Raw genomic sequence first — 132,665 nt, forward strand, 5'->3', positions numbered from 1 at the left:
CCAAACCTCAGCCTCAGTGTAGTGTTTCCATCCATCCTCTAATACCTAACATAAACAAGCATGTTTTCTCTCTGAATAACCCTTTTCAATTCATTCTTCACCTCAAACAGCAGGGGAAATACATTTCCATTATTCCCCCGCTCGTCCCTGTTCAGCAGTGCTTCATTGTGCTCGCTGTAATGTGACTGTAATCTGCTGCTGTGTATGAATGGGGCTTTATCAGAGTGGGGGAAAGTGTCTTCTTACAGGTTGTGTTGCACTGGGTATTGAGCTCATTAAATGCTCTCTAATTCACTCTCTTCTGCCGTCGTCCGCGGCTCCGTGGCACCATTCAATTATTATTCAAATGGAAGCGAATGCACTCGACGGAAGCCTGCCGAGACGCCGCAGTTTTTGTGACTGAGACCGAGCGCTGCTTAAGGTTGTGCTTGAAAAAGTTGAAAATCAAAAATGCATTTTGTGTTCAGCGGCTGTGACGTGGCTCACAGACCCGTGAACGGTGAAGGCCTCCAGAGGAGGAATTTAGTCCCCAGTAACTGCTCCATTGTTTATTTAGGCTGAGTGAATGTTAAAGGTCCCATGAAACGGCTTTCACATCATACTCTTCAGTCACCATTTGGTGTGATGTACCAAGACACGGCGTGCTGGGGGAGAGACTTGGAGTCCAAAGAGATTTTAGTATTGTGAATGTATAAATTTTAAAGCAGCTGTAATGCTTTTTCTCTCAAATTAAAATGTAAAAAAACATCTGTCTATCAAAAGTGACTTTGGTCGGGAGTTCTCGACTTCAGGAGAATATCCCTCAGCCGTCACCTAGAGCTGTCAAGTTGGGCTTTGCCATCAAGGAATTAAAAGCAGTTTGGATATGACTATTGAGGACAGGCAAGTGCTTGGAGCGTCTGTGTTGAGACTGATAAAGTGTTGAGCCTGAGTCTTGACACAGCTCTTGTTTCAGGAGTGGCACCTCACGACTACCCCACATATCTACTACAGAAGCATCCCATTATGTAGGCAGGCAGGCAGGCAGGCAGGCTGGCGACGTGAACACCCAAGTTTGTGAGTGCAGTAACTCGAGAATGAACTGGCGCAGGAGTTTCAAATTGATACCATAGGAGCATCTACTAAAAATCTCATACAAGTTCAAATCTCTGTGACCTCACCCTCAAGGTCAGAGGTCAAGCTATCTAAAAACAAGGCAATTATCAGGGAACCGTGAAAGATGCTGAAAGCAATGGAAAGAAATAGTATACCTTAGTTCTGTACCATTCATTCTTCCAGGACACTTGCATGTCCATCTGAAGTGCAGGGCTACAACTCCACTCTACACTGAATATGTATGGGGGAAATGAATGAGAAATGTACTTACACAACACAGCTTTATTCACCTTGAAGGACCCCTGCCGTTGAGGTCATAGTTGGGATTTAGATCAATTTCTTGCATATAACAGCTGATTAAAGAAGATAAGACAAACAGTAGTTATCAGTAAGATACAGATACAGACCTCCGCCTTTGATACTGTGGACCATCATATTCTGCTACATAGGCTGAGACACTGGGTGGGTATATCAGGGGCTGCTTTGGACTGGTTTGAATCCTATTTGCATGAACGATCCTTTTCTGTGGCTACCTCTAGTTCCTCTTCTACTTTTCTTGCCTATGGTGTGCCACAAGGTTCAGTTTTGGGGCCTTTATTGTTCTTGCTGTATTTACTTCCTCTTCAACACTTATTGAGCACTTTTAAGGACATTTCGTATCACTGCTATGCAGATGATATTCAGTTATATATCTCCTTTAAGCCCCATGATGTTTCCAAGCTACAGATTTTGCATAAGTGCATAGACTCCATTAGAGGTTGGATGGCTGGAAACTTTCTTCAACTAAATGAGGAGAAGACTGAAGTCTTTGTGCTCCTAAAAATTTTGTATCTAGTGTTATGAAAAACTTGGGTCCACTTGCTACATTTGCCAAACCGTCTATCAGGAGCCTTGGTGTTACTATTGACTCAGATCTGACTTTGGATGCTCATGTAAAATCTTTGGTTCGCTCCTGTTTTTATCACTTGAGAAACATTGCTAAGCTGAGTCCCATTGTATCGCGCTCCGAATTAGAAATTGTCATTCATGCATTTGTTTCATCTCGTCTGGATTATTGTAATTCTTTGTTTACTTGTTTATGTAAAGCCTCTTTGGATCGTCTGCAAGTTGTTCAGAACGCTGCTGCAAAGCTTCTGACCAAGTCCTCCAAGTTTTCCCATGTCACGCCCCTGCTGATTCAGCTGCACTGGCTCCCTGTTAAATTCAGAATCCACTTTAAGGTTTTGACCTTGACTTTCAGGGCTCTGCATGGACAAGCACCAATATATATAAGTGAACTTTTACATCCATACATTCCCAGCAGGTGCCTGAGGTCATGTGACCAGGGCTTGCTTGCTGTCCAACACACGAGGCTGAAAACAAAAGGCGACAAAGCATTTGTAACTGTGGCCCCCAGATTGTGGAACTCTCTCCCTTTGAGCCTGAGATCTGTGGACTCCGTGGTTGCTTTTAAAAAACAGCTAAAAACTCATCTTTTTAAACTTGCTTTTGGTTGAATTTTTATTTTTAGGTTTTAGCTTCTGTGAAGCACTCTGTGGTTTTTATCTTGAAAGGTGCTATATAAATACAATTTTACTTACTTTTACTTACTTACAAACATTTTGTCATCATGTGAAAGCTGCACTTGTGGTGCACTGGTGAGCACAGTTGCCTCACAAGCAAAGATTTGAATCTCCTGGTTAGAGGGAGGCGTCCTGTGTGAAGTTTCCATGTTCTTCCCTTGGTTTGGGCACTTCAGCTTCTTCCCCGAGTCCAAAGAAATGCTTGTTAGGTTAAGTTGTTATTCCAAATTGTCCAAGCATGTGAGGTAGAGTGTATAAAATATAGCACTGTATGAATATACTTGATGTTTAAATGTGACTTATAGTCATTTTGAATCAGTACGGTTTGAAATGCACTTTATAAGCACAGTCCAGTTCATTTTTAAAAGTATCACTGGTGTTGGTATTGAAAAAAAAGAACTGCCATACCTCTCTTTCTTACCTTTTTCAACTTGTTTCCACAGATGATCATAAGTTCAGTGAGGCCATAGCCATTCTGTTCACCTGGATCGACAGAGGCGAAGTCAACCGCCGCACCGCCAATCACTTCTACTCTATGATCCAGTCGGCCAACAGCCACGTTAGACGACTGATGAGTGAGAAAGCTCAGCATGAAGAGGAGTTGGAGCGTGCCAAAGAGGCCTTCAAGAATGCCCTGCTGGCTATATTAAATCAGTGTAAGGACGCTTTCATATTTTACACACTTAAAGACGTACTGAAAAAACTTCCAGACAAAGGACGTCTCACGTGAGAAGTTTTTGCCGTTGTAAGTGTAAGCTGTACAGGTAAGTTCAACCAGTGGTTTTCTCTTCACACTGCAGGTAGCAAGTTTCATTCTGTTTCACCAGTTTTAAGAGAACCATGAACTAGAGACAATCATATGATTGGATAACAGCCATCAATCAACTGCACCTTCAGTTTAATCAGTTAAGTCAATCGATTCATGTAGGATGTTTAAACACATAAGACTTTGGCTAAAGTGCTGTATATTAAGCACCTGAGACTGAACAGTACTACTTTTTTAGGTGAAAACCAGTTAATAGATATCCACTTTTGACCTCGTGCCACCACGTGTGCCGTCAGTGTGAGCTTACTCCTGATTGCAGTCTCTCACACTGCTGCAGGGTGTGGTGCAGTGGCAGATTACGGTGGTGCAGACCATGAAGCCATTTTCACCACATCCATTTCAAAGCCCGTCTTGATGCAAGTCATTTACTCTGTGAGCATCTCGGCCCAGTCTCCATGACAACACTCCCCGATCTCTCTCACCATCAGCTCCATTATCTTCGGCGCGCTGTGCAGTGGTGATTAGGTCAGTCGCACAGAGGTTTCAGAGTCAGTAGCATGAGTGCGCCCTGACCTTTTCACAGGCTGCCTTCAAAAAATGCCAACACACACACTGAGTGATAACCACAGCTGCTCTGTTACTGCATGCTAATGCTACTCTGAAACAGCACTGGTTAAATAGCACCCATTCACTGACACTTAGCTAAGTCTGCAATTAAAGCTGCATTAGGTGAATTTTGACCACTAGAAGGCAGTGTATTTACAAAAACACGATAATCACTTGTTGTGTCCAGCAGCAACAGACACAACCACTGAAATGGAAAGGAATCCATGTCCACCTGATGTCGTACATTTGCTCTAGTTTTATCTCAGTTTTGGTCTTCACCACCTCCCAAGGAAAGTATGTGTATAACACAACCCTTAACTCCTCCACTGTTACCAGGTAACATACATAACAGTAACTTTACCTTCTAATTCCTAGAATCCTATCTCCTAGAAGGAGTTAACCTGAAACAGTTAACCAAGTGAACTTGTATGTTAATTGAAACCTATTTTAATAATAGCTAAGGCTGATCATCTGCTAATATGTAATGCTTTTAAGATTTCTGACACTCAGATACGATCTAAACATCGCCAATGAGAGAAGTATGTGAAATAAAGTGTGCAAAGGTAATATATTTCACATGAGCAGCAAGAAGTATGCACAGAACCAAAACTAGGAGCTGAAAGGGTCAAAAATATCACTTAATGCACATTTAATCCGATGTTACGTTCAGAAAAAGGCATATTTGGCGTCGTTTCACGGTTCGTGTTCATTTGTAAATAAGGTGAGTGAGAAAATGGACAGTTTTACTGTTTTTGTCTTTTTGTCAGTAGTTCTTCTGTGATATGTGAAAAGGCTAAATCTGACATTGGTATAGGTTCATTCAGGTTTGGCAAAGTAAAGTTATGTCGTTACTGGAAGTGTTTGGCCACAAATCAAATGTCAGAGCAACAGAAAAAATGCAAGGCAGCATATTCATGCAGAATGGAAGTGTGTCTCTTCTGATTGGATGTTACAAAGTTATAGACAATCCTCCCCAATCATCCAGTAATTTCTTGCACACAGATTGATCCCATTATAGCTTCTCCTTAACATTAAACATGTAATATCCCATGTGACATGTCTACATTTCTGATGGAGTCTAAAATTCACAGTCCATTCTGGATAAATGTTGCCTTTGTCAGTCCAGTGGGAAGTGAAGCTGCAGGTGATGAGATGTAAGTACAGAGCACTGGCCAGGAGAGAGACCTGCTCATCACATGACACACATTTTAGATGAATTCTTTTAAACTTTTAGAGGATGGTTCTGGTTTAGCTTTTCCTATTTGACATGCATTTGTCTGTAAAGGCTGTGCTAATACATATTTCCTCACCACCTCCGAGATTCAAGGAAACAAGGACTCATGCAAAACATTCTCCAGCTGCCAGTCTAAGAGTCTCCCGCAGCTTTACAGACAGCCCTGAAAATTGCATATTAGCTTGTGCATGTGTGTGAAGATATGGATAGCTTCCCATGAATCAAATGGCACAGAGAAGATAAACACTGCTTGATGTTTATTGACCAGCACTACAGCTGGATGACAAAGACTCCAGTTGTGGCTAATTGCTCTGCAAGTTGACTGAAGCATGATCAACTGGGGTTAATTATCCAACACAATCGTAACTTGTTCTCTCAGCCATGACAGTAATTTCGGCCCATAGTGGCTCCAGGAATGTGGCCAGGAGCCGGTGTTTGTTGCCAGTGGGACACATGCATGGTAGCTTTTTTATATCATGTGGAAAGCGTCCACATGTCAGACACTTTTCTTCAGCTGAAAGTGAAACAAAGTCTGCAGGACGCCAGTGTTGATAGGCGCTGCAAGGGATCACGCCTTTTAGCAGACACATGCATTTTCCATCTGGTCTTGTGTTTTGCATCCAGCCAGTTGCCTTGGATTTAGATCTCTATGTGGTCACCCTTAACAGCCATTCCAGGCTGTTCCGTCAGACTAAGACAAGCTTTTGAAATCACTCATGTAAAAACATGTTTGCAAACAATAGGTAAAAAAAGCAAAGGCACTCTGAGACTTGAGGTATGATGATGAGAACCGTTTAACCCTCTCAGGCTCAAAGTCCTGCAGTGGTACTTCTGAGTAAAAAAAACTCATAAAATATGTATGTGGGTTAATCAGGTTTTAACTGTTGCAAATCTGCAACGCCTGCCTTGAGAGGGTTAATATTTAACCATTATATCGCAAGCCTCAGAGTGCCTTGGATTGTTCGTGTGGTTTGCAGTCTTTATACTGAGCGCTGTTGTTCACTGAGTAGAATCTTTAAAAAAAAAAACACTTTTTCATGAAGCTCAACTGCACTCCAGATTTTTCCTTTTTTTTTCCTTTTTAAAAAAAAAGAGGTTTATTTGGAAAGCTGTACAAGACTCATGCTGCTTGGATAGAAGATTAAAGCCACCTGCCTAACACTACGTAGGTCCCCATCACATCACCAAAACAGCTCAGACTCATCAGGGCTGTGATACAGAACCTCAGGGGGATCCCGCTGTGGCTCGCACAGGATTACAGCAGCTGAACCTTTGTGTTCTGCTTGTTTTAGAGAAGGACCTCCATGAAGCAGGCTAGCTCCAGTGAATCTGGAGCAATTTCTCTCAAGGTCCCAATCCAGGTTGTGAAAATCTCAAAGTATTCCTTCCTTGGCACATTGTCCTGCTGGGAAAGGCAGCTGACATTTGGGAGGGCAATTGCTGTGGTTGGACTGGTCGGTCCGCAACAATAGCAGACGTTATGTTTCAAGGTAACAGCAGAACACTGTACTGAAATAATCAGTGTTATTCACTTTAGTTTAATTAGCATGCCCGAGTTCTTGTTTCCAACAATCTCTTACATGAAGGTGGAGGATAAAAATTCAGTGCATTTAGAGCATTTTGTTTTTCATCTTTCTCATGGCAAAGAAGATTTTTATTCAGTCTTCATCTTTAAGCATAACTCTCTGTTAATTTACTCCAAAGTCATGTAATAATAAGACTTGAATGGTTTTTTTTATTTATTTTGAAATTTATTCCTATTTATTCTTCAGATAAAAGTCTTTCTTTAAAGGAGCACTTTACTCCAAGTACAGTCATCCTGTCATCATCTGCTCACTGAGTCAGGAGTTCAAAAGTATAAATTGGAATCCAGTAAAGTAATATTTGAGATTTTGCATGAAGGCAATTGTGGCTGATTTTGATTAGTTTTTCTTATTGCTTTCTGAAATATGGTAGCATTTCATCTGAGCCCTTGATAGCAGTGAGGAACATCTATGGAAGCTGTTTGGACTGATATGAAACAACCAAGAGGAAAAAAAAAATCATTTGATAAAGACAAATAGAGCGTAAACCTTCCTGGAGGTTGACTTGAGCAAATGATGTCACAGACTTCAGTTTTGGAGTAAACTGTTCCTTTAACACGAAAGACCTTCGTGGCCTGCCGCTTGTGGTCGGTGCATGTCCACGGTCTCTCCTCTGTCTGCTGTACGAGCCTCAGTCAGTGCTACAACGCTACATAAACGGCTTGTTTTGTCTTGACCCTCCCTCCTCTTCCTCTTCCTCCTCCCCGTTCACCCCAAAGTCGAGCAGATCACCGCCGTTTTCACCGCTGCCACCCGGCAAAAGGCATGGGACCATTTCTCAAAAGCACAGCGCAAGAACATAGACATTTGGCGCAAGCAGTGTGAGGTTGGTATACCTTTGTTTGTTTTTTTCTGTTTTCTCCTCCCACCCTGGCTCACTGCTTTCTTCTCTGCTGTCATTTTTGAGTCCCCAGGAGAGAACTGGCTGATTGACACACAGTCCCGTAGGATTTGTTGTATTCAGTGTCTGGGTTGTTGTTTTGCTGGATGCTTCGCCCTCACAGACAGACAGACGGGCAGACAGCAGCCTCTGATCGCCCGGGCCTCCCTTTATCCCTGCAGCCCCAATGTAAAGCAAAGATCTGATGCCTCCTCGAAAGTGTGAGACGCTGCTATGGCAACACTGCTTTCCAGGGTTAAGTCTCAAATCAATTATTTATCCCAAGTCAAATCTAGAAAACAAGTACGAAGACGAGAATGCTGCACGCGAAAGAGGGAAGACCCGTTCACACGGCAGCACCACAGAGGATTCAGACGTGGAGCAGCCTGTTGGCGCACGTGGAGGTTGTGGGTTTGTTGTTCTGTGGGGGTGAGGGGGTTGAATACACAAACTTAGAATGCAGAAATGGAAAGTGATCGAAGGAAGGATAAAAGTGAAATGTACTTGAATTTGTGTATTTTTTTTCAAATCACAAAGGGTCAAAGGGAGTACGTGTTTTTTGTTAGTTTTTGTGTTTTGGCTCCAGCACACAATTTCAAATGATGATTTCTAAGCATTTCCGAGCTTTGAGATTGCACATTCAGGTGTTAGAGTGGGTCGTCTACCTATCAGAAGGTTGGTGGGTGGATCCCTGGCTCCTCTTGTCCATCTGTCAAAGTATCCCTGTGCAAGATATTGAACCCTGAGTTTCCCCTGATGCATCCATCGGCAAGTGAGCACGTGTGAATATTATGCACATGTGCTTAGATAGAGATAAAAGCACTGTATGAATGTGTGTGAGTGGGTGAATTGTAGTACTTAAATTGAATAGACAGGTGCCATGTAAGTGCCAGTGCCTTTGCCAATATTTTATTTTTGAGACCTAAAATAAAACCTAAGACTAACACCAAAAGGAGCTGAAAACAAAGCAAAGTCCAATAAATGACCTAAAGGATAAAAAGCACTTCACTGTCGGAAGCTTTCACTCCACTGGTTTGATGAACACTTCAGATCCTTGTGCAGTCATATGGAAACTTTGCTGGCATTGATACATAAAGCAGAAAAAAAAAAAACTTCTATTATACTTTTTTGTTTGTTTGTTTTGTCTTTTCATTTGAGCGTGAACTAGAGATATTTTATTTACATCATCTTGTCTTTATTAACCAACACTAATTGAACCAGTCTCACCCTGTGAGAGCTAGGTTAGGCTCCAGTCCCCCGCTACCCTGAACTTGGTAAACGGAAGATGGATGGATGAATAGGCGGATGGATGGATGTACGGATGGATGCATGAATGGATGGATGAATAGGCGGATGGATGGCTGGATAGGCAGATGGATGCATGGATGGATGCTGTGATTTGGTCCAGGTTGAAAAGCGAATAATGAAAGGCATCCTCTTAGCATGTTTGTATTCTTTCATTTGTCTTTATTTTGGCATTTTATATTTTGGGTAGCCAAAGCGAAAACTGTATGACACACAAGGGTCTTGACTGAGGCATTGGTGTCACCACAGTTAATATTCTGGGTAAGAGGTATTGAATTCCACAGGCTCTCATTCATCTATAGTAAGATTCAGTCCCCTTGTGAGATCTTCCTTTAATGGCTACCGTTCATGGTAAGTCTATATGAATCCATATTTCTACAACAACAGGAGTGTCTCTGCTAACTGTTCGGAAGCAGGCTGCACATTTTTCCTCAGTGAAGATGGATATTATTCTGTTAGGAAATGGTCTGTGAAATCACAGCCCACAAATGAAAAGCTAATGAATATGGGCGAAAATGGCAGAGATCTGATTCACAGGCAACTTCTGCAGAAGTGAAAGATAATACGACACGCAGGCAAAAGGCTCTCAGTCTATTACATCTCGTGCGTATGTGCTTCGCTTGATGAATGATTAGTTCATGAAAGCAATGGGAATGATGACAATGGAGCTGGGAGGTAGGCCGCAAAATGTTTTTATTGCAACAATGTGACGGCTGAGTTGCCACCATAAACTGGATGTAGCCACCACGGTGCCACGCATCAGTGCAGCCAAAATCCAATTTTAACCCTTTCCGATATCTGAATGGACGCTTTGTGGTAAAAAATTCAGTTCACTTCAATTCAAATCAATTCAAGGCACTTAATATAGTAAAGACCCTACAATAATACAGAGAAGGAAACCCCAACAACCATATGACCCCTTTTGAGCAAGCGTTTTGGCAACAGTGGGAAGGAGAAACTCCCTTTTAAGGAGGAAACAGGATAGATGGCCTCCCCTCCCCCTCCAGTAGACCCTGGATCTGCTAGAGGGGGAGGGGCAACCATCTGCCTGGTTGGGGGTGAGGGGAGGAGGACAGGACAAAGACATGCTGGGGAAGAGAGCCACAGATTAAATTCACCCACAGTTGTTATTGAATGACATTCATTTGTATTATTGCCGGTTAACAACAACATACTGTTGTAATAATTAAAGTATAAAATAATATAAAACAAAGTGGTATAATTGACACTGGCTGTTCTGTGCTGTAAAAAGCATGTTAAACTCAGAGAACCAATAAAACAACAGGATACATGAGTGACTGAGTGAGCTACACATCGAGAATGCTAGACATAGCCTCACACTTAAAATAGGAAAAGCACACACACTCTTATTTATTAGAGTATGTCTTTATTGGGTGGTTTGTTTTTTTATCCTGGTTTTATTGTGAATTTAAAGCCCAAAGGAAGTGCATCAAACTACACCAGCTCAAAGTTTGGAAGTGTTTCAGTGCATAAAAGAAGCTTCTTATAACTTCAGAGGTGGCTGCGAGTTTGTTTTAAAGTTTTCTTTAGCATCAAAGCAATCTGTTTGTACATCTGTGGCTGAAAGGCAGATGCATAGAACTGTAACCATGGAACAGAGAAGAATGCATTGAGTTGACACAGATAACTTCTAAGAATGTTTGGAAACCTTTTAGACCGCAAACACAGCCTTTCTGCCCCAACTTGTTACAAATACGACACTTGTAACGGCATGCGTGTGATGTAATTGCTAACAGGACATCCCATTTCTTCACGAGTGAGCTGAGGACCGCTGTTGCTCTGTGTCTCTGCTGGCTGTAATGTTTTAGGAGCTGAGGAACGCCCACAGCGAAGAGATCATGGGCATCAGACGGGAAGAGGAGATGGAGATGTCGGATGACGAGTCGGATGAAAGTCCTTGCAAGAAGATGCGCACTGAGGAAAATGGTAATAATATCACCTTTCAAATCACACATTAAATGACTAAAGGTGTGAATTTGAGGCCTCCGGCTAGAGATGATGATGGATGATGAAAACGTGCCAATTTTTTCCCCTGATTCTCTGTCACTCCTGTTTGTGCTTTGCTTTGTCTCAGCCACACGCAAAAGTGTGAACACTGAAAGTAAAATTGTTTTTTTCTGAGATTAATTCTGTCTTTGAGACGTCCAGATTCTAGAAACACCTTTTTTTTCACTGGTCCCCCGATTTGGTGCTCTGCTCGCAAGAGCTCCTCAGGATCTTTGAGTTTATGTGATTTAGACAAGCTGGTTTATTTGTGTGGCACTTTAACCAATAAAAAGTCACAAACTCCTGTGCAGCAAACAGAATAGCTCAAGCTGGGTTTACTCGAACACGTGTAAAGGCAGTTTTTATTTAAACCAGCCTTTAAAAAGAAATTTCTGACAAGAGACTTTGCAGCCTGTGCAGCATTAAATCTGCTGTTCATATAACCCTTCAATTATAAAAACAAACCAAAGCAGGATAAAGTTGTGGGGACATCACTGATGTGGACCCTGAATGAGATGCTCATGTTCATTTCTTCTTTTTTTTAACAACACAAGGCCTTTCCATTGTTTCTTTCTCTCTCCTTTTTGTCTTTCTCATCCACTTGTTTCTTATTTTCCTACTCTCATCTCCTCCCTTTCCTCCCTCACCTTTCCGGATCCCGCCTTTCTTCCCTCTCTCCTCCCGCAGGAGTGTGTGATCAGACTCAGGCCTCTCTGAAGGAGGAGAACGACTCCCTGCGCTGGCAGCTGGACGCCTACAGGAACGAGGTGGAGCTCCTGAGGAAGGAGCAGAGCAGAGCCAGCCGCCCAGAAGACGATCACTCGCACACACACCCTCACAGCCCAGAGGCTCAGATCCAGCTGCTGCAGCAGAGCATGCACAGCATGCAGCAGGTTTGTTTGTCTGCCTGCACATCACATTTTCATGGTTCTCAGAAGTGACTATAATCCTTTTAATCGTACTTTTAGCTTAGGAAATCCCTCTGATCTCTGCTGATAGTCAAACTTTACATAACTGAGTCACACCTTTCATGAAAATTATTGCAATAATATGTAATCTGCCATTTATGGCTGTTCAGCTTTGCTTTTAAATATCTTTTTTATGCCTTCTATTGGAAGACGTTTGCTCTAAATTGAAAACATTAAAATGTATTTGCTGCTTAAACCCTAGGCTGTTTATAAAAACAAACAGAGGAGCATCCCCGTGTTCAATCATTAAGACCTCCACAAGCACGAGGACAAAGTAAACAGTGTTGGCCATAATGGTTCAATAACAGTCGGAAGAATATATTACAGTAAGATTTCTTGTTACCGTCACCAGGTCAGCGTGATTCCCAATTTCACTTCTGCTTAATCAATACTGTAAATTAGTGAATGAATAATGGCCTATAATAATGAAGAAATGAACACTGGTGCTGCTGAACGTGTTCTAAACATTTCTCTACAATGAATTTTGATGCAGCAGAACTGAAGACAACAGTTTGTGTTACTCTCGCTGCTGCTTCTGCAGATTCTTCATTAAATGTTCCACGGCAACCATCTAAGTCAGGCCTCCGGGGCAGATGCTCTCTATTTGTATTTTTTAAGAAAAAAGAAGGAAACTATTCGTTAGGCAGGTAAACAATTTATTTTCTTACTAACAAAAACTGCTTTTCTTAATTTGAGCAGTTACAGGTTACAGATCCTCTTGATAATCGGCAAATACAGATTTTAGCTGATATTTTACTTGAATTCTGCTTTTGGGAGAAACCACAGTAGTGCGGCGGTCCCGGGTTTGAGTCTGCTCTTCCCGTGCCTGTCTGGGTTTTGTCCAGGTACTCTGGCTTTCTCCCAGAGTCCAAAGACAGCGTATGACAGCTGGGATAGCCCCTAAAATCTTTCCTTTAAGATAAAGTGAATGATTGCGGCTAACTTTCTATCTAATTTTTTAGCGTCTTATTAAGCTATTTAGGATATTTAATAGTCTCTCACAGTTTTTCATCATTGCTACGACACATTTGCTGAAAACTTTCCACATGTTTCTCGAAGCCCAGTTTTCAAGCTATAATCCCAAAATGCTGCAAATATGCACATCAAAGCTTTTTCTGTGTTCGCAACCAAACTGTGTTCAGATTGCACGAGCAGCCTTTACAGCTCATAAAACTACTTAACATTTGTTAACTTCTCCATCAAAATAGTTTAAAAACAGTGTTGAAATTTAACTCACTAACCTCCCTCGTGTGATTGCTTTCAAATTCCAAAGAAATTGCAAGTAGTTAAAAAAAAATCCTTGATTCAGTTCCTCAAATTTCATCTGAAATGTTTGCTCCTGCTCGTCCCCTTCCACCTCCTCCTTTGCCTTCTCTTCCAACACCTTTTATGTGCAGTCGTCCTCCTCTGCCTCTCACATTGTTTCCATCCACATCAGCCCTTCCTGGCTGTACACTCTGAACCAGCATACAATCACATCATTATCCAACAAGTGCAAACAATTATGAGTTACATCTGCTCTCTAACCATGTTTAACTTCTGCCAACTGTGATTACTGTTAAGCATCAACATTGAAAACATGTTTAGTGTTTTATAAAAACAGTAAATAAATCATGAAAGGTTTTGCTAAAAGAATGATTGATTCAATAAACGGGTATAGGAATTTGTTTTGTTTTGGGGGTTTTTGGGGGGGGGGGTTGGTTAAGATTTCAGAGGAATCTTAACACAGATAGGTATAACAGTGCAAGGACTAGATGGTAGTGAAGCTTGACCAACCATCCAAAGCATCGGACAACAGGAGAGAACAAGAGAGGCTGGACGAAGGTGTCGAACTCCAAGCTGTGATCCATCACAGCTGATTTAAACGTCAGATTACCTTCTCAACATGTCTTGAAGTTCTCCAGAGGCCTTGTAATGAGCTAATCATGTGATTCAGGTGTGTTGACCCCGGGTGATATCTAAAACCTGCAGGATACCGGCTTTCGAGGCCTGGAGTTCAACACCCCTGGTTTAGCAGATGGTAGTTAGATCTGTTATGATGTATGGCATACACTGTATGCTCTGGAGATGATGGCACTGACTAAAAAATGTAGGTCGCAGAACTAAAAATGTTAAGATTTTCATTGTGGGACAGGATTAGAAGTGAGTACATCAGAAGGACAGCTTAAGTATGGAAACAAAGTCAGGGACTCAAGGCTGAGATGGTTTGGATATGTGCAGAGGAGGGGTGCTAGATATTCTGGCCAAAGGATGCTGAAGATGGAGCTGGTGGAGGGTGACAAAGGAGGATGCTCAGGATAGGGTGAGATGGATGCAGATCAACCACTGTTGTGACCTTTAAAGGAGCAGCTACAGAAGAGGATTAGGGCCACTGGGAGAAAAAAGTGGGCATGTCTTTTTTTTTTTCTTCTTCTCCAGAATTCTGAGAGGAAAAAGTCAGAATTCTGACCTTTTTTTTTCTCAGAATTCTGCTGATACAGACCAGCTACTTTTGTAAAATCTGAGGAATGTGTCTTTAAAAATGACTTGAATAATGAAACCCATGAGCTCAAGTCTTTTTAGTGTTTGCAAGAAAGCTTTTTTTTTTTTTTGATCAGAAAAGAGCAGGAAGCGTAGCATACACAAGCAAACACAGAAAAACCAACAACCAAACAGTGTTTTCCTTTGCTGAGTTCTCCCACTATTCCTCACTTTACTTTTTTCATGGAGCACAGTAAGCTGTGTCGGAGCACGCAGCTCGTTTGCCACGAGTTAGCCTGATTAAACTTGACTTCCTGTCTTTCTCAATCTAAACTGACAGCACTGATAAAATGAGGCACATTGGAGACAACCACCATCATATAGACACACACGCACACACTGCCCTGCTGGCTCATTGTAAATGTGCTGCTTACTTGACTTCTTAGCAGTGTGAGGGGAAACTCACACTGCTATCGCTTCTCATTTGTCATGCAGCGTTGTTTTTTTTATTCCCCCTCAGTGCAGATGATCAGCTGTGACAAACAAAATAAGTGCTTTGCTTCATATACTTCATCACAGCGTTAAGATGACATCGCATCATGCAAAAAATATGAACGCGTACACGATGAATGAAACAGTCAGTTCATTTAAATAATAAACATCTTATTGTGATAAAAAGACTAAAATCAGAATAAAAGTGGCTTCAGCACTAGGAGAATAATAAGATGACAAAGTGTTGAGTGTAGGTAAAGGGAGCAGGCAGATAAAAACCTCTCACAACACTCACTGACAGCTGCAGCCTCAAGTCAAAGTTCTGTTTTCTCATCTTCTAAGACATGAAGCAAGACGTCCTACAGCTTCTTGGCATCTTGGCTTTCTTTTATTTAGTAGAAGTAAACATCATTTCCTTTTTCCTCCATGTTCAAATTAATGACTTTAACCAGCAAACCTTCAGCAACTGAAAAACAAGCTAATGTTAACCTGAAACTCTCTGAAGTCATCCTGGAAATGCAGAGCTGTGAACAGTAAAGTCACAAAACAGTTTCTCCTGCAGTAAGACTGCACATCTAAATATGTCCTGATGCCAGTTTTAGTTTTCAGATTTATTTACATGGCGCCAAATAACAACAGCAGTCGTCTCACAGAAGCCAGAAATTTACTCTATAGCAGGGATGTCAATTCATTTTTCACTGGGGGCCACATAAAGCGAACTTTGACCAGTAAAACTCCCTCCTCTGTAAGACATAAATGTAAAAAACTACAGAAAGCACTCTGGTACCTCATTGGCCAGACTGCACTGTAATTATGCAACAGAAAATTCAATAATCACTTTTTATTTTTTTTACTGTGGACACAGCCTCTACAGTAGACAGTAGAAAAATGTGAAATATATTTAAAAGTCCAAAATTGATGGTTTCCATTACATTTTCCAGCAGCGTCTATTCTTTAACAGGGTGATTCTGGCCCCTGGGCCTTATGTTTGACCACTGCATTTTGAGCTGCACAGCTGCAACTCAGTTGGAAATGTGAGAGCCAGGTGCTTGGTAGGCACTCAGACCCCTTGAACTTAAAGTTTTCCATTAACTTTTTCTCCCATAAAGATGACATTTGATGACCTCCCCGGTACCTCTAAATAACAAGATTTGACACCGCAATATATATCAGCCCCAATATATATTGCGGTGTCAAATCTTGTTATTTAGAGGTACCTGGGAGGTACCTGTGATTATTAAATTGATATTGTTAAGTTAAATGTGTATCTGCGATTGTCTTCCAGCAACTTCTGAACCTACAAGAGAAGCTATCGAGCAAGGAAACTGAGCTGGAGCAGGCAAGAGAAGAGCACCGCTACCTGGAGGGGGAGGTACTCAGCCTCAGAGACAAGGTGTGCGCCAATTAGTATTCACCCTCCATTACTGGCAACCAAATTTAAAGTAGTCATCCATCCATCCATCCATGCATCCATCCTCCCTCTTCTCCTTATCTTAATCAGGGCTGCAGTTAAAGTAATTTTTAGAAAATAAAGTAGTAAGACGTTCCAGGGACATGATGATGTACAACTCTGTTACGCTTGACTGGATTCCTTTTGTTTGGACTCCTTATAGTCAGCCCTGTGTCTACATAGCAATGACCAGACATGTTTGTCTTTTTCAGGCTTAATGCCATTAAGTCCTTTGACTGCTTCACACTTTTTTTAATCAGGTATTTCACACAGAACACAGCAGTAATCCAGCAAGAACACCGCTGTAGCGTTCAGTCTTCATGTTCTCATGAAGTGCATTTTCCGGTCTCTCTGTTGTGGCTCTTTCATGTGCGGTATACTGAAAAAGCACGCTGCAACACACACAGAAGCTTAAATTCATGGAGGGGATGAAGGGGGTTGGAAGGACATGAGTGCTGCTATGGCAACAGCCCCGCCAGGATGTTATTCTGCGGTCTCAAGCTGAGAGGTGACTGGCCAAGATGGCATGTGTGTGGTTTATAAATACCTGCGGACCAAGTGTTAGAAACTGCAAAATACTCTCTGCGTATTACCCATTAGAAATTATAAATATCGATTTATTTATTTATTTACAGCGAAAGTAACGTTACAGTATTTATTCCTCTGCTAAAGGCCTTTCACTGACAGTAAATCATCCACACACTGCATCTTGTGTGATTATTATTATTATGTGTCAGACAAGTAAGCAAAACCTGGTTTAGTGTACTTACTAACCGCTATCTGCTAGCTAAGCATTGACAGCTCACAACAAACACCGAAGAACTGAACCGTGGGACTCCTGAATGTAACACAGAGCACACAACGCTGGAGTTAATGATGCTTCACCTTTAGTGGGGCAGGTGCACCTTCACACCACTGCCTCGCTCACCCCTTCACAATAATGCCCTCTCACAGCAGTTCTGTTTGGACATATATGTGAAACCACAGCATTCCAAGTGTAACGTCTAGAGGTTTTGAGAACTGGACTTCAGTCAGTTTCACTTTCACTCTCATCTCATAGCAACAGTATATGTCAAGGTCAACAGTCTGAGATATGGGGAGGTGTAAGGCTGAGCCATTAATACCAGATTTTTGTGGCTGCTTCAACTTATTTGAAACATCTCCAGAAACACAGAAATGTTTATTTGGTACTCACAAGAAGGATGAACTATGAACGACCAAAGAAACTCAGTCGGATCTGTGGTGGCATCGAATCAGCTGCTTTGATGTTCTCGCCTCATCTTTTCTGACTGTTGGCTTGACTGACCCCCACACTCACCTGACCTAAATCCAATGGAACACCTATTATTTTTGTGGTATTGAGATCTGAGATTTCAAAGTGTTCCTTTAAATTTTTTGAGCAGTGTATGTATAGACAAACGAATTTATTTTGGCTATCCGTTGGTTCTTTGCCACATCCCACAGCAACATTACTGCAGGCTGACCTAAGACTTCATAGATGCATACATTCTGCAGGAATAAAAGGGCTGTCAGGGGGAACAGAGGAGGTCTGGGGGAGGAGGAGACACACTTTTTATGTAGTGATTTCACTGCCAAGTTTTACAGACGCTTCACATAGATGAATCCAGTCCGTAGGCAGAGGTGAACAAGCCCGGTCGGAGGTAACAGCACGTAAATCAGCTGCTCATCTGTACTTCAGCTCGCACCTGTATACCACAGGAGCTTTTGTGGGGGAAGTTTTTGAGACAATCCAAATGAAGTAGGTGCTTCAGGTGCTTCATACCTGAGGAACAGTGACAGCCTGGATTGCCCAAACCTCTTTAGAGTTCACACGAGGAGCAGGAAGAGTCTGAAACAGTGGCAGCTGCATGGCTAATGCAGTTTTTGGGAGATACTTTGTTTACACTGCATATCTCTTGCACAGACATTATGCTGGACTCACACAAACCGCAAATTAATCACCTAGCCCACATTATCCTCACATACTTTTCCCATGCACATGAGTTGTGTCCCTTTTAGAGCATCAAATCTCCAAAACATGACTGACTTTTGCCCAGAAACTGTTGAGTAAAAGCAGCTGGCTGAAGGTAAGAGAGCTCACGCGGTCATTGTGCGGTTTTGGCTGCAGTAATGAGAAGAAGGTTGCCGGGCTCTGCTGATGAGTGCTCTGTGATGGATAACTGGCAGCGCAGAGTCGAAGCAGCTGTAGGTTATGTTGCGTGTTTGAAGGAGGCAGATACGATGGCGTTGTGCCGGGGATGTAGAAGTGTCTTTAGTCATATTTTATACTTAGAAAACAGAAGGTTTCAAATCAAGGACTGTATTAATAACAGATGATTGTGGGTGTAAATCGCTACCTTTAACTTCTTTTACTGGTCTTTGCTGGAAACTGGGGACCACAGTCTGCTCCATATCGCTGTTTTTCATCTGTCACTACTTATTACGGTCAATTTAAATGCCCCCTTTTAAAATTTTTACTTATTTTCTCTGAGGTTTTTTTTAGCTTTTGTACTTATCTAGCCCATTTAACAGTCCACTGCTGAGTGGGTTACTTTCTGGATGATAAAGTTAGAAGAACGTGGGAAGAGGAGGGAGTTAGATGAGAGGAAACATCGGCCAAGTCTCTGTGGCAGCTCTCTGTAAAGCCTTCCATAACGCCTAATGACCAGTTTGCCATGTCTCTGTTTGTGCACGATAAATACATTTATAATTCTCAAACAGCTATCAGCACAGTGTTTCTTCAGAGTATCCATATAATGGTCTCACAGTCTGCACATTTCCAGCCTGTCCTTCTAACAGACCCATCTATAAAAGAGCAGAAAAAACAGACTCTTTGTTACAAATGTTTTTTCTTCAAACTCTGAGTTTCACTGCGACTCATCAAACACTTTCTGTTTTCTCTCTGTGTGTCTCTGCAGCTGCTGAGCAGTAATGGGGAGACTGTGGAAGGGACCAACGGCGAGCTCCATGAAAAGGTAAAAATTGAAGCCTGAGCTGAAGTCGACTGGCAGAAAAATAACTGACAGTTTTTGTTTTTTTGTTTTTTAAAAACAACATTTTTGTCAGGTTGTCAAGCCAAACATGGCCCTGTTCAACAGTTTGAAAAGTAGAGATTTGATGCTTGTGTTTGTGATTCACACAATATCAGCACACTTTTTTTTTTAAAAAAATGTAAAGACCCAAACAAAGGAAACAGTTGATGAGAGTGAAACATGAGTGAAATCAGGAGAGGTTACAGTCTGTTATTTTGGTCCTCAGCTGTCTCTCACAGCACTTTGTTGCTTCTCAGTGACCCAGTATGTACACATTTACACACAGTGTCTGTATACTGCACATGTCATGGGAGATGGACTATTAGCCTCAAAGCTGCTGAAGTGCACACTGATTGAAGTCAGGAGGACACGGACATTTGTATCATGCTACTCTGAGTCGATCTGCATTCACTGTACTATTATCTGAAAATCTGGACCTCCTGAGTGCAACACTGTGATGCCTTTTATTAAATGATGAGGTTTTGCTTGGGTTTTGTGTGCTCTTTGTGTGTTGCAAATATATAGTGCTGATGTCAATGAGATCCAACAAATGTTTCAACAGAAAGCCAGTGGCATTGTTCCTCGTGCTTTTTGGATTAATGTAGAATATATGAACTGATTTAGGATAAATGATTTAGATATTTTCTGAAAGCATAAAGGCAGATGGGAAAACGTTGGGCCACCCAGCAGCTTCTGTTCTCTCAGTTTGCCCCTTGCAAATGCGTAATTGTTAATACCGCGCCAAAAACTATTCAACAAAACACATTCAGTTCTGGACACAACACAAATGCAAAATGCTAACTCATTTCCGGGTGTTTCCCAGCCCTCTGTTATCAGCTTCATGTAGTAATTGGTAGTTAAAGTGTATTTGTACCCTTATGTTTTGGCTCTTTTGTCATACACATGTGTTTTCACAGGGGATCAACGGGTGTGTTCCTTCTCTGTACCACAGCAGAGACCGGAGGACCGAGCTTATCACAAGAGGAGTCATCACTTCAGAAAAAGAGGCTCTGCTTCTTGGTAAATGCTTCTTACTATTACTGGCTGTCAGTTTAGCTATATAACACATGGCTGAAACCGGAGGCGGAGCCAGACATTTGAAACACCCGGGGCTTAGCCCTAAAGGGTGGTATGCATGTGGGATGGGGGTAGAAATGACTGAAAGATTAATAGGCTCTGTTTTGAGTTTTGTTCAAAAAAGAATGACTTCATATAGGAAAAAAATATATCACATATGCAGGACACCTTAAACTAGTTTTTTTTAATTAAGCAGCAAGGCAGAACAAAGTCGGGGCTGTATCAAGACACGAGGACTAAACCCCAATTCAACCAGACCCAGAACTGATCCAGAATTAAAACAGGACTACAACAGTTCAAAATCAGGACTACTGAGGACTTAACCAAGACAGAACCAGAATCAGAACTAGATGATAGTAGCACTAAAAATCATCATAGACCTGCACTACACTTATTTTTTAATTCTACCAAAGTCCACTATTTAGATTGAGAAAAGTTTATATAATTATTTAGCCTTGTTGTGCAAACAAGCCTGCATAACTTAATAAATATAGAATTTGAAAAATAACAAACCTAAAAAGAAACACTAGGTACGAGATACATGAGTACCTATGATACGGTGGTACTTTTGGTAAACAACCATTTGACTAACATGTTTGTCTCACCTGCTCTTGTTCATCTCTGTTCCTCTCTCTCCCTCTTTGTGCTGACAATCATCAAATATACAGTTGAAACCAGATATTTACAAACTCTTCAGATCAAAACACAAACACCCTTTTTAATTGTAACATCAAATCAGACTAAATGTTTATTTTTTTAGATAAATATAAAAAACATTTGTTAACTTTAAGAGTAAAGAGAGAAACTATCTGTATTTCTTAATTGTAAATGGCACCAAATTGTATTCAGAATTGAGCCACACTTATGGAGCTCCACAGTTCTTTTCCTGGTGTTTTGGTTGATGTCTCTTGATTTTCCCATTTCAAAGAAACAGACTCTGTTTTGCCTTATATGCATCCACAGGTGTGCCACCAATTTACTCACATGGACTCTACTAACCTATCAGAAGCTTCTTCAGCTCAGAATGGAATCGTCTGGAGTTTTCTTATTAATTAACAATAAACTTAGTGTACATGTACTCCTAAATTTGATGAAAGTGATAAAAAATAGACAGATCTCTCTCTCTTTATTCTGACATTTAACTAATTCAAAAGATGTTTCAATATTTATCCAAAACAAAACAAGTTTACTCTAAATTGATGTTGTACAGTAAAAAAATGTTCTTGTGTTTTCCATAAAGTGTATGCAAATATCTGGTTTAAACTGTGGATATACTGCTGTGTATTGAAATCCCTCTTGTTTTGCATAGAAATATACTGAACAACATACAAAGCATAATATATAAAATAACATTTACCTGAGTTTTTTCTTTGAAAGAACCCTCTAATGTCCATTCTTATATTTCAGTACATAACTGAAACCGATTTAGTCGGGGAGGGTAAGAACTGAAAATATGAAATAAACACACGTAAGCTAAGACTCTAAAAAAAATAGCATTTGTTCGGCTTTTCATTTCGCCATTTGTTGATTCACTTGAAGAGCGAGTAACGTAATATTGGTCAAGTGATCAGTTTGATATCAATCTTTCGTGATGCACCGTCAGAATTTACATTATTTGTACGGTACGAATGATTTGCTTTGGTACCTGGTCAAACTTAGACTCTCCTTAGTATGGCTGGCTCCGTTTCTCCAACAGCGCACACAGGCAGCAGCTGCCCCGCCCTCTCGCTCAGTCGTTTAGTGCCTGAGCTTGGATCATACCAATATCAGGGGGGATTCACGCACAGTCGTAAATTCCCACAGTGTGCACTATGTGCTTCGAATATTGTGTGTACTTTTTGTTTTATACAGTTGTCAGCCAGGCATCTAACTATGAAAAAAATTACACTCCAGAAGACCCCGGGCTTCTGAAAAAACAACCCGGGCTTAAGCCCAGTAAGCCACCCCCACGCTCCGCCCCTGGCTGAAACGCACTGGTCTGAGTTTGAAAAAATCTCTCAAGTATAGTTATACCACCAAACAAAAAAGGCACAAAAAGCATGTTGATCATTTTTCCTCACGCAACAAGCATAGGTTTGGTTCAGTTTGTCCCAAGTGCACCTTTTTTGCTTTCTTCTGAAACTATTTTGGTTTTCATGTGAAGTATGACCCTGATGGACAAAAGTAAAACAGTATGTTGGATGTGCCACGCAATGCTCAATTACATTGGTGGAAACTAGTATGTTAGCGCAGTTAGCTCGTTAACGTGTTGACCGTCCAGCCCCACGCACGGGGCGATCCGCGGTAGCTCGTTGACGGAGATTTGCCGTGTTGTGGCTTTAACGTCATTTCAACGAGATTAACGCTGACAGCACTAGTGGGAACACAACGAATATGACTGCACATTTACTCCGACAGCATCCTAGTGCAAAGACAAGTGGAAGCAGACAAAAACAACAAGCACGCATGCTACAAACTTTACCCGAGTCATTTAGACAGCCGTTAGCACATGATTCTCCTTATGGGGACCTGATATGTTTAATATGCTGCTGAGAATATAGCCCAGAAGAAGCAGATAGTATAGCTTTTATTTTGGAAAGAGCCATTTCTCTGTAATAAACTCTCTTTTCCAAAGATGAGTGATTCCTCAATCAGATATATTTATTTTTTTTATTACTTTGTTGTTCCAGCAACATTAAATTTAAAAACTGTACTTTTGAGTTAAAATATATATTTATAATTTTAATAAATGACAAATTAAAAAGGCATGAACATTTTTTTGTATCGAAAAAATATCGAACCGTGACACCAAAGTATCGAATCGAACCGAACCGTGAATTTTGTGTATCGTTGCACCCCTACAATAAAGCTATCTATAAAATAAAGTATAGAAAAAGAGATATAAATATAAACATAAATATAAAAGGACACAAGTGTTACCACTAATGTTTCTGGGATGTTACTGATATTATAGGTGTACAGATGTGCACACGTTGTGGCGTACAAAGTGACAGAGTGCATTGAGGTATGGATGAGACGACACTGAAATAAAACCCCTTTTGACTTTTTGGTTGAAATCTGTGAGGGTTTTTTTTTTTTTTATTATTTGTTCCAGCAAACAGTGTCAGGAATAACGCAGAAGTTCACTGACAGTATGGTCCTGTTGTACCCAACAGGCAACACTGTGGCCAAATAAGCTCTCAGAGCACTCACTGCTTAATCTTTTACTCTTTCTCACCTCAGATCGTGAGGCTTCTGCTCTGCAGAGGCTGGACAGCGGAAGGAAAAGAGAGACTTCAGTCAGAAAATTAATCTCCAGTGGATATTATAACCTGAAGTTTTTCCATATCCTTCTTCTTGTTATGTATTTCAGCTGGCATGCGAAAGGAACAAAGTGAAAGCTTGCTTACCTCTCCATTACGTTATCAGTGGAAATCACCGGTATAAAAAACCTTTTTACCCACAGAGCAGTTAGGTCTTGGTCTTCTCCTTGGCTCTGTTTTCTTCCAGCCCAGGAAAGATGTAAATCTAATTTGGCTGCTGTGTGAGCAGAGGTGAACGTGTGAGAGCGCAGATTCTTGCTCGGAGTGATTTGTTTCCAGCCTCTGCTCATTCCAAGAAACTCTCCCAGTACACAGCTCAAGGTGGATTATGCGCATAGTTGGATTATGAAAGTCTTTGACTGGAACTTACTGACAGCTTTCATGGCTAATTTAATTTCCAGAGAGACTGTGCAGGCTGTGACGCTCATTCAAGCTACACGTGTGGACAGCAGCACCCTGATTACTTTGTAAGTTCAGCGCACAGCACAGTTCTGAGAGTATTCGGTAGCGGAGCATTAAAGATAACTGAACGTGAGTGCGCAAGAGTGCTTGACACTTAACTCGTCTCAGCTCATACCACCGCTGCCGTGTTAGGCGTAAACATAGCGTCTGCTGTCTGAGAGCTTGGAGAGCTCTCAAACCTTCTTCTGCAGGAGAGACAGAAAAACAAAGTGCCTAAAGCCTGCTGTGGCTCCTTTCTGTTTCTATCTTCTTCTAAAATCAGAGACGTGGATTTCACTCTGTGTTGGGCCCCCATACAGCAGCTGGACACAATTCATTTCTGCTGCCTTTGTTTCCCTCTGTAAAGCCTCGCGTTACCACAGACCATGCAGCAGCGTGGAGAAAAGCACAGGACGATCTGTATTTGTCCACAACAGAGCAGAGCGGGAGGAACAGCAGCACATTTATCTCTCTTAGTGGCGCCAAGAAAATCCAAATATGAAGGAGCGAGGAGGCACAGCTCTCTGTCTTCCTCCCCTGCTGCTGCTGCTGCTGCTGCTGCTGGGAGATTTTCATCAAACAAACACATTTTTAAAGGCATGTGGCCGATTTTCTCACACAGTAAAATCAAATAAGACAATAGAATTTACATTTAGCATTTTAATTTGCATATCAAAACACTGAGTGGAAGTATTTTGAAATGTTATGCTACCTATTCTCCCTGTTTTATGGTTCTTGGGCATATTTGCCTTTACTGGATAGGGAAGACGGGAGAGTCACACACAGTAAATGGTCCCGGGCAGAATCAAGCACAGGTCCGTGCAGCCTTTCAGCATAGGAGGTCACCAGGTGAGCCTTGCAGGGAGAATGCTTCCACATTGACTGGCTTTCTGACTAACTTGAGTTAAGTGGGAGTGGGTTATAGCAGAGGCATTGCGGGAGAGACACAAAGAATCCACAATTCAAATCTACGGGAGAATTGCAAAGTCAGATTCTTTTTGAATGAGTGACCAATGGAACTGAAGGTCATTTATATAACGTTCAAAGTAGCTGACCCAGTAGAGCTCAAGATGGCTGCTCAGTTGCAAGGCTTCTATGTAGAAGGACTTTAGATTATGAAGTCCCCTGACTCTGACAAAACTCTTTTTAATTAATGAATTAATTTAGCCTTGAGTTCAGCATTGTTGCTACCGCCATCTTGGTTTTTTAGAACCAGAAGTGACTTGTGTCTAGGTTAGCTAGCTAAGGTGAACCCGAAGACCTTACGTGTGTCCCCATAAAGGTGCTGCATAGGCTGTCCTTCGAAGGCTGGAAGTGTTGGACGGTCTAGTTTACCAAATGCTGCTCCCTGCACCTAGCAGCCGTGACAGTAGCAGCTACGGACATTGGGCACAGTGTTGTTTTACAGAATAGAAATAGAAATCTTTATTTAATATTTTTTGTTTTACTTTTACTGGAGAAAACTGAGACCTTTTTTTGGCATGTGATGTATCAGAGACTGAGAGACACCACAGCCATGGGCTGAGTCCTTTTAGCAAACGGTTGCCAGTAAACTAGTTTTGCTAATGTAGCTCATGAGACTAATGTCATTTCATTTTGACAGTACAAATATAATAGATCCAATATTATATTAATTATTTTATTATCATATATTTTATATAATTTTTTAAATGATCTGTGGGTCAGGGTATGAAAGTGTATGTGTGTGTGTGTGTGTGCAAGGTGTCTTATTTGTACAAGGGACAGACAGAGGTAGGCTGCACAATTACTGCTAAGTAACATGCAACTCTTAATACTATAATAAGCAAGGTAGGCAAGTCATCCATGTATGTTGAACCTTTTGATATCAGTGTGTGAATGAAGGTGGAGAAAAAAACAGAAGGTTTTCAAGTGACAGTAAATTGTCAGTTTAGATGGTATGTTTGTTGCATTTGCACGTCTGCAAGCAGTCATCGAGAGTCTGGGTGCACACGTAAAAGAATAAATTGGATGCTCATTTCATACAGACTGTATGCGCTGTGTCGTGATGTTACTGTGTTCCACATCTATGGCTCAGTTATTGCTGTGTGGCTGCACAGATTGTTTTCTGCTATTGACTTGTTCAAATAGTCCAACCAAACACAATAAACAAAGGAGCTTTTTTAGCCATCAGTAGGTTTGCCAGCATGCTTTCTTTTGCACATTTGTGGAACATTTCGATACACACACACTCAGTTGTAGCATGTGTTCAAGTTTGTGTCCACTGTTTGAATCACTGTCTGCAGACACAGATGCCGAAGCCACAAATTGCCATGATTCATAAATTAGTCCTGGACTATTTGAAATGCCAAGCCTCAAACTTTAAACATTAAAACCATTTTAAGGCTCCAGTTATACAGCTGCAGCACTCCCTTTCTTTTGAATAAGAGGTCATACACAGAAAAATAGTTTTTTCTTACCTTTTGTGTTGTCTGTAGAAGCTAAACGATGGTCAAAAGTTTTCAAGCACTCATCATGAATGTCAGTAATTTTGAGCTTTTAATGATTTCTTGAACAGTTTTTTTTGTCCACTCTTGGCAGAATTGAGTGTGTTTAAATTAGCTGCTTTCCTGCCATGAATCCAGCTTTTAAGCGTTGTTCACAAATTTTTCAATAGAGTTGAATGTGGGGCTTTGTGAAGGCTTTTCAGATGCATCCTACACACAACAACAACCACCTCAGGTCCTGCCACTTTCAATACAGGGGAGGCATGATGAGCCGATGGAGCTCTGGTGTGTCAGCCTCCTCTGCAGCTGCACCACGAACCACGCACGTACATGTTGTAGTTTCATCAATTTCTCCAAACGCTCCTAAACTTTCCTTTGTATGCTTGTCTCCTCTTATCAGCAGTCAGCCCTATCTTATACATGTAGAAAATATTTCAGTTGTAGTTTGGATTTGTTCATTTTAACTCATTTAACTCATCTAAAGAAGTAACAGGTTTTTTATTTTTTTTGTGCGCTACTTTTAAAACAAGAAGACAAAGATTTGTACCACTTGTATATCGTGACAGTAAATGTACTGTTAGCAGGTGTCTTCCTGAAAAATAACTTGGATCCATAGTAAATACTATGAAACTTATCTGAACCTGCAATTGAAATAGCCTGGACCCAAATGTCATACTGCATTCGTCGATTATGTAGGTTTTTTCTCCTCCCTTTTTCTAAGTTAGAGTTCCTTGGTGCAAGCTTGAAATTTAACTTCCTTTTTTAGTGCACCCACATCCCTGCCCCTCCTTCAGCCTACAGTTCTCTGTGGCACTGTTCCATGTGAGCAGGCCTGGTGGAAGAAATTGAATTAGGCCCGTCTGTAATTGCAAGCGTTTCGCCACATAAATCAAGGAAATAAATATTGGCTGTGCTGGATCCTCCAGGGAACGCCACTCTATTTCTTTACCCTTACCCAACCCCCACCATCATCCACTCCTTCCCCCCCTCCGCATGACTGCCTACCTTTGCAGGACCTCTCAGAAGTAATCAAGTTGAGAGCAGTTTCTGCTCTGGCCAGCATTTTTATGGGGCTGCTCTGCCATTTGTTTATTGTGCAGCATTTCATGAGGATGCAGATTGGCTGCTCTGCTGGAGCCTGAACCTTTATATCTAAAAGTCACTCTAGTGGATCTTACTTCTTTGTCAGCTCAGTGTGTGTGTGTGTGTGTGTGTGCACACGCACATTGGCTTTATTAGTTTGCTAAGCCTGTTCTTGAAGCACTCATGAATACTGATGGTAAATACTAAATATACACACTTGCAGTTTTCAAAGACCACATTTGCCTCACAAATACTGCATTCAGAAATCCAATGACAAATGTTTCTGTCCAAATGTTGAACAAATTTAAAGTAAAATCTGCAAATGAAAATGGGAATGAATGCTCATTGAAATATTTGTATGCATTGTGTGTAATATAAATATGCTGGGGTTTTTTACTGTTCCATCCTTAATTGAGGTTTAGATGTTTCTCTATAGTTTTGTTAACCTTTGATTTACTTACTCATCATCTCTGCCAGTGAGATGTTAGATCGCTCCCATGCTCATATTTTCATTGCACTGAACCGCAGGTTTATCTAATGGCCCTTCTTCTCCGCAGGCATTATATCGACCTTCCTCCATGTCCATCCATTTGGGGCCAACCTCGAGTATCTGTGGTCGTACATACAGAGACTAGACTCCAAGGTAAATGTCATTAAAAAACAACATGAAACATTCAGCTACATTTCTCACTAAACCCTATTAAAGAACACATGACATAGAAAATGTATGTAATACACAAAATACTCATGAGCAACAAACAAGGGATTGCAAAGGCATAATCTATGTAACCTTTCTTAGAATTGGACTGGCCATTTCTAAGAAGTTCTCTGGGTTTTGCTCGAGAGTAAGCCTATGGGTGCGTCAGTGCTTTTAGATATTTTTATCAAGCAAAAGCACAAAGCAGCATACTGATACTAAGGCACAAAAGAACACACACATAGCAGTTTTACTTTCATTTCATTCATCTTCGGCAACAGTCTCACATACAATGCTTAACAAATTTAGTATAACACCTATAATGATTTATATAAAAAGTAATTTTTCAGAAATTGTATATAAATAACTGTAACTTGCCAACTTAACAAATAATAATAATAATGTGCTTTACAACTGCTTTTTCCTTGTTTATATGTAAAACATTTCAATTATGTTAGTGATAATTATATTTTAGCATTATAAATATCACGTAGACTAAAGAGCTTGCACATATTAGTGAATTAACCATTACACAAACATAAAAGATGATTCTGATAATTATCCAACAGGTTACTTTATGGTAGCTAAGCTGCATTTGTCACAATGCCACAAACTTCAATTCATTTCTTTTCTCAATTAATTTCAGTCGTATTTATATAGCATCAAATTACGATAACAGTCACCTCAAGGTGCTTTATATTGTAAGGTAAAGACATCCTGAGTTTAGATAGCGGCTCTGTGTTGGAATATGACACTGAAGAAGATAACAGTGGAGGAAGCAGATCCTTAAATTTAGTTACAGCCCTTTCAAAAAAATATCTACTGTAATCAGATGTATTTCCCACTGCTATGTAAACCATTATTGTAAATATAAATGTTATTAGGGAATGATCACTCAAAGGCACTACATCAGGTAAAAAGCATGAGAAATCAGATAGAAACAGATACGGTTGAGGCTATAAAGTTCGAGTTTTTTGGAGCCTCAAGTGGCCAATAGAGGAACTACAGTTTTTGGCACTTAAGTGTTGGCTTTATAATACAGCCCTAGATGTTGCCAGATGATAAAGATTTGCCATATAACAACAAAATGTGTCTAAAAATTATCCAATTTTCTTTGGTTTTTAATTAATCTAGTGAAGGTTGTACCTGCAAATCCAAGGTAGGTCTAATGTGTTTTCATAAGACCCAAAGTACCAAAGTGATATCCAATATGATATGAAAATCAAGAATAAAAGCCCCTGTAGTTTGTTCTATGTCAGTCTGATTTCTCTTCCTCTCTGCTGTCGTCGTTCAGGTATCTGCAGGGGAACTGGAGCGGCTCATGGTCCGTCTGCCCAGTATGTTCAGGCAGGAGCTGAGTGGCGTCGGTGCAACTCTGGAAAAAAGATGGAAATTCTGCGGTTTTGACACACTGAGTTCAGCGTGACACAGGAGTGGCGCACACACACACTGCGAAGACACACCAACGTGAACAGATGTGCACAATGCCTCGGACCTTTAATTCACATGTGTGTGTGCGCATGTTCTTCAGACACACGGCAGTGCAGTAGACAACAGATGACGTTCACTCAAGCAGACACTGGAAACTGTGAAAGCGACGGATTTTTTTTTTTTAGAATCCCAAAAGACATTTCACCTCTGGATGCTGGGTTCAGGTGAAATAACATTTCTTTTCCTCACTGCAGATTGTCACCACGGTGAACTGCAACAGGGCGTTATAGACTATCGTCGGTCAGCACGGAAGACACACCCTCTGTCTGTCCTCTGAAGTGAATCATGGTCCTTGGTGTCTTGCTGTCGGTGCAGTTTGGAGTCTGAAAAATCCAGCAACAACCGAAACATCACAGACAGAGAGTTTAAAAAAAATTTATACCAAAGTTGAACGTTAAAAGATTTGATGCCAAACCTCATTTCCCTGGCAGATAAATCATCTCCTACTTGGTCCAAGAACTGGCTGTGCAAGGGAGTTTTTTGCTGGGCTTCCTGTGGCATGATGGGACCACAGATAGATCACTTCCTCTTAATGGTTTGGAAAGGACTTTGTACACCAACTCTAAATCTGTCATTCAATAAAAACACATACAGAGCCCTTTAATTTAATCTTTACTGCCAGCTGATTGTAATCTTGTGTTACTTTCTGAATGTGGTGGTGAAACAATATCTAACATTATTTGTGTTGCATTTTCTCTATATTCATATTTGGGGTTTTCAAGCTTTCAGGCAATTCCCTGACTTTGTCCATAAGGAAGCGATTTTCCCCAGAATTTCTACTGGGGTGCAAATTATGTGTTGCCTCAGAGAAGATTTGCTGCTTTTAAGGCTAAAGTAAGGGAATAAAAGTCTGTGTGCACAGATTACATGAAAGGACGGCCATTGCACAACTAACTTCAGCCTTACTCTGCTAGACTATCAGAATACAGTAAATCCCCCATTCTGTAAAAAGAGTATATCTGCAGAAAGGAGTATCTGAAATAAGATTTTTTTTTAAGTAAAAGCAATTTAAAAGGTCAGTATACAAGAGATCTATAGGGTGTTAGAAATATCATATGTGAGAACAAATAATGGTGAGAACATGTTTGACACTGTGAATTCTTTAGGTATGCTCATTGCATTAGTTTCAATTAAGCTTTATTTATACAGTGCCAAATCACAGCGTCAGTGCTTTTTATATTGTAAGGTAAAGACCCAACAATAATACATTCTTGGTGAGGGGAAAGAGCAGAGAGAGATGGGACAAGAGACAAACTATAGTGATAATGTAAATAGATCTAATCCCAGCACAGAACCCTGTGGAACTCCAATCACTGCAGCCCGGTACCTTTAATACCTGTGGCCTGTTCTAATCTCTATTTGTGATTAGAACAGATCATATGTCTGTGTCACATGATCTGGAATTGACCATTTCAATTCAATTCAATTTCAATTCAATTCAATTTTATTTATATAGCGCCAAATCACAACATAAGTCGCCTCAAGGCGCTTCATAGATACGTACCTGTCAGTGATAAAGTACCTTATATAGTGCTAGAAGTTTACAGTTTTAAGGCCAGACTACCCTGTGGGATTATATCTGTGAAGACTACGTGCAGTATAAGGACCTAGATTTTGCTACTCCTGATCAGAGAATAAGCAAGCCAAAAATCTTCAAACAGACATGTGCTACTTCACACCTGGGTACCATCGCAAAACATCTTGGATACATTTACCGTAAATAATGTGAGCCTCCATTGTTACTGGATGCTAGTGTTTACTGAGTGACAGTTTAGGGTTGGTGTGTGAACATGAGTTCGTATTTATTTCTTACTGCCAGATATTTTTTAATTGAAAAAATAATAATATACAGGCAAACTGATGTGGAGTTTGAAATAATCTGAGTGACTAAGTGTAAAAACACTCCAGGCCTGTTAGGTGCTCCCTGATGAGGACACGGACACTGGAAACAGGAGGGTTAGAGGAAGGAAAGGACAATATTTGGGGGGAAAAAAACGCATGAAGATGATGGAAGTAAAGAAAGAAAAATTGCTGATTTGTCAAAGACCGATGTGAGGGATCGAAATTCAATCATTCTGCTTAATTTATTTCATTATATTGTGTAAAGAAGCTGTTCACAGAAGGCAGCAGACTGAAATGTTCCACTGCCATATTACATATTGTAATTAAATATGGTAAAATGCAAAAAACATGACCTAAGTGGTGCTACTTTTTTCAAATACAGTATACAAAGTTAATGACTGTGACAAATATTTATTATCCTTCTGACTAGAGCGAAGGGAAGAGATCATGATGTTCGTCTGGGGACTGAAGATGATTTTTGTCATTTCTGAGTGTTTTTAAAGACCACAAAGCTGGACATGTAGAAAATACAATGCTAATGTTATTTAGCATTGCACTCCCATTAATGTTATGGGTACTCGTTCTCCTTATTTAAATATCTAAATATCTTCTTTTCTAAAAAAGAAAAAAAGAATGGTTGCACAAAAGTGTGGCTTGGAAGTGGAAGAGTGGAGTGCTCCACGTTTTGAATTTTCAACAACAGGCTGATACAAGTTAAGTTTGAACACGTTACTATAATAAAATACTTCTTATCACTTGCTGCTGTCTAAATCCAGATTGTGAGTTATATACCGACTGTGTATTTAAGCTTTGCTGTAGATCAGTTTGCATTAGTAATCTCTGCTTTTGTGTTGTTTTGGGTCTAAACGTTCACGCACTCCAGCAAGAAAAAGTAAGGAAACAAGTTTCATTTCATTTTTTTAGGGTATTTAGCTTCCCATTTTTTTTTAAAATTTCAACCTTTTGTAATGAAGTGATATTTTGCAGATGAATTCTCTACTCCATGCTTCTCTTTTCCCTGTAAATTCTCCATCACACCTTTCCTTGACCTCATAGTGTTTTACACTGAGGACATATAGAAAGCGTTATCAGTTAGAGTACAAAAGCTCTATATAAGTAACAGTCTGGTTACCAAATGGTGGTTAGAGGCCTTTTTTTGGACTATTTAGAAGTATCCTGACCACATGAGGAGCTAAGCTTAAAACTAAAACAGGAAATAACCGTCGACACATTGAGAGAGACAATGACGGATCCACAAAAGCAACATGATGCTGAAAAATATGTAGCGAAACAAGAACTGAAGAAAACTGAGGAACCAAAATTTAACAAAAAACAAACAAACAAAACAATCATGGATAGTACAAAGCCCATGATGGACATTTTGTGTGATTTTTTTTTTTCCCACACAAAACTCAACAACCAGTTTAAGAAATACTACTTCAAAATAAAGTTTTAGCTGCTGGTCACAGCATGGATCCCAGTGTGTGACAACAGAGATTTCCAGTTTCAAGTTTCTGAAAGTTGCATTTTGAACCAAAGAGGTTTGGGGAAAAAAACTTGGATTTTCCTCCTGGGAAACTGTGAAAACAGCAATTTGTGGACAAACAGTAAATCAGGGGTTGGAAATATTTAGTTGGGTATTTAATTAGGGTAGGCTGTAGTTTTCCAGGCATGGTGGTGCCTCGGTAATATTTTATTCTTTCATTTATTTCATTGCATACATTTAACACTAGAAACCAGACCACAGATTTGGTGGTTCTGCTGGAGCTACAGCAGTACACATAAATATAGGTTTAACAGAAACACTCATACGCTGAGGTATTACATCAATAAGTCTTGCAGCAGACACTATAAGAAACAGATCGATACTACACACACTCAGCCCTGAGATCTGAGTGACAGGAAACACCAAATTGATTGATTGATCGATCATACTTTATTCATCCCGAGGGAAATTGGGTTAAGGCTGCCAGAATTTAGCTTAGTGTGATGGTCATTTTGCTAACTGCATGTGGGACACCTTGCTGACCTTTTCCCTTTAAATGTTACAGGGTTTTATGGGTTGGGAATGACATTAAAAGTGCATTTGCAGTTATTTTCACAGCAAATTTGTGGAGAAAATTACAGGTTATGGTTTTAGTGATGTGGAAGTAAAGTTTTTCTTACAGTAATACCTCTGCAAAGTGAAGCTCAGTGCAGCAACAAAACTAAATAAAAGAAGAGTGTAAAAGGAGACTGTAAATAAAAGTATTCAAACTTTACTTCTCTGGGGAATCCAGCTCACAGGATGATGTAAAAGGCTGTTCATGACCACAGAGCTGCTACTGATGCAACACGGACGTAACACACGTGGCTGCTAATGGAAACATGAGTGTGGGTGTATGTGTATGCACGGGGTATCTAAACACAAATCTAGGGCAGAGATTCACTGTCAAACACAATCTTTGCTAAAGGCTTTTTTAGCATTTTTCTCCTTCCCTGCTCACAAATCTCTTTCAGCTCAAGAAAAATTAATTCCATGGAGGAATCACTGACTCACTGAAGTTCCTGCAAAGGAATTCACACCCGTTTTCATGGATATATTGCTGTACTGCAGGCACGCCGTCTCTTCTACTGCAATCCCTCCCAAACCCGCAGTTCCTCTTTATGTGCTGAGACTGAATGTGAAGCAAATTTTAGAAGTGGATGAATCAGATAGAAAGGCAATGGAAAGATGCAGATGAGTGCACACAGATAAACCGAAGCCTCAGTTTCTAGCTTTTGATTGGTTGCTCTCGAGTGTGTGAACCTTCACGTTCCATATGCTTTCTTTATGGCCATTGGTGGTAATGATAACCGTGCACCCGCTCTCTGTCACTGGAAAGCATTCGTGGAGGAAATATCAGATCATTGCGATCAATATTTTAAATCTTGAATGCTTCACTTCTGGTTAAAATGTAGTCGATAGTGGTAACATTGAAGAGGTTTACAATTAAAGGTCACAGAATTCTGTGTGCAAAGGAACAAACTCGAGTTATTTAGATAAAAGAGTCGGGCAATAACTGACTTTTTTCATAATTCTATAAGCGATCTATAAGATTTTGTGCTGCACAAGGCAAAAGTCTCCCTCACAGTCATGTTGTAGAAGATGTGCTTCAGATTATTGTTCTGCTGCCACATTTTGGTCCAAGCTTTAGGTGCCGAATTCTAAAATCATTCATTATTCTAAAGCGTAGCATTTGATTCGAGAATTTGGTATATGGAAGAGTTCCTACTCAATGACAGAAAGATGTCCTGCAACTGCAAAACTATGGAACGCCAGGACTGCCATAATGAATTAATTAAATACACCATTAAATAATTAATTAAATGTGGCAATAATTAATTAAAATTGGAATTAATTAATTAAATAAATAGTTATGATATATGTAATTAATTAATTATTGACACATTTAATTAATTATTTATGTATTTCACGTTTTAATTAATTATTGACACATTTAATTAATTAATTATTGACATATTTAATTAATTATTTATGTATTTCACATTTTAATTAATTATTGACACATTTAATTAATTATTGACACATTTAATTAATTATTTAATGATATATTTATTTATTTCATTTTGGCAGTCCTGACGCCTGGCTCTCATCATGAAATAATTTTATCTGTCAGCCTCACCCATCAAACTCAGGGGGCGGGGTTAACGCTGATCGAGTCAAAACCATTGCTTTGGCCTGGTGGCCATTGTTTCTAGCACACAACCGGCATGTGGAAGCTAACAGAACTGAGCTTTGAAAAACCCTGTTTGTGTGTTACCAAATACCGTTTTAATATTTTTTTAGCCGAGAATGTAGTGGTTTAATCTTCATGTGTCTGGTCGGTTTGTCAAGATACAGCCTCTTTGCAAAAGTGTTTCGATGATTTCGGAGATGTCGTCCCAGTCTCACGGCAAAGCGTGGGATAGACCCGCTCGCCTCGCAAGCAATCCCACCGACAAAGCGCAGGCCCCGGTACACAGCTGTAGTAACCCCCGCTGACTTCTTTTACTGAGGTTATATTTATCGGTGTTTTATTTCCTGATGTTCTTATGTGTCCTACGTGTTTCAGTCGCCAATTCTGAATTATAACTAACATTAAAAACATGTTTAAGGAGGAGAGAGAGCAAATAAATCTGTTTAACATCTGATCTTTGGGTTTTTGTTCAGTAATCAGCATGACCTGTGTATAAACACATAAAAGAGATAACGTTGGTGTTTCCGTCATGTAACTGCTGGCTTTAACTGTACGAAGGTTGTTCGACACTATGAAACACATACAGACTTCATGATGTTCGGCTAATATTTTTATTGTGAATATTAATCATGCTGACCTCGCTCTGTACACCACGCAGCGAGGTCAGCATATCCACGATATCCTCAGCTCCATGAGTTAACACAAAGTTTCCCAGCTGACTATCTAACTGCCAACTATTCCAGAGACGTGAAAATATACAGCATAAAGAAAAGTGTAAGAGACTCAGCAGCAGATTAGAATAACAGTTTGTGGCGTGAATAAGACACGGCGGGACCACGGAGCAACGTTCAGAGTCATCTTTATTTACATCTCACCACACCACAACACCCCCAAACCCCTCAGTCCCCGTGTTTTTAACTAGGCGGGCGTGATTAAGGATGCCGTGCAGGTGCGTCCGCCCTCCCTGCACGGCACCGCAGACCACGCCCCACCACATACCCCCATCGCCCGATTGAGGCCGGGGAGCCATCCGGCCGAACCTACTCCCCCACCGCCAGTGGGAGAGGGAGTCAGCCCGGACAGCTGGCACCCCCAGGCCCCGGCCAAGCGACGGGGAGGTGCGAGTTCAGGCGGCCGCCCGCGAATCCAGCGGCGCAGGCAAAGCTGGTTCGGAAGTCGGACACGTGACAGGTGCACCCGGCGCGGCCGGCACAAGCGTGAGCCCCAGCTCACAGGTGGCTGGGCAGAGGTGTGGCGTGTACAGGCCTCTGGTGGTGGTGAGGCCGGTCTGGCGAGCACGGCGATCTCAAGCGTGGCGCCCGCCTCGCTCGCCAGTTCCACTCGAGCAAGCTCCCCTGGCACTGGGACCTCCAGCTCCTTGCGCGGCCCCTCCGTCACCGCTGTCGCTCCCTGCTGGAGCAGCCCATAGCGCGACTCCTCCGTCACTACTGCTCCCTCCGCCGCCACTCCCGGCTCGAGCAGCCCCTCGTGCAGCTCCTCTTTCTCCAACCGGCGCAGACCCTCGCGCACCTCGTCTGCCGCCTCCGGTTGGAGCGGCTCATCCACCACTCCCGGCAGGAGCAGCCCTTCACCTGGCTGTTCCCCCTCCTCCGGCAGGCGCAGATCCCCGCGCGCCTCGTCTGCCACCTCCGGCTGCTGAGGTGCCTCACGCGGCTCCTCCACCGCTTCACTGTCCTCGGGACACACCTGTGGGGGTGGCGCCCAGGCCCAGAGCAGCGCCGCCAGCTCCCCAATCCTTTCCAGGTGCCGCTCGGACTGGTCCTGCAGCTCTTCCTGCTGGCGACGCACCTCCGCCGCCTGCTCCCGCTGGGCGGCCGCCATTTCGGCCACCCTCTGGGCCAGCTCCTCCATTCCCTGGCTCCGATATGGACCCGCCGTGCTGCCTCCTGGGTTTCGGCACCAATGTGGCGTGAATAAGACACGGCGGGACCACGGAGCAACGTTCAGAGTCATCTTTATTTACATCTCACCACACCACAACACCCCCAAACCCCTCAGTCCCCGTGTTTTTAACTAGGCGGGCGTGATTAAGGATGCCGTGCAGGTGCGTCCGCCCTCCCTGCACGGCACCGCAGACCACGCCCCACCACACAGTTATACATTTAATAAATCACCAAATGAATCCAAGAAACGAGCAAACCTGTTCCGACAATTTGAATTTGTATTCCCTCAGCTGCAGACTCGCTGCTGTTTAAATGTTTGAAAAGGAAGATTAGATATAAACAAACGTCAAACATAGACTCAGTCTGCCTTCACATTTGATATGAGGCCAGCACGTATAGTGGCCTCAGCAGGCTATTACTGAAATACACGTGCTATATCATAAACTATGATATAAACAGGGAGGTCCTATTAACATGTTTAGTTTTAAAGGACACCTTCCTGCCTTTAGTCTCATTCATGAGCAGTATTCGTTTTCTTCTAACATCCAGAAGTCTGCACGATGTGTTTCATAGTTTGTAACAAGCCTTTGACAGGTAAACATAACATGACCGAAAAAGCAAAAAAAAAAAAAAAAAAAGAGAGAGAGAGAGAGAGTGTTGACATAAGAAGAGAAAATGCTCTCAATTATGGAGACAGGCAAATGGTTCATTTATGTTTGATGTGTGTTTATTCCTCCCTAAATATCGTCGGTGAAGTTCGCCATGCACGTCAGATTTTCCTGCGCATTTTTATACCTCTGCCAACAGAGAGAGAAAAAAAATCACATTCTAACAGACAGCTGGTGCTTAGAATACAGTTGAATAACTATTAAAAAACAGATGATATTTAGATGATAGTTCAGTCTAACACATGTGCCAGTGAACCATTAAACGTCTGTAAAACTATGCAGTTATGAAACGTAACTTTAACCTCAGCCAAACCGATTTGCTCAGTTGTAAATAAAACAGCGAAGTAAACGTGACCCGACAGACAGAACCTGAGTGAATGAAGTCCAGCGTTTAACCACTGAGAGCTAAAACTCAGCTGAGGTTTGAAAGCTGTGTGCCGGTGATTGGACATCAGCCGCTGATGAAGCTGTTCGCCTATAAAGTGCTCTGTAAGGAAACAAGCTCCAGCAGCTCTGCGCTCGGGGAAAATACTATATTTACTTATCTTGTGCAGTTAAACTGTGACTATCACCAGGTAACTAGGCGTGTTTCTTGAATTAGCAGCAGGTGTTAAACAGCTGACAGATGAGGAGGAGGATGCATGCAGGTAAACTGAGGGTCTGCTGAGCTGATCGCTGGTTTCGTGAGAAAAATGTCAGCTCGTTCTTTATGTTACAGAAGCACAGAGACACAAGACCAGGCGGAAAGAGACGATGGTTCGGTGAAAATGAGAATCTGCGAATGCAACATGTGGAACACGGAGAGTGGAATATGTAAACAAACCGGTTAATGTACCCCCTCTGTGCGCTCTGCATGCTAACTGTTAGCAGAGCTAGTGAAATCTCTGAAAACATCTGAGCACTTTTGCAAACATGTTCTATGTTGACAACCTGACCAGACATACGGCGCGACATTCGCGGCTAAAACACTGTTAAAAGTGTAGCTGGTGACAGAAAAACGGCCTGTGATTTGATCTGCATTCTGGGATAACTGGCTGCCCCAAGTCTACACAAGCAATCGATTATCTAGGATCGACCTGTTTTGACTTACTTTGCACGGCAACCAATCAAATGTTAGAGAAGCTGCATGGGCAGCGTTAACCCCGCCCCCTGAGTTTGATGGGTGAGGCTGACAGATAAAATTATTTCATGACGAGAGCCAGGCGTCAGGACTGCCAAAATGAAATAAATAAATATATCATTAAATAATTAATTAAATGTGTCAATAATTAATTAAATGTGTCAATAATTAATTAAAATGTGAAATACATAAATAATTAATTAAATGTGTCAATAATTAATTAATTAAATGTGTCAATAATTAATTAAAATGTGAAATACATAAATAATTAATTAAATGTGTCAATAATTAATTAATTACATGTGTCATAACTATTTATTTAATTAATTAATTCCAATTTTAATTAATTATTGCCACATTTAATTAATTATTTAATGGTGTATTTAATTAATTCATTATGGCAGTCCTGGCGTTCCATACAAAACAAGCCCAAATCATCACGCCTGCTCGTAGTCGAAAAATAGCTTTACTTTGTTGTCTGGGTCAAGTTTTCTTGCAAGAGACAGAGAGAGGCGTTGAAAGGCTGCTCCAACGGAACTTATTGTTTTGGAGGAAAACACGAACACAGCGTACAGTCGAGTCTTAATAGCTTACTTACAACTGGGCTTGTCAGGCACTCTTCTTGGCTGCAGTGGTTATTATTATATTTACATGCTTCCAGCTCCCGTTTTTGCTCGATGACAGCTCGTCCTTTTCCACTCTCCTTTTTCTCCCTCCTCGCGCTCACAGACACATAACGGGTATGGCAGTCCATTCTCCCTGCAGCACGGACTACACTGCCCATGATGCTACATTCGTTAGAGCTGTACCTGTAGCATTCTGCCTATTAGCTTAGCACAACAACAACAAAAAGGCGCTCTCTCACCCAGGAAACACGCAGAGAGAGAGCGTCACCCTGTAACCATGGCAACCGTAACGCTGCCGCCTGGAACAACAGAACGTAGCTGTCAAACAAACCCAAACAGTCCTGACCCGCCACAATATGAAACAGGAAAGTACCGCAGTGTAATCCATTTATTTCAACAAAGTAACTGTATTCTAAATACCACCTTTTTAAACGGTAACTGTAACGGAATACAGTTACTCATATTTTGTATTTTAAATACGTAACTGCGGTACATGTATTCCGTTACTCCCCAACACTGTAGACAGGCAAGTCCAACAATTCACTCAGAAGTGCAATTTTCCAATCGTGCTCGTCCCTTGCTCCCAGTGCGTTCCGTGTTGTAACTCCCTAGTGTGTGTGGTCCCCAACTCTTCTCCGCTCGCCTTTCCTGGAGGAAGAAGGACAATCCACAATTAGCCACACACGCTAGCCGACTACCAAGACCACACGTCTCGCACAGACTATACCAGTCAGGAATAATAATCCCACGTTGACTGTCGCCGCGAGTCCCGGTTAAATACCTCCGTCTAGCCCGGGAGATGATTACCAACCGCTGATCAGGTAATCACCTGCAGGTGCAACAGCGAGGACGGACTCCCGATGACGACAGTCGCCAGGTCACGCCTTTCCCACGGCGCGCACTTCCGTAAACAGCCCCGAGGACCGGGGGGAGAGAGAGAGAAGCAGACACACCCACACACTCTACATACAAACGTGGACAGAACAGTAGATGACACCACTGCTCACGGACCCCCGAGTCCTCCAGAGCCGGGTCCGTGACAGAGTTATTCTTATCAGATGCCCGAACCACCTCATCTGGCTCCTTTCGATGTGGAGGAGCAGCGGCTCCACTCTGAGCCCCTCCCGAATGGCTGAACTTCTCTAAGGGAGAAGTCAGCCACTCTTCGAAGGAAGCCCATTTCCGCCGCTTGTATCCGCAATTGAGAGCTTCGCATTTACACTCAGCTCTCTCTTCACCACGACGGACCAGTACAGCGTCCGCATCACTGCAGCTACAGCACCAATTTAACATAAATGTATTTGAAAAAAAATCCAACTTTAAAACCTGCATATGTCTGTCAGGCACATTTACTCTGAATTGCCTGAATTTGTCATTCTCAGTCGCCTTTCTGTGATTAAAAATGCACAATAATGATTAAATGGAAGAACATCAGTCTTTATACTCATTACTTTTAATAATATACTGTATAATCAACGATAACAAAACCCCAAGGACATGTTCACAAACATGAACTGCCTGCAAAAAAAGAGTTTGATACAATAACTAAAATGTTACAGTACAGAATTTAACTGTTCACCATACAGACTGTACAGCATCATTTCACTTTATGTACTCTTTGTCATTTAGCTCATTCATCATTTTCTAGCAGTGACACTCTCTGTTTCCTCTATAATTAGTACTAAATTACTTTGGAGTTTCTCTGAAATATTGTTGTAATTTATACATAATGTGATATAACCACTTTAGTCAATCAGACACAGTCTCTGTGGTTACTCCTGTCGTCATTTTCAGGAATCAATTTCAAATCACTCATGCACCAAACTCCAGCGTCTCTATAATGTAACCTTTTGACATGGATTTGAACGGCAGCATTTCTAAACGCTATTTATTCATTAACGCCTTAATTTTTTTTTCCTGTTACATTTTACAGGCTGCTGTCAGAAGAAATGAGGAGAATGTGCCACATTAGTTTGCATTATTAAATTACAGACAGGATGTCTTGTCCCAGCACTTTCCCCAGCGCTGCAGTTTGTCCACAAGTTTAAGCAGCAGCCTAAAAGATTTTACAACACGGCTGCTTCTGCTTCCTCTGGGTCTGAGAGAAGAGAGAAACCAATTTCGCAATTTGGGGCAGCGCTTTACTATTTATACACCACTCCTGAACAGGGAACACGCATAATCACACTGCGGCCCGTGCATGAGAGGAGGGAGCACGAGTGGGGAAGGCTGACTGCAGTATTTATGGCTCCGTAGGTTTACTGTGTCAACAGCAGGCTTTTCTCTCTCCTCAGATCCCTAACTGTTCATGTCTCCATTTGTACACAACAGCTGGCAGTGGCTTCATTCCTCACATTCACCCAGGGTTTCTGTTTGGCTGTTGATTTATCCATTTGCCATCATTGTTCCGGACAGGAAGGAGTTGAGATGATGATTCAAAATGCGTCAATAAGTGCTACCAAAACAATTTTGTAACCTGATTTACACATTTTTTATGACGCTACTGATCCACCTGCACAGATGTGGCAGTAGGATTAAAGCAACCACAGTTTTAAGAAGTTACCTTCCTGCATTCCCTGACATTCATCTGACAGCTTGCCAGAATCACTTTGAGGCTGACCAAAAGCCGTTAGTTTATGTTTTTGCCTTTTCTGCACCTCCTCCACAGATCTGCATTCCTCTTCGCATGAAGTCAGCTGCTCCAGAGTTCCTTAAGCTAACCATGCCCGATAGGACTTCCTGTTCAGCTTGACAGCTCCTTTATCTCAGGTGTCCTCCATCTTCTTCAGGGATTACCACCATGACAAGTGAAAAGCACCAACCAGCTTGCAGCCAAAACTCCACACCTTAGCAACAGAGATGTGGACTTGTTGCTCAGAATGCTTTTAAAGGTCTGTCAGAGGGGAAAGTTGAAGATCCTCCAGATTCTGCCAGATGTTCATACAGCTCCTCCTCCCTCCCCCCACTTGGTAGGTCAGATCATAACCTGATTCACCTCACCCCCCGCTATGTGCCAATTGTGAGGAGGGAACCTGTGACCACCAGGACTGTTAGGAGGTGGTCAGAGGAGGCAATAGCGGAACTACAGGGCTGTTTCGAGGTGACCGACTGGGAAACACTCTGTGAGCCTCACGCCGAGGACATCAATGGGCTTACTGAGTGTATCACAGACTACATAACTTTCTGCACCGACTCCATTGTTCCAGCTCAGACTGTTCATTGTTACCCAAATAACAAGCCGTGGGTGACTAAGGACATCAAAGCCCTCCTCAACAACAAGAAGAGGGCTTTCAGAGGGGGCAACAAAGAGGAGGTGAGGAAGGTCCAGGTGTTACTAAAGGACAAGATCAGAGAGGCTAAGGACAATTACAGGAGGAAGCTGGAGTGGAAACTCCAGCAGAACAGCATGAGAGAGGTGTGGAGGGGCATGAAGACCATCACTGGATTCAGGCCAACCAACAGCAGGGGAGCTGAGGGAGGTGAGAATAGAGCCGACGAGTTGAATCTGTTTTTCAATAGATTCGACACCACAGTGTCTGCTCCCACCCCCACAACCTCACCTGCAGTCAGCCTGGAATCCAGAACCACACCACTGTGCCAGCCTCTCTCTTCACATGTTGCCTCCTGTGAGATTCCTGACACCCCTCCCCCACCCATCACCTTCACTCAATACCAGGTTGAGATGCAAATGAGGAGACTTCACTCAGGCAAGTCTGCTGGACCAGACGGAGTGAGTCCCCTTGTCCTCAAGACCTGTGCCCCCCAGCTGTGTGGAGTCTTTCATAAACTGTTTATGCTGAGTCTGAGTCTGCAGAGGGTCCCGGTGATGTGGAAGACATCATGCCTCGTCCCTGTACCAAAGACGCCTCGTCCCAGTGGCCCCCAGGATTACAGGCCCGTGGCACTGACCTCCCACATCATGAAGACCCTGGAAAGGCTCATCCTGGACCAGCTGCGACCCATAGTAAGACCACATCTGGATCCCCTTCAGTTCGCTTATCAGCCTCGTCTCGGAACAGAGGACGCCATCATCTACCTGCTCAATCGTGTCTACACCCATCTGGACCAGCCGGCGAGCACTGTGAGGGTCATGTTTTTTGACTTTTCCAGTGCTTTCAACACCATCAGGCCGACCCTCCTGGGTGATAAGTTAGCAGCGATGCAGGTGGATGCTTCTCTGGTGTCCTGGATTGTTGATTACCTGACAGGAAGACCACAATATGTACGTCTCCCACAGTGTGTGTCTGACAAGGTGATTAGCAACACAGGGGCACCACAGGGGACTGTCCTCTCCCCCTTCCTCTTCACCCTCTACACCACAGACTTCAGCCACTGCACAGAGACCTGCCATCTTCAGAAGTTTTCTGATGACTCTGCGGTGGTTGGATGCATCAGCAGGGATGATGAGACAGAGTACCGGGCTGTGGTCGACTCCTTTGTTACGTGGTGTGAGCAGAATCATCTGCAGCTCAACGTGGCAAAGACCAAGGAACTGATCGTGGACTTCAGGAAGACCAGGAAACACTTGACCCCTGTTTCAATCCAGGGGGTCAGTGTTGACATTGTGGAGGACTATAAATACCTTGGAGTACACATTGACAATAAACTGGACTGGGCTAAAAACACCACAGCACTTTACAGGAAGGGCCAGAGTCGTCTCTATTTTTTGAGGCGACTGAGGTCCTTCAACATCTGCCAGAAAATGCTGAGGATTTTCTATGAGTCTGTGGTGGCCAGTGCGATCCTCTATGCTGTTGCATGCTGGGGGAGCAGGCTGAGGGTCGCAGATGCCAACAGACTTAATAAACTGATCCGTAAGGCCAGCAATGTTGTGGGGATGGAGCTGGACTCCCTCAAGGTGGTGTCGGAGAGGCGGATGCTGTCCAAGATAAAGACAATGTTGGATAACACCTCCCACCCACTCCATGACATGTTGGTCAGTCACAGGAGCTCGTTCAGTGAGAGACTGAGATTACCGAAAAGCACCACTGAACGACACAGGAAATCATTCCTGCCTGTGGCCATCTCCCTGTACAACGCATCCACTTAACACACTGTTTGCTGCTACAACTACACATGTTTCTTTTCCAAATATTTATTTATAAGTGACTTATGTATGTATGTATGTATGTATATATATGTATATATTGTACTATTCTTAGTTAGCGTATTGTCTGTCTTGTCTTAATGTTGGTTTAAAATGGAGCACTGTAACAAAAAATAATTTCCCCCAGGGATCAATAAAGTATTCTGATTCTGATTCTGATTCTGATGTTCCCAGCACACTCTCACTATCCATTAAAGTGTGCCAGTTTTGTCCAGCATTCTCCCCACCACCTTATCCAAATCAAACCCAGCAGAGCTGTCAGTTATCAGCTGACAGCTCTGCTCCTCTCTTCACCCAAGTGTCCTGAACATACAGCAGGAGAGCTGACGACATGTTTACAAAACTGATCATCGACCTGCAACCAAGGGTGTCCTGGTACCACAGACACTTATGGATATCCTTGTGTTTGAACAGGGTTTTTGTTATGGACAAATAGAGGTTAGCACAGAAGTCAAATTACAAAACACCTCTTGGGTTCAGATCGAGCTCATTGCTCATGTGAGTATCCCCCAGCAGGACAATCAGGTCACCAGGAGGGGATTTCCAGCACCCCAACAAGGCCAGATACTCTGAATTATAATTTGGCACATAATACAGATGACAGTCACTCACATTCCCAGACACAGAGATCCTGGGAAGCATCCCTCTTGTCTAATGGAAAGAACCCCAAAGTGTAGGCGTTGAATTGGGGAATACAAGTAAACCCACCCCTGCTCACTGCCTCTCACGTTGGGCAACCGCACTCCAGAACCAAGGCTGTGCGTTGAGGCAAGCCTAACTATATCTAACCAGTGTCTCTCAGTCTCAAACACTAGCTCGGGCTCCTTTGCCACCAAGGAGGTTACATTCCACATATCAAAAGATAGTTTCAGCAGCCGGGGATCAGACTGCCAGGTGCCAAGGCCCCCACTTCTTACTGACACCACACTGCACTCCTCTACAGCCCTTTTTGCAGGTAGTGGGTCCACAACAGGGGTGCTTTTTATGTTCATCTTAGCTGAACCTGGCCCCCGGGCCCAACCAGCAGACACTTGGCAATGAGGCCCTTCCCTGGGGCTGGCTCCAGGGTGAGGTCCTGCTAAGCCTAATCCAAGCAAAACACCATGGTTTATAATGGTCTCGTGACCCTTCTGTGCAAAACTCTTTTTGCTTTAAACCAGCATGAAGAGTGTGTGAATGTCTGTTTCATGAAGTTACAGATACTCCTAACATGAAAAGTTATGAGGGGAGCAGTTTACACAGCAAACATGGAAGGTTACATGCTACATCTGACCTAAAATATTCTTGAAATACAGCAGAAATCTGGAGCATATTCCTAGCTGTGACACTTTCTTACAAGCTATCACAGTGTCTGGTTTTCAAACCATCCTATTTTCAAGGCGAAGCAGTAAATAAGAGCTCAGCAGCCAGCTGTCTTCCCGCCAAGAAAATCTGCTTGTTCAACATCCTGAAGTGGAAGTGTGTGTGTCGCTGGCCTATAAATAATGCGTGCGGCAGCATTGTGAGGTGGCAGAAGGAGCGGGCCTCCATTAGCCGCGCTGCATCTCTAATGAAGCCTGTTGACAGCGGCTGTAATTAGCCACAGCTCTTTGTGTTCTCTTTGTTGAGTGCAGTGTCGAGACGTTCCTTCATATCCCCCGCCGCTGTCATGTCTAGTCACCAACGCCTGCTTGTCACTACACCTGGCAAGCATTACGGTGGGAAATCTCTTGGGTGAATTTCTATGTGGGCAGTTGTGATGCTGCTTCTGGCAGACAGCTGTGTGCAACTGTAAATGACGACATCAGATGGCGTGTCCAAAAGAGCCCACAACCTTTTTAAGTGAAGCAAGTACTGAAAAGGGGAATAAAGTACTGTTCACAATACAGTTGTTGGCCTTTTTCCAATTACATTTCTGATTCTGTGCGAAATTCATTCAAACAGAGTTCCCAAAAGTGGAATTGACATGTGAGAATAGTGTGTTTTACACACTACACCTCACAGCCCATGGTTCACCAATTGTGCTAGATTCACTTATTATGCAAATATACTCTTTATAAGGTTGGGGAAACCTGCAATCAGCTGAGACTGAAGAAGTCACATTCGTCATGATTGACGAAAAGTTTCTCCCACTGAAAACGCTACGTCCAGATGAGCACAATCAACTTTTTGGGATTTCCTGGATGATTGAGCATGCATCAAAACAGTGTCCCTTATGTTACTAAATTCAAACTATTGATTCATTAACATGTACATTATTAACATTTTGCATCGGGTGATAGTGGGTGTTGCCCACTTTAGCCCATTGTTCCCTCAGTGGTGCTAGTTTCAGTCATCATGCAAATGTAATTTCTCCCACTGAAAATGCTTGTCCAGATGAACAGAATCAACTTTTGGGGGCACTCTTGTGTAGCTCTGTTTTGGGTCTCCACCTTCAACTACTAGTTGCTCAGCTTTGCTCATTAGCTTTGCTCTGCATGTAACTTTTGGAATTTTTGCAATTTCTTTAAATATTGCATCTGTCCTTGGAGTGAATTTGCTGGGACATCACAGGAAAATTGTTATCTAGGGAAGAGGATGCCATGTTCAAAGTCACTTAAATCAGCGGTCCCCAACCCCCGGGGCCACGGACCGGTACCGACCAGTCCATAAGTCGTTTGGTACCGGGCCGCGAGAGTTGAGGCTCGGGTGCGAAATTTACGGTTTTTATCGTTAACTCGGTTTTGCTGTGTCTTTTTCCGTATTGTAGTTGTTTGTATTATTTTGAAAGAAATATTTACGTGTTACCATAGCAACCAGAGAGCATTAAAGGGCATAGAGGAGGACGTTACTCAATGTTGTTGGTGCATTTCAGGAGGACGCTGCTAATAAAGTTACACAATTACACAGTGAATTGGCATTTCAGTGATTCCTGAGATTAGGGACAAAACAGGTTTTAATTTTCTAAAATATATTTTTTGATTTTTCAAAAACATATTTACATATAATTGTTACACAAAGTTTTGGCTGTCTCACCATGTTTTGGTACAATCTCCCAGGTGTAACATTTTTTAATAATTTCTGTTTTTGCTGGAGAAGTGCAAGGTTTTTGTCAACACCGTCAGACACAAAGAAATGCAAAAATAGTTTCAGCTTTTTTTTTTTCTTTTGCTTGTCCCATTTGGTTCTTTAGCCGTCAGAATTGTTGTCTGAAGACCAACAAGGATACCCAATGGATTTACTTTGCCAAATAGATCATCGCGGCCTTGCCCCACCCCGATTTTCCAGCAGAAAATAGGGGTGTGTGAAGAAGCAGGTGTTAGCACGGCCCCTCCCGAGAACCCTCAATGTCTACATGGATTTAAAATTGAGAGGTGGGCACCGGCGCCAGAGGTGGGGTTGAATACACAGACCGTCCACTGGACGCCGTTAACGTGCCCACCCTCAAGGCCCTATATGTATGTGTTATGAGAGTGTGAGTAAGGTGGATGTCTAAGTTGTGGAATAAAATTGAGGCACAGGTGGCCAGAAGGGGATGGGGTGGGACGGGGTGGGACGGGGGGGTCCTGGGGTGCACCCCAAGGCCCTACTTGTGTGGGTGGGTGTGTTGGAGCGGGAAGAGGGAGGCAGCCGGGGATGGGGAGGAAAAGAAGGGAGTAGCAAGATACCCCAGTGGGGGAGCTGGGGTATCTTACTACTGGGGTCAGCTCTCCCGCTGACCCCAGTAGGCACCCCGTCCTTTGGCACCCACCAAGGCAAGGGAGCCCAGGTCCATCCAGACTGGGGCCTACAGCAGCAGGGCCGCCCAGCCCCACTGGACCCGGGGCAGCCCATCCGACCCCACTGCAGAGGAAACTGTACCCACCCTAGCATTCAATCATCTCCCAGACTGCACAAGACAGTAGACACCCAGGTTAAGTTTATTCTCCACCTCTCCCCCAGCTGCAGAGTGGACTCCCGCAAGGATGGAACAAACTCCCTGTCAGTTGAAGAGCCCCCTAGTTAGGCCGATGCGCCAGAGGCCCCCTGCGCCAGGGATGAGCCCCCGTGCATCCACCCGCCCACAACCTCGGCGACACACCAACAAGGACCGAAGCCCCCAAGGCCCAGCCGGAGCTCTAGCACGGAGGCGAAGCACCCCCGAACCCCAAGCCCCCACGCCTGCCCCGGATCCACTCAGGGGCAGCCAGGCTACCAGGCCAGTAACCTACGTCCGCCAGCACAGACCCTCCCCCAGGCCTGCTGCACGCAGCCACAAGGAGAACACCCTCTAAGAGCAACTAGTTTCAGCTATTTTGACTATTAGCAGCTTCTCTGTTCTACTGTTTATGCACATATGTTTTCAAACTAATTATACCACGTTTAAAAGCAAGATTGTTTTGGCTTTTTATTATTAGAGTTACAGTCATACATATTTTCAGAAGCTTGTATTTAATCTCTATAAGAAACAATCATATTTAGCAGCATGAAGATTACACATTTATTGAGAAAATTACGTATTTTTATTGGAAGATCATGAGGGAGGAAAATATATGGTTATTCAAAAGAGAAAAATAAACAAAAACTCCATATTATGGAGTTGACAAGGTGCTGACGGTGGTGACACAAATCTGACGGTGTTGACACACTAATAGAAAACAAGATATTATTTTTTTCAAAATGACCATTAAACCTTAACAACTTATGTAATATCACAAGACACATCATAACAATTCTGTTTTTGCACACGTCAAGTTCTACATCTTAATAGTTCACCAGCAAGTAGCTGCCTACTACTCCTTGATTCCTAAAGTGTTTAGACCCTGCTGGACTTCCTCTCCGTATGTTTCTCTGTGCTTGTTTCCAAAACCTTCTCTTCTGCCTTTTTTCTCTTCTTTTCAGATCACTGATGTTCCTTATTTTTCCCTCTTTCAATCTATGTCTCCATCTTTCCCTTTCCTTTATGAGAAACTCTTTCTTCAACTCAGGCTGGCTGTTAATTTTTTTTCTCCTTTTTTGATCATCCCTGTTCCTTCTCTTTCGTTCCTTTGGCAGGTTCCCCTTTGCTATTCTAGCCTGAAATGCACCATCTTGTAATTACTATAGTTTTTCTGAACCATATGCATTTATACAGATTAAGGATGAATATTCACAACACAATTATGTATTAAGCAATAGAAATGCTATCCGGTCTTTAAGTCTGACGTCATTAGCCATTTCCAGGTCCAAACTCCGCTGCAGATCCGAAAGTCAAAGGAACTCTGCGACATCACTGAGAGTTACAAACTGTCTAAATTCTTTCATCTTTAATAAAATGATCAATGTGGCTGCTCTACCAGGTCTAACATCCAGACATCCATGAAAACAGAATATATGAAATTTAACAGTTAGAAGTTAGCTCGCTGGTTTCCACCTACATTCCAACATAAATGGAGACAGAAAACTAAACAGCAGTGACTTTTGTCGGGTTACTGAAGTTGGGCTAGCTGGTATATAGTGATGTGCTATGTGATCGCTAGCGACACAGCTATGTTAGCATAACATAAACACAGTGAAGCTGGAGGATGAATGCTAACTTTTTTCCACCTGATAAAAGCTAATGCAGGGTTTCTGATGGTTAGGCTGACAGTGATCACTGACTGTTTTTAGGGGCTTGTTCAGATTAAATAGAACAAGATAAAAACCATTAAAACATTTTAGCAGCACAACAGGCTTAATAAACACAGAGTAGTTTGGGCCCGGAAGCAGGATTCATACATCATCACTTAAAGACCAGCTCTCAGGGCAGAGATAGCTCAGCAGATGCCACATGATCGGAAGGTTGGGCGTTCAAATCCAACGAACAGAGGCTATCCTGGATTGGCAGCTGCCCACTGCATCACTGAGTGAATGGGTTAAATGCAGAGGACTAAGCATTTTCCTACAGGATTAATGATGTATACATAAACAATGAGATTCAAGATAAGGCAAATTCGATAATATTTGACACATCTGTGAAGCAGAAATATCAGTAAAATACACAAGAAGTAATATGACTGAAATATTAATAAAAATAACTTAATATAATTGATGAATAGCACACTTTTGTGACATTTGTCAACACCATTAGAAAAGGGTCACCGTCAGACCAAAATCCTGATGGTGTTGACATCTGATGGTGTTGACAAAATACCCTACTTTCTCTCATAACACATGTTTTTCTGACAGAAGCCATCTTGTTTTTCATCATTTGCTTATGGCTTCTACAATCTACCTAAATTAAGCTCTTTTTATAAAACAAAATAATTAAATATTGCATTACATCGTCTTTGGTGTTGACGCACTATGGTTGTGAGACAGAGTTTTATCAGAAAGGTAGGTCATAAATTAAATTAAAAAGAAAAACAATTATCACAGCAGTGACCTCATGGCATGTGTATCAAACAGGAAGTGGTAAACGGGTCCTCAGAGTATAAGCTACCCACAATAATTCCTGATTTTTTCATACTGTTAAAAAATCTGATGGTGTTGACAAAAACTCTGGACACGATTTTAATCACTTAGAAAATATGTAAAAATAAATTTTCAATTGTATATTTTGATATTATATAAGGTATTGACTTAAATACTTGATGTTTAATTTTACATTACTGTTGATTTTTTTTCTGTATTTTAATATTATCAAACCTGCTTCTGGACAATGGATTTTTAAGGTACTGGTAATGTATTGTACCATTTAAAGCGAATATATATGTATAAAAAATGCAAAATCATAGTTTTGTTGTATAAACATTGCCTTGGTGGTTCTTTTAGTCAGTTGGTTAACACTTGTATGCATATTTTTAACCCCAAAATTGGGTTTTATCTGGTGGACATGTTTTGTCCCTTATCCCAAGAATCACTGGTTTATTATTATATTTACAAAATACCACAGTTTTGTCTTGGTCATATCATTTTATTTTGTTGTATTTACCGCGACACCTTAATTTTCCTTGTAGACCATGTCTACAAATCCACTGATTTGCCGCAGTGGGAATGATTGATTGCATGAAGTAGTTGAATAGTTATATGTATGTATAGTGGCAAAATAAAAAGAAGCTTTTTCTTGATAGATATGATTTCTAGCACATTCATGAAGTAGATGCCACCATTTTCAGCCTGGATCGATGTTAAAATAACAATATTTCCACTTCAACTTGTTTCTAGGAAAAATGTTCCCATGGTGACACCTACTGTAAGGAAAACTTTGAGTATTTTGAAGGTTTTTATTTTTGTATGTCTGTGACTAGAACAGCAGTGTAACAGGAGCAAGATGTAGTTAATAAAATGTAATTTTCTAACATCACACTAATGAGCGTCAAGCTTAGAGGTGGGCAGGGCCTACCTTATTTGTTCATATTGAAGCTTGCCAGAAAGAGTGCAAGTTGCTTGCACTGTTCCCACATGTTTGTGCATAACCAGTAAGCCCTTTATTAATGTAGTGTATGTATTACTTTAATCTGCAGTATAATTGCATTATCTTCCAAGATAATGTCTGATTTTAAACATGTTAAACATGTTTAGTCTGAGGCAACTAAAAGTGCTAAACATGCTGAACTGATGTCTCATACCATCTTTTGCTGGAAGGTCCTGTTCTTGATGGTGGGTGGCTCGGTGATAAGGTCACATTCAGGAGCAGCGATACAGCATCTCTTTGTTGTGTAAAGACAACTGAATCACAAAATACTGCACAACAGTTGCTTAGCAACCTCTGTCTGGTCAGTGTTTGAAGTGGCGGAAAGCAGCAATCCGCTTCTACTTGATCTGCTGCTGAGATCTGACTGACAAGATGCATAAATGGTGTGTGTTCATGGTGGGAACTTACTGATGTGTAACCTGGAGATTTCAGCACAGAACTTTAGAGTTGAGGTTGTCTTAGGTTTTCTTTATTTTTTCATTTTATTGTAGACAGTAATGGAAAACTACGTCACATAGAGTGGAATTCAAGAATGAAGAATTCTCTCTTCAGTTGTTCATAATGTTACAGATTAGCCTGTTCTGAATTTTAAGATGACTCTGTAGACTTCTAAGATTGAAATAAAGTCTGTGAGTTCGGGAAACCTAAGTTTCTATTTGTGGTGAGTTCAGCATTGCTGAATGAAAAGGCTTTTCTGTTTTCCTTTATTTTTGTTTTGTATAGTGTGAAGCATTTAGTGTTTTATACAATAAAACAGGACTTGATACACAAACGATGTGCACTTGTAGAGAAACCAGGTAATGAGATAAAGGGCTTGTTGGGTTTTTTGTTTTTGTTTGTTTGTTTGTTTGTTTGTTTGTTTGTTTGTTTGTCATTTTGATTTAATTACCCATTTCAAAATGACCCATTTCAAAATGACCCATTTCAGAACAGCAATATTACCATTGTTGCATTAATAGAAGCACACAACAGGTTCACAGAAATTATTGGTGGGAAAAAGGAGATGAGCTCCTAACCAGCTGACTGAGCAGAGTTTTGATATAATTGAGTGTCAGATTTCAGATGCAATCCCTCCTGTTAGCAGACTTCTCTCAAACGCTCATGTATTTAATCTGTTATTGGATGAATCTGATGACATTTGAAGAGTTTGCTTTTGTAATTTCGTCCTGTCACTTTGCTCAGTTTGACACAGAGCTAAACCTCCTTAGACTTACAATCTTCCTTTTGCTTTATTGTTACTGTCGGCTTGACTCCACATGCTGCTTATCAGCTAATAAATGCCCCACAGCTTCATCAGCACCTTGATCTGCGCTGAGGCAACTGTTTTACAGAGTGGTTACACTGACATCTTGAGGCCAATTGCTGTAAATACATATTCTTATCCACTGAAGTATGTTTTAGAAGGCTCACATCTTTAGTTCTGTTCAGTAAATATCTGCAATTTTGCATCTTCATAAAATAAACAAATAAAATAAGTTTAAAAAAAATGTTTTTTGAAAAGTAAATTTGAAATTCATAAATAAGAACAATATTTATACTTTAGCATTAAATATATTTTGATTACAAAGCTTGCATATATTATTATTTCTAATAACCATTATAGAAACATTTCAAAATGGTATTTACCAATACTATATATGCAAGTGAGCTAAAATCTCAGGTTTCAGACTGCTCTAAAAACTCACTCTAATCTAGGGTTGCCAACCGTCCCTTAAAAAACGGAATCGTCCCGTATTTCGAAACAAAAGTACACGTCCCGTATTGAGCTAATAAGGGACGCACTTTGTCCCGTAATACAGTGAGAATCAAAAGTAGTCTATAAATGTTAATGGAATCAACGCTTTGTTTGAAAGCATAATTCCCAGCCCCTCTCCTGCTTTGTGACCAATGAGCTGACAGCACACTTATGACAATTCAGATTACCGCTCATCTCATTGGTCGAGGAAAGGTCGCTTGCGGAGAAAATACCGGAAGACAACAGATGACCACAACAAGAAGCATGGCCAACAGGGAAACAAACGCCGACACTGCGGTGCAAGTCTCGGACGACAGTACACCTAAAGCTGGGCAGACACTGTGCGATTTTTTCAGTCACGTTATTCAGCTCCTGCTCAAACTGCACGATTGACTCGCAGGGGTTAGAAGTTGGTAGGTCACGATGCAGGTCTCACACTATACCGCCCGATGCTCTGATGCGACCTGAGTGCTCACACTGTGCCTCCATAACATGAAGGTTATAACAGAAAATCTGTCGCTCTCCCTGTCTTTCACTCACACAGACACACCACCATCAACTTTGCTAAATTGCTAATGAAAAACATTGATCAGGCTGTGAATGAGCAGCGATGTAAATCCAACTATTTTCACGGTTGTTGTGGCAATGGCGTGTCCAGCGGGGTGGCCTGGGGGGGCACAGGCCACCCCCCCAACCAGACTGGCCACCCCAGGTGCCACCCCAAAGGCAAAACAATACAATTCAATCAAATATCAAATGTCCGATTATGTTTTCACGGTGAAGCTCAGATATCCGAGTGTAAGTGAATGCAGCATCGGCTTCTGCGCTATGCGCATCACGTTAGCAAAGGTAGGAGAGCCAAGCACGAAAGACGGCACCGCTGGAAACAATTTTTCGGTGAAAGAAAATGAGGACAGAATAAATGTCCCGGTAAGTAATATTAAGTTTGTTGAGTTTAGTAAACTTCGGTGAAATTAGAATACCAAGGAAAAAATAACACTTAAAGAATTATTGCAGCCCTCGAATATTTCAGACAGTATGCTACTGAGGGCAGCTAACATAAGAGTTATGAGTTATATCATCTAAGTCGTAACATTGCTGTATGGAGCTGCAGATTTGGTTGCATAGCTGGACTGGCCATCGGGCATACCGGGCATATGCCCGGTGACTTATTTTTTATTTTTTTTGTAACGGCATGAACAATGAGAGGTGGTGGATTGGCCAGATGCAGGTCGATGTGTAAAAATAACTCAGTTGTTTGGTGGTGGCTATGACGGAGCTTCCACAGAGGCCAGCAGGTGGATGAGGGAAGGGGAGGCAGGAGGAGGAGAGCCCCGAGGCAGCCGCCAGTCCGAGTGTCAGGTGAACTGAACTTCAGGTAAGAAGTTATGACCTGCAGTCTATCTGGGTCAGATATAAACCAAGTTTAGGTGCAGTTTATTTTCGTTGTGCTGAGTTTTTACTGTCAGTTGCAATAACTCATACTGCCCGAGCTAGCATGAAGGAGTTTCTGTACAGCTGTTCAGTTGCTATGATGTTACTGATAGTGAACTTTATTTTATTCATAAGGTTAGCTAGTAGAGTTGCCAACAGCTCCTTAAAAAAATGGAATGGTCCCTCATTCAGAGAAAATATTATGCGTTTGGTATTGAGCTGAGAAGAGACGCAGTTTGTCCCAAACTTTAGCTAGAATGGAAAAAAGACACAAAGCTGGATTTATTCTGTGTGTTTACGCTGCACAGCTGCCTCTTCTTCTCTCATTCTCTCCCCCTCCCTCTTCTGTTGCCACTTCAATCATGAAACTGATCAATGATCAGCTGATCGGCTTTTCTCTCTTGTTTGTTTATCGCCCACTTTGGGCCAGAAAGAGGAAACAGCAGCACGTTTAAGCTTGATCAGCTGTTGTTAGAATTTATTTAATATTAATTTCAAGTATCAGCTGATGTTTGCTGGAGCCACAGCTGTAAAGCTGCTGGTCATGATGTCGGTTTGGATATGTGGTGAGAGGGAAACATGAAGATGAAACCAGGAGATGTCCTTACTGAATCATCAGAGCTGAACAGATGATGGAGAAACAGGTTTACCTTTTAGGTGACAGGAATGAGTTGAAGGGAAGTTATGAACTGTTTCTGAGAGATAAATAACACCAGGATCCTTTTTTACGTAGCAGACAGCTGGTAACTGTGCAGGGGTGGGTCTAGCAAAGTTATGCCAGGGGGCAGGTAGGGAATTAACAGGGAAAGGTGGAGCACAAAGAAATACTTTTCTTTCTTATTCTCATTTAAAATATCTCGCTTTTATTAAATAATTATCTAAATCTTACAACCAAAGTTTTTATCTGACGTAAAATGTATAGAAATCATACATATACCAACAAGATAGTGTACATCACTGTCACAACAGCATTTGTTTTCATTCAAAGGCTTTATGGCTTTACTACCTGGTGGGCCGGTCTGTAGTCAAAATGCCTGATTTTCTGTCCCAGTCCAGCCCTGCAGGTTAATACTGGCAGTGTCACCATGCCAGCTGACTGTATTTCATCATCAGCCAGTGTTGTTCTTGATCAATGTTACCAAAGTTTACCATAAGGCAGCATAGAAAGTATTTACTTGCTTTCAGGTTTTATTCAAATGTTAGTCTTTTCATTTGTTTCCACACTTTTTTCCTGTTTCAAAATCAAACACCAGTTTGTGAGAAGATTATCTTCTTTTTTTAATAAGCAGATAAAGTTTTACATTGGAACTGGCTAATTTGTCAATTGTTTGTTACAAATGTTCATATTTTAATATTCAAAAATGTTTTTGCCCAAAACATATGTGCACTACATGTCAATAAAAATACTATGCAAATATTGCTGTCCTTGAATGCTGAGTAAGCACTGACAAAGCACTGATTGTATCTCTTGTACTTTATCAACGCAGTATCTAAAAACTTTGCACCGTAGTGGTTAAAATCTCATTCTAATAAGAGTTAAAAGCGCATTCGGTTATTAGGTTTATAGGGTTATTGAATTATGGTTAATGGTTGGTAGAATTTTTTTTTAAACATTATCTGCCAATTACATCTGCCACCCTTCTCCAAATCTGTGCCCCTACCTGGCCCCCCCAACAAAAATTTTCTAGACACGCCACTGTGTTGTGGTCGTGATAATTTTGTGATGCCACATCGAAAAGGCTCGGATGAGCTTTCCAAAGTTCCACAAGTTGTGCCTCCATCGCTTGTGTCCAGATCACACGCTGCACAGCCGTGCTGCGCCGTCTTTTTCACCGACGTTTACGTGTTTGCGCGTGAGTAGTGTGAGCGGCTCACGAGCGATTGATGATCGGGAGCTGCTCGAGGTGTTAATCGCTTCTCGTTACCCCACGTATACTAAACGATGCACGATGAAGGCCAAAATCGGGCCGATCACCAAATCGGTCGCACGACTCAAAAATCGTCTCAAAATATGCCAAAAATCGCACAGTGTGAGCCCAGCATTAGAGCAGCAATGTTTGTTCGCTCAGAGAAAGGAAAAAAAAAAGGCTGCAAAAGCACAGGGAGGAATGGGAAAAGGGAAACACCTGGTTGGAAAAGGTCACCATAACACCTATAAAGCGCACTGCACTGTGTGCCGGCGCACTTTTTCCATAGGCATGCTTCTAATGGTGGGCACATGAAGAACATGAGGGGCGTGAAAGCTCGGGGAACCCTTAACCAATTTTTTGTCCACCAGGCCACGGCAGAAGCAGATATGGTATGTAAACACTGGTTTGTTTTTTAAACCCTCTGGTTAAGGTTAATATGGGCATGTGCAGTGAATATCAGCGCTATGTGGCCAGAAGTGTGATAATATAATTTATTTTGTGTAATAAACAACTGCAAGGATAGATGATTACAACAAATAGATGACTAATACATAAAAGTAATACATATTTTAATAATGATGATGAGTTATGATGCGTAATCATGGGAACAAGTGGGTTTACAAACAGGAGCAGCTGATTAGCATTAGAAAAGCTGAAATAATACCTCAACTGATATGTGCACTGTTACAAGAATATTTTTCGTTCTATTGTTTTCTATTAATTTATATAATTTTAAGTTAAGCAGGACAGAGTTCTTTTAAAGAAAGATTTACTTATATTCTCAAAAGTTAAGCATGACAGGCTTCTGTTTAAGAAAGAGACCTGTTTTACTGTGTTAATGTTGTCATTTTGAGCTAAAAATAAATGGCTAAATGATCATTTGTTTCCCATATGGTCATATCACAAAGAATATGCATCTGCTTAAATCAAATTCAAGTCAAATGGTTAAAAAATAATTTCACACACACAAAAAAGAGCTACCACACTGGGAATGGTGAAGACAACTGGGTTGCCCGGCCCTGGCCACGAGGTGTCCCTTATTTATTTTTCAGGGAGTTGGCAACCCTACTCTAATCACTTTTTTCTTCTCTTGGCTCCTTGTCAGAGATGGGCAGTAACGCGTGCGTTACTGTAATCTTAATAATTGTTTCAAGTAACGAGTAAAGTAAGGGATTACTATTGCAAAAACGGTAATTAGATTACAGTTACTTTCCCGTAGGAACGCTGCGTTACTGCGTTACTAAAACCGTGATTTTTTTGCAAGAATGTCTCACGACAGTGACGTAAGCGAGTGCGCCGTTAGTGACAACAGCTGTGTGCAGATCAACAATGGATCACATATCGATTGTGGGAGAGAGTATGAGCGTGCAGCGTTTAAAGCGTGGAAGTACTGACCTTACTTTGAGTTTGATTCCATAAAAAGTGACAAAAACATTAGCGTCCATCGTGCGTGGGAAGAAAACTTCTTTTTACAGCGAAAAAACCCCCCTAAACTTCCAAGCAAGCACCGAGTAGCTACGACGTAATGGGAAACTCACAGAGAAACTCGCGGATTCTTCAACTGACCGTGGCACACCTGCACCAGGGTAAACCTCCGCCTACCGCAGTCCTGCTTTACAGGTGAAAATAGAGCAACAGGACCGCTGAGTCTTTGACTTTATTTATTTCCTGCTGTGTTTTACTTGCATCTATTTGAAAGAGTGAGTGTAAACACACAAAATATTTTATTTTATGTGCTGGAATGTGCAGAAAATAGGTTTAAATGTTAAACTAATTTATTCAACTCAGAGAATGGTGCATATAATTAAATGTTTGCTTGATGCATAAAGTTAAAAGATTAAAACTGATAAAACAAGTTTTAAAAAGAGACTTTTCCATTTGATTACATTTTGTATGATGGATTATGCAGAAAAAGTAAATTGGGCTGAAAGATCTATGGCTTTATCACCTATTCAGGTTGTAAATCGTGTTTTTAAAAAGTAACTAAGTAATTAATTACTTTTGAAAATAAGTAATCAGTAAAGTAATGGGATTACATTTTGTGGAAGTAATCAGTAATTAGCTACTGATTACTTTTTTCAAGTAACTTGACCAACACTGCTCCTTGTGATGTCAGAGAGAGTTCATATTTCTAATATGGTCCTCAGCCTCATGCTGGGAATGCAGAAGCCCCACCCACCTGCTGCTCAAAGCTTCCGCTCATGAAGAAAAGTGATTTATAAGGATAGTTTAATGGTTTAATTATTTATATAGCACATTTAATTACAACAGGAGCGTTGACCAAAGTGCTGTACAAGAATACAACATACATAATAAAACAACTTAGAGTATTAAAAGCAAACACCAAATATGAATTAACAAATAACTCTCATGCTGTATTAAAAGCCAGTAAATAAAAATGCGTTTTAAGATAAGATTTAAAAAGATTGACAGTATGAGCCTGTCTGATGTGTAGGGGTAAATTATTCCACAGCTTAGGCGCTACGACTGCAAATGCTCGATCACCTAGGATGTTGGCTTAAAAGGAGGGCGAGGGATTCTGAATACACTAAACCCGACTGTATAAAATAGATAAGGATAATTTTGAGCACTAAAACGCAAATGATTTATTTTGGTTTGTGATGTGAACGTACACTGAGCTGGAGAGAAACACCTGGCGTAAACACAGAGGGTTAACCTCTCTGTGTTTCTCAGGTTAATCCTTTGCAGGGCAGATGTAGTTCAGCTAATTTAACTGGAGGATTAGCGTTGTCTCGCTACATCCCCCAGCCGGACGGTCATCCACATAAACAACCCTGAGAGGAAGTCTGTGGAGCCCAACATAACAACAGAAAACAAAAACCAGTGAGTGGGTGGGAAAATGTAAGTGGCAGTGTTTATACATTAACACGCACACACACAAGATTTAAACTAGCCTGTTTTCCTTTGTAAAGGTTATTCTTTCATAACCAGAAATTGCAAGTTGAGTGGTGGGTGACATTCACTAGTAATTTAGAAATCATTGAATATTTATGTAGTCTTCTTATTTAAAAAAAAAAAAAATCATTATTTTTGAGTGTAATCTTTTTTCAGATGCTCACTTCAAGCTGTTTATGTACAGTATGCATGTGTCTGTGTGTGTTGGCCTAATAGGATTGGTTTCAGAGACCTGATCTCTGCCGTGTAAAGGTTTAACCTTTGAGCTCCCATCCTTGACAGAGGACCAGCACACCTGCTCGGTTTCTCAATTTTATAAGGTTAAATTAGGTTGTTGTGTCTTTTTGAATGACATTTTTATCTGGTGGTGGCGATGAGGTAAAGTTACTGATATCCATCCCGATGGCTGGGACACTTTGCTCAAAACTCAAATCATCTAATCAAAGTCATTGGGATTCATTCTCTGGGGATCCAAGAGTATTTTGCTACCCACTATCATGACTACAAACCATTGTTTTTTTAATGTATTAATTGTTGATATGTCCAGAATTAGACAGGATATTTGGGGGGAAAGAGCAAGGGAATGATGTGCAGTATGCATAACCAATCTTCCATCAAGTTGTCCAGCTACTCTATCAACCACAAGAACCTTATGCCTCAACAAATATCCCTAAAACCTTCCTATTGTGCTACAAAATTTACTCTGTGTTTTAATATCAGATGGGAATATGTGTATCAAGGTACGGGCGGAGAAGAGTTGGACCTGGTTCTTTTTCGTGATGACTGAGCTGCAGAGTAACCAGTGATTGGATCTCCCGAGAGAACAACTGAGAGATTATCAGCATCCATGGCTTATTTGAAGTGCAGCCAGCAGGTGACATCACAACTGATCCGCCAACCACAAAGCACAGCTCAGCACATGATCCACCTGTCACTCTAAACCCTAAGACAAGTCTCAAAGCCGGGCGAGCTGCCTTCTCTATGTCTTCTTCCTGCTTCGCCCCACCTTCTCGTCTTTTATTTCCTCTTTTAAATTAAGAGAGGGGAGTTTTTACTGAGAAGCTTTCCTTCAGCTGGATAAGGTCAGACACAGACGAGGACGGTCTGTGGTGTTTCCTCTGCACAGCCACAGACACACTCAGCTGCACAGGTAAGGACAGATATATGCTAAAATGATTATTCTGTACACTTACAAAACTTTTACTGAGGGTTGAGTCAAAGTTGTTACATTTATTAGGCTAATATCTATTCTACTTTTAAGAAAGTCTGGCTTCCAAAGCTCATTTTGGGAAAATGCTGTAGGACACAGAGAGGGGCCTCAGGTAGGACTCAAACCCAGGCCACTGCATTTACCCTTTCTTCTCTCACCCCAACTGGTCGCAGCAGAAGGCCGCCCCTCCCTGAGCCTGGTTCTGCTGGAGGTTTCTTCCTGTTAAAAGGGAGTTTTTCCTTCCCACTGTCGCCAAAGTGCTTGCTCATAGGGGGCCATATGATGGTTGGGTTTTTCTCTGTATGTAATATTGTAGGGTCTACCTTACAATATAAAGCTCCTTGAATATAGTCACACTGTCCAGCTGCCACCCTGATGGTTAGTCTCAACACCAGTGCCCTTTCCATTGTGTCCCAAATTGACACAAAGCATGTGATCTGTTCACACTTGAAAAAATACTTGAAAAATGCATAAAATTAAGTACAAATGTGAAGCATCCATCCATTCGCTTCCACTTATCCTTTTTCAGGGTCGCGGGGGGCGCTGGAGCCTATCCCAGCTGTCATAGGGCGAGAGGGGGGTACACCCTGGTCAGGTTGCCAGTCTGTCGCAGGGCTAACACACAGGGACAGACAACCATTCGCACTCACATTCACACCTAATGGCAATTTGGATTATCCAGTTAACCTATCCCCACAAGCTGCATGTCTTTGGACGGTGGGAGGAAGCCGGAGTACCCGGAGAGAACCCACGCAAACACGGGGAGAACATGCAAACTCCACACAGAAAGACCCCGGCCTGATGGTGGAATTGAACTCAGGACCTTCTTGCTGTGTAGCAACAGTGCTAACCACTGTGCCACCGTGCTGCCCTTCAATATCGCAGTAAATTATGGAGAGCGCTGCCATAACAAATTAAAAAGTAGACTAAAGTGCCCTTAATTTAGTAAATTTAGAATACTTCCCAGTGCACTTACTAGTTTATTAAGTTTAATTAAGTTTTACTGACATAGTGCCAAATCACAACAACAGCCGCATCAGGGCGCCAGACTATCAGAACACAGTAAATTTCCAATTCTGCAGTATATCTGCAGAAAAGCACACCTCAAATAAGAAATGTTTATAAAAGTAAAAACAATGTTAAAAGATCATCATACAAGTGATCTATAGATGTTATAAATAGGATCATATGTGACAACAAATGAAGGAGGGATCATAGATCCTACAATACTACAGACAAAACCCCAACAATCAAGTAACTCTCTTTGAGCAACCACTTGGCGTGGAAAGGAAAAACGTCCTTCTTTAACAGAAACCTCCGGCAGAACCAGGCTCATGGAGGAGCAGCTATCTGCCACAACTAGTTGGGGTCGACGGGAGGGAAACAAGAAGAGAATAACTAATGATTGAATGCAGAGAGGTGTATAAACACATAGTGAGTGGGAAAAAAGTGAGTGAAGAAGAAAAACTCTCCATCATTGGAAGCCCCCACCAACCTGGTCTTATTGCAGTGTCCATTATAGGAGAATATCGCTCTCTCTTTCTAGTCCCTGTCAATACTCTCACTGAAGCATTTTGGATCAACCAAAGGATTTTCAGGGAGTTTCTACAACAGAGCAATAATAATAGATTACAGTAGTCCAGCCTAGACGTTATAAATGCATGAACTAGTTTTTTCACAATCACGCTGAGACATAAAGTTTCTAATTTTAGAGATATGGAAAAATTTTAGAGATAACATCAGTTACTACAATTAACCAGCCAATTGCAGTTACACTGAAACCAATTTGCTGTTCTTCAGGATTACAAGCTGATGAATTCATTCATTCATTCATTTTACCCAGAGATTTAATAAGTCTATAACATGTCTTGAATGTGGTCAAAATTATATTAACATGTATTTTTAACAACCCACAGAGACACATTTTGTTCTGACATCAGAATTGATATGAATACATTAAAAGTCAAATACCAGCACATTTCAACCAGTCAGTACCAGATTAATACCAGTAACATGTAGCTGATATTGAATGTGATTGGAGCTGCTAAACCTGACAGTGTTTCTCAGGTTACTACAACACAACTTCTCTCATTTTTTCCACGTCTATCATTCCTTCATTTAAATGTTAGATGATAACGTGTTCGAAAGTTTGCTCAAATGCATTGTGAGCACAAGCTACTGATGTTTTATTTTTGATGATGGATTTTTTAACCCACCAACACCTTTCTTCATAGAGAGGAAGTTAAATGCAAAATTATGACATTACTGTACAGCACTGCATTTGCTCTGTGGTACTTCAAAGTCACTGTGTATACGTTTTTGTAATCTAGTCACTGATCTTCTCAATTTTACTCAAGCATTTTTTGTTTAGGCCTTAGGAGTGGTGCATAAATATATTGCCTAAAGTGTCTCCATTCATTGGGCAGGTAGGACAAAACGCTATGTTTGATTCTCAGTTGGGCTAATTAAACTTACAGTGGGGAAAATAATTATTTGATCCTCAAGCCAAACATAACGTTGTATTTGGTGGAGAAACCATTGTTGGAAAGCACAACAATACCACGTTTTTTGCAGTTGGTCACCAGGTCTGCACACATCTCAGGATGGATTTTGGCCCACTCCTCTTTACACAAACTCTAAATCTGTTAGGTTTCTTTTGCTGCTGCTTGGCAACTTCCAAGTGTCAGCTCCTTCCACACATTTCTCCTGACTGAGGTTAGGAGACTGGCTACATCACTCCATGACCTTAATGTACTTCTTTTGCCACGCCTTCTTGTCCTTGATTTTACCTCACGTGACCCCATCCAGTGACCCTTGATGCAGTGAAATCGTCTTTTACCCTCAGCAGCTAAACAGTCCAAAGCATATAGTTTCCACCTCCATGCTTAACTGCTGGGATGGTGTTTTCTGGATCATGATCAGCATTCCTCTTCCTGCCAGAGAGCTCGATTTTGGTTTCTTTTGACCAGAGCACTTTATTCCAAGCCTTCTATGAATCATTTAGATGTGCCTTCTTAAGCATAGGGACTTTGTAGATGCCCCAAGATTTCAGTCCATTACAGTGTAGTGTGTTACAAATGGTGCTCTTCACCAAACCATGTGCTTTGTGCTTTATGGTGTGCTTCTTAACCACCTGTCCTCAGAGCTTCAGCCTAATCCATTTATCTCAAACTGGCATCACCACTAGTCACCTCAATATCCTCATTAACATGAATTAACTGACCTGAATTGCTTTCTAAAGGGAGATATTCTGTGAGACACTGAGAGAGATTTGTGATTGATTTTATAAAGACTTTTTCTGTCTTTCTCTTTGTGCTCCTTACAGAAAAACGACACAATGCCAGCTGTCAAGAACAAGAAAAAGAAGGTGAAGAAAGAGGTTGTTGATGAGGAAGAGCAGGGAGACGGTGAGGGAGTGACAGTCACTACTACCTGTAGTTTAAATGAAAATGTATTCTATCGTCCAGTATTTTTATTTTGTTTTCTTCTCTTTTGTTCTGTTCTAGTCGCCCTGGATGTGGAGATGGAGGAAGTGATCAACAGGAGCCATTCTGACAGTAGAGACCCTTTGACCCCAGAGCCACAGGATCTAGCACCACAGAAGAAGAAGAAGAAGAAGAAGGCACCTACAGTTGGTAACAAAACCTTTACTAGCTTTAACACATGTGTAAAAGGTTGTGACCCAAATCCAGAGGCAATACTAATTCTATACAGAAGACAAAAAGTACGTCTGAATTTCTGATTCTTTCTTTCAGTCTGTTTGATCAGAATTTGCATGATTTTTTTTTACATGTACTTTACACCCATTCTGTTTCTTGTTACATATGCCAGTTTTCCTGTAATTGTCATAGAGGCAGTGGGAGTTCTAAAGGCACAGAATAAATTAGATGTTAGATGATGGGCTGCATGACAACAAGCGAGATTTAAAAAAAAAAAGGGCCTCAGCTAACAATCATGATTGACAACTGTGACCTTCAAAGCTTTCACATCATATATTTCTTTGTCAGAGCACGAAACAGAGCATGCTGATATGCCAAATGGCAACATTGCTGAATCAGTGATAGATGGAGAAGAAATGAATGTCGCTGTAACCAGGAGGACAAAAAGGAAGAGGTGAGTACCAGCATTAGGTCAGATCCTCATATTTGAGCTAGATGGAAAACCAACACTGATGGGAAAATGCATCCAAAGAACTAATCCGTTCAGTTTTTTATTCAGTAAAGAGTTCACTCGTCATTTGTGACAGTCAGGAATCAAATTAGGAAAGTACAAGCAGCAGCATTAACTATGTTAAAGGTAATCATTAGTAAACTGTGGCAGTTAGCTTTAGCTGAAGTGATGTCAAAAGTTAAACTTAGTCACTGTCAGTAATATGAAAAAGAATGTTTTCATAGGACTTTGGTAATAAGCAAAACACAACCAATGATTCAGTAGCTTGTAAAACCAATTTCAGTTCAATGCAATTCAATTCAGTTCAGCGGAGTTTTACTTATATAGTGCCAAATCATAAAAACAGCTGCCCAAAGATGTGTTATATTGTTAGATAAAGACCTACATTACAGAGAAACCTTGAATAGTCACACAACTCCCTATGAATGAGCACTTAGCAACAGTGGAAAGGAAAACCTCTTTAGCAGCAATAACTTAAAGTAATCATTTTCTGCATAACTTTATCAGTCTCTCACACTGGAGGAAATCTGGTCCATTCTCCTTCATATTTGCTGCTGTACTGAGCATGTTGTCCTGCTGCATGATAGGAGTACATGGTCAACGCAGTGATTGCAAGGCGTCCAGATCCTGTGGCAGCAAAAAAAGCCCAATTCATCCGTAGTTTACCACGGTGCTTGACAGTCGGTGTGACGTAATTGTGCTGATATGCAGTTTTTTCTCCAAATGTAGCATGCATGTGCATTATAGCCAAAAGGACATTGTTCCAGCTGTATTGTGTTTTATTCAGAAACACCTTTGTAAACTGAGATATAACTCTTGGATATTTCTGTACTGCTACTTACCAAGATAATATCATGGAAGCAGTACTCCTAGAGTTAGTGTTTCCTGGTCTGTCTTTTGTCACTAAACGCTCATTTTTTTGTTTGATGTAACCTCATAGGGGATTTGAACCAGTAATCTTTCCTTTGCCAAGTTAATGTGTAAACTTCTACATTTCATAGCCTAAATTTACAAAATATGAATATGGAATTGAAAAGCAAAGGTGAGCTGTAAAAATTCATATATACAGGTAATGAAAAATCAAAATCCCCAAAATGTTTTCCCAGAATGGTCTTGTTTCAACACAACAATGCCAGATTACATTATGCACACATTACAACAGCATAGTTCTACACTATAAGAGTCGAGGTACTAAACTGGCCTGCTTGCAGTCAACATTTTGCTTCCAGAACCACAGCATCTGATTTCTTTAATTTTCACATGTATTAATAGAAGAAGATGTGCCACCTTCTTTTAAACATGTCACAGTAATAAGACTGAAAATGGTAATATTTTTCATAATCATGTTTTTATGATTGCATTCTTTTTGTTTGTGTGTCTCTATTTTTCACGCCATCCCAGCAAAAGGGTTTACAAGAACAAAACAAACAAAAGGATTTGTACTACCATATCTATAAATCAGTAAATTGCCAATGCACCTGTTGTTTAGATCAGTTATGAGCCAATGAGAGCTATTGTTATGGAGATGAGCTATTTGACAGTAATAAGAGGTAATGGAAGGTAAAAGGCCCTGATGGCAGCTTAATGTAGCTAACTAACAGCTGAGGTTATCACCTTTTATTCAACTTATCTCCTATTACACTGTCCCTTATTTTCAATGTGAGCAAAAATATTCACACAGACACACTGAGTCTGTGTGAATAAAGACACAACTAAGAGTTGTTTGTGTAACATATAGAGGATTTGATTTTGAAAGGAAAACCTACTTCCCATTTACACTCATAAATTAAACATATTTATTTTGAAAAGCTTGCGTCTCTTGGTAGACTCTGGCCTTTAGAGGTCTCTGAGCTTTATGTGCTGATAGTCTAGCATGTCTTAGGTTATCAGTCATCCAGCACATGACAGGGCAGTCATAAGCATTTGAGGTGATAACCCCACTAAGGTTAAACAACTGGGACTCACCATCAGCTCAAAAAGCTGTGTTGGCTTGGCTTAAAGCAACAGTCAGCAATGTCCTGATAACAAAGCCCAGCATGCAGACGTACACAACCAAAGCCATAATGATTATTACAGTTGTCTCCAATTACTCATTGGATTTCTAACACCTTGCAAGAGTCCCTGGTTGCTATGGCAACTCACAAAAAAAGAAAAGAAAAGGGGAGATTAAAAGCTGTTTTTTTGTTTTGGGGTTCAATGTTGACATATTCATGTCAGTCCATGTGTCCACACCTAATAATGACTAAAGTTATTAAAAAGCAGTAACATATTTCAGTCTGGATAAATGGATGGACTTAGTGCTGCCATGTGACAAAACCCTCTTCCCAATGTCACCTGACAGGAAGGCGAAGGCTACAGAGCACTCCAGCAATGATCTGGGAGCAGAAAATGACGATATCATCACAGACTCCCAGTCGCCCATCCCCCAGCATTCCCTGTTCTCAGCCCCGCACGGACACAGCCATCCAGCTGGCAAAGTGTTTGTGGAGAGGAACCGTGAGTATGAATCAGATTTACCAGGATCAAATACACAACGTGGCAGCAGGATGATGATCCTTCTCATTTTTGACCATGAATGTGAACAGCTATTTTGATTTTTGATTTTATTGATTAGCATTCAAATTCAAATCTCAGTGAAAACAGTGGAAAAAAACAAACAGTGAAAACAGAACAAAAATCTACCATAAAGAAAGAGAGCATGAGACAAGGCTAATCAAAAGGTATTGGCTGAAGCTAAATGCAGAAAAGCATCTAGAAGTTTCAAACTCTACAAACTGCTTCCTTTAAATACTATAAATGAAACCATGGCATGACATGACCAGTGAACATTTCATTTAAGTGGTAAATGGACTGGCAGTTATATAGTATGAGCCAAGTCAAGTCACTTTAGTGCCATTTCAACTATGTGCAGTGGTACATTACACAGTGAAGACCATGATTCCTCCAAGACCATGGTTCTATATATAAATAAACTATACAGTGTCAGTGTTCTGTTAGTTAACTAACAGAACACTGACACACACTCATGATTAGTAGGTGCCCAGCTTTACCTCCTGAGTCCTATCTGCCCCCTTTATTTTTTGATTTTTCCAATAAATTATTTAGTAATATTTCACAAAATAAAATTTGCTTGAATTTTTGTTTGTTGGTTTTACTTTTAATTTTTTGAATAAAAATTAGAATTACCTTCCTAGCCAGACCACTGGCCTCTTTAATCCATCAGGCGCTTTGTCTATGTAGGTCACTGGCAGCTGACCTCATCTGACCCTGCAAATCTCCTCAGACACTCTCCAAGCACTTGGTGTTGCATGGCTTAACTGACTGCTGGCTCTGAAATGACCGCATGATCATTTATGTCATTGCTGCTCTTCAAGATTTCAAAATGTAAACATTTTTTTTTAAATGTCAGATCGGCGCACCCGGTTTAGCTCAGTGGGTGAGCAGGTGACCATTTGCTGTATGGCCAAAGAGCAGTAGGCCTGGGTTTGAGACAAACCTATGGCTGTTTGCTGCATGTCTTCCTCTATCTTTCTATCTTCACTGTCCCCATCCAATAAAGCTCAGGACAAAGAATAATTTGACTGGTCAACATGTAAAGCTGTGAATGTTAAAAACAAGTTCACTTAACTCCCAATAATGTTTATTATTATGTTCTTAGACAATGGCTGGATTCTGAGGTTTGGATCTGGTTCGGATTATTTTCTCCAGAAAATTGAAGTGATGGAAACATAAGTGTGTGTGTGTGTGTGTGTGTGTGTGTGTGTGTGTGTGTGTGTGTGTGTGTGTGTGTGTTCAGGGCGGTTTCAGGGAGAGCGAGTGGAGCATCTCCGACACTCTGAGTTGATGGATGACTACATGGAACCGAGACAGCTCTGGACCACCAGAGATGTTGCAATACGAGTCCACAGCAGCTTCAGGTCTGCAGACACACACATACACATAGAATGGGTTACATTAACACTGGCAGGAGCTAGCTGCAGCAGCTGTTTCAAACTGTTATGTATCTTATACATGTCTACTCAGCCAGTCACATGGCAGCAAACGAATGCATTTAGATATGTAGACATGATTAAGACAAACTGCTGAAGTTCCGACTGAGCATCAGAATGAAGAAGAAAAGTGATTTAAGTGACTTCGAATGCAGCGTGGTTCTTAGTACCAGACAGACTGGTCTGAGTATGATAGTATAGTATGTATTAGTGACAGGCTGGCAGGCTCAGAATTTGAAATCATGGACCCCCTCCTTGCTTATATCAAAGGTTCGGCTGGGCTGGGTATGATGGAGTAATGGTATGTGGGCAAACTTTGGGCCCTTTAGTACCAACTAAGCATCATTTAAACATGGCTTTATCACCACAGTGCACCTGTATTCCAATGGCTGCTTCCAGCAGAATAATGCACCATGTCACAAAGCTCAGATCATCTCAAACTAGTTTCTTAAATATGAGTTCATTGTATTCAAATACCCTTCACAGTCACCAGATCTCAAACCAAAAGAGCACCTGGAATAGGAAATGTGCACCAGCATGTCATCATGGACCAGAATGTTTCCTCCACCTTGTTGAATAATGCCACAAAGAATTCAGAGAGTTCAGAAGGCAAAAGGAGTTCTAACCCTGTACTAGCAAGGTGTAACTAATGAAGTGTCTGGTGAACGTATATCTGATATAAAATATTTCACATACTGTGCCACCATACTGCAGTGGTCCTAAATACACCAATTCAGCAGTTCTTTTCTCTTGTTTTGTCACAGAGAAACAAAGACTTTCAATGAGTAGCATGAGTAGCTGCCATGAAACCAGTTTAACGTGGTCCTGTGGTGTGATCTCCACCTGCAGGGTGATAGGTCTGTTCTGCCACGGTTTTCTGGCCGGCTTCGCAGTGTGGAACATCATTGTTGTGTACGTCTTAGCGGGCGAGCAGATGACCACGCTCCCCAACCTGTTGCAGCAGTACCACCTGCTGGCCTACCCAGCTCAGTCTCTGCTCTACCTGCTGCTGGCCATCAGCACTGTGTCTGCATTTGACAGGTTTGTGAGTTTAATAACTCAGAAGTCTACCTCTGCAGTCTCATTGCGAAGCGGAGGTGGAACCCATGTCATTGTTTAAGCTACTTAAAGGAGTGCGGTTCAGTTTGTGGACTTTATCATGTCATATTAATTATCTTTGAAGAATCTTTAATTATTCAACTTATGCATTTTTACATTATATCTTTCAGCTCTTATTGTTTTAATTGTTCTTGTATTTTGTTCATCTCAAATGTTAAACTAACGATCCCCAAATTTCACTGCTCTTATAATTTAAAAGAAATTAAGAATCTGCACTTGGTGGAAACATGTACTGGAGACCTGTATTTCCACCAGCAATTGAAAGAAATAGTCTCATAATTGTCCAAATTCCCGCTGGACAGGAATTGTTGACTTGAATAAATAAGAAGATGAAAAGTAACAGCCTTGCTGTTTTGCATCATCTGCAGAGTGAACCTGGCCAAGGCCTCCATGGCCCTGAGAGGCTTCCTCACCCTGGATCCTGTCGCTCTGGCTTCCTTCTGTAAGTAAGACAAGACAAAAGCAGAATGATGACGATGTTGATGTTAAGGCCTTAATGTGGTTAAGGACTATGCAGTCCTGTAAAAAACTAGAATACACCTTTACTCCCTCCATAGAAATTACAAGAGTAAGTAGGACCCAGGTACTGCTAATCAAATGCACCTGATTAATTCAATTATATCAAGGCTTTAGCAATTTGCTGGTCTGTCATTCCAAAGTCCAGGAGTGGACATAGCACCAAATTCCCCCCACGGTCAGACTGTGCAGTTAAAAATTGCAGGAAAACCAAGAGCTACATCTCAGTGTTCTCCTAGCAACCTTAAGAAGTAAAAGTAAAGTTTGCCAGGAGGAAACCTCTTTTTCTCTTAAAAGGATATGGCAGCACGGCTTGGGTTAGCAAAGTTACATGTGAACAAACCACAGGACCTCTGAAACAAGACAAAGTGGAGATGTTTGGCCATAATACAAAGGACAGTTTAGAGAAAACCAAACACAGCATATCAGCACAAATACCTCATACTAACTGTCAAGCACAGTGGTGGAAGGATATTGAGCTGGGCTAGTTTTGTAGCGTCATGACCTGGACACCTTGTACTAATGGAGTCAACCATGAACGCCTCTGCATATCAAAGTATTCAAAAGCGAAGTCATCTGTCTGACAGGTAATATTTGGCTTACCCTGGGTCATGTAAAAGAACAATGATCGCCAGCTTGGCAGCAAATTCAAACCTCATTCGCACTTAAATGCTGTGGGGCTTCATAGAGCTGCGCATGAACAAATGCCTACAAATTTGAAAGATCCAAGGTTTAAAGAAGAGTGGGCCAAAATTCCTCCACAACAATGTTAGAGACTGATAAAGTCATTGAGAAAACAATTACTCATTGTAAGGCCGGTTAAGGTAGATCTAAAGCTAATGAATCATGAACCTAGGCATGTTGGACCTGGTCATTTTTTATTTTCTTACTGGTTTTTCACAGGATCTCATAGAAAACTGAAAAAATGTTATTTTTTAAATGCCTGTAAGTATCCAAACATCTTCTCTCTTTGTGTGCTCAGTGTATTTTATAGCCCTGATCCTGTCCCTCAGCCAGCAAATGGCCAGCGATCGCATCAACCTGTATCCCACTGCCAATGAGACTCTGTGGTGAGATTTTTGTTTTCATTTTTATAAGTCAACATTTTTAGCGTGATCTTGGAAAAGCAAAGAGGAAAACAGATGAAAGCAATACTTTCCACAAAAAGTTCAAGGTTGACATGGCAACTGAATTTAAAAACTGATAGGAGCTTAAAGGGCTAAAAGGAAATATCTGATGCAGGATGGTTTAAAAGCAGGTGTTTTACATTTACATTATATACAATACTTTATTAGTATTTCTGTGGTTCTAGTAGAACACTAAACGTGTATGAGAAGTTTATTTTTAGCCATTTTTAGGCATTTTCAGGCAATTGTAGTCAAATGTTGTTTTTTCCCATGATGAAACTAATTTGAATATCTTTCTATATATTGAGTAATACTTACATTTTAATTGTATGGCAGATTTAAAAACAAAACTCTTTTAAAAACCAAAAGTGTCCAGAAAACATTCACACATTTCCACATAAAAGGAACATCTTCCTTTTAACAACACTGAGACCTGAGGCACCATTGCACCTTTATTAAACTTAACTTGGAGTTCTGCTATTTTCTCCTTATCATGGCTGGAAAACCCTCCTGAGGACTCAATCTTGACATGGAATGGTAAAATAATAACTGCTATTTAACCCCTCATGTCCTGCAGGCCTCCTGGTTCAGAGCAGCAGATCCTGCGGCCGTGGATTGTGGTGAACCTGGTGGTGGCGCTGTTGGTAGGCGTGGCCTGGGCCGTCGTCTCCACACGACCGGACATCGACTACACAGAAGGCAAGTTTAGCTAAAACTAACCTGATATGACTTGAGACATTCCATCATCCAGTGATGAAAGTAACCAAATGTAGTTAAGTACAGTTCTCTGGTCTTTTGCATTACTTGTACAAAAATACACTATTGCTCATAACAAATATGTATTCCTTTTAAGCTACAAAACTTTTTTTTTATAGAAATTGAAATGTAAAAATCACACAGAGGGATGTTACTTAACTTTGGGGACACCTTCTTGAGCAAACAGGAAACTTTAATGATACTTCAAATCCTGTGGAAACAGTGAAATAAACTAAAAACATGGTAATAAAACTACAACAACAGAAATCGTAAAAGGCTTCTTTCTGTAGGATTTGCCAGGTGTTTTGGCCACACAGCACACGCACATGGAGTCTCCTGGACTCCAAATACACCAAGTAGCCTGAAGGATTAATGACACATCACTTTCTTTCTTTTTTTCATTTAAATGTAGCTGTACAAAGTATAAAAGTAATACTTTTGATGCATTGCTGTGTTCCAGGTGTCATTCTTTACATCACCACTAGATAGAAGCAAAGTGAAACATGTTCAAACCCTAAAACACGAGGCAGACATTCACATGTCATCAAGCCAGTGTGTGCGCGCTTTGTAGAAATGTAAGCTGATGGTCTGGATTTCCTTTTGCAGAGTTTTTGATGACAATGGAAGTGGAGGGATACCCGAGAGGAGATGAGAACCTGGAGATTCCGGCCTGAAAACCTTCTCTCTCACTGTGTCTTTGTCTCTGTCTTTGACTCCAAGTCTGTTTTACTAATTTCATTTATGTTGTTGTATAATGTAGCTTTGTGTTTGAACTGATTTTGCAAATAAACTAATAAAGGCTATATGGTGATAGGTGGTTGATACTTCTGCAGGGGAATAAGCGCCAGAAGAGCATAAAATACTTTCTGGTGTTTGTACTCCACTTGTAAATGTTTGTATTATTTTCATTCCTCTATTTTTGCTTATGGTCGTTTGCACCTTTTAGCAGTTTTGTCTGTGAAGTCATTTTGTGTGTCTGTTGTGTTTTGTGTTCTCATCAGTTTTTGTGTCTTTGTGTGTTTTCTGTTTGTGGTCATTTTACCCATTTTGCCTATACCAATTTGTATACACAACAGCATTTTTGATGCCTTGTGTTGTAATTGGGAAGTCACTTTGCATGTCTTTGGATGTATCTGTAGCCATCCTTTTGTGTATCCCTTTGATGTCATTTTGTGTGCCTTGTTTGTTTGTAGCTGTTTTATAAGTCATTGTAATATTTCCGAGCTCTTTTTGCCTCTTTTGCCGTCATCATTTGCATCACCTCCTGCATGTATTTCATAAGAGTTTGTAGTCGTTTCCGAGATGTTTTGCGTGACTTTGATTAACATTCCCTAAAAAGAAGGTTAAACAGTCAAACGAAACAATATCATGGCCCCACCTTACGACTGTGGGCTCTACACTTGTGCCTGGTAGTCCCTCAGAGCACTTCCACTCGCTCACTTTTCTTCATGCCATCACAATAATGAGATTTCCGCACAGCCCCTGAAGGCGCTAGGATCCATCCATTCAGCGCGCGCTGCAGCCGTGTAGTAAAAGCCATGTAAAAATGGCGGAGCTGCAGATGCTGCTGGAGGAGGAAATTCCTGCGGGACGAAGAGCGTTGTTGGACAGTTTTACCAACCTGGAAAGAGTCGCGGAGTACTGCGAAAGCAACTATGTCCAGGTACATGCTCATATTTAAGCAGCAAGTGTATAAGTTGGGTGAAATGACACATCGAGGCAATGTCAGTTGGGAGTAGGCGGTTTGGATAGAGGAGTGATGGAATGACCGTGCCAGATTCCGTTATGTTACCCGTGGCTTTTATGTAAAGGGGAAAAGTCACAGCGAATTCAATGCAAACACTGACCCGCTGATGCCTGAATAGGAAGGTTGTCGGGGTCAATTCGGTTTTTTAAAAAATATCCTCAAACACATCTTTACTAGTGAAAAATCAACTTTTGCAAGTGGTTTGCGCAGCACCGTGTTGTTTTCTGATTGAGCGTGACTCCGTGGGAATGTGATGGGTGGATTTTGGTTAGTTTTAAAAGTTTGCTTTAACCGGATTAAGTTTGAATATGTTCACTGAATGGGTGCCGAATTAATTGTCGAGTTGCGTTTTTATAGTAAAATGTCTCTTGCAAAGTTTGTGATGTTTATGTAAACAGGCAATCGCTTGAGCAGAGATGTGTTAATGGGAGTCTGGCGCGACGCTTAACTGGTATGTGATTGTGGCCGATAACTTGCCCCGTAAATCGCTGCTGAGATTTATGATTTACTTTTAATGCTATTCGTCTGATAATTTAAACAAAATATATAAACAGTTTTTATTTATTTATTTTCATCAAATGATAACCGGCAGAATTAAGGGAATCTGAAGATAATTGTTAGTTTCAGTCCTAATGAAACATTGTTTCAATTTGCCATCAAAGTGGCAAATACGGCTGTTATGACAAATAAATGTATCAGATTAATCTTTAGTATTATCCATTATAGAGTCCGTTTGTCCTTGAAGATGCAGCTAATGATTAATATCCTCGCTGATTGACCTGGCAGCTTTTTCTTGATACAAATTATGCTTTTTTTTAATGCTGTTACAGTGGTTGATGCTCATATTAACATGGCCAAAGTTTCAGACCATGAGGTCCATGTATGTTCAAAACATACTTTAGAGTGCTCGAAATGCTCTTTTTCAGACACTTTCTTCTCCTCTTTGCTCTGTATGACGTCAGTGACAGCGGAGATCCCAAATATGGTCATGTCAGGCTCACAACTCTAGGCTAATTTATGCAAATATGACATGGAGGAAAAGGGGTTTGCACTTATTGCTCTTTCCATCGTTGATGGAATCGGACGACGTATGCGTCAAGTGGACATTGTGAAGGGAAGGGGACAAGAGTGGATCTTCTCTGTGGCTGGCAAATGGACCAACAACACCACAAGCAAGACCTGTTCTATCACATACTTTGTACACTGTTTCTATCTGACATTTTGCATGCAGGCTGCAAATGTGAACCATAATTTTTGTTTCTGGCTGTAAGCATATAAGGCCCACCACCTGCTTTTCAAACCATGGATGGTCTAAAACAGGGGTGCCCAATCCCAGTCCTCGAGAGCTACTATCCTGCAGCTTTTAGATGCATCCCTACTCTAACACAGCTGAATCAAATGGTTTGATTACCTCTTCAGCATGCCATCGTGTTTGGCAAAGGCCTGATAACAAGCCATTCATTTGATTCGGGTGTGTGGGAACAAGGATGCATCTAAAAGCTGCAGGACGGTAGCTCTCGAGGACCGGGATTGGGCACCCCTGGTCTAAAAGATGGATGTAGCTACCATTATGCCACCTGTTGGTTTGTGAAGTCTTATTTTTGAATTTTCAAGCTGATGTTCCCCCCCACCCCCCAAACGTAATGTTTGTCATGTCATTGAAACCGGACGTGACGAGCAAAGGTTGGATCTAAACTGCACATACAGCAATTTTCAACTGCGACTTACTCGAGGCTGTTGTGTTATAGCACAGTAATTTGTCATGGGCATAATACAGCCCCTTAAATTTAGTGTTAAATTAACACTCATTATCCACTGATGGCTTCTTGAGAATGTGAGATAGTGAGTTAGACACCAGTAGCTGTACTGGGCTGCCATCCCTCCACCCCCGTACTTGCTTAGCGGAGAGTGTATGAGTACGTGGGCAGGCGAGGCTGTTACGGACAACTGTTCCTCCTCAGCTGGTCCTGTATACACACCTGTTCATAGCCACATTTCATTTAGATTCGTGTGTTTGTGTGAGTCTTACTGTCAGTCAACAAGTGAAAGTGCATCAACAGTCTTTCTTCTTTAAAGGCCAGAAGCACACAGGCGCTACATGATGCATCACCGAAGACCGACACAGAAATCTTGTTCTGCACATCTACACTTGATGAATACCACAAGGGCACTTTCTTTTTCCCCTCTTTTATTCCTTCTCCTCTCTATTTCTCCCTTCCTTTATAACCTTTGACCTTTTTATTTCTCAACCTGTTTTCACGCTGTACTAGCTTGGCATTAGCTTCCTCATTTTAGCAGTCACATCAGCAGTAACATGTCATCTTCTCAGGAAAACTGAAAGTCTTTTTTAGCTCGTTAGACTGCTCACACTGCATGTTCAGATTGAGCCTAGCAAGGCTAACTCAGTACCCAGAGGATGGCCTACATTTATGCAGCCAGCAGATGATGTGATTGTTACATAATAGCGCAGTGTGCTGATCCTGTTTTATGGGCTAAATATTTGGATTCAGAGTTTACCCAGGTCAAGTCGTTGTTTGTCTTATGTGGCCACATCCTGGCATCCTTGTGGTCCAAATTCAGATTTAAATCAGTCTAGTGCTTTTTAAGGGGTGGGATTGGGAGGGTTACAGAGTGTCTTTATTCTTTTCATCCAGAATCAACTTTCTGGGATTCCTTACCTGCATCAAGGTGCTTTGAGTGTTCATTTGTTTCCAGTGAACAGAGATTTTCAGTAACATAATGTTGCAACTGTACAAGATACAGTCATGAAACTTTGCACGTCTATGGTTGACATCAAACCATAGACCACACCTGGCTTTGAACAAGGGTGTGGTCAGTTTTGAGCATTAAATAAAGGCTTCCTGGAAGTGGGGAGGACAAGGGCTCCTTCCCATTTTATTTTGTACAATCCTGACATGCAGACAAACACCTGTGAGCAAACACTTGGCAACAGTGAAAAGGGAAAACTCTCTTTTAAGAGGAAGAAACCTCCAGCAGAACCAGGCTCAGGGTGGGGCAGCCATCTGCTGCGATTGGTTGGAGGTGAGAGGAGGTAGATGAGACAAAAGACACACTGTGGAAGCGAGCCAGAGATTAATAATAATGAATGACTAAATGCAGAGAGGTGTATAAAAACGGAGAGCATGAGAAGAGGTAAATGAAGACAAAACACTCAGTGCATTATGGGAAACCCCCACAGCAGCCTAGCCTTATTTAAAAGGATTCAGGGTCACCTCATCCAGCTCTAACTTTATGCTTTATCAGAAAGGAAAGCTGAAGGCTCTGTCTCCCATTCTACTTTTAAATATCCTAGGCACCACAATTGAGCCAGTAGTCTGATGGCAAAATGCTCTAATGGGGTGCTATGAGGTCTTTAACATAAACTGGGGCCTGATTATTCAAGACCTTGTAATCTGTTATGTGGTATAAAAACTGATTTCCTTGACAAATGTAACCTGAAAATATCTCTTATGTGAACCAGTTGCAAACTGGTCATTAGTTGTGTTTATTAATAAAACTATGTTTGGAAGAGGCAAAGTAGGAGGAGAGTATGAAACTATCGAGTCCGCCTGTATGCACAGTTTCACAGCTGTCTGCAGATATCAGGCTGATGTCAGGAGACACAAACAGCAGGAGCTGAGCTTGTGTGCTGACTTTCCTGTTCTGCCTCTGCTCAAAGTGATAATTAAAGTGGATTTTAATGCTCTGCTCTATTGAAGCCTCTTGTTCTGACTGCCCACAGCTGTGTGGGACTACTAGAATGTGTAAAATATGACAGCTTTGCAGGTGGTGCAGATCTTAATGCTCTGCTGCCATGCATGTGACATCCTTAAATAATACAGCATTTCAATTACACATTATTGGTGGAGTTTTAAGTTGTTGGCTCCTTTTAATAATCGGGGAAAAGTAATTTTTGCTGTTCTTGTGATCAATAATAATGATCATTATTGATCATTAACGTGGTCAGTTTTTAATCAGGGAAATGGTCTATCCTACTTTAGATGTTCATACTTCAAACAGCCATCCAGACTCCTAGCTTTGTCAGGAAAAAAGGCAGAGATGACTGTTCCTGCCTCTTCCAAAGGTGCTGGAGACCCGGTTTTCAATATAACACCACCCACACATCCTCCTCCTTAATGCTGTAGGTTTGTAAACTGAGATAAATTGAAGCTGCACTCTAGAAAGTTAGAGCCTTAAATAGCTGCTTTCTTTTTTACAGAAAGTTTGTTGGAATATTTACTGTAACACAAAGGAAAAGATATTAGAAAATGATGAAAAATGGTGAGAAAAAAAGCAGCAAAGCAGGCCGTTACTACTTTTCTTTTTTTCAGATAAATTGCAAAATGTGTGGTTGTTTAGCGCCTTCAGCAAAGAATCCGAGCGAGTCTGAACTGAGCATGTGCAGACACGTTTCTCCTCCTTGCCCCAACTACAGTCCTGTCCTGTTTTGTTCCTTCAGGGTTCTCCACAGCTGGTACCGGTTAGCTGTCAGCAGAGGTAGTTGTAATGTAACTCGACCTCCTGCTGCTCATTGAAAACACATGGTAGCACTGCAGGAAGCTGGACATATACTCTGGTGATGGCTGTGTGTGTGTTTTGGGTTGAAAACCATGGCAATTGGTGCATCAGCCTCCACTTTCATTACTGATGCCAGGAACAGCTCCTGCGGGGGCGAAACACGCTGAACATTTGGAAAGATGGGTTTGTGATCAGAAGCTTGGCAAACCTGAGGTGATCATACATGCAGGCTCATAGAACAAAAGTTGTTTTTTTCTCTTTTTCTAATAATTATGTGATATTCAGCTAGCACTGTATAATTAATGTGTTGTTGCAGTGCAGGTTGTGCAGTGGCACTTCAGAAGGACAGTACAACAGTCAGTGTCCGTTTGGTGCATGGTCACATGACTACCCTCTGTGGAGACCAGGTGGAACTGGATGCCAGCTGATGTAGAGACAGTGTTACTCTTTGATTCCCAATAATCTATTCATAATCAATTTAGTTCAGTTCAGTGATAGCACGTGTCCAACAGAGTGATGTCTGCTTCTGGTACCTTAACACTGGCCTGAGAGTTCAGCTGGGTTTACACTATGATGGTGTTTATGTTACCTAATCAATCAATGTTTATGTTGGCTAAATAAGTAGTTGGCACCAGAAATCCTGGTTTGTTAAGATGATGTTTAAAATGTCCGTTAATAAATCCTAGTAGTTAATAAATCGGCTGGGATTTTTAAGTAACATTACTGCCATATTGTCATACTGCCCAAACTTACTGACCGGGATGCCACCTGGATGGCTCCCAGGTGCATTGGACTGGTTTGGGATTGGGGGCCAGACCTCAGATTACCATGGGGGGGATTTGTCATCTCACATGCATGCGTGGCGTCCCCCGGGATGAGCTGGAGAAAGTGGCTCACACCAAAAACACCGGGGTTATTTTTAAATGACTACTTCCATGAAATAATTCTAAATCTGTGGCAAGTATAGTAAACAAATGGAAAATATTCAGCTTTTTTTCCTCCTTTTTTTTCTACAGTTGGATCTACAGATTTAGATTTTTGTCTTTTTTTTTCTCCGCCAAATGCACTTAGCTGTGTTTCCATTTTTCTTCAGAAATAATCAAATCTGGCTGTTTGTATTCCCAGCACTCAAAAAAATGAAACGTTGACTTTAATTAAAATTATTTTGTCAACAGGTTCCACGAAATTGAATTGTGTTAGTTTAAAGCAAAAATCTTTAGGTCATCTAATTTAATAAACTTGCATTACAGTAAAACAATCCTTTTGAAGTGAGCCAATTTTATAAATCTATTTAGGATTAATTAACAAGCAATATTTAAGACCACCTAAAACAAGTTATGTTGTATGGACATAAATTATGTATTTACAGGTTAGATAGATTAGATTCGTTTTGTGAACACATTTCTTGTTTGTGGTTTTTAAATGTTAAATTTAAGTTAGATTAATTAAAATATTATATTTTCAGCAAAATTGTGCTTTACTAATTAGTTTTACACAAATCTATTTTGTCAACAGGTTCCACACAAATGAATTTAATACAAGCCACTTATTTTCTTTAATTTCCTTTATTGCCAAGACATTCATTAAACATTTCTTTAACAAAACAGCTGCACCACACATTATTAACCCATTAAGGTTAGTAACTAATAGTATGCACACAGATGCACCATAAAAATAACGATTTTAAATTAAATGTCTCTGCCAGAAACAGAAGAAAAAACATTTAAGATCACATAATAGGTTGACCACAAAACCTTTAACAAATCAAAATGAACTGTTCACCTTAACAGCCACAATCCTGGACGGCATCCCATGACAAATTTGTGAAGAACAGAATAAACAGGTTCCAGTCACCAGGTTAGATAAAAAAAAAAAAGTAATAATAATAATAATAAAAACAAATAGTCTACTAATATTCCCAAAATGATATCACCATCCCAAATAAAACTTGAATAAAATATGCAAACATTATGATCTGACAATAAAACAGCTTGCCAGTTTTCAGTTTTTTGCAGCAGCTTAACAGAACTCATTTAACACTTGCCACTGACAGCATTTATTTTACCACTGTATAGGGAAAAAACTCAAGTGGCAAACATTTTAACATGGAAAGAATTGTTCTTTTTTAAAATGCGGCAAAATGCACATTCATCCTGTATCGTCTCTCAATGAAACCATTTAAATCTAAATACTTTGAATAATCTTTTAGTAGGCCCTAAACCCCCCCGCCCCCAAAAAGAGTAAAATCTCTGTAATTGCAATTGTTTACAAACAAATGTTTTAAATCTCTCTCAAATTTTGGTTCCCCCCCCCACCAAAAAAAACAACATTTTTTAAACCAAATTTCCATTTTATTCGCCTCCCAAAAACTTCTGTCCATCTGACAGAACATTCATCCAAATAAAAGAAGGGTTGGATTATTCATACAGTTTATTCTTGAGCATCTGTACCTTTGTTGAGAGTCTGCTGGCATCCAGATGAAGGAAGACCTTCTGAAGTACCTCAAAGAAAGCTTTCAGTTCCCGAGGATAACTGAGATTGAGTGCATATATCACACCCATTAAGACCGCACACGCAGAGGCCATGTCTCCCAGGTCATGCAGAACTTCAACACCCTCGATGGTTATACCCACATCAGCTGGAGGAGTGCTGGCATCACCTCCTTCAACACTGATGGTGAAGATACCAAGGGTAATTTGTTCCAGCTCCCTTTGAACAGCTGTAGCATCAGAATCCTTTAAAACAAAGAGTAAAACAAAAACCCATCGCATTGGGAATTAGACACAAAAACACAGAAAAATGCATCCTTAAAAAAAAAAAAAAGCCAAAGTCACCCTTTAATGAAATAAACACAATATCAGGAAGACTAATGATTCTGCACCCTGGTGCGCCATTATTTTCGACTACAGTTTTAACAAAAAATGTTAAATAAATAAATACTAAATAGAATCACCATTATATATATATGCATCCTCTAAGTATTATGTATTACTAACTTTTTAGTATTGGATTGCATTACATTGCATAACTCTTCCTGAAATGTGTGTATACATAAAGATTCCTGTTGAAAGATTTTATTATGTTTATGTATAGAAGTACATTTCATTTGAGGTTCTCTAGATGTGTTTGCTCTTTTTACTAGAGAAGTTACACTGTGCAAGCTCAGCACGAAGTCTATGCCATTGTATGTTATCTCTTCCTGCATGTGATGAAGTCTCTACTGTTATATGTTATCTCTTCCATTCATGTGACTGTGACGCAAACATGCTTGAGTATAAATAAAGGGTGGTGACTGCTGCGGAGTGTGAGTCTCAGTTTGAACTCTCACCCATGTGCACGTTAAACCTGCAAACCTGTCTGAGTGTCATTTATTCTGACCTGAGTTGCATTACAGGAAAACTAACATTTCCCCAAAGCATTTAAACAGATTCCATGCAAATTATAACAATGTGACAACATTAGTTATTCAAGATTTGGTTTAATACAGATAAAGACTACGCTAAAATTACCAACCAGGTATTCTTTAAAGAGGATGCTTGGGTCTTCATTTAGGTAAAGAGGTAGTGCCCTGAGGACACACTCCCTCCTCTTTTCAATAGTTTCATTCTGGAGAGAGTGACAGAGGTACAGAAAGAGAAAACAGAAATACTTTAGAATGACACAAACTGACAGTATATGCAAAATGAATGACATATCCACTGCTGACACAGACATGTACACAAGACCAATTAATGATCACATGAATATTTAACATGTGGGCAGGGTTTCCACCATATTATACATATCCATATTAAGCAACAGAGGGAAAGACAAACTAATACGGCATCTTTTTTTGCATACCAAAATGGAACTTGCAGGTACTATACACTAGCTGTTTAAATTTGAAAGTGATCTTATAATGCCATAACATTTTGCTGCGAACAGAAAAACGCACCTGTGTGGCTGGGGCCAAAATTTGCCTGATTTTCCTCCCTGCAGCGCCTCCTTTATTCTTGAAGACTTTTATTAGTTGGTCAGTGTATTGGTCAAGTTGTGCAAGAAACCTCGGAACCAGTGGAGCAGTAGTAATCCTTACAAATTCTGCTTCTACCTAAAAACATGTCAACAAACACAACATACTGTACTGTAACTATATTTATATATACTATACGTACACATATACATACTACTGGAGCCATTACAGCTTTTATTGTTATTTATAAAGATTCATACCTCAGCCACACTAAATAGTCCTGGCCATCTGATCTTGAAGTCGGCGATCATGGGATTGTTTTTGACAAGTTCCTGCCTCCTGTATGCAAAGGTCCTGGCCATCTTCTCTTTGATAACTATCTCATTATGCTTCTTCTTGACCTCAGTTAGCAATGCCAATCTCTCCCTTTCAAGGCTGTCCTGGGTCTCTCCAGCCGGATAAGGAGGACAAAAATTTACCTCTGCCTTTCTAGGTTTTTTGACAGCATATGCTGGGTGACATCGATCGGTTGGTTTGTGCTTGAGGGAATTAATGCTCACTTCTGGGCACCCCAAGTTTCTAAGCTTTGTCCTATAATTTGCCATCTTGTACTTGAGGCTAATCTTCCATCCGTAGAAACCACTGAAAGATCCTTGTTCTCTTAAGCATGGATGTGCTTTGATTAAAGCTTCAGCAACAGATTCTATTTCCAAGTTTGAAGGATATGCCTTAAACGTCATGATTTTCTCAGCTAGAGCTTCTAAAATGTCTGACTTAAGTTTGTGTCCTGGGTTCAGAAGAATTCCATTTGATATGAAAGCCTGGTTTGCACTTTGAAGTTGCATCTCCACGTCATACGGAAACTTTGGTATTTGGAATTCTGCAGGCCACTGAGATCGAGCAGTTTCGGAGTCAGAGGATGAAAGTAATAGTGTGTCAGAAGATGATAGTGACGTTTCTTCCCCACTTTGGTTCATCCCAACTTCACCAAAGTCTGAAGCATCAGTCAGACAGATGACTTTCACTGTGCTCTTGTCCTGAATATCATCCATTCGTTTAAGGTTGATAAACTCATTATCAAAGTCACTGTCCATGTACTGGAGTCTAATGTCCCCCTGAATATCAAACTGACGTTTGCTCTCATCTGAAAGATCCTCCACAGACTTTGGCATGCCCGATGCTATCGTCAGTTTTTCAGTATTGTTGGAACCAAGGATGATCCGCAGTTTTACTGGTTCAGCCATCATTCGATTCCGTGCTTCAGTCTAGAAAAGAAAAAATATATATACATGAACATAAATCCAGTAACTACGTACAAAATTGAAAGTATTAAAATTGAGATGTCAACATGTTTCACAACGGTACTTAACAGAGAAGTGAGAAAAATTCTGGCTAATCTCAACATAAACACAGATTAAAGGTTTTCTTGTCTAGAAGATGTACTGATGGGCCTAACAGACTGTTAGATTCAACAAGTCACAAGGAGTTAGTGGCTGAACATCACAATAAAGCCAGATGCTACTTTAGGTGCTTATGCCAGTGAGATTAAAGTGCATATTGAGTAAGGTATTAATTACAGCTGTTTACTCACATATTCATTGTGTGCTTTTGATGTAAGGATATCTTTTCAATGTAACCATTCGAAGGGGACCAATGAAGTAGTCATTTAATGGGTACTTCTCTGCCAGTTCATCATATGTTATCAGGGACATTTTGCCACTTGTACATGGTTGCAGTTCAAAGGCCCGGTAGTGCTCCCTAAACCAAGACGAAAACTTGCTGACAATGAAATTCAGTGTACCCTGAACAACACATAATCTGATTATCTCTCCAAATTCAGGCAGCCCATCAGTAAAACCACAGATAACGATCATTCTATTTCTGTAGTTGATCCCTCTATAGTCTGCACTTTTAGTCATGTTTACTTCTGTCATGTCAGGATACATCTTTTTGATAGGCAGAGAAATGTCATCTTTCAGAACCTCAAGTGGAACTCTTGATGCACTTGACACTTCAACTCCAGATTTCTGTGGATGTAATGAGTGTAAGTGATAGGCAATCAGCATTTGATGTTTCCTTGACAGTGTTAGAGCAACATTCTTGAAACACTTGGTATGATGAGCCACTTCCTTGAAAAAACTGTGTTTTCCCTCAAATCGCATTGTCCATAATCCAACAAGAGGACCAAAACATCGGATCATCTGAGGGTAATGTTCCAAGTAGTGATGCTTTGGCAGAAGTTTTTTGTTGGGAAATGCTTCTTGATATTTCTGTCTGTGATCAGAAATTTTGAACTGAAGATATCCAATTGATTCTTCTGTATGGATCTGGGCAACAGCAAGTTCCACTATCTCCTTTAAATCCAAAATGATTTCCCACACTGGATCACCGTCAGGTATAACATCTCCAATCAAGAAGGGCAGCAATCTTAACGGAGTCCAATTTTCCGCTGCATTGCCACCTATTGTATTTTTTCTTAACAATGTTCGTGGAACAATATGTGGACGGTTTGTTTTATCTTTTCCCTTATAGGGAAAACTGACAATCACTTTATTTAAAGAGTCCAAAGTGATGTATTTTTTGGATATGAACATACCCAGACACTGTGCAAGTTCCACTGGAACAACACCTTCCAAAAGATCGTGGAGTATGTCAGGTGGATATCCAGTTGTCACATGAAAATGAGAAAGATTTTCCGTCAGCACACATGGCCTTTTTACTCCAACACAATGCTTTCCACTCTCTACTGCATGTTTGACATGTTCTTTGTGCAGGTCTTTGGATCGAAGAGTAAACTCTCCAGAAAGTACCGGTTTGGTCTGAAAGTCGCTGAAGCGTCCTGTGCAAAATTGACAAACATACTCTCCTGAAAAGCTCTCCACAAAACCTGCAATCCCATGAGCACCTAGATTGTCTGCAGCTACACACTGTACCATGCCTTTAATATTTTTTCCAATCTGTGGGACAAATACCCCATGCTCCTCCAAGACTGCCAAATCACACAAAAGAGGTTCAAGCACTTTTTCATACCCATATTCCTTGACGTAGCTGCTTTTACACAGTATTGCCAAGTAGATGGATGACAAAGAGGAGTGTTGGTCTTGGGATAAGTTGCTTAATATCCAGTACACTGCACAAAGTTTGTGCTTCTTTCTTGAAGTACCGAGAGGGTTGCATACTTCAAAATCATCAATGTAAAGCATCACGGTAATTCTCAATTCATCAGCAGACAGGAACTGATTTTGTTTGAAAAATTCTCCATCTTGAAATGATCTGTATTCTTGTTGCATACTTTCAGTTTCCTTGGATTGAGCATTGTAGTTTTCTACTATGTCATCTACTATACCATTCTTTGTTAGGAGCTGTTGTAGGGTCTGCAGTAATGGTATATATTGGTAGGTGTGGTTGCTCTCCTTATCCAAAATATATTTAATTGGTTCAACGACATGGAACTTTTTGCTGAAGTACTGTTTCCGCTTAAAAGCAGTTCCAAGTGTACCCATATGTCCAAGTGTTTTTGTCAGAGGGTTAGAGATGCAGACTGCAGAGGCCAAATCCTCAATTTCTTTCACATTAAGATTAATATGACTTTGCTTTGTACAAAAATCTGTAACTATGGCATTTATTGCAGTCAGGGATGCAGAACTCATCAGGAAGTGCAAGTCCTGCAAAAACTCATCCACTGCACTGCTTGGAACATGGAGTACATTTTCCAGCTTAAGCAACATCACTGCAAATTTCTCTTCTATCATCCTCTCATCACTTTTAGAGATCCCAGTCTGAGACAAGTCTTGCACTTCCACCTGGCCTTCGTCAAATACTTCACTGTCTTCATGTTCCCCTTCAGGAGCTGGCCTGTTAAAACGGTCTCTTACTGTTACTATTCCACCTTTAAAGTCACTGTAAGAATAACCAAGATGTTTTCTATTTTTATGTGATTTGAATGTTCCATAGATGTTTGTCATAATTGTACAACCCTTGAACACGCATGGGACCGTTTCATTTGCTTTCAGATGCAAATTTATGTGACTAAAATACTCCTTTTCAGAGGTAACTTCAGAGAATCCACAAACATGGCAGCTGAATGTGGCCAGTGACAATGTTTTCTGTGATTTCTCTCTGTTATGAATCCTACAAAAATGGGACCTGAGTGCATTCCATGACTTAAATGTGCATGGACAACTAATATATGGGCAAGGATATGGGCGCCAGTGCCCATAATCTGGATGTTTTAATCTATAATGTTTAAGTAATTGGCCCCTAGTTGAGGTCCTTGCACTGCAACCTTTACACTGCCACATTCAGATCTGGAGAAGACATAAAAGTAAAGTAAACAAAACTTAACTCGTAAAACAGTTTTTTTTGAAAAAAGTATGACAGTTCACATACCACATGCAAGCACAGGCATACCACATACACCACATCAGTATAAGAGGGAGCAGGTAAAGGCCAGGAAAAAACTTAAAAATTATTGATTGAATTACAAGTAAATAAAATCTTACTCAGAAAAAAAGCAAGAGATTGACACTGCCATGTGCCAACTTTCTATAGAAAAAATTATCAGGTCTGTTGACCTTCTGTCTGTCCAGTTATTTTTCGTCAATAATTTCATTTAAAAAAAATGTAGTGTTTATTTAACAAAATTTAATTTATAACCATGTTGATATGTATAACTCTGCTAGGAAACATGCTGTCTTTACAGACCATTTTCATATAATACAGATGACTGATAGAGCACAACAATGGTGTCACAGTGGCTTCTGGCCCTCAATTTTTGGATTTTAAATGTCACAACTTCATGCTATCATTGTTATGCTATTAGACATTTGTGTGATTCTCAAATTACAATAAAGCAATCTCAATAAAGCAAGTGGAAAAATATCCTAGAACCCCTTTAGCTAATCGCTTTAACAAGCAAAGAAACATTAAAAATGTGTCTTACACATTCCGCAAAGTAAGGATATTAACATGTTAGCAGTTAATACAATTGTTTACAATAACCTGGGATAAACAGGCACACTAAATTTTATCATTTGTACTATTATATCTCATCTTATTCCCAGGTTTGCTCTATGAGGGACATACTTCATCTGTGCATCTATTCTGAGTGCAGTAAAAAAAAGAAATGCAAGCTCAAATGTTGCATTTTGTGGAGAAAATTATTTTGATCTTAGAAAAGTTTAATTTCAGCGAAAAAATTTCATTTCTGCATGCAAGAAATGTATTTCAGTGTTTGCTATTATCCATATACACACACAATGACAGCCCCTCTCGCTCAGTTGTTTGCATTTGCTCTTGATCAGATCCGCTCAACTCTCTGTACACCGTTTTAAATGTGCCACACAACCAACCAATCACAGACTTGGATGCTAAAATTCTGATTGGCTGCTACAGTCTCCAATCAGCTTGCTAGCTACTACTTTCCAGAAACACGGTCCAGAATGTAGCTAAATCGAGTTTGGAGAGCAGAGATCTGAGCAAGAGCAAATACCAACTAGTGATGGGATTTCCGGCTCTTTTTGCTCTGCTCACTAAAAAGAGCCGCCTCTTTCGGCTCCGAACCGGCTCTTCAGGTTGTTTTGTTGCTTTAATTAATTTATTATTCACAATAATATAAAATTATGCACAAAAGGAATTACTAACGTAAAAAAGTGGTTTTATTTATATATGTTTATATATAAATATATGTGGTGGCCCCTAGAGACAAAACACGTACAAACTCCAAAACACATTTCTAGCATGAACTGAACTTCCAAAGCAGAGCTACTAGATCACTTAAATTACACAATTGAAAGCATGTGTGTATTGTTTGTGTATTTATACACAGGCACTCAAATATATTCAAATAATTTAAAAAAAAGTTCATCTACCTGTTACTATCACACACCAAATCCGGTCGTTGGTACTTGCTGGATTGTGTAGCCACAAGATAACAAAAGCTCAACACTGCGCCCAGCATCCTGGAGCACTTCTGTTGTCTTTTGTAAGTGTTTTGAGTTTTTATATGCTTCTGAGTTTTTACGTGTTTTGGAGTTTGTACGTGTTTTTACGTGTTTTGGAGTTTGTACATGCTTCAGAGTTCGTACGTGATTTGAAGTTTGTATGTGCTTTGTCTCTAGGGACCACTGTAAATATACTTTTATTTATTCACGCCACATAAAATGTAATAAATAAATCATATAATACAAAAATCAACTATTCACATTTCAACTTTTAACTATTTAAATTTTCAGCTGTTTCCTTTTACAAATTTAAAGTGAAAACAACAAAACACTGCAAAACACAATTAAATATAAATTATAATATGAAAACAAAAAGAACATGCACATTCTCTGTCATATGGGCCCGCATGAATCCGCACTTTCTGAATCCTTTATCATCTGCAACCGAAAATAGTTGTGGATGATTACTATACCTTTCTAATGTGAAGTTGTTGTCCCTGGCTCTCTTTCTCTCTCTCTCCTTCTGGCTCTGTTCCTGTGCTACTGAGTGTAACTACCGCCCCTCCCCCCTCTGCCCAGCGTAAAGCACAAGGCTCGCGTGCAGAGTGAAGCGGAAAAAAGTGCGAGAGAGAGGGTGAGAGAAAAAAAAACCCCCACGAGCCGTCACGGCTCGCGATAAGGAGCCGGCTCTCGTCGTTCACGTCAAAGAGTCGGCTCTAAGAGCCATTTCGTTCGCGAACGACCCATCACTAATACCAACAACTGAGTGAGAGGGGGTCACGTCGTGTCCAAATTCATGTGTAGATGGATAATTGCAAACAATACATTTCTTGCACGCAGCAATGAATTTGGTTCGCTCAAATTAAAATTTTATTCACTCAAGAATTTTTTTCTCAAAATGCAACATTTGCGCTTGAATTTTTTTTTAAAAAATTTTTTTACGTGCGCTCAGAATAGAGGCACAAAAATACCGCCCTAGATGTATACCTATACACACCAACTTTCCAATGGTCTCTCGGTTCCCTTGTTTGGATGACAGGATGAAATATCTGACATCTCTAACTTGTCTAAGACCCAGTAAAACTAACGCAGCACAAGCATAGACAACATATGTAACATGTCTTGTGCGACAAACACAACATATAACCATGCTCAATATGAAGATACTAGACAACATAGTCAAAGAAAGACGTGGTCTTACCTCTCACAAATGAAAATCCAACTGCAGCTCGCCAAAACAACGTTTTTTCGATAAATTTCAAGTCTTGCGCATGAGCAGGCCCAAGCCTGTTATTCTTTGGTTTTTTATGACCTCTGTTGTTGGATTACTGCCACCTTGTGGATATATGAAGTATATCAATCCTAATTAACTTAAATTAAATGTTATGTCTTCAAGTAACACATTAGTCTTCTGTACAGACAATAATAGACACAATTATGTAGACTTTATTAGAAAAACATATTTTAACTCAACAAAGACATATATTTTAAGTAAAATGAAAATAAATAATTATTTTAAACTGAACAATTCATCCCGTTCATTTTTTTGAGTGAGTTTAACCTGCAGGAGTTTGAGAAAACTCCTGTAACATTTTGTACTGCCACAAAGAACAAAATCACAACCAGTCAGCTGTCGATTCCTTTAAAATGGAAATAAAGCTGGGAGAAAATGTGTCAGCCATTAATTAAGAGTGTCGCACAAGAGGTGGGGAAATTATTGTGATCACAGTGTGTTAGTGGCTGACAGACAAGATGGAAAAGTGTGTGTTGTACATTTTATTATTATTCATGTTTTACTTACTGTGAGACCAAGTGGATTCGGATTCAGTGCAGTTCAAATTCATTTTATTTACTGCTTGGGCTTTGTTTTCTTTACATTATTGAGGATCAATAATAATCACTAGTGTTCATCTGCAAAAGTGATTATGCTTCCTCATTTATATTACCAGACGTTAGAAGCAATGTAAAATTTCATTGTGATTAATACTGCTTGACCCAGCAGCTGTTACCAAGCTGCAGTGATGCTGTGTATTGACATTTAAAAAGAGTGCTTTCACTGAGCGTTAAGAGGGTTGATGATGCTGATTTAAAGAGATAGACTGTTTTTTTTCCTCTTAACTAAACTTTGTGTGACTTTAACTGACAAATTGTCTTTTTTTTTAAAGTTCCTCATTGTTCTTCTAGTGTGCACAAAGACTGCTTGTATGTTTTATGTAATCGAGTAATTTAAAAAAATAATTAAAAGTAGAAATACCTCCCAAGCCATTAACTTATATACAGGGAGTGCAGAATTATTAGGCAAATGAGTATTTTGTCCACATCATCCTCTTCATGCATGTTGTCTTACTCCAAGCTGTATAGGCTCGAAAGCCTACTACCAATTAAGCATATTAGGTGATGTGCATCTCTGTAATGAGAAGGGGTGTGGTCTAATGACATCAACACCCTATATCAGGTGTGCATAATTATTAGGCAACTTCCTTTCCTTTGGCAAAATGGGTCAAAAGAAGGACTTGACAGGCTCAGAAAAGTCAAAAATAGTGAGATATCTTGCAGAGGGATGCAGCAGTCTCAAAATTGCAAAGCTTCTGAAGCGTGATCATCGAACAATCAAGCGTTTCATTCAAAATAGTCAACAGGGTCGCAAGAAGCGTGTGGAAAAACCAAGGCGCAAAATAACTGCCCATGAACTGAGAAAAGTCAAGCGTGAAGATGCCACTTGCCACCAGTTTGGCCATATTTCAGAGCTGCAACATCACTGGAGTGCCCAAAAGCACAAGGTGTGCAATACTCAGACACATGGCCAAGGTAAGAAAGGCTGAAAGACGACCACCACTGAACAAGACACACAAGCTGAAACGTCAAGACTGGGCCAAGAAATATCTCAAGACTGGTTTTTCTAAGGTTTTATGGACTGATGAAATGAGAGTGAGTCTTGATGGGCCAGATGGATGGGCCCGTGGCTGGATTGGTAAAGGGCAGAGAGCTCCAGTCCGACTCAGACGCCAGCAAGGTGGAGGTGGAGTACTGGTTTGGGCTGGTATCATCAAAGATGAGCTTGTGGGGCCTTTTCGGGTTGAGGATGGAGTCAAGCTCAACTCCCAGTCCTACTGCCAGTTTCTGGAAGACACCTTCTTCAAATCAAATTCAAATTTCAAATTCAAATTTTTATTTGTCACGTACACAGTCATACACAGTACGATATGTAGTGAAATGCTTGGACAACTGCTCGTGACCTAAAGAAAACAAAAAAGGAAAAGGCTATGAATAAGAAAGGAAATAAATATGAAAAATTAAAAAGGGTAAATTTAACTAGGAAGGAATAAAATATAAATTAAGGTTAAAAATGAAATAACTGTACAACACAAATTAGAATGAAGGGTAAATTTAACTGGGAAGAATAAGATAAAGATAAATATATAAATTAAAGTTGAAAATAAAATAACTGTACAACAAAATACACAATACACAATATAGAACTATATAAGAATGTATGAAGAAATCTAAATCTAAATAAATATATACACAATAACAGCAGCTGTACAAGTATTAACCGGAAATGAAGAATATAGTGACCAGTGTTGTGCAAAACCAAAGTCCAGAAAGTCCAGTGTGTGTGTAAGAACCATATGTGTGGGTCAGTACTGTGTGGTGGTGTGATTGAGAGACCGTATCGCCTGCGGGAAGAAGCTCCTCCTCAGTCTCTCTGTGTTGGTCTTCAGGGAGCGGAATCGCTTTCCTGACCTCAACAGAGAGAACAGTCTGTTGTTGGGATGGCTGAGGTCCTTCACGATCTTCCTGGCCTTGGTCCAGCACTGCCTGCTGTAGATTGAGTGCAGGTCAGGGAGCTCGGAGCGGATGGTGCGCTCAGCTGACCGCACAACCCTCTGTAGAGCTCGTCTGTCCTGCACGGTGCTGTTCCCGAACCAGGTTAAGATGTTTCCCGCCAGGATGCTCTCTATGGTGCACGAGTAAAAGTTCCTGAGCACCTTGGAGGGCAGTTGGAAGTCTCTCAAGCGTCTGAGGTGGTAGAGACGCTGTCGGGCCTTTTTCACCACGGTGTTGATGTGACAGGACCATGACAGGTCCTGCGTGATGTGAACTCCGAGGTATTTGAAGCTGTCCACTCTCTCCACTGGGCACTCGTTCAAGCAGTGGTACAGGAAGTGGTACAGGAAGAAGTCTGCATCCTTCAAGAAAAACATGATTTTCATGCAGGACAATGCTCCATCACACGCGTCCAAGTACTCCACAGCGTGGCTGGCAAGAAAGGGTATAAAAGAAGAAAAACTAATGACATGGCCTCCTTGTTCACCTGATCTGAACCCCATTGAGAACCTGTGGTCCATCATCAAATGTGAGATTTACAAGGAGGGAAAACAGTACACCTCTCTGAACAGTGTCTGGGAGGCTGTGGTTGCTGCTGCACGCAATGTTGATGGTGAACAGATCAAAACACTGACAGAATCCATGGATGGCAGGCTTTTGAGTGTCCTTGCAAAGAAAGGTGGCTATATTGGTCGCTGATTTGTTTTTGTTTTGTTTTTGAATGTCAGAAATGTATATTTGTGAATGTGGAGATGTTATATTGGTTTCACTGGTAAAAATAAATAATTGAAATGGGTATATATTTGTTTTTGTTAAGTTGCCTAATAATTATGCACAGTAATAGTCACCTGCAAACACAGATATCCCCCTAAAATAGCTAAAACTAAAAACAAACTAAAAACTACTTCCAAAAACATTCAGCTTTGATATTAATGAGTTTTTTGGGTTCATTGAGAACATGGTTGTTGTTCAATAATAAAATTATTCCTCAAAAATACAACTTGCCTAATAATTCTGCACTCCCTGTATGTGTACACACAGAGAGCGACCTGTCCTTGTAAGGTAAAAGCAGGCTCTTGGCCGTTGGTGGCTGTCTCTCTCTGACAGAAGCTACAAACAAACCTGTGCTTGGTTTAAGATAAACGGTGTAGTGCAGGGACGGATTCAAAGCCGAAGAGAATTGCACTTCCTTCCATGGTCGTACCTCTCCCAGTTGTTTGTTTGTTAAAATCCATCTCTCTGGCTTTCCCTTTTATTTAAGAGCTGACATAATAAAGGGATGAGATAAAGGGGCAAGAAGTGTATAACATCACATTTACCTTTGCACAGCAGTCATTTGGCGACTGGATCACTGCTCTCAGTTTTTTACATCACTGGGGATTCACAAAGAAGCAAGTAAGGATGGTTTTACCCTGCCAACTGCATCAGTCTGGCTTGTGTTAGCTTATGTTGTGTACTTGTCTTGAATAAGTGGTGGTATTGTGGGATGCTGATGTGGGATATGATTGTCCTTATTTTTCTTTAAATTTCCAGACTGCTGCAGATGTACAGTTTCCGACTGTGTCTTTTGTTATTGAGTTAGTCCTGTGAGCACAGCAGCCCCTCCTACCTGCTCTTCAAACCTTCTGATTGTGAGAGACAGCCAATCGGAAGACTGTTGACCAAAGGAGGGTGGCCTTAAGGAGAGAGCAAAGAAACGGACATGTTTCAGCGAGTGGATTTCTTCTTTCTTCTTTCCCATGAGTGGTTGCCATCTTTACTTTGCACGTTGTACTCATCACTGGTGTCCTGACTTATCTCAGAATCACTGGCTACGCTGATGTTGGAGATGGTGCCACCATTATTCTGTGGGTTTCTGTGGTCTTCGGTGTCTTCTATCTCTTCATGTAATCCCACACTGACTCTGTGATGTGGAGATGAGGGCTCCGTGGAGGCTGTACCATCTGCTGTTTTTCTTAAGATGTCTTGACATTTACGAGCAGCATTTGCCGCCACACTTTGTGGCTGTTTTTAAATGTTGATCTTAGAATAATTAACAGTAGGAATGTGGCTAATAGACCAGAGTCTGTTTTGTTTAAAAAAATAAATGAATTAAAAAAGAGGTCAGGGGAATTAGAGCATGCTTATGATTCTACATAGGTCTGATATGATTTATGTACATGAACTTAGTTGGAAAAAGGGAGGAGGGGATAACATCAACAGCATCATTACGTGTGCGGCTAAGTGTGTGCTGCTTTGCCTTCGCCTCAGGCCAGAGGAGGCATCCCTCCAACTAGGTCACTGCTAACAGGGTATCAGATGGCTGATGAGAACGAAGGGAGAGAAAAATAGGAGATATTAGGATGATGTGATAAAGAGGGAGGAGAGGAGAGGAAAGGGAGATGACTAAGACAGAAGAGGATGGAAGAATAGGGAAGGAGGCGGGCTGATTGTAGATTAGACAGTGAAGCAAAGATAAAAATGAGAATATTTATCAAAAAGGACTGGACTCAAAAGTTACATTCTTCATTAAGACTTAGAAAGTTTGTGGATGCTGACTTTTGCTGTCATGGACCTCCTCAAAAAATGGGGCTGAATTTATGAATTTATTCACTCTTTTAAACTCTCGCTGGCACGGTGGTTAGCACTATTGCCTCACAGAAGGAGGTCCTGAGTCCCCCGTGTTTGTGTGGGTTCTCTCCGGGTACTTCAGCTTCCTCCCACAGTCCAAAGACATGCAGTTAGTCGGTTTAGGTTATGTGGTCATTCTAAATCGCCCATGTGTGTGAATGGTTGTCTGTCGCAATGTGTTAGCCCTGCAACAGACTGGTGACCTGTCCAGCGTGTACCCTGCCTCTTGCCCTAAGACAGCTGGGTTAGGCTCTACCCAGCTGTGTCGCAAAATAAACTGTTTATGGCAATATTCTTTCACCGTTCTGATGGTCACTGTAGTGGCTATGTTAATTTCTTAAAGTTCTCTCTTTCTCTTATATTTAATATAACCACTCTATGGACGGACAAGAGCCTGTTTTTATGCGTTGTCGTTAGCAACAACGACGGTAAAACCATCGCGTGTCCGCTTGTTTATTTTCCACATAAACCTTTCAGAATAAAGCTCAAGATCCTGTTGAGACTTTTCAAAATAAACTGAATCACGTGAAAGAGTATGCAGTGTTTACGGATGAGAAGCAAAAAAGAGCCGCCAGGTGCTAAAAAATAAACCTTAGACTCAAACGTTAGAACAGGCTTTTCGCCGCAGCACGCCGTGTAATAAATACTCACAAAGAAAACAGCGGCCGTTACAACTTATGTCTAACAATGTATAGTGTCATGCATCGGTTAAAACATTCGACTCCAGGTACACGACACCCAGCTGGAAACACTTCACGCAAGTCGAGCTGCCCGAGATTCACAGAATTTTCATAAAATGTAAAATTTTTGTGATTTATATCATTATTGGACGATAGATGTCTTATATCGGGATATGAGATTTTGGTCATATCACACAGCCCTAACGTCACACACAACGCGCTCTGTTTAGACCCAGACCAAACTGTTTCAGACTTTACGTTTCCCAATTTTGCTTTAAGTTATTTTGTTATTTACATATGGCCTAATAATTAACCTTATTGCTGTTTTAGAGGAGCGGTGCTTCCAAGGATAGCTGCAGATTTCTGTCAGAATCTACAGATTATGCAGTACAAATAAAATGTTCACGTTTCTCCAACGTTGTCTTCCCAGCAGTTTAACTGACATCTACACTGGATGGTTCATGTTGTCTTCTCCGGCGCTGATAATTGGCGTCTGTCTTGTGTCAGTGATGTAAAATTTAATGCGACATGGCCATTCAAACTGCAGACACTTTCTAAAACATCAGATATGTATCGGATTGAGTACCACATACGAAAGTGACCCAGGTCGGATTTGAAAATATCGGATTTGAGCTGTTCACACTGTCATTCCATGATCAGATATGGGTCGCATAGGGTCAAAAAAGTCGGATTTGATGCGTTTTCACCTGCAGTGTGAACATAGCCTTTGTCTCATATTCTCACTTCTGGATGTAGTCTGTACAGTTCCCACATTGGTGCCATCAGACATGCCCCAAGCTGGCAGGTGAAAAACCGTTTAACACCACATCTGACTGAAACCAATATTTGTGCTCTCAGATAAGTGCTAGAAAAGGTCAGTGCTGCAGTGCGTGTTTGAAAACCGCTTCAGTCAAAAAAAGGTGGTGACTATTTCTGTTTAAAATCTTTAACTCAGTGGTTAATCCTTGCTCTGATGTTTCGATGGATGCCTCCCTGACCCTCTGTGAAAAATTTCTAAATCATTTTATAGATAAGATCTCAGTGTTAAGGGCCCCACATTCTCCGGTAGTAAATCAAGCCCCAGTTTCCGAATGGTCAACGGTTTTTCAACAGTTTGAACCTGTGTCGTTCTCGACTTTAAATGAAATAATTAATAACCTGAGAAGCTCAAATTCTCTGCATGACATTATTCCTTCTCGTATCATTAAGGATGGATTGAATACAATCGGGTCCTGTATCTTATTTTTAACTCATCACTGTTATCTGGCTGTGTTCCGACTGTCTTTAAACATGCAGTCGTGCAACCTGTTATCAAGAAAAGCAGCCTTGATCATAACACTCTAGCAAATTACAGGCAGATTTCTAAACTCCCTTTCATGTCAAACATTTTAGAGAAAATAGTGCTTCAGCAACTACAGACCCATTTAGAGAGAAACGGTATAAGTGATAAATTCCAGTCTGGATTTTAAACCGCGTCACAGCACCGAAACTGCCCTACTAAGAGTCTTCAATGACCTCCTTCTAATCGCTGACTCCGGGCGCTCTGCGGTCTTAGTTCTATTAGATTTGACTTCAGCCTTTGACACGGTTGACCATGATATTCTTTTGGCAAGCTTAGAACAAGTAGCAGGCCTTAAAGGAAATGTTCTCTCATGGTTTAAATCATATTTTTCTGAGAGGTCGTTCTCTGTCATGATGGGAAAATATTCCTCTTCTTCTGCCCTTTGTTGCTGTGGTGTGCCCCAGGGCTCGGTACTGGGTCCTGTGTTGTTTTCTCTGTACATGTTGCCCTTGGGCTCCATTTTTGAAAAACATAATGTCTCTTTTCACTGCTATGCTGATGATATTCAAATCTACCTCCACTTGACTGGGGATGTTTCATCTTCACTACAGCTTCTGTTTGATTGTCTGAGGGATGTCAAAGACTGGTTATCACGTAACTCTCTTACTTTAAATGAAAAGAAGACAGAAATGATTGTTTTTGTTAGAAATATGCCTCTGGGGCAACTGACTGGTACACTTGGGCCTGTTGCTAACCACCTCACTGATGCTGCTAGGAATCTTGGAGTTTCCATGGATAGTTCCTTCAAACTAGATAAACAGGTGTCTACTGTGGTAAAAACCAGCTTCCACCAACTACGCCTAATTTCTAAGGCTAAACCTTATATACCACGCAACGATCTGGAGAAACTCATTCATGCTTTCATCACTTCAAGACTAGATTATTGTAATTCTCTCTACTTGGGCCTACAATCTTCCCTCCTTCAGCGATTGCAGCTGGTCCAAAATGCTGCAGCACGTCTCTTAACAGGCACTAGAAAGTATGATTCTATCACCCCTGTTCTGGCCAACTTACATTGGCTTCCTATTAAATATCGAATTGATTTTAAAATTTTATTGTTTACTTATAAAATCCTAAATAATATGGCACCTGACTACCTAGCTGATCTCCTCTGTCTGTATAGCCCTAAGAGAGCACTAAGATCATCGGGCCAACTGCTCTTAGTGCAACCTAGGTCTCTGCTGAAGACCAGAGGAGGCTGTGCCTTTGCCTTTGCCGCACCCAGGTTATGGAATATTCTTCCTCTTCATATTCGCGCATCAGATTCTATTCAATCTTTTAAATCACGTCTAAAAGCGTACTTGTTTAACCTGGCATTCAAGGCTAATTAGGGTAATTTACATCTGGCTTTGCATTTCGATTATGTAATTATTTTATATCTGTAATTTATATTTTATATTGTGATTTTTATCTGTATCATGATTTTACTGGAAAGCACTTTTGTGTACTTCAGCCTTTAAAATGTGCTATATAAATAAATTTTGATTGATTTTTTTTTTTTTTTTTTTTAAACAAATTACATTTTTAGGAATTTAATTAAGAGTAATTAAAATATCATTGTTCCCTATCAAGGTGTGGGGGCATGGGAGTGGGGACAGCTGGCTTGGGAATGCCTCTGGATCTGGATCTGGATAAGCAATTGAAAATGCATGGATGGAGTGATGGATGAAATGAGGAGCAGTGATAAATTTAGTGTGCAGACATCTGCAGCCTCGACATACTGCTGATAATCAGTTACTGTTACACTGTGTATTCTGACCTGATTTAAGCAGATAACACTAAACAAGATCACCATTACACTACACTGGGATGTCCACAACCTTTATGTAGAAATGTTATGTCTCATAAATCAAATAGACTGCCAGATTCCTAGAATCAGCACATGAAGCATTAATAAGGCAGACGGCAGAGAATTCGAGCCCTCGCGGTGACAAAAATATAATGTTGAAAAAATAGAACTTGCTACAAGTTCTCTGTCTACCCATTTGGAATGTAAAATATGAAAATAAAATCTCACTGTGCTCTTCGAAGTGTTAAAACACTGAGCTGAGCCGTCACAGCAGGCGTCACCTAAAACAGCTGGAAAGTGCTGCACAGCTCGCTGAGGGCAGAGGTCACCGCTTGAGCCTCTGTAACACCTGCTGTTCTCTTTTCTTTTTGCTCTGCTCTCACACATAGTTTATTATGACGTCGGCGTGCGGTTTTTGTTTTTACGCTGTAACAATAGCGACTTCAAATGCAGCATTGTGTCTCTGACTTGGTGAAGCACTTGCTGGTTTGCTTTGAGATTCGTGACACCACTTCTCAGTGTTTTCTTTAATTATGTCACTGAAGAAGTTTTAATGGTTTAGACTCTGCGACTGAATGTAGGGCTCTGGGTCATCTAAACCTATGACACAAACTCTTTGTGTGTGTTTCCGTTGGTGTTGTCTATTGATAATGTATTTCAAGTCTCTATAAGTGTGTAGTTTGTGTGTGTGTGAGAGTACGTGTGTAACACAGAGGCACACATAGATGTCAGTGTGTTTCTTGTCAACCTCGGGCGTGAATGAGTTTGCACTGACCTACATTGTGTTTCAGCAATTATACACACACATGTTGGGCTTTCTGTAGTCGTGGGGACCATAATTCCCTTGCCCCTCAGCTCAACACTGACCTTTATATAACATAAATTATAAATCCCCCGATCAGTTGGAGGGCGTATTTTAAAAGTGAGGAACAGCCAAAATGACCTCACTTCCCACATATGTCCTCGATCCTAAGTTATAAATCACATGTTGGTCCTCACAGAGATTTACAAGCATGCACACACTCTCTTTATACATACAGTACACATGTGAACTCACACATGTAGTTGCTGATGCATGCTGACACGTGCAGTCATGCAAACACACAGACACATTCTGCCAGCTTCTCTCGATAAAATGCTGACTGTGACATTCCAGCAGAAATCATAAAGGTTTTATTCATGTGTATGTCTGTTACTGTGAGGACTAGTTTTGACATTTCTCACTATTTTTGTGGTATTTCATTGATTTGCTGCAAACTAGGCTTCACAGATCAACTACAATTATTCACGTCATAAATTCATACTAAGTAGGGAGTTAGCCAAACGAGGTCCACCTGAGCATGACTGGGCAAGCAAGGCATGTAATAGAACATTTCTAGTCTGAAAAATCCTCATCCGTTTTATCAGCCCCACGTTCGTGTGATATTTCTCATTTCCAAGCTTCATTTTTCTGTCTGTGTCTGTGAGTAAAATGGTTGCACTCTGTGACTCCTGTCCTGAATCTGTCTCCTCTCTCCCCGCAGTCTGCAGACAAGGAGCGGGCGCTGGAGGAAACAAAGAGCTACACCACACAGTCTCTGGCCAGCGTCGCCTACCTCATCAACACGCTGGCCAACAATGTGCTGCAGATGCTGGACATCCAGGCCTCACAACTCCGCCGCATGGAGAGCTCCGTCAACCACATTTCACAGGTCTGCTGAACTTTGAATGTTCTCATTTCTTCTTAGAGGATTAAACAGCCGCTTTGTACGTGTGAGGGATGACGTTTAATGAAAATTCCTCCTCGCACTGCCTTTGTTATCCAAGTCAGGCGTCCAGAGGCACGCTGAAGGTTTCAAACTGTAAACATGATCTAAAATATGAAGTTTGTGAGCAGGAAGGCCCATATACAAAGACACTGGTACACACAATGCACAAAATTATACACACCCGCAAGAGGGCTCCTAAATGAAAGAACAGAACATGCAATCATGTATGAATGCATTTATGTTCAGCAGCCCAGGAGGAGTTTGTGTTTACAAATAGGAGGCAAATATGCAGAATGTTCAGCAGTAACATAGTGAAAAGAGGTCAAATTATTAGCAGAAAGTGGCGATGGTGGAGAAACTAGCCTTTTTTTTTTTCTGTACACACTATACTAAGATAAACAGGCTTTGATTGGTAATGTTTTTTTTAGGGTTCAGGGTTAAAGCATCAAACAATCTTTAAATCAGTATTTTTTATGATGGTGTATGCAATGAAAACAGACACAATGTTTATGGTGTCTCTGTAGAGAGAGTGTGCGGCTCCTCTTTGCTTTGAGTTTTATAATGAGCTTCAGCTCAGGGTTTGGCTGTCTGACTACAACTTCAAACCGCGTTTGTTTCACTCTATCGGCATAAGAACATCTTTTTCAGCAGCAGCAGGGAGCTGTTTTCAGAGAAGCGTTAAAAGGCCACTGTGCACTGTTCGGCTCTGTCTGTGAAGTGAAAAACACTTATACCTTTAAATGTTAATGGGTAATGTTGGAATCATGGAGACGGGGTGTTTTCGAACCAGGTTAATACTCTATGCAAACGTAATTCTGTGTACGATCACCGTCAAATCCACGAAGACTCTAAAATGTGATACCAGTGTTCCTGTTTCTCCTGCAGGGGTTCTTTTAATCTTGTTTACATGACTTACAGTAATATTGGATGCTATAGTAAATGAACAGTAATCACTATGTCCTGACTGTTGGAGGACAAAGAACACAGAGCTCTAATTTTGTTTCTGTCAGCTGCTTGGATGAATAAAACCACCTGTAAGTGTGATTGCACCCAACAGTGAAGTGAAAGTGTGTGGTGCTGCCAGGGATCCGATCAGGCTTACACAACACTCTGCACCCACACATCTCACACTGCAGCTGTGTCCAACTTATTCCTGTTCCTAGAAAAACTCTGAGCTGACACGTCGCTCAGTGCACTCTATTGAGAAAAGAGCTATTTTCATTCACTGAGTGTTTAAATCCTCAACAGTCTCTTCACAGAGCAACTCTGTGCTTTGAGGAATAATCGTAGTTTTCAGTGGTACAGGGGCTCCATTCTCCTCGTCGGACCTCCGAATAATTAGTATAATCGGAATGCTCTGTAAGCAGAAATAATGAGATGCTTCTGTCCCTGTTATATCGGGCCAGGCTGTGGTCGCATGTCATAATTGCCGCTTTCTGTTCTGTGAGACACAGTCACATCCGTTGTGTAGGCGAACGCTTCATGCGGTGAGGAATTGCACTGAGATGATCTTTAAAAAATCCATTTTGCATTTGCATGCTGCAGCGGCCGATAGGAGTCGTGGAAGGTGAGGCAGAGATGTCCCGGCGTGCTCGTAGCGCAGGCCGGATGCTCTGTTTTTATTGGCGTGGAAGTTCCTCATCTCTGCTCTAAAACAATCAAATACACTTTTACTGACCTTTGAAAAAACTGGCTACTACATAATATACTGCTGGAGAGTGTAATCTGTCATAATACAGCATAATTTATTAGTAGACTTCTACTTAGCCTGGGAAAAGCCATCGAGAAATGCAGACTGAGCCAAACAATTATCTCAACTTCACAGTGTGCAGATGACTCTCAAAGCTGTCACTACAATGTAGATTAACCTCGTTGGACTATAACTGCAAATAAATAAACCAACAAACCTCTTGACAAGAGGTGGGACTTACCCAACACCCCACACACACAATACTTCACTCACAATGCGATTGTGGGGATTTTTAGCATTTTGCGATATGCTGAGTATTGCAATAACACATATTGTTATTTATCACCTTTTCCAAAACAAATTTAAAAAATAAGAATGTTGGGCTTTAGCCTGGTTTTCGCATGCAGCATGACAATTTGAGTTTGTATTATGAGTCTAAATCTGCAAAATAATTAGGATAAGTTTAGTAGTGTAGTGGAATAAATGGCATTTCTCTCTTTAAGTATCCCCCTCCAGGCTGTAAGTGTCATTGTTCTGGAGAGAGGAGGCAGCTGCTGTCAGCCTGCAGCAAAGTTTCAAAACTTCATGTTTAAAAATTAAACAATCATTTTATCTACACACAGACAGCTCTCGTGTTAGCTTGTTCTTTATTCCATTGCACAGTCTGTGCTTAAAACAACCAGGTGGTACACAGGAGCACTTCTCTTCAACTTCTTTTAACAGGTTTCTTCATGGCTCTCCACCTGCCAAAGTTTTGAAAGCTGTTGTCATATCTAGAAAAACACTTTCCTTTAACCACTTGGGTTCTCTGTCTCGGCTGTGGCGCTGCAGTGTTTCTTCTGTGTATGTGTCAGAGAGGAGATGCCATAAACCTGTCATCAATCAATCAATCAATCTTTATTTCTAAAGCACTTTTCATACAGAAAAAATGTACCACAAAGTGCTTTACATAGTTAAAAGCAGCCCACCCCACCCTCCAACTCACTCCCCACACTCTCAATACACATATATCCCCCCACCCCCACCCACACACACATACACACACGCGCACACTTAAAGAGTAAAAATTGGGCTGGGCTCGCATGAGCCAAGTGAGGAAACATTATAACAGAGAGCCGTCTGCACCGGGAGCCGGTCACAGACCGCAGCCTCCGGGCTGGGCACACAGCAGGAGGGAGGCCAAGGAGCCCCCCAACCAGGCTGAGAGGACCCCAGAGACCCAGCAGCCACGGTCAATAGCAGCCCCGGTGCAGAGAGCGCCCTCCGAGGAAACACTGGAGATATGACACAATAGGATATATACAGGGTAAAATGATAAAATAAATAAGAACAGGATACAATATAAATATAAATATAAATAGAGTAAGAAGATTAAAAAATGAATAAGAATAAAATCTAAAAATATTAGGTAAATCCTAAATTAATAATAGAATGACAGGATAGAATAAATAAGCATAAAAAATAAATAAACGCTAAGTAAAAGCTAAATTAAAAAGGTGGGTCTTGAGCCTGTTCTTAAAAACATGTACGTTCTCTGCGGCCCTGAGCTCCTCCGGCAGGCTGTTCCACAGACGAGGACCATACCACTGAAAAGCTGCCTCTCCGTGAGTATGTGTCCTGACTTTAGGGACAATCAAAAGGCCAGTACCAGAGGACCTCAGGGTCCGTGAGGGTTCGTATGGTAAAAGCAGACCTGAGAGATAAGAAGGCCCAAGACCATTATGTGAGCATTAACTTCACTGTTTGGTCAGAAGCTGCTCGGGCTGATCTGCAAGGACACTGTGAACTCGGTGTCTGTTTATTTCTCTTACTGGCTGCATGCAGCTCATATAATTCAACTTCACTTGGACCACACATGGGACACAGTGGCCATGCAGCAGCTGTTTAAAACAATAAGAATTATTGTTTGCGAAATACATTGCAGCCTTCTGAGGGATTAAAGTAAAGACACGCGCTGCACGCTGTTGGAAGGCTGTGATTAATGGAGCACTAGAGCGAGCAGCGTATGATCAGTGTTTCCAGTAATAATTTTGAAGTGAAAGGAACATCCAGGACCAAAGCGATTCAGGACACCATCACTGTGGTGCACTTCTAATACACACAGGAGTGTACAGGTTTCTGTTCTAGACTAAAACATGTAATGAGTATGTCCCTCACTCAACAAGGGGAAATATGCTACATGAAGTTTGCACTTGCTTAAGAATGACGCTCATCATGCATCAACATCTTAATTAAACAAGAAGCTTAATTTAGCAGAGAAAAATGTTAATGTCAAAGTTTTAATCCTGAGTTATTTTTTTCAAAGCTCCCATTTAAACGTGATTGATTGTGATTGTTACCTCTGCCAAGGAGGTTATGTATTTGGTAAAACGCTGGATCCATGCTTTTTATTCCCTTTACAAACATGATAGCTGGAAAAGCTTTGAATGAATACTGATAGAACTTTGTAGGTGTGTAGAGTACGCTCATTGTAATAAATGGCTTGTATTTATATAGCGCTTTACTAGTCCCTAAGGACCCCAAAGTGCTTTACACATCCTGTCATCCACCCATTCACACACACAGTCACACACTGGTGATGGCAGCTACATTGTAGCCACAGCCACCCTGGGGCGCACTGACAGAGGCGAGGCTGCCGGACACTGGCGCCACCGGGCCCTCTGACCACCACCAGTAGGCAACGGGTGAAGTGTCTTGCCCAAGGACACAACGACCGAGACTGTCCAAGCCGGGGCTCGAATAGGGCTGAACGATATATCGCATTTGCGATAATATCGCGACATGATCAAGTGCAATTTTCTAACCGCAAAGGCTGCGATTATACTGCGATTATATTATACAATTCATGGGCTGCATCCTCCTGAGGCCGCATTTGTAGACCGATTACGTCACAGCGACGCGCCGAAGGCTGTCCAAATTACTACCATATCCCAGAATTCATAGCGCGGCCCAGCCAAACTCCAGTTTCCAACAATGGCGGCCGCTACTAAGTTTTAAAATTACTCATACTAATCTTTCTGGGTCACAAAATAAACTTTTAACATATTTTCAGGCGAGAAAGTAGTTGTGTAAACATCAAATATCTGCTCGGTTTATCAAGATATCCCATATTTGCAAAAGTGCTTCGACGTTTTCAGAGGCGTCTGCTACCCACCAGCTCGACAGCTAGCCGGGAGCTCGAGGGTTACTGATGCGGCCGAGAACGGCACAACTCCCGGCACATCATTTTCAGATCACCGCGGAGTTTCGCTGCTCGGGTTAAACGTAATATATAAGTCACTTAGACAACCTAAAAATGTTATTGTTGGGCTTTTTTCAGTGTTTTGTTTGTTCGTGAGTAAATCGGTTTGGCTGAGATTAAAGTTATTAGATTAGATAAAATAAAACTTTATTAATCCCCCGGGTGGGTTCCTCCTTGGTTTTCACACAGCTGACTAAACGTCAAACAGAAAACTTATTAAACAGAAGTATGAGACAGTCGAGAATTTACACCAGTGTCTGGTTATATTTTAGATAGCAAGAAGCAGACGGCCGAGTTTATTAAACTCCACCGAGACAGCGGTGACGCTAATCAGAAGGCTAGACCGTCCAATTTCACGCCTTTAAACTTTAAAGGCGTGTTTGTGTGTGTGTTTATACAATTGCTATTATGTTTGCACTTTATGTGTAATGTTACTGACTGCAGAGATCAGTAAGATGTGTGTATTTTTTATTTATTAGTTTTATTTATTTAATATTATTTTTTAATTGAATGACTGTCTAGTAGTTCACAGATGTTGAAAAACTGAGTGTGGTAAAGCCACAGATTTTTTTTATGTATATTTCTGCAATCTGCACATTGTACTGACTTTCATTTTAATGTTTACACCAGGGTTCCTTGTCAGCACTTTATGCTCAGATGTTTGTAAGCTAAAAATAAACTATTGTGTATGTTCAAATATACTGTTGTGATTGAAGAAGTTAAATAAAAATGTCAGTCATCAATTCATGCATCACCTCATGTCATCATAACAGAGGTCTGTCTTCCAGGAAAGAACAGTTTAAAATTAATGTAATATAGTATTGGCCATACTATATGATGTATTGCTTGTCTTTGTTTAATAATACAGAAGACAAATACCTTAAAAAATAATCGCATATCGCATCGCAATCGCAATATTGGGGCAAAAAATTGCAATTAGATTATTTTCCATAATCGTTCAGCCCTAGGCTCGAACCAGCAACCTTCCAATTACAAGGCGAACTCCCAACTCTTGAGCCACAATATTGTATTAAAGTTTTTCTCATATCCACCAAGGTTTTGAAGGTCAGCTTAAGGTTTATTGGTCAAAAATGGACAAAAAGCCTTAGAACTTAGAAGTCTTACAAGTGTCTTGTATGTTGTCAACGTATAGAAAGTGTCATATAAAAAATTTAAAATATGTCACATTTGACCTCTGACCTCTCCTTCAAGGTCAATAGAATTATCTGAAGGTCAAAGTGATAATAATAATTTATAGAGCTATTTTAAAAAGTTTCTTCTAACCTTTCCTTCTCATCAACCTCAGCTAAACTCACTGGTATTGCATTTATGTTGGTGCTACTAGCTTAAGCTGCGTCCACACCGGAGCAATTCATTTATATTCCACTTTTCAGTTTGGAGCACTGACACATTAAAATGAGTGCTATTTTTTTTTTTTTTTCTTAATTTGCTCGTCCTTCATTTTTCTTCTTCCAGACCGTTGACATTCACAAGGAGAAGGTAGCGAGGCGGGAGATCGGCATCCTGACCACCAATAAAAACACGTCTCGCGCTCATAAAATTGTAGCTCCAGCCAATCCAGAGAGGCCAGTGCGCTACATCAGGAAGCCCATCGACTACAGCGTCCTGGATGACATTGGCCATGGAGTCAAGGTAGGCAGAGTAATGAGGAGGGAATATAATAACATCCGTTTATATGAACTCGCATATTCAAGTGTTTATAAATGATTACACAGATTCTCATCCATGCACTCAAGCATGTGCATGTACCACCTTTTCTATTTTACTCTTCTTTTTTTATGTATTGCAAGCATTAGTAAACTCTTGAATGAATATCTCTGTACCAGGTTTGCATATCTATTAATAAGAAATCCATTTTTAAAAATCTCTTTAAAAAGAATTGGATAGAAATTGCATGTTTATGTGTATAACTGAGTGAGCCGCGGTTTTTCTCTAAGCATGTAGAGTGTGCACTTGTAAATAAATAGTTTTTATTTAGGATAAGTAGCAATAATTATCTAGGCATTGTGCTTTCACCATTATTTCTTTAACTGCACTCCTCCTCCTCACTTTTCTGTCCACCAGCTCTTCTTCATCTGTATTTCTGCCCTTTGTCTCTAATGGCTGCTGGTATTCGCATGGCACTGTTGCACTGTAACTAACCTTTAGACTACCCTGTCTCTTCTTTTCTCTTCTATTTGCTGTCATTGGCATATTAAGTGGTTGCTGAGGTTCAAGGTAAGGATGCACAAAACACCTACACAGATTAGAAGTGTGTGTGATAAATGAAGGAAATTGTGTAATGTGGAAAATGCCGTTAGAAAAGCAATAAATGCAGTAATGATCTAAGAAAGTGACTACTGTGCTATTACTGCAGTGGTCAACAAACCAAGCAGCAAAATATGCTAGAATCAGCTTCCTCTTCCTCCCTCTGTCTCTTTACACTCAGCCCCCTTTCTTCATGCCAATTTTCACCTGATCATAAAAATCTATTGAATGCTTAATAAGTTCTCATATAAAAATCATAGCAGCCTGGTTAATGAGTTCTGTGCCTTTCATAAATGTATTATTTAATGCACAGCCTGCCTGCTGTCCAACCGTGAAGTGACAGCTAGTGTTGGAACATGTTCGAATGAGTCCTGAAGGTCTTAAAGGACTTATAAATCATTCTACCCAGTATCATAGGACACGGTAGAGGTGGACTCTAGGACCTGATGTTTTAAAGCTGTTTCAGCACAATGGGGTGAGCTACACAGGGGTGATGTTGTTTTGGCTAGCTACTGATATGTTGGCTCTGTGAAAGGCCTGAGCTGAGCGCTGAGCATTAACACGGTTTGTTCTCACAGGTGAATGGTCAGCCGAACATGAAACTTGGAGCGGGTCTGTCTCGGTCCAACCCTCCCACACAAAAACCGCCCAGCCCTCCAAGGGCAGGCAAGGGCATCTTGGGGTATGTACACAGCCTAGCACCAACACTCCCACATGTGTATCTTCTTTCCCTTACTAGTATTCACCTTGTCTTATCCTTTGTGCTTCCATGGTTTAATATAAGTGAATGTTCTGTGTATTTATTGGAACTTGAGTATTTGTCTCAATTTTTTTTCTTAAATGTGTGAGTAGTATGGCCTCCATGGGATAAAATCCAATTTTGGAAAAGTTGTGACGCTGCGTAAAATGTAAACAAAAACAGAATGCATTTATTTGCAAATCTCATAACCCCATTTTTTTTTCTCAGTAGAACATATAAAACATAGCAGATGTTTAAACTGTGACCATTTTCTATTTCATGAAAAATATTAGAATAGAATAGCCTTTATTGTCATTGTACAGAGTACAACGAAATTGGAGAGCCACTCCCTTGGTGCAAGTTTCAATAATAAATATAAATGTAAAATATAAAAAGTACAAAAAAACAATCGTAAGTACTCAAACAATAGTATGTACAATATATACAGGATAGCAGCATTAATATAATGACAGTATGAATAGCAGCATAATATAATGACACTGACGGTATGGAATAGGTTCAATTGTTTTTGTGCTTATTTACTACGGTGATAGCTCTGGGAAAGAAGCTATCCCTGAATCTGTTTGTCCTGGTTTTATGTGACCTGTACCGTCGGCCTGACAGTAATAGTTCAAACAGTTGGTTGCTGGGGTGAGAGTGGTCCTTGATGATATTGCCAGCTCTGCTGAGGTACCGAGAGTTTGCAGTGACCTCCAGGCTGGGCAGAGAGCAGCCAGTGATCTTCTGGGCTGTGTTGATGACCCTCTGCAGTACTTTCCTGTTCGCAGCTGAGCACCCTGCATACCATGTTGTTATGCCGTACGTTAGGATGCTCTCTATGGTGGCTCTGTAAAATGTCACCAGCAGCCTCTCCTCCAGGTTGTTCCTCCTGAGCACTCTCAGAAAGTGGAGACGCTGCTGGGCCTTTTTAGCTCATTTTGGAAAAAAGTTGGGACGGGACCATGTTTACTTGTTTTCATTGTGTAGCAACCTCAACAGTCTGTAAACATCTGGGAACTGAGGAGACCAGCTGTTGTCCCATTCTTGTCTGAAAAAAGAAGATTTATTCATAACACACGTGAAAAGACCCAGGAAGACAGAGTTAACGATAAAAACGATAACAAAATAACACTGAGAACCGATAAAAACCCTGAAAACTATACATTTCACACCTGAGCCTCAACTCTCGCGGCCCGGTACCAAACGACTCACGGACCGGTACCGGTCCGAGGCCCGGGGGTTGGGGACCGCTGCTGTAAATGATGAAATACTCAAGTCTTTGTAATTTTACATTGAAGAAGATTATTTCGAAATACTAACCTCTGCCCGTCTTTTATTCCCAAGTATATTATTGACCTGTTGCCTAATTAGTTGAAAAATATTCCTCCTGTTTTTCCTTCTAATGCCACTAACTTGGAAAAGTAAATGATACCTTTAATGCCCCCTCACCCCCACCCCAATGTTTGGAGACATATTTAGTGATTCCATATTTTTCATGAAATGGTAAAATCTCCTTCATATGCTCCGTTGTGAATAAAATATTGGTTTGAAATTTGCAGATTGCTGCTTTCTGATTATTTGTGGTTTTTACACAGCATCCCAATTTCAATATAAATGGACTGATAAGATAAATCTGCTCTCACAGATGTGTTGTTTTCTGAACTGATTTTGAGATAAGTCGTGTGCATGTGTGAAACTGCTGCAGATTGTGTGTGTTTGTGTCTTGTGGAAGGATGGAGCGTCCTGCTGCAAGCTTATTACAGATTTGACCCGGCAGAAGGGAATGACACACACACACACACACACACGGTAAAATGCAGTGCTCAGAGGAATAACGTCATGCGTTGTGAAAGCTTGTTGTGTTCTCTCCCCTCAAACATCTAGGTCACCCAGCTGTAGCCCTCATTCTTTCTCTCTCCTTATCTCCTTATCTTCATCTCGATTTCACTCCTTCCTCTCTTTTTTTTTTAACTTTCTCATTCCTTATTCCTTATTTATTCCCGTTGTCTTACTTTCTCTGGGTCCAGCTTTCTTGAGTAAATATTGGGTCTTGAACAGTCCGCAGATGCTGTCTTCCTATCACTTTCCATGCTGCTTAGGTGTGCTGAATTAGCTAGCACAATACACATAAGTCTATATACCATAGACAATATAAAAGATGGATGTAACCACTGTTATGTTGGCTGTCGATTTTGACCCAACATTTTGAGGCTTTAGCGTAAGAGTTTGGACCTTCCACCATGCTGGTACTTCTGAGCCAGAAGTTCTTGTATTTGGATTAAAAGGATGGAGTGCTTACTAGCTAATTAGTAGCTAACGCTAGGCAGCATTGTGAATACAGCCAGAGACAGTATAAAAGACGGCTGTAGCAACTATGAGATTCACATGAGCATCTTGACCTGACGTCACCCTCTTGGTATTGTGATACTTGACAACCAAGGTGTGGATGTTAACAGGAAACCACACACTAACTGGCTAACGAGTTGTCAGTCACATGTTGCTAACCAATAAGTATTTCCTGGATAATCCTACTTTCTAAACCTCTTTTGGTTGATTTCTCCACGGACTTCTATAGGACCATTAGCCTTTTTCTAACCACAGGTATCATCCGCTGGTGGCCAAAAAAAGGGATGCAGGTTTGTATTTATGTATTTACTGGCTTCACTTTTGGAAGCTACAGCCATGTAAAATCGAATTCACCAAAAGAGAACCACAAGCTTCTTGGAATGTCCACATCAGTTACTAAGTGATAATGGTGGGTAAATTCCATGAAAATGCTCCAAAAGGCACCAACAGCAATAACAAACCTAAGAGCTCCAGGTCAGTGACTCCGGTTAGAGGAGCTAACTTACGTGCTGCTGCATTACCTTATTACAATATTTATTGCAATACTTTGATTGTCTGTGTGCAGCAGGTAGGCTGATAGGTGGCCTCATTCAGTCTGTGTTGTCTGCTGCGTTGCTTCCTATTTCCTGTAACCTGCTGATCAGCCACCTGTTGTACCATGTTGAACAGCACGGCAGGATTTTTTCCCTGCTGAAAGAGCCCCGACTAGCCAAAGATTATCACAAGACTGCAAACAACCCGTAATGCAACACAGTCTTACAATGTTGCGCTACTGCAGTCTCATTTCATAAGCAACACAGAAGTTAGGAATAGGTAGTTGTCTAGTTCTCTGTTATTTAAATAATTCTACTTTTTAAACCTAACGTCCACAAGTCTGACATTTGGTGCAGTATGACAACAAATAAGATGAGAAAGTGTTTGCGTTCCCTAAGGATGAGGGAGCAGAAGCAGCTCAGCACTTGGCTGGAACTTTGAGTTGACTGGAGCTTTGGTGCACAAGCCAAATGTCTGTACACACACACACTCTAACACACACACACACTCTAACACAAACATGCGTGGAGAGACGAGGAACAAATCACAGCAGTGAGCTGGCGTAATGCTGTAATCAACAGGCCTTCTGACGACTCACACTCACATAAATAACAACCCAGACGATTCAGAGAGTTTTCACCGTCTAAGTTTGACTGTTCTTTCTTTAGCACCAGTGTTAATCGGATTGGATTAACACTGCGCGCTTTAAACTTGGTGAAATAACAGAATCCTTTGCAGGCAGAATAGATGGGATAAATGGGAAACCCCAATAGAAAGTCCAAATAAATGGCTGTAAATCTGCTTGGAAATCATGCAGTCTTTTTCTTTGCTTACAGTGATAACTGCTGGTGCATTACATGACTCATAGGTTGTTGAAATATTGGATGTAACTGTGTAATTATTCGTGAGGAGGAGTTAACCAGGTGGACACTGTGCCTGCTTTGTGTTATGTGTATGCAGTAAGTGACATTTATTGTGCTGATCCATTGCTTCACTCTGATTTTGGTCAGTTTTTTGTTTTCCTCTGTTGGCGTTCACTCGTCCTTATTCTCTACATACAGCTCTGTGACGTGGGAGGAATTTTATTTCTCTAAAAATACACACTGGCCTTTGAACATGACCTTTACCGATTTTATTCTTTTTGTTCCACAGCAGGAAGGAGGCTATAGCTAGCTCACTTGCAGAATTAAGGTGTACTTGCATATCAATACTGATGCTTTAAGTGTGCTTGTGGCTATTTAATGTTACTTTCAGGAGCGATCCTTTGTCGCCAGAATCAAGTTTGTCTCCCCATTAACCCTGTCTTCACCCTTACGTTTTGCATGTACAGGAAGAACTCCCCCTACAGGACACTGGAGCCTGTGCGCCCCCCTGTTGTACCCAATGATTATGTCTCCAGCCCTACCAGAAACAATATGGCAGGGGGACAGCTTCCAAGTCCGGCCCGCACCGCTACCCTCAACCATCGACCCCGAACATACAGGTAGCCGGGTCAGTGGGTAAACGTGGCCTGCCAGAATGGGATTCAGAGCTTTTCCTTTTCCCTGCTGAAATTCTTTTGCATCTCTGATAAAACTTTGAAAAACTTTAAAATCACTGCTGGGTTTTTTGTTGTTGTTTTTTTGTTTAGACATATTTTTCATTTCAGCCTGCTTAAAAAGCTAAAGGAGAGATTGTTTTCTCTCTCATCCTCACGCAGTGTGTTTTAGTTCATGCTTCCATTCTTGGTCATTTACAGCTGATCTAATTGGCTTGCACGGTGACTAAACATATTTCAGAACACCTGGAGAGTCATTTTTCAGTTCAAGACAAAATGTATCCTGCAGAAAACATTCCCAGCTTTTAACTTCATCAACAAAATAAAATACAGGGAGAAAGATTTCAATATCACACTACAGCTATAGCCGTACAGCCACAAAATCAAAGAATTGGCCTTTAAAAAGTCTTGATCAACGTTAGAAGCTTAAATCTGAACATCTAATGAAATCTGCTATAAAACGTCGCTCCAGATACTGACAAACAAATGCATATTTCATGCGGCACTGCAGAAATACAGTCTTGTACAAAAGTGGTCACGTTCCTCTAGGCCTCTGTAATCGTTCACCTGCTCTGGCTTCTCTGCTGCTGTCCAGTGTTTCCTCTGTGGATTTGCTCAGCAATCACGCTCAGGGAGTACATGCTTGTTATGGTTCATTTCAAATACACTGTTCATTGCTAAAAGGATTTTATGTAGTTATTTTATTAACCTAATCATACGTGTTAGTGTTACTGCTGAGAGAACACAGAGGACTCACAGAACTAACTTTCTGTTTACACCCTCACAGCATCAACTAACTGATTTTATTCTTTCATTCATTTTCAGCTTGTAGTTTTCTTTTGTCTCCTCTGCAGTTTATGTAGCTGTTGGTGTCCTGGATGGGAGAGAGAGGCAAATACTTTGAAAGCAGAGCTTTGAATTTTGCATTCGCAAATAAATGTTTAAGTCTTTGACAGTGTTTACATGTTAATCTCACAGACAGCATAAAAGATGGACGTAGCCACCATGTCACCACCTTTCAGGCTCCTGGTAGCATTTTAGCCATCTGTGTGTTTTATACTCTTCATACTCTTCATATGTGATAAAAAAGTATGACCAGTTAAGGGCTGGACCAGACTCTCACTTTCCAATAACGTGATTGACAGGTGCGTAGCCAATGAACATAATCCTCTTTTCTGACACTTGGAAAAGTCATAAATGTTACAAAAAGAGTTTCATCATGAACTAGTCATTGAGCCACAGAGCAATAGAGATGTATGGTGGTTTTCTTGTAGATTTCTGTACAACCAGTATGCTTTCTGCAAACACAAGAGTTTCCCTCTGTAAAAAGAATGCAGGTTCACTTTTTTAGACCCAGAATTTACGTTCTTGTTATGCTGTCTGTGGTTGCTCTAAAAGGCACCCTTTGCAGTAATTGTGCAGCGCTGATGTAGCATTTTAAAAATGAATAAACAAAAGTATAGATTATTTAGAGCCCTGTTTTGTCCAATCACAGCTCTGCCTCAAACTATTCTCAAGTCCTTCCCATCCAGTCACCACCTTCAACTCAGTCACTCTAAAACTGATCAGATTGCATGTGCTGTGTTTATGGTTTCATTGCTCCTGTGATGATGTTAGCTCTCTCTCATTCTGCTGCTGTTTGCTCTGCTGTTTCTTGTCTTTGCACTTTTCTTTTCATCTTCATCAGCGAGCCATCCTCTGCCCCTGCTGCCTTTGCCTTTAATATTTGTTTGCTTTTATCTGTTGCTCTCTTTGTGCCTTTTGAAAAATCATGACTGAGTAAGCAGTCAGTCAGCGTTTCATATCCACTTTTTTTTTTAAATTGTTTACATTTTCTGAAGTGTAAAAATAGAGCTGTTTTTTTTGTTGATTGTGTAATTTTGGAAAACGGTGAAATACTACACATCAAGTTTTCTTGGTCTCCAAGTTCAGAGGTCTTTTTTATTTGTAAACATGATATTAACAATGTTATAAAGCAAAAAAAATAAGTTCCTCACAGCAGAATTACTCAACAGCCTTGCTGCTCATTAAATCCAGTTCCAGGTTGTGAGGCTGAGAAATCAGCTCATATCAAATCTTTTGTTTCAGTTCATTAATTCTTATTAGCAAAGACGAGCGTGTACAAAACATCCAGTTAGAGGCTGATGCCATGTGACTCCTGTTTGCTGCTTTATTAGCGTTCGTGTTGTAAATGACTTGCCAGGCCAGACGGCGTAGTGTAAGAGGGCGAAGGCTGGAAGCAAGAAAGAATAAAGTAGAAAAAATAATATGAATATGAAACTATATTGGACCTTTATTATTGGCGGGCTGATATTAGCTATTTGCATTTATAATGGCTGGAAAATTAAAGGTAATAAAAGCAGCTGCTTAGTGTAAATTATTGAGATTTAAGGTAACGCTTTGGCCCCACAACAACTGATTTGGAACTGAACAGAGACCAAAAAAACTATGTAAAAAATGGTAATTGAAAAATGACTAAAAATAAATAACGTAAATATGATTTCTGTCCTTTATTCCTTTCTGGCTCATTTGTGACCGTATCACAGGCCAGACTTTGGAAATCACTCATTTAAACGATGTGTTTCCTGCATTCACTGCTGAGCCAAATGTAGGCTTGCTGCAGGCCATGTGTGCCCAGCTGCCATCGTGCAGGAGACAGCTCAACTCCTTTTTATCTGTGTAGTGTCAATTTATTCTCTCATCAAAAGCTGATTTCATTTCAAAGTTGAAACTGTTTTGTTTCATTGTTGAAGCATCCTGGTAATACGACTTTTGGTCATTTTAATTGTGACCTGTCTCACTCTCTTCTCTTTGCCCTCACCCCCCAACTTGTCACTTGGCTGCCCCTCCCTTCCTGTTAAAAGGGAGTCCTTAAACCGAAACCTGAATGTTTGTAGGGCTTTCCACACAGAGAGAGCAATGTCCTATCACACAGTTTACACCAATAAATGTTTAAAGACATACTTGGTGTACATTTGCTATAGTCTCTCCTTATACAGTGGGGCAAAAAAGTATTTAGTCAGCCACCGATTGTGCAAGTTCCCCCACCTAAAATGATGACAGAGGTCAGTAATTTGCACCAGAGGTACACTTCAACTGTGAGAGACAGAATGTGAAAAAAAAATCCATGAATCCACATGGTAGGATTTGTAAAGAATTTATTCGTAAATCAGGGTGGAAAATAAGTATTTGGTCACCTCAAACAAGGAAAATCTCTGGCTCTCACAGACCTGTAACGTCTTCTGTAAGACGCTTTTCTGTCCCCCACTCGTTACCTGTATGAATGGCACCTGTTTGAACTCATCATCTGTATAAAAGACACCTGTCCACAGCCTCAAACAGTCAGACTCCAAACTCCGCCATGGCCAAGACCAAAGAGCTTTCGAAGGATACCAGGAAAAGTATTGTAGACCTGCACCAGACTGGGAAGAGTGAATCTACAATAGGCAAGCAGCTTGGTGTGAAAAAATCAACTGTGGGAGCAATCATCAGAAAATGGAAGACATACAAGACCACTGATAATCTCCCTCGATCTGGGGCTCCACGCAAGATCTCATCCCGTGGGGTCAAAATGATCATGAGAACGGTGAGCAAAGATCCCAGAACCACACGGGGGGACCTGGTGAATGACCTGCAGAGAGCTGGGACCAAAGTAACAAAGGTCACCATCAGTAACACACTACAACGGCAGGGAATCAAATCCCGCAGTGCCAGACGTGTTCCGCTGCTGAAGCCAGTGCATGTCCAGGCCCGTCTGAAGTTTGCCAGAGAGCACATGGATGATACAGCAGAGGATTGGGAGGATGTCATGTGGTCAGATGAAACCAAAGTAGAACTTTTTGGTATAAACTCAACTCGTCGTGTTTGGAGGAAGAAGAATACTGAGTTGCATCCCAAGAACACCATACCTACTGTGAAGCATGGGGGTGGAAACATCATGCTATGGGGCTGTTTTTCTGCCAAGGGGACAGGACGACTGATCCGTGTTAAGGACAGAATGAATGGGGCCATGTATCGTGATATTTTGAGCCCAAACCTCCTTCCATCAGTGAGAACTTTGAAGATGGAACGAGGCTGGGTCTTCCAACATGACAATGATCCAAAACACACCGCCCGGGCAACAAAGGAGTGGCTCCGTAAGAAGCATTTGAAAGTACTGGAGTGGCCTAGCCAGTCTCCAGACCTCAACCCCATAGAAAATCTGTGGCGGGAGTTGAAAGTCCGTGTTGCTCGGCGACAGCCCCAAAACATCACTGCTCTCGAGAAGATCTGCATGGAGGAATGGGCCAAAATACCAGCTACTGTGTGTGCAAACCTGGTAAAGACCTATAGTAAACGTTTGACCTCTGTTATTGCCAACAAAGGTTATGTTGCAAAGTATTGAGTTGTATTTTTGTTATTGACCAAATACTTATTTTCCACCCTGATTTACAAATAAATTCTTTACAAATCCTACCATGTGGATTCATGGATTTTTTTTTCACATTCTGTCTCTCACAGTTGAAGTGTACCTCTGGTGCAAATTACTGGCCTCTGTCATCATTTTAGGTGGGGGAACTTGCACAATCGGTTGCTGACTAAATACTTTTTTGCCCCACTGTAGGTCGTCTTTAAGTGTAGCCAAAATTAGTGGGGGGGTTATGACTTTCATGAGCCAAGTCAAAGAGCTTTATGACCTGTTTGAGAAATTGCTGTTTTGTTTCCATGCGTGCCATAGATAATCTTATCCTATTGGTCACAGAACCTGCTGTAGTACTGGTGGTGAGGTGGGACATTTGACATTCATTTCAATGCTTTTTCAGCTTGAATGCTTTTATCAGAGGAGTCATGAAATAAAGGTTTGATAGGAGATTACTTGGCCTTGCAGCTCAGTGATTCTGGTATTTTACCCATTTCTAACTGAATCCAAGGTGGAACACATCCCTATGCAGGACCCTGACTTCCCCCACTCTGTGTGTGTGTGTGTGTGTGTGTGTGTGTGTGTGTGTGTGTGTGTGTGTGTGTGTGTGCGCAGTGGTAGCAGTGGAGGCAGCCATCCCAGCAGCAGCAGTCGGAGCAGCAGTAGAGAGAACAGCGGCAGCGGCAGCGTGGGCATTCCCATTGCTGTGCCCACACCCTCCCCACCCTCCACATTCCCGGGTAACACACAGAAATATACACGTCTGTGCTACACACCTGCCCACCATTCCTCCAATTCTAACTGGACTCTTTGTACTATTAAGATTTTATATTTTAAAGTCCTTCTAAAGTTATAAACTATATAAACAGCTTAATTTTTGTGTGTAATTTCTGTGCTTGAAATTCAGCTCCCCCTGCTGTTTGTGCTTTGTCACTCACTCCCTCCTATAACCTTATTTCCTAACTCCTTCCTCCTTTCCATCCTTCCTTTTCTTCTGCCTGAAGTTTCCCCGACTGCCGGACCTGCTAGCTCATCCTCTACCGCCCCTAACTCTTCCCCTTCCCCGTCCCCAACTCCTTCCTCTTTCTCCTCCTCCTCCTCCACCACAACCTTAACACAACCCAACGCACCTCTGCCGCCGAGCTCACCTTCTCAACATGCCAACTCACCTTCCCAAGCAAACTCTCAAGCGAATGCGGCAAACGCCGGCACCTCCCCCCCTCTAAATCTTCCACAAGCACATCCGAAGTCCAATCGGAGCTGCTTCCCCCTGCCCCTCCCCCTCCACTTTCCTCCTCCTCCTCTTCTTCATCACCCACTGAAGGTGAGTTTTCAGGGACACCTCTGCTCTCCAAACATCACCAAGTCCTCCTTTTTTCTCTCTGTTAATCTTTAACTAATCTTTAAGTCTTTCCTTCATGTTTAACACAGAAAATTAAAATGGAATTGAATCACTGATTGATTGATACGCAGTGTATTAAGAAAATATGAGTTTATAACGTTGCCCCTCTTTGCTGGTCAGGCCCTATTGTCCCTCAGTTCTACAGTATGAACCGGCCTCAGCCTCGACAGCAAACCCCACAGGTGGGGGGGTCACTGCCTTACCGCCGCCCCCCATCGGTGACTGGTCAGCCAATTACAACCCAGAATCAGGTCAATGGCGGTCCCTACTACAACCAGAGCCCAGGTATGCAGTATAAAAGCAGCCACCAGTCACTCCACTCCCACATTGAGAAAGTTTGGTAAAAGTTTTGTCTTTTGTGCTTGCAGCCTCTCCCCCGCCCCCCTCCCTGCTCCAGTTCACCCCTCAGCTTCCTCTGATGGGGTTTGTAGCTCGAGTTCAGGAGTCCAGTGAGTATTAATCTGGATTCTTTTTCAGTAATTTATCAGAGAAATGTTTCTGCACATCATTTTTCTCTTGAACATCTGTGTGTCAAAACGGATGACATCATCAGCTTTTAAGCCCAGATTCAGTTCAGCTTGTATAAAGTATCCCCAACCTCCAGTTTCAGACGCCCCCCCTCCCTCGCAGCCTGCCACTGAGAACCAAGTAGCGCACGAGGAGGCCCTGCCCACTCCTCAGCCAGCTGAGGATGGGCATGAAGAGGAGGACTCAGCAGTAGTGGAGTATAACGACCCGTATGCTGAAGAAGACCCACCGTGGGCCCCCAGGAACTACTTAGAGAAAGGTACACCACAGAAATACACAGAGGCAACAAAGTACTTGCAGTTTGCATTGTTTATGAGGTTGTGTTAGATCACTCCATCAGTGTTCCTTGAATTAGTTGCTCATATATGTAGCCTTAAACTGTGTCTCCGGGTAGAATAACACAACTTGGATTTAAGGTTGTCTACCCGGAAAACCTAATTCCCAAAGTCCCCCAAAAATCTTAAGTCAGGTATTGATGTCTTTTATACTCATTAATTGCTTTGGATATTATTGGATTAGTTGTTGCATTAATCACAGGGGTGAGCAGTTTTTTAGTTTCCATTTGTGCGTAAAAACTGAAATGCATGCAATTACATTTACTGCACTGCTTCTGGTGAAATGACTGAACCTTCTGCTGTTTAGTAATCATATATTGGTGTGTTTGTCGCCCTCCAGTGGTGGCCATCTACGACTACACGGCCGACAAGGAGGACGAGCTGTCGTTCCAAGAAGGAGCGATCATATACGTCATCAAGAAGAACGAGGACGGGTGGTTTGAAGGAGTGATGAACTCGACCACCGGTCTCTTCCCTGGAAACTACGTAGAGTCCATCATGCACTACGCTGACTGAGCCAAACGTGTCTGTAATCACAGCTGCGGTCAAGAACTAGAAGGGAAAATGTGACCCTGTTCCACGTTGCCATTTGTCTCCTTAAATTCACACTAATTGGTCACAAGAAAGTCAGAGCTTGTGAAAACAAAACGACCACTTAATCAATAACAGGCTTTACCTTAGTGCTTTAGGACTAAGAGGGGTTTCAGGTGTGAGATATTCATTTAAAAACACCTGAGACCTGTCTACCTGCAAGTAAAAAGTCAGTAAAGTTCTTTGGGTATCTTCTTTTCAACCCCGTGTAATTCAAAGAAATTATGAAATGCGGTGCTTTCCAGCCACACAACAGCTGTTTCTCTGAAGAATGACTACACACATTTTAGAAAAGAACGTTTAAGTGGGACCTGATGGTACAGGTGTTGCCACACATTCAGGGTGTGTCTCGGTCATACAAATGTGTGTATGCTGCAGAAGTGATAATTGTCCTAATAATCTAAGTCCTACTAATCAAAAGAAATGACTGCACCCAGAAGATCAAGACATGAGTAGGACACATTTGATTTTGTTTTTTTTAATCACAAGAAATTGATTTTAAGATGTTGACATAAGAAATTTGTTCTCTTGCAACACATGTTGTGCAGAACTTTTTTCCATTTCTCATACAGATGTGAAACCATTTAGTATGTAAGTGTGGTTAAATGTTATAAATCATAGACATGATCACAGCAGAGTGATTCTTATAATAGTAGAGCTGAAAATCTAGACATAAGCCAGTGATGTTGATTCAAATGGACACTGTAGTGTGGAACTGTTAAAAGCTAATCCTGCGTGACTTTTAATGGTGCCAATCTCCAAAAAAAAAAAAAAAAACAATCCTAAGAGCCTTATGAGGTGAAAGAAGGAGTTCTCTGAGGGAGGAGTCTTGGGGATAAACTTGAGATGAAGGAAACGATAAAAGAAAACACTACAGGTCAGAAAGGTTTTTATGTTAAACAAAGCGAACAGCACAAAGATCTTCAGTGACACTAAACTCAGTGAAGTTGTGTGAGTGACCTTTTTGCAAGTTGATTGGATGCCATCCTGCTCTCTTCATGGACAGTATTCAGTGAAAACTGAGCTTCTGTCCTCATAGAAAGTTCCTTTAACATCACACCACATCCTGCTGTGATGTGACGTCTGCAAGTGGAACTGTGTGTTTTCCGGTAGCTGAAGTTTTCTTGTTAGTTCTGTGTTGAATGAAGCTGCAAAGGCAGTTCTGGCTGATATAAATGTATGTGTGTAACTAAACTAACATTTTATCTAATCCACAAGAGATCTGATCAATCGCCAAGGTCAGACCAGACAGCAGAACTAAGCTCTCCTGTGTCCGACCTCATCGTGGGTTTGTTGTCGTGTAGTAAAGTGGACCTGATCTAATCGCCAGGAGGAGATTCTGGAGCTGTTATCAGTTTTGTTTTGGTTTTTTTTGTTTGTTATTGTTTAAGTTTACAGTGTGTTTGCTTGCATGCCTGATATATAATAGACATTTTTATTCGCCATATTCTGTTTTTTCTTTTTTCTTTTCCTGTAGTTTCACCAGCTTGCTTTATGATGTCTGTTTGACCAGCTGGAGGTTGTGATGTTTCTGTGCAGTTTTTGCTTGTAATAGCCCTTTAACTGAAGCCCTGTGTGCTTGGACGTAAGACCGACTCTCAGAAAAAGGTGGATATTTTTGTGCCATATGTGTGTGTGAAGAGTTGTGTGCACGTGTGTGTGAGAACCAGTAAGAACCAAATGTTCCCTTGTTGACTGAAGTGACTTTGGACTTGAAAACAGTGTGTCCTTAATGTACAGTGTAACTTAAGAGGTGTTTTACCACAGAAACCAGAGTATGCCAAATTAAATAACAAATAAGATGAGAAACAGTTTTCCCCTATAGATGTTTGAGTTGAAGGAAAAAACGTTTTTTTTCTTGATGCTCTTAAGATAAAGATTCTCTCTTGTGTAGCTGCAAATAATTATTTTAATACCTATATACCAAGCTGACATTTTCAGATAACAATAATTGTATTTATTCATATATCCATGTACTTTCAAGTTTGAGTGCAAAGTGTTGTCCAAATTAAAATGAATACAAATCATCAGAAATTTACACACTTCTCTGTAGGAGCACAAAAAGAACAGAAGGTGTAGTGTGAAGCAGCACACAACCCTCTTTGAAAAGGTAAAAAATAAATAAATCTAGTGTAAGTTCATATGTGAACACAACGGTCGCCAGCCTTCAGACAGAATGTCTTTAATGTAGACAGCAAATCGTTTGAGCTGCTGCAAACTTTGGCTCACTCTGGTTTTTGTTTAGCCTGCAATATCCCTTTAAAGTGTGGACTAAAAAATGAGATGAACTGTGAGATGTTATGGACAGCTTCTCCAAGGCCTTTAAAAAAAGAAAGAAAAGAAAATCAAGAATCTGTTTCATTGCCCTCAGTGCAGACATTGACCTCTAAACAGGACAAGTCTGGGTTGAGATTCACAAAATATTTTAAGAGTAACCCCCAGTGCCCCCCCTGGCAAGACTCTCCTATGATAGTAATAATTTCATTACACGTGGCCACAAGAGAAAGTAAGACACCCTACAATCAGCTGAAAAAATTCTGGACACGCCCCTGCTGAATTGCACTCATCACCTTTGAGTTTCTTATAGGACCTTTGGTTTCTCTTTAGATCATCGCTTTCATTTTATTTCTCCCATCTCATTCTTCAGGATCTACCTGAAAGAACAGGCCTCAGGAGAAGCTTTCTCCTTTCCAAAGTGAACATGACTGAAAGCACAATGTTCTTTAAGTGAAAATACTAAATAAATGTCTTAACAATAAGCATGTACTACTGTTGGGTATTTATCAGACTGGACGGTAGAAACTGCGTACAGAAGAGTTAAGTTTTTTTTGTTGAAAGGTGAAGATAAGAAATAATAATTAAATGCGTATGCTCACAAGAACTGAGAATATTTAAAAAAAAAATTATATATATATATATAATTTTTTTTTTTCACAAACCTGCTTAAAGGTAAAAAAGAAACGCAATGAAAGAACACTTTTAAGAGTGTATCGACAATTGTCATTTTATTTCGACAGGACAAAACGCCGGAAATGATAACGCGAGGACTGATCGGTAAAGGAAGAAGCTCTTTATCTAGTCAAACCACTATTTTATGGTCAGCTGTAGCTTTTAAAGTGACTTTTATTGGATGACACCTCACGCTTTTCGAGTCTAAAATTGCTGCTTTCCTATAGATTACTTAAACGAGTTTATTTTAAGGGGGAAGTGAAACGCCACTGTACGAAACTACATTACCCGTAATGCAGCTCGGTATGACCGACGTACTGTCGTGAATTTAAACTGCTAATACGTCGGTCACCGACTCTCAACAGTCGTGAAAACACCTGGACAAACTTGGATGTTTCTATCGGTTAATGTTTTGTTAGTTTTTGTAAGACTGTTATGCAGTTTCAGCACCGGGCAGAGTGGAGTTTGTGGGGCGGATTATTCGACTGTGAAAATGCCGCTTTATGTCAGTTAGCGCCGCAATGCTAGTTAAGCTAACTTTTTGCTAACAACTCGTTTGATCATTTTCATTCTGTAGCTTTTCAGATTTGCTCTTCAAATATGAATTAAACGCACCCGGTTCGTTGCGAGGATGCTGTATTTGCTATATTAGCTATTTAAACAAACAAAAAAATAGTCTTATAACGGTTCCGCCCAAGCAGGAAAGATTCAGTTGAGGAAACCATGACACTCGCTCCGAAGGAACTGTCCAACCTGCTGAGCATCATCTCGGAAGAGGCTTGCACCAACTCCTTCGAAAGCCTCTCCACTCACTTTCATCATTACTTCGGGAAAGCGGAGCACTTCAGGGTCGGCTCGGTGTTGGTGATGCTTCTGCAGCAACCGGACCTGCTGCCCAGCTCCTCGCAGCGGCTCATCGCCCTCTACCTGCTGTGGGAGATGTACCGCACCGAGCCACTGGCCGCTAACCCTTTCGCCGCTGTTTTCGCGCACCTGCTGAACCCCGCACCTGCCGGAGAGGAACAGGAGAAGGTGCTGTCCGGTAGGTCTCCGTGTGAAAATGCTTTTTCCTGACTTTGTTTATGTCACCGAGAAAGAAATCAGCCAGGCCTAAACGAGCAGGACATATAGCAGCAGCGAATAAGCTTTGATACAAAGTTGAGGTTTTCTCTGAAGCTAAACTCAATATTTGAGGGTTGTGCTTTTTTTTTGCTTTTTTTTTAAAGAGTCTAAGTCTTCGTGTTGTAACAGTGATGACCAATCAAGATTTTTGGCATCTTATACTCTAGAGTCTAGACACAAACGAGTGATGTCTCTGTGGCACATGATTGTGCTTTGAAGGACCACAGCCTTATGTAATGTTGTCCCTATCTGTTTGTCTGAAATGAGAAACAGTCTGTTTCTCATTTCAGACAAACTTGTTCAGTTCAGTTAAACATTTGCCCTCAGATCTTGCTGCCAGTGCAACACCCAGTTACACTGGCAGTCTCAGTGTGACTGTGTAACATGATGAATGAGGGCATCAGGGATTATGAAGTGTATGAAGTCTCCTGTGTTTGGTGTCCAGGCTTCCTGCCTCCCATCACCCAACCTGAGAAGTTCTTCCTGTCCCAACTGATGTTGGCACCTCCCAGGGATCTCTTCAAAAAGACACCCAGACAGGTGTCCTGCATGGATGTTGGCAACATGCCCCAGTCTGTAGACATCAGCGGGTTGCAGCTAGCGTTGGCAGGTCAGTACCCACTCACCCATAAATGATCTACTGACTGAAAGACTAGGTGTGACTGGTCAAAACTGTCACTTGTTTATACTGGTTTGTTTTAAAAGGCAATTTTTTTTCTTCTTTAATCTCTTTGCAGAGATTACTTTGTTTACTTTGCACTTTGTTTCTTTTATGTTTTAATTCACTGTTTCTGTCTCTTTGTTGTTTAGAGCGTCAGTCAGAGTTGCCCACTCAGAGTAAGGCCAGTTTCCCAAGCATTCTCAATGATCCAGACCCAGACTCATCCAACTCAGGATTCGACAGCTCTGTGGCCAACCAGATCATCGAGTCTCTGGTCACAGGCCCACGCCCTCCCCTGGAAAGTAAGTGTTATTGATGATTTGTTTGTTCATTTTTCAAAAAGGCTTTTGTTATGCAGAAAACCAAGAACATTAAAAGCAGGTCACCTCAGGTGTGTGTGTGTGTGTGTGTGTGTGTGTGTGTGTGTGTGTGTGTGTGTAAGCAACATGAAAAGAGTATGTCTTATCATCATGTTTCTCATCATCATGTTTCTCATCATCATGTTTCTCATCACTCGGCTGGTTATTCACTTCTAGCTTACAAGTCAGGAGCTGTGTGAATTAGGAGATCACAGATGAAAAACAAGTGAACGTTTTGCTTTGCTGGCAGTTTTGTGGGTTTTCAGCTGTCAAGTGCACAACTTATGTTCATCCATAAGTCAGATGAAGCAGCATGGTCACACAAGAACCTGAGTAGTTTCACTAGTGTGTGCATCAGAGCTTCAGCTCTCTGCCGTGGTGTCCCAATATTACAGTTCATTGCTGTTCATATCCTGAGACACAATGCTTGGCTCTCTGAACACGAGATCACCTTTTAAAGCTGGCACACATGTAGCCATGGTTACTAGAGTAGACCGCCACCCATGAATAAAGCTACGTCTGAAACAGAACAGGATTATCACAAGTGTTTCAATATCGTTGTTTAATCCTCAGGTCACTTCCGCCCTGAGTTCATCCGGCCGCCGCCTCCTCTCCACGTGTGTGAGGACGAGCTGGCGTGGCTGAACCCCACCGAGCCAGATCACAGCATCCAGTGGGATCGCTCCATGTGTGTGAAGAACAGCACCGGCGTGGAGATCAAACGCATCATGTCCAAGGCCTTCAAGAGCCCGCTGTCTGCACAGCAGCAATCACAGGTGGCTCAGCCATTTAATGCTTCTCTTAAAGTCAGGCACTGCAATTCTATTTAAACTGAAACTATGGTGCTGCCACCAGCTGCCTTTGGAGTGCAACCAGATAAACCCAGAGAGGAATTTCAGGGTTAAAGTTGCTACTTCACAAAAGGAGAAAAGCACAAGACAAATATATTAAGACAAGACATTAAAACATGGTTTGAAAAGAGTCAGAATGTGAAATCAACAGGAATAAAATGGAATGATGTGGATTAATCAGAGGATAAAAATGGTAGTTTACAGCTGATTGATAGTGGGAGTTTATTTCTGTTTCTCCAGACACTGGAGGACAGTATGCATCTTTATACAAGATGGTAATTATTTATAATTAACCATCCAAACTTAACATCTTTTGTCTTACCATCACTCCCAGACCCAGAGAGCTTCGTTATACAGTCTGTTGTTACCGAGGATTAGCTCTGTGAACTAGCAATCTGTCCAGAGCATACCTCGCTTCTGACCCCAGGACAGCTGGGCTAGGCTCCAGCACCCCGTTGACCCTGAATTATGAAGAGAGGGTTTACAAGAGAAAGCATAAAATCTTTGTTTCCAGATGTGGAGCCAGTAATGGTTTAAACTTTTAATATTATTACATTATCAGAGGTAATATATTTATCATTTGTAGTTTTTTCCTCCTTCAGTGTATTTGAAATGCAGCGTGTAAATCTTTGCTTGTCAGTAACTCCCTGCATGCTCTGTCACTGCAGCTGCTGGCTGAGCTGGAGAAGGACCCGAAGCTGGTTTACCACATCGGTCTGTCTCCGGTGAAGCTGCCTGACCTGGTTGAGAACAACCCGCTGGTGGCCATCGAGATGCTGCTAAAGCTGATGCAGAGCAGCCAGATCACAGAATATTTCTCAGTGCTGGTCAACATGGACATGTCGCTGCACTCCATGGAGGTCGTCAACAGGTGGGGGCACGGAGCCGTGGAGCTGCTTACAGAAAAAGGCCAAATGTGTGATCTGAAAAAAAAAAAAGACAAAACAACCAAAGCCAGGACAATGATCAGAACACTGATGTCAGTGTGCTGAGGTTTGAAAAGTCAAACTAAAAATAAAGTTTTGTTTGTTTTTTAATCCAGTCTTCAAAAGATTTTCGAGGTTTTGTGGGGTTTGTGTCACTGGTTGCTTTTTAATCTGCGCTATGTGTGACTCGAGTAAAGCGGCCTCTCGTCAGTAAGCCCAGTTCTAGTCTCTAAACTAAACTCGGCTCACGCTATGACTCATTCAGAAGCTGACTGACTAAACTGGGTCTGTTTTAAGAGGTGTTAAAAGTTTCATTGTCAAAAGTGGAAATGTCACTCTTTGGGGCTTGTTTTTGTCCGCAGGTTGACCACAGCTGTGGATTTGCCTCCTGAGTTTATCCACCTCTACATCTCTAACTGCATCTCCACCTGTGAGCAAATCAAAGACAAATACATGCAGGTAGAGTACAACACGCAATGTAGTGATGCTTCTTCATATTTAATCATAATCCTTGAAAAAAAAATCCATAAAAGAACAAAGAACTCCTCAAGTTTTGGAGCAGAAAGTCAGTATGTTGAACACACACACCCCTGCTAATAAGTACTAAATAACAGACTAATAAAACAGTAGAATGACTTGAGGACACAGACTATAGCTCAGACTTGTTGACAGGGCTGTACCGCACAGCTCACCCCACTCTGAATGAGAATCTTCTGAACTGGTTCAATGTGTTTTCCAGTAAATTGGAGACCATGCTTTGTGTGGTGTTATTAGGTATTAATCACACTTTCTTTCTTCCAGAATCGTCTGGTCCGTCTGGTCTGTGTCTTCCTGCAGTCGCTCATCCGGAACAAGATTATCAATGTTCAGGACCTCTTCATCGAGGTTCAGGCTTTCTGCATCGAGTTCAGCCGCATCCGCGAGGCCGCCGGCCTCTTCCGCCTCCTCAAGACTCTGGACACTGGAGAAAACCCCACTGAGGCCAAACCTGCCAAATAATACTCGTCATAGATGCTACACGGGCGGGACTGAAGCAGCGGCTAAACGAGGACGGTTTGCTCTAATGCACACTCGTAGTGTCCCTGTACATCACAGAAGGAGAAGACTGTGCAGCTCAGAGGAAATACTGTAAATATGTTATGAAGTCCTTCAAATTTGAGTCATTTCTCTATATGCTCATCTTCTACAGTCCAGGTCTGCCTGAAGGACAGCAGCATTTCCTTTTTTCCCAGTGCTCTCCCCTTTGGAAAATGAAACCTCCTGAGTTTGTTTCATTAAAGAGATCGTTTATTTGACTCGGTGTAGTTGTATTTTTGGATTGTTACATTTCTCTTGTCACTCACATCCCCCTGTGCTGCCTGCCTGCCTGCCATGGTGAGTACTTGAATGGCTGTGACACTCAAATCTTTTTATACAGACGGACACAGTATTTCCTGTAGACAGTTTAAAGACTCTAAATATATTCTACATTTTAAGAAAGAATATATCTGTTAAATATTAAGTTGTAGCTAAGAGTGAACATGGTGTCAGTCTAACTGCCAAAGAAGGCTTAAAAACAACTTTTACTGATGTATCTGAACAGCAGCCACGATAACAGCTGGCTGATCCCACCGCTGCAGTTCTCCTTTAGCATTTATCACACACTGGTCTACTGCTTATGTTCATTTTTGGGAATTGCTGTACCGCCAGTTATTAATTTCACACCACAAGTGCTGAAAGCCTCAATGAAGGTAAGAGTTAAAGTGGGTCATGTAATGAAGAATGGGCGGCCAGGTGAGCAGCAAGTCTTAACACTAGTGTGTCAGGGTAATGGCAGTTGGAGCTTGTAACATTTTCCACTGAGATCAGGGAAAAACAAAACTGTTTTCTGAGTGAGAGCCAGGTGTGCATCCCACAGTGTCCATCACTATATAATCTATATAATCTTAGTGATTACCCCACTTAAATGTCAGGATGAAAAATAACAAAAGTAATAAAAAAATTGTTGCTTTATTGCTTGCAAACATCACATATAAACATTTTGATTTGTAATCAGATGGCTGTGTTACACTGATCACTTGTGGTTTCACAGAAATTTAAAAAATGAAATGGGAAATGTTGCAGCTCTGCATAGAAAATAAAACTCTTTGTGATATAATGTGGATTGTATGTATGCTCCGGCTAAGTCTTAGTGGAAATTTTTTTTTTTTTTTGCTAATGTTCGCAGTTAAAAGATTGAGGAAAAGTGGAAAATTAATACAGCAACGAAGATGGACATTTAATCTCCAATCAGCTGCCTTCAAAACCTTTCTTTTTTTTAGCAGACCATTTTTGTGCTTGTTTCCTGGTTGTACCTGTTTACTTGTCCTCTTCTGTGAGTTGTGGATCAGCTACTGTAACAGACACTGAAGCTAAAAGTCTGCAGTGAAACACTTTGAACTTTTTCCCCTTAGTTTATTTGCTGGAGGTAGAAATCTTTGTAGCTGACTTAAACACTTTGAAAATCAAGACTGGTACAAATCCTTTTTCTAATATTCACATTTTCATGTAAAAACTAATTTAAAGTCACACCTGTGACCTGTGTGATTTTAAAGCAACTCTTTAGGTGAGGTTTAACTTGACCCTTGGGATTATTTCAGCTTCTTGGGTTTGAATAAAACAGTTTTCTATTGTACATTTAAGAGAAACATGAGTGAAAGACATCAATCACCAGCAGATGTTACAAAATGTGTCCCACAGCCGTATTGCCATCATAAATCCAATATTTCTGGTCATTAAAAAGTTACAGTCTAAAGCCACAACTTGTGAGTGGAGCCTCTGCATTAGCAACTCATTTCCTTTGGCTGCTAGCCTTAGAGGTCCCCTCTTCACAGACAGGAAGTGATTGTGGTTTTAGGCCCTCAGGCCACGAGCCATGAGGCAGGCGAACACCGTCATCACCATCTTAGGCTTGACTTCCACCAAGTCCTCGGGGAGCGCATACACCCGGGCGCCAATCTTCCTGGACATGGAGATGGCGTACCTAAAGACACAGTAATTGTTGGATTAAATTCCTGCTGCTGGCGATGCAGAGACATTTCTGAACTGTTAAGTGATAAGAAGCTGTAAGAAGAGCTGTACGCACTTTGCGTTGTTGAGTTTCTCCTCGTCAGTCAGGTCTTCGGTCTTCAGCAGGTCGTACCGGATGGATCCAGGCTGGATGGTATCAATCAGGTCAAGAACCGGCATGCTGGTGCTGATGGACCGGTCCTAACCAACAACAACAGCAGAGTTAATGTAAATCTCTCATTGTTTAGTGTTACAGATGTGAAACTACACTGCTATGAGCCTGGTTGCCATCCAGAGTGTAACCAAAAACTCCCTGTTGGGTTTTTGTTCTTGTTTCACACAGAGGATAACCTGTTAAGCAGTTTCATCAAGGCCCAGTGTAACATAAACTTGGATTATTCTGAACCACAAAGCATGCAAAGCAACTCTAGCGAAGTTCAGCAATAAAGATCTGGAGCTGGAAAAAAGTAGAATAGGTTCCCTTTAAAGCCGTGATAAATCTGTGCACAGGAAGTGATGTAATCAAAACTTTGACACTGGAGCATTTAATTGGAGGCTAAGGAGGATTTCCATGTCCATACTGTCGAGGTGTGTTACCTTAAAGCTGGAGATTGTGGATTTTCCGGCCCTTGTCAGGTTGTCGTTAACCCAGGACACGATGGTCTCATCGATCACCTTTTGCCCATCGCCAAGGTCCTCCAAGATATTCAGGGTGTACCTGGGTGCACACACAGGTAGCTTAGAGATTCCTGAATCGGGCATTTCTAAGCAGACTAAGTTAAATAGTTTCTGGTTCCATACACCCTTCAGTGCATTACCACGCTTTCTTTAACAGCCAAACCCCCATTCAAATATCTGCGGATTTCATATCAGGTTAGAACAACAGCCCTCACAAATCAGAGCAATCAAAACAAGAAGATGAGACCAAAGAGATGTGAGAGGTGAGTGAAGTGAGGTTTTACCTCCTCATGAGCTGCCAGAGCAGAGCGAGGGTGAGGGTTCGATTCCCTTCGTTCAGATCCTGACCCGCAATGCCGACCAGAGAGAACTTGGCCTCCTTCTTTCCCAGCTCCACGGCGTAGTTACAGTTCTCCAGCTGGAACGCACAAACAAAGGCTCGGGTTCAGCACGGATATGTGGATGCTTGAAATCCCTAAAATATTTGATGTCCTGTTGTTTACAGCTGGACACAGGCCAGATCAGGTGAATCCTTTCACAGATATGTGTAATGTGTCATTACAACATGCATAGTATGTGTCGTAATGACAAACGTCATTACGACACATAACAAAAAAAAATTGTTTGTGAAAGATGTTTTCATTCCAATCATTGGCTGCTGTGAATGAATACAGAAATATTTCAAGAATTCATAGTGGGATCAGGAGAGCGAACATCACTGCAAATTTTGCATATAATATGAATGGAAATTTGAGCTTTCTAGAAAAGGCAACGTGGATTTGGTGCACAGTGTCAAATTTAATGAAAATGTTTTGGGGGGTTTTCATATCCATCATAAATGGATGTCTTTCCCCTTGAAGAGTGAGATGAGAGTCCTTTGAAGAACTGACACAGAAAGAGCCATCGTGTGTGACTTGAACTGTGTTGAGCTTTTGTACCTTCTTCATGTTGCTGCTCAGTTTAGGGTAGGGAGGTTTGTTGACTCTGTCCCAGTCCACTGGTACTTTGATCTTCTCGTACAGCTGGAAGATCACCAAGGCGTCGTCGATGTCTCTGCAGCACAAACAAACACATCACGCTGCTTTGCTGT

The 132,665-nt window shown here is 41.1% G+C and overlaps 5 protein-coding genes and 1 pseudogene across 8 annotated transcripts in view; 4 read left to right on the plus strand and 2 right to left on the minus strand.

The window, feature by feature from the left end:
* enox1 (ecto-NOX disulfide-thiol exchanger 1) overlaps window positions 1-32,185 on the plus strand; it is a 142,375-nt gene extending 110,190 nt beyond the window's left edge. Inside the window, exons 8-17 of one of the 2 annotated variants that reach the window (XM_080290808.1) lie at window positions 3,101-3,313; window positions 7,566-7,672; window positions 10,861-10,978; window positions 11,726-11,931; window positions 16,244-16,351; window positions 19,327-19,383; window positions 20,358-20,460; window positions 28,366-28,451; window positions 29,640-29,664; window positions 29,800-29,924. In XM_080290808.1, coding sequence (XP_080146934.1) covers window positions 3,101-3,313; window positions 7,566-7,672; window positions 10,861-10,978; window positions 11,726-11,931; window positions 16,244-16,351; window positions 19,327-19,383; window positions 20,358-20,460; window positions 28,366-28,451; window positions 29,640-29,642 — 1,001 coding nt within the window. In that variant the 3' untranslated portion in view covers window positions 29,643-29,664; window positions 29,800-29,924. Of the gene's footprint in view, window positions 1-3,100; window positions 3,314-7,565; window positions 7,673-10,860; window positions 10,979-11,725; window positions 11,932-16,243; window positions 16,352-19,326; window positions 19,384-20,357; window positions 20,461-28,365; window positions 28,452-29,639; window positions 29,665-29,799 lie in introns of both variants that reach the window. The other variant, XM_026145384.2, reaches the window with a different exon arrangement.
* A 29,109-nt stretch (window positions 32,186-61,294) lies between these two features.
* LOC113007693 (transmembrane protein 237A-like) lies at window positions 61,295-74,464 on the plus strand. Its single transcript, XM_026144521.2, has 11 exons — window positions 61,295-61,499; window positions 64,885-64,966; window positions 65,066-65,194; window positions 65,567-65,672; window positions 68,071-68,225; window positions 69,526-69,646; window positions 70,568-70,759; window positions 71,206-71,279; window positions 72,336-72,423; window positions 73,058-73,179; window positions 73,843-74,464. The coding sequence occupies exons 2-11, from the start codon at window positions 64,897-64,899 to the stop codon at window positions 73,908-73,910; spliced, it is 1,125 nt and encodes a 374-aa protein (XP_026000306.1). The 5' UTR covers window positions 61,295-61,499; window positions 64,885-64,896; the 3' UTR covers window positions 73,911-74,464.
* Window positions 74,465-74,659: 195 nt separating this feature from the next.
* LOC113007692 (abl interactor 2-like) lies at window positions 74,660-121,629 on the plus strand (annotated as a pseudogene). The gene is made up of 12 exons (XR_013902496.1): window positions 74,660-74,899; window positions 101,168-101,335; window positions 107,800-107,976; window positions 108,544-108,561; window positions 109,170-109,273; window positions 113,541-113,693; window positions 118,762-118,886; window positions 119,151-119,470; window positions 119,669-119,833; window positions 119,917-119,997; window positions 120,153-120,335; window positions 120,752-121,629. The product of XR_013902496.1 is annotated as an abl interactor 2-like (transcript).
* Window positions 81,831-90,625, minus strand: LOC145419373 (sterile alpha motif domain-containing protein 3-like). Of its 2 annotated transcripts, none has more exons than XM_080291101.1 (5): window positions 90,597-90,625; window positions 83,714-84,718; window positions 83,436-83,591; window positions 83,015-83,107; window positions 81,831-82,236 (listed from the first exon to the last, which is right to left on the minus strand). In XM_080291101.1, exons 2-5 carry the CDS (start codon window positions 84,698-84,700, stop codon window positions 81,919-81,921), a joined length of 1,554 nt encoding a protein of 517 aa, XP_080147227.1. In that variant the 5' UTR covers window positions 84,701-84,718; window positions 90,597-90,625; the 3' UTR covers window positions 81,831-81,918. The 2 variants fall into 2 exon arrangements, with proteins under 2 accessions (XP_080147227.1, XP_080147228.1); XM_080291102.1 differs by lacking the exon at window positions 90,597-90,625 and adding an exon at window positions 85,045-85,184.
* Window positions 121,630-124,253: 2,624 nt separating the features above from the next.
* cnot11 (CCR4-NOT transcription complex, subunit 11) lies at window positions 124,254-129,165 on the plus strand. Its single transcript, XM_026144782.2, has 7 exons — window positions 124,254-124,993; window positions 125,519-125,683; window positions 125,884-126,036; window positions 126,667-126,869; window positions 127,613-127,815; window positions 128,233-128,329; window positions 128,672-129,165. Exons 1-7 carry the CDS (start codon window positions 124,675-124,677, stop codon window positions 128,867-128,869), a joined length of 1,338 nt encoding a protein of 445 aa, XP_026000567.1. The 5' UTR covers window positions 124,254-124,674; the 3' UTR covers window positions 128,870-129,165.
* A 680-nt stretch (window positions 129,166-129,845) lies between these two features.
* The window catches only part of lcp1 (lymphocyte cytosolic protein 1 (L-plastin)), a 13,651-nt gene continuing 10,831 nt past the window's right edge, over window positions 129,846-132,665 (minus strand). Inside the window, exons 12-16 of the mRNA XM_026144780.2 lie at window positions 132,514-132,628; window positions 131,860-131,993; window positions 131,495-131,615; window positions 130,974-131,098; window positions 129,846-130,871 (exon numbers count right to left, since the gene is read on the minus strand). Of these exons, the coding sequence (XP_026000565.1) occupies window positions 130,742-130,871; window positions 130,974-131,098; window positions 131,495-131,615; window positions 131,860-131,993; window positions 132,514-132,628 (625 nt within the window). The 3' untranslated portion in view covers window positions 129,846-130,741. The remainder of the gene's footprint in view (window positions 130,872-130,973; window positions 131,099-131,494; window positions 131,616-131,859; window positions 131,994-132,513; window positions 132,629-132,665) is intronic.

The sequence above is a fragment of the Astatotilapia calliptera genome, chromosome 16, assembly GCF_964374335.1.
Source record: "Astatotilapia calliptera chromosome 16, fAstCal68.1, whole genome shotgun sequence".
Classification (NCBI taxonomy): domain Eukaryota; kingdom Metazoa; phylum Chordata; class Actinopteri; order Cichliformes; family Cichlidae; genus Astatotilapia; species Astatotilapia calliptera.

Coding starts and splice junctions, on each gene's coding strand:
- LOC113007693 (XM_026144521.2), top strand. CDS start 64,897: ATGCCAGCTGTCAAGAACAAGAAAAAGAAGGTGAAGAAAGAGGTTGTT. Junction 68,226..69,525: donor AGTGTTTGTGGAGAGGAACC/GTGAGTATGAAT, acceptor GTGTGTGTTCAG/GGCGGTTTCAGGGAGAGCGA. Junction 73,180..73,842: donor GGACATCGACTACACAGAAG/GCAAGTTTAGCT, acceptor TTCCTTTTGCAG/AGTTTTTGATGACAATGGAA.
- LOC145419373 (XM_080291101.1), bottom strand. CDS start 84,700: ATGATGGCTGAACCAGTAAAACTGCGGATCATCCTTGGTTCCAACAAT. Junction 83,592..83,713: donor GACTATTTAGTGTGGCTGAG/GTATGAATCTTT, acceptor ACATGTTTTTAG/GTAGAAGCAGAATTTGTAAG. Junction 83,108..83,435: donor TTTTGGCCCCAGCCACACAG/GTGCGTTTTTCT, acceptor CACTCTCTCCAG/AATGAAACTATTGAAAAGAG.
- cnot11 (XM_026144782.2), top strand. CDS start 124,675: ATGACACTCGCTCCGAAGGAACTGTCCAACCTGCTGAGCATCATCTCG. Junction 126,037..126,666: donor CCCACGCCCTCCCCTGGAAA/GTAAGTGTTATT, acceptor TTTAATCCTCAG/GTCACTTCCGCCCTGAGTTC. Junction 126,870..127,612: donor CTGCACAGCAGCAATCACAG/GTGGCTCAGCCA, acceptor CTGTCACTGCAG/CTGCTGGCTGAGCTGGAGAA.